We start from the raw sequence: 144,179 nt of genomic DNA, 5'->3' as shown, positions 1-144,179 counted from the left end.
AATCCTAAAAATCCCACCAGAAAACTATTAGAGCTAATCAATGAATTTGGTAAAGTTGCAGGATACAAAATTAATGCACAGAAATCTCTTGCATTCCTATACACTAATGATGAAAAATCTGAAAGAGAAATTATGGAAACACTCCCATTTACCATTGCAACACAAAGAATAAACTACCTAGGAATAAACCTACCTAGGGAGACAAAAGACCTGTATGCAAAAAACTATAAGACACTGATGAAAGAAATTAAAGATGATACCAACAGATGGAGAGATATACCATGTACTTGGAGTAGAAGAATCAATACTGTGAAAATGGCTATACTACCCAAAGCAATCTACAGATTCAATGCAATCCCTATCAAATTACCAATGGCATTTTTTACAGAACTAGAACAAAAAATCTTAAAATTTGTATGGAGACACAAAAGACCGCAAGTAGCCAAAGCAATCTTGAGGGAAAAAAACGGAACTGGAGGAATCAGACTCCCTGACTTCAGATTATATTACAAAACTACAGTAATCAACAATATGGTTCTGGCACAAAAACAGAAATATAGATCAATGCAACAGGATAGAAAGCCCAGAGATAAACCCACACACCTATGGTCAACTAATCTATGACAAAGGAGGCAAAGATATACAATGGAGAAAAGGCAGTCTCTTCAATAAGTGGTGCTGGGAAAACTGGACAGCTACATGTAAAAGAATGAAATTAGAAAAACTCCCTAACACCATACACAAAAATAAACTCAAAATAGATTAGAGACCTAAATGTAAGACCGGATACTATAAAACTCTTAGAGGAAAACATAGGCAGAACACTCTTTGACATAAATCACAGCAAGATCTTTTTGATCCACTTCCTAGAGTAATGGAAATAAAAACAAAAATAAACAAATGGGACCTAATGAAACTTCAAGGCTTTTGTACAGCAACGGAAACCATAAACAAGATGAAAAGACAGCCCTCAGGATGGGAGAAAATATTTGCAAAAGAATCAACAGACAAAGGATTAATCTCTAAAATATATAAACAGCTCATGCAGTTCAATAGTAAGGAAACAAACACCTCAGTCCAAAAATGGGCAGAAGACCTAAATAGACATTTCTTCAAAGAAGACATATAGATGGCCAAGAAGCACATGAAAAGTTGCTTAACATCACTAATTATTAGAGAAATGCAAATCAAAATTACAATGAGGTATCATCTCACACCAGTTAGAATGGGCATCATCAGAAAATCTACAAACAACAAATGCTGGAGAGGGTGTGGAGAAAAGGGAACCCTCTTGCACTGTTGGTGGGAATGTAAATTGATACAGCCACTATGGAGAGCATTATGGAGGTTCCTTAAAAAACTAAAAATAGAATTACCATATGGTCCAGCAATCCCACTACTGGGCATATACCCTGAGAAAACCATAGTTCAAAAAGACACATGCACCCCAATGTTCATTGTAGCACTATTTATAATAGCAAGGTCATGGAAGCAACCTAAATGCCCATTGACAATGAATGGATAAAGAAGATGTGGTACATATATACAATGGAATATTACTCAGCCCTAAAAGAAACGTAACTGAGTCATTTGTTGAGATGAGGATGGACCTAGAGACTGTCATACAGAGTGAAGAAAGTCAGAAAGAGAAAAACAAATATCGTATATCAACACATGTATGTGGAACCTAGCATAATGGTACAGATGAACCAGTTTGCAGGGCAGAAGTTGAGACACAGATGTAGAGAACAAATGTAGGGACCCCACCAACGTGGGAAACCGCGGTGGGGTGGGGATGGTGGTGTGCTGAATTGGGCGATTGGGATTGACATGTATACACTGATGTGTATAAAATTGATGACTAATAAGAACCTTCAGGATAAACAAACAAACAAACAAACAAAACAACTAATACTAAACTTTCTTTGGGTTATTTGTATGGAAATATGTTAACATAAATGTTTCGGAGATTACATGAAATTTCTAAAAATCTTATATGTTCTGGTATACTGTTATAAGTCATAATTCTAGTTATTACTTTAAAATGTATATCTCAGAAATAACTAAATTTCCTTGTCAATTGCATTATCATGAACTTTCATCAAATCTTTAACCGTGGTCATTTTTAAGTCTTTTGTCATTTACAGACAGTTCTGGGTGTACTCTGATGCTTTTGCAAAAATGTTCCTACAAAAGGGTTTCATCTTCAAGGAATTCATGGAAAAGACTCTGACAAGTACAGGTTTCTGGTAACTGACTATACTGCTGAACTGAATGAATAAGCATTTTCAGAACTCTAATGGAAAACTGATGAATTCATAAAAGTGCTAACAAAAGATCAAGATAAAAAAATTAATTACATGGGACTGAGTGAACTGATGAGGATGATTATAATTTTTGTGACTTTCTGTTTGAATAAAAAAAAAATCCCACAAGGACTCAGAGGCAAAAAATATACAAATCAATTTTCACTGCAAAGTAAAGGAGCTGTTACAGTGGAGGATTACTGGACTGAATGTCAATATTATGACATAGTATGAGTGTGTTTCATGTTTGGTAATTGCAATCATTGTTGCTTTTGTTGTGGTCATCCATTTACAATGCTTGGTGTCCGTTTATTTATCTCTTGTAAAAATAAAATACAGTGTGTGTGTGAGGAAAACAAACAAACAACAACAAAACAAACAAACAAGAATGCATATTTTTAGGGAAAAACTTCTAGTATCCAGAGATGATGTTGACCCTGCACTGGCAGAGGGAGAGGGGCAGGAACACAAGCCATGGGTTCCTGATGTTTTCTGTGATGCCCCAGTTTTAACTTGCCCATGTCTTGGTTTTCCCCTCCCCTGCGCCACGCAGAGGGTCGGTGCACACACTGGAGTGGGTGAGGCTTTCTCCGGGCTGCACAGCCAAGCACAGGCTCTGGTGAGAAGTGCCGCATCTTGGGGCAGAATTGGACCACTGGGTTGAGCAGGGAATGCTAATGTGACCCCCGGGCTGGTCTCCTGATCTGAGGGCCCAGTCCTACCACAGCGGGGAGGACGGGGTGGTCACAGGAACCCGGAAGCACTGACTCTGGTTGAAAGCCGGGCGGATGGGATGGGGGAAGCCACTGGAATTGTTCACCAGAGAGAAAAGTCCGAGGCGGCTGGTTGGGGTGGCACTTGAATGGGATGGGAGGATTTGGATCTCGGGATTTAGGGTCACTTTATTCAACCTTTACATAAGGCTGGGGTACAGTGGAATGCCACATTCTGGGAAGCCCGGAAGTTTTGAGTTTCAGGAAGAAGTGTTCAGAACTCCCACCTCCTCATCAGATTTGCTCAGAAAGCTTGAGTCAGACGCAATTCCGCCTCCTCCCTGTTGAGTCATCTTTGGGAGGTTATTTAACTTTCTAATCCTTACCTTTATAACATGAGAGTAATAAATATCTCCCTGTTAGGGCTGATGTGAGGGTCAAATGGAGTAATACCAGCATACCCATGGGTCAGCTGCTGGGGTGTCCTGAGCCCTCTAGCATGAGAGACTCACCTTTTCCTTGATACCCTGAAAGTCTTACCTGAGGCCTACTCCACACACTGTGGCTTGTCCCATCTCCCCTCCTTCAGGGCTCTCAGAATACTTGGGGTGATTTTGTTTTCCTCCTGATGGTTTCTCACTCTGATTTCCTGCCTCCAAAGAATTTTCAGGTCCCTTCTGCATCTTTCCTGCTGTAACTGCCCTCCTGTGACTCCCTGACCCCTGTCCCTTTTATTTACTAGGAAAAGCATCATTACCATGGTGGTTGTGTTTACTGAAGATCTGGGTCTAGTTGGGGGTGGTTCAAGAGGGTTTACAGCACAGACCAGACAACAACCTAAAGCTGAGTGTTAGGTATTACCCTTCTAATGTCTCTCAGCCATTCCACAAGCTGTCTCACTAGTCATCTGTATCAGTTAGCTATTGCTGCATAACAAACTACCCACAATTTTTGGTCACAATTCTGTGCATTAGCAATTGATGATCAGCAATGTGGTTCTTCTGGTTTCAGCTGGTCTCTCATATGGATCGTCAGTTAGCTGTGGTCAGTTTGCTGATCTTGGCTGAACTCTCACATGTCCGGGGGCTTGGTTGGGACAGGTAAGCTCTATTTCATGTGGTCTCTCAACTTGTAGCAGTTAAGCCCAGGTTTGTTCACATGGCAAGTGAATGGAAGCATGCAAGGTCTCTAAGATGTAGGCCTACAATTGGCACTCTAGTACTTTTACTGTATTCTGTTGGTCAAAGCAACTCATAGAATCAGCCCCGATTCAAGAGGAGACAAAAAGGAATCTCCTTTTGGATACAAGGAGCTGCAAAGCCACATGGCAAAGGTGTGGATACAGGGCAGAGTGAAGTACTGTATCTATGTTTTGTAACCTATGGCTCCATCTTTTCCCCTCAGGGTCTCTCCTATTGTCTTATTGTTGGATCTCCAGTGTCTCCTCCTGGACTGTCTGGATCTCTTTCCAAAGAGATCTCTTCTCCCTCTTCTAGGTTCCCCAACTCTTCTTCCTACTTGAAGAAGACTCCAACTTCTTGTAACTTTATTATGCAAAATGTTTATTTTTCTTTGTTGACAATGTTTTCCTTTCCAATCATGTTCTCACCAAAAATAGTCCTAAGTGTGTTGATGAAAGTATACCAGTGGTTCTCAACCTGGGCGTTGGAGTCACCTGCAAAACTTTAACAAATTACTGATGCCTGGATCCCACCCCCAGATGTGGGGTAGGCTTTGATGTTGGTATTTTAAAAAAAATCTCTCCAGGTGGTTCTGATATGTAGCTAAGGTTGAAAACCAGTGGAATAAACAAAAACACCGTGTATCTCTGAGATGAATTTTGCTCCTTTTTAAAAATGTGGACATCTTAGAAGCTGGATTTTTTTTTTTTTTAATGAGCAAATTCCCTTTTCATACTACACTTGTGTAGTGTCCAGTGCATTGCAGATAGCTCACTAAATATGAGCCATCATCAGTGTTACTGTTGCCATCAAGGATAGGACAGTGTGTTGGTGAGGAACATGGGCTCTGAAGTCAGACCATTTCACCTCTCTCTGCCTCAGTTTCCTCATCTATAAAATGTGGATAATTAAAATTCTTACTTCATAAATATCTACTTACCTCATAGGACTGTTGTGGGGATTGCCTTAATGGTTGAACTTAGACACAGAGTAAGTGTTCAATAAATGGTGGGTACTATGTAATTATTGTTTTATTCTTTCAGCACCCCATTTTTTTTTTAACTGAGCTCAGTTCCCTTTTTCTTTGGACCAGTTTCCAAATCAAATGTGATGACAATGGATGGGGAGAGGTGGTGGTGCAGTTACACTGGAGCGTGCTGGGGCTGGAGGATGCGGAAGAGAGACATTTCCATTGCTTGGGGGAGCCCTCAGCTCTGCCAAGTCTAGATTAGTCACAGCATTAAGAAAATTCTTTCACAAACTTGGGAATTGTCTTTCTTTTCCAAGTTGAAGTTTTCTTCAGCCCAAACATTCATGTTAATGGAGGGAGCTTCAAACTTGTGCAATTACTTGAGTAGTGCATAGTTGGCACATTTAGCTAATTCAGATGTCCTGAAGATAATACATGTGAACTAGGATACGAAAATCTGCCAGGAGCCTGGGCCGGGTCTGAGTGCCCGCCTGGGTGGTGGGGTACAGTCAGCATACTGAGGGGTGGGTAGGACAGAGGACATCTTGGAATCACAGAGAGAGTCAGCGGGACCCTTTGATGTCTAGACCCACATATAGGGTAACAGAGTCTTAGAAGAATTAAGCATATCCAAATCATAACTGTGACTGGTAGAGCTCAGACTAGGGGAATCATGCGGATGTTAACTGTCATTGTGTCCTTCCTTGTGCCAGGCTTGTGTTGGGCCTCTATCTTTACTACCTCAGTTACATCTCACAATTCCAGGAAGTAGGGATTATTGGCTACATTTTGTAGCTGAGAAAACTGAGGCTTCAAGTTATGATGCAGCAACAACTAAATGAAGAGTTAGGTCACCACACAGTAAGCCTATGACACCACAAAGACTGTTTAAAGCATTGGAATGACTTAAAAAAAAACACAAGCTCCTATAAAAATTCTGTTCACCCAGAAACAAATTGCTCACCTATCTGTAGATGCAGAATGGAATTAGCTCCATGGTATGATTATAGGAAGACCATAAGTTAAAAAAAAATCCTTTCCAAAAACTGAAAATCAGAAAACCCAAATCTCACTTCAATTTCCTCTCACCTTACATATTGATATTGGAAAATAAATTAGAGCTCAACTTAAGGCTTTAATTTCTGATACAATGAAATCATTCTTGAAAGAAGCTAAAACTCAGTGTGACCTGAAAGAGGCAACATGGTATAAGGTAATGAGCAGTGTGATCTCATATTTTAAAGAACCAATTTGGGTTAAAACTTGGTCAGCCCAGAACAAGTCACATATATGGAAAATTCTGGAGGAAAGGGCATGGACAAGATCTTATTTGTTGGGAAAAAAGTCCAAATTATAAAATATTTAGAAAATATACAATTTTATTATTATTATTTATAAACAAATGTATGTGGATAAGATGGGGATAAGGAAAAGATATATCTCAACAGCCCTATTAATATCTCACAGGCATAAAAAAATTATAAAATTAGGATGCCGTATAGTAGAGTGGCTAAGTTTTTAGACTTGGGAGTCACACTTCCTGGTTTCATATCCTGCTTGTACCATGTTTCTAGTTATGTTACTTTGTGTAAGTTTACTTAACTTCTCTGGGGTTGGGGACCCCTGAGTTAATGTATTATTATCTTCTTCCCAGTGCAGGATTCTCTTAATAGAAATCCTCTCTGAATTGTTACCTTGTTGCTAGTAATATGTTTTTTTGATTTTAGGCAACCACTTTCCTGGTTTCTGGTCATTATCTTTGCATCGGAATGTCTGGGATTACCTCTTGTCAACTTTAATTTACCACTTGCCCATGGTTTCCTTGGCTTAGACCAGCTGCTCTTGCATTGTTTTTCACATTAGTCATGATTTGCAGAGCTTTGGCAAATGTACACTGGCCCATTGTTTGCAGCAAGAGGCACTGTGGAGGGGAAGGCAGTTTCTCCTGTGTCAGTCCCACCAGAAGGTGGCCATGGCATATCTGCTTGCTCTGGACGTGTCTGTTGGGTGTGTAACTCATGGATGGGTGTGTTATTTTCATGTCTGCACCCAGTGGCTTTGCCAAGCACTCAGCCTCTTACCTACTCCAGGTCCTCCTGGAGATAAGGCACTGCACTAAGGCAGGAATAGGGTTATCTGGGGGCCATACGGAGAAGAAAGAGATAGACTGCTTTCCTAGCCAAAATACCACCACAGACTTTTTATTAAATTAATTTTTTTTGGAGTAGAGTTGATTTACAATGTTGTGTTAGTTTCTGCTGTACAGCAAAGTGAAATCAATTATACATATACATATATCCACTCTTTTTTAGATTCTTTTCCCATATAGGTCATTATAGAGTATTGAGTAGAGTTCTCTGTGCTATACAGTAGGTCCTTATTAGTTATCTATTTTATTTATAGTAGTGTGTATATGTCAATCCCAATCTCCCAATTTATCTCCCTCCCCAATCCCTCTTGGTCCAACACAAACTTTTAAAAGCAAACAGCACAAATTTTCTATTACCATGTTCTTGGATTGGAAGAATCAATACTGTGAAAATGACTATACTACCCAAAGCAATCTACAGATTCAATGCAATCCCTATCAAATTACCAATGGCATTTTTTACAGAACTAGAACAAAAAATCTTAAAATTTGTATGGAGACACAAAAGACCGCAAGTAGCTAAAGCAATCTTGAGGGAAAAAAACGGAGCTGGAGGAATCAGACTCCCTGACTTCAGATTATATTACAAAACTACAGTAATCAACAATATGGTTCTGGCACAAAAACAGAAATATAGATCAATGCAACAGGATAGAAAGCCCAGAGATAAACCCACACACCTATGGTCAACTAATCTATGACAAAGGGGGCAAAGATATACAATGGAGAAAAGGCAGTCTCTTCAATAAGTGGTGCTGGAAAAACTGGACAGCTACATGTAAAAGAATGAAATTAGAACACTCCCTAACACCACACACAAAAATAAACTCAAAATGGATTAAAGACCTAAATGTAAGATTGGACTCTACAAAACTCCTAGAGGAAAACATAGGAAGAACACTCTTTGACATAAATCACAGCAAGATCTTTTTTGACCCACCTCTTAGAGTAATGGAAATAAAAACAAAAATAAACAAATGGGACCTAATTAAACTTTAAAGCTTTTTCACAGAAAGAAAACTATAAATAAGACAAAAAGACAACCCTCAGAATGGGAGAAAATGTTTGCAAATGGATCAGCAGACAAAGGATTAATCTCCAAAATATATAAACAGCTCATGCAGCTCAATATTAAAAAAATGAAAAACCCAATTAAAAAATAGGCAGAAGACCTAAAAAGACATTTCTGCAAAGAAGACATACAGATGGCCAAGAGGCACATGAAAAGATGCTCAACATCACTAATTATTAGAGAAATGCAAATCAAAACTACAATGAGGTATCACCTAACATGGGTCAGAATGGGCATCATCAAAAAATCTACAAACAGTAAATGCCAGAGAGGGTGTAGAGAAAACGGGACCCTCTTGCACTGTTGGTGGGGATGTAAACTGATACAACCACTATGGAGAGCTGTATGGAGGTTCCTTACAAAACTAAAAATAGAATTACCATATGACCCAGCAATCCCATTACTGGCCATATACCCTGAGAAAACCATAATTCAAAAAGACACATGCGCCCCAATGTTCATTGCAGCACTATTTATAATAGCCAGGTCATGGAAGCAACCTAAATGCCCATTGACAGATGAATGGATAAAGAAGATGTGGTACATATATACAATGGAATATTAGGAATGAAAAGGATTCCTTAAAAAGGAATGAAAGCCATAAAAAGGAATGAAATCGGGTCATTTGTAGAGACGTGGATGGACCTAAAGACTGTCATACAGAGTGAAGTAAATCAGAAAGAGAAAAACAAATATCATATATTAATGCATATATGTGGAATCTAGAAAAATGGTACAGATGGACTGGTTTGCAAGGCAGAAATAGAGACACAGATATAGAGAACAAACGTATGAACATCAAAGGGGAAAAGCGGGGCGGGGGGTGATGGTGGTGGGATGAATTGGGAGATTGGGATTGACATATATCCACTAATGTGTATAAAATGGATAACTAATAAGAACCTGCTGTATAAAAAATGAATAAATAAGAAAAACAAGTTATGCAAGTGAAAAAAAAAAGAAGAAATAAAATAATAGTACCTTGAAATTGATATGATGATGCTCTCATCAGGCAAGTGACCTCTTGGGAGGGCTCCAGAAGACCCCTGGTGCTTGGCATTATGATGTAGATACTTCCTTCCTCACTTTGTAATGAATCTTGATCAAGTGTGTGTGTATGTGTGTGTGTGTGTGTGTGTGTGTGTGTGTGTGTAAAAGAGAGAGAGTGATAGTTAAGGGACAACTTGGCTGGGCCATGCTACCCAGATATATTGTCAAACATATGTGTTTCTGTGAGAGTGTTTTTGGATGTGATTAAAATTTAAATTGGTGGGCTCAAGTAAAGCAGATTGCTCTCCCTAGTGTGGTGAGCCTTACCCAATAAGTTGAAGGCCTGAACAGAACAAGACTGATTTTCCCCTGGGCAAGAAGTCTGTCAGTCGATGGCCTTTGGAATTGAACTGCTCTTCCTGGTTCTCCAGCCTGCTGGCCCACCCTGCAGATTTTGGATTTGCCAGCCTCCATAACTGCATGAGCCAATTCCTTAAAAGAAATCTCTTGCTGTTGGTTCTGCTTCCCTGAAGAACCCTGACTAATTCTGGTGAGACAATAGGAGTATCAGTGTTCTCTGCTGCCTTGTATCAGCTGAGGGACTTCACTTGACAACCCTGCTCATAGCACTTTTTTCACAAAGATTCTGCATTTTAGAAATACTGTAGTCTTTTTCTCTTGTGCCTGCTTTTCAGTATTTCCTTACTTGGGATAAATTAAAAGCATAAAACAGGGAATAATATGGTCATTATTAGATTGTACTATGTTCAAGGGAATCTTAATTCAAACTAAGACCAAAGACACACACCCACTCCTCTTCTGATGACAAAATAAAAGACAATATAAGCCAGTTTCCATCAATGTAGTTCTATTATAAGGATCTACAAGGCAAGGATCATTTTAATAATTATAATATGATAGTAATAACAATAGCTGCCTCTTAGGAGCCCTTACCAATTATTGGGCATATACAGGACTTTACATATATTATTTCCTTAAACACGATAATAGATTTGAGCAGACTCCCCAAATGTACTGGGGAATCACTGCAGGCTCCCAAGTTGTAGTGTTTAGTATCTCCCTAGGAATGATACATTTTGAAAGGGCTATCTCCAGATGATTTTCTACCAGATTCTTTCCAGTTTAGTTTTATGTATCTTCAACTCTTCATGTGGTAGAGTAAATATGTACGGTGGAGGTTTTGTTTACCTAGATCCAATGACAGAAAAGCCAGCATCATCAGAGAATATGTTTATTCTGGGTAATCAAGTATTCTGGTTATATAGATTCCACATAACCATATGCAGCTGAACAGTTGTCAGATAAATTTAATTCAATAAGATATATTTAATGCTCTGCCTCTGGAATGTAATTGCATTTTGATGGGTCATAAACCTCTTTAGGATATCTCACTGCCTTTGGGTCATCTTCACAGTCGTCAATTCTCACTGTATTGTACCACTACTTTTTTTTTTTTTTTGCAGGGGTATAAACTTTATTCCTAATATTTTATGTCATAAGCTGGGCAATAGTAACATGGGAGTTTAATATATAACTTACATTCTTCATGTCTAAACTGTTTTAAACAAAAAACAAGAACAAAGATTCATGCAGTCTCTGCTTCCAGAGAGACCTGGTTTTGAATCCTGGGTCTGTTACTTACAAGCTGTGCAACGCTGAGTAAATCACTGAACTCCCCTAAATGTTAGTTTGCTTTTCTGTGATTGGGGATAAAAATAGAAGCTATCACATAGGAATGCTATAGAATATTGAAATAACAGGATACTTAAAGCTCTTAGCATACTGCCCTGTTCTAGAATAAGTGCCAAAGAAGAATAACCTCTGTTTAAACATGCTTTAAATAGTCTCCTTGATTTTTTTTATGCTCTTTATTTTTTTTGACATCTTTATCGGAGTATAATTGCTTTATAATGTTGTGTTAGTTTCTGCTGTATAACAAAGTGAATCAGCTATACGTACACATATATCCCCATATCTCCTCCCTTTTGTGTCTTCCTCCCACCCTCCCTATCCCACCCCTCTAGGTGGTCACAAAGCACCGAGCTGATCTCCCTGTGCTATGTGGCTGCTTCCCACTAGCTATCTATTTTACATTTGGTAGAGTATATATGTCCATGCTACTCTCTCATTTCGTCCCAGCTTACCCTTCTCCCTCCCCACGTTCTCAAGTCCATTCTCTACGTCTACATCTTTATTCCTGTCCTGTCCCTAGGTTCTTCAGAACCATTTTTTTTAGATTCCATATATATGTGCTAGCATACGGTATTTGTTTTTCTCTTTCTGACTTACTTCATTCTGTATGACAGACTCTAGGTCCATCCACCTCACTACAAATAACTCAATTTCGTTTCTTTTTATGGCTGAGTAATATTCCATTGTACATATGTGCCACATCTTCTTTATCCATGAACGTATCAATGGACACTTAGGTGGCTTCCATGTCCTGGCTACTGTAAATAGACCTGCAATGAACATTGTCATACATGACTCTTCTTGAATTATGGTTTTCTCAGGGTATATGCCCAGTAGTGGGTTTGCTGGGTCATATAGTAGTTCTATTCTTAGTTTCTTAAGGGACCTCCATACTGTTCTCCATAGTGGCTGTACCAATTTACAACCCCACCAACAGTTCAAGAGGGTTCCCTTTTCTCCATACCCTCTCCAGCATTTATTGTTTCTAGATTTTTTGATGATGGCCATTCTGCCCAGTGTGAGGTGATACCTCACTGTAGTTTTGATTTGCATTTCTCTAATGTGTATCACTACTTTCTAATCAATAGGATGCTAAATAAATGAGCCTTTATTGCATTACTTGCCACAGGGGAAAAGGGGCTGTGTTTGTCTATAAAAATATCATTTGAGGTCTATTTAAAAGTGTTATAAGGTAATGGGAAAAAGGAGCTGTGAAATATACTTTCTCCTTACTCACTGTCCACCAGCACCTGTTGGGCTTTCTGGATGTTTTTGTCCTGGATTTGCTGCCCGGATAGGCGACAGAGGCATACATTGTCTTCTGAGCTCACTTAACTTCTGTAACAGGTATTTATCCTTTCCCTGATGGTGCTGTTGCCCTTATTTCAAGGGGTAGGATTTTCACCCAGGAAATGCTGTGTGCATGGTACCTGCAGGGACACCAATCACTGGTGTCCACAAAGTGCTGCCCAAGGCCTACCAAACCCAGACAGTGGAGGAAGGGTTTTGCAGGAGGACTTCCCTAGGTTCGAGGACAAATGAAGTCACTTGCTGGTTGTGTGACCCTGAGGGGATAATTCGACCTCTCTGAACCTCCTTTTTCTTATCTGTAAAATTGAGGTGATAATTCCTGTGCCATGGGGGAGGGGAAGGACTGTGAAGATTCAGTGAGGTAATTAATATAAAATGCTTAGTACGTGGTCTGGAATGATAATTCATGAACGGCAGTGAGTCTAATTGCTTGTAAACCCGCCATCAGCTCAGATTTCCCTGACCATTGGAGACACAGAATCTCAAATTATGCTGTTAAAGGCTAAAGACATCCCCAAGATGTCTGAAAATTCCTGAGGCTTAATCTCAGGTGGACAGTCTGCCCCTTCCCCCTACACCCCCTTTGATTCCAGGTCTCCAGCTCTTCTGTCTACAAGCACTACTTCTGTTTAGACGCTAACAAAGGAGAACAGTTCTTCTGTTTCAATACTAATATTGTAGTACTTTGACCTCCAAATTTACCTTCCAGTTCAGGAATCTTCATTTACTTTTTCTGAAAGGCCAGATTCAGAATGTGAAATTAGAGGAACAGCACATGGGGTTACGGTGGAACCGTCTCTTCTCCGGCAGCTTTCCAATGAGAATGTGCTCATCACTGTCTCTAAAGAAATAAATGTCTTGATTGTTTGAACAAAAAAAAATCACCACTCACTCATTATTGACCCAGATCCTTTACTCAAAACATGATCAATAAGGTAGGGAAAGCCAGAGTGTGTGTGTGTGTGTGTGTAACAAATTTTTTCGTTTTAAAGTTTTCTAATAGAACATGTCAAAATAAACAAAAGTAGAGAGAATAATGTAATAAACTCCCATGCACCATCACTGCCCAGTTGCTTTGGCAATTATCAGCTCACGCCTAGTCTTATTTCATTTCTGCTGCCCTCTACTATACCACCCTCCCCAACAGCCGGAATGGATTCTTTTGAAGCAAATACAAGATAGCAAACCACTTCATCCATAACTCTTCTTATGTGTATTGCTAAATGAGAACCTTTTAAGAACTGAAACCACGTAACTATTTTCACACCTCAAAATGGACAACAAAAGAATTTCCCTATTTATATATATATTTTTCAAAAAAGAATTGGTTTGGGGAATTTCCTGGCAGTCCAGTGGTTAGGACTCAGTGCTCTCACTGCCGAGGCCCTGGGTTTGATCCCTGGTTGGTGAACTAAAATCCCACAAGCCTCAGGGTGTGGCCAAAAAAAAAAAAAAAAGAAAGAAAGAATTGGTTTGTGTCAATCAGGTCCAAGTAAGGTCCACACCTTCTCTTAAATTTCTTTTAATCTATAATCTTTTAATCTTTTTTTCCTTTTCAATTTATACATGGAAGAAACAGAGTCATCTGTCCTGTAGTTTCTCACATTTTGTATTTTGCAGCCCTGAGTGTCATTTCATCTGTAACTTGTTTCTCTGACCAACATTTCCTATAGAGTAATTCTTTAGACCTACAGTCTAGAATGGAAGGTTTGATCTGATTTAAGTATAATTTTCCATCAAGAATTCTTCGTAAGTGGTATTGCATACTTCTTTCAGGAGGCAAACTGGCGACCCGTTGTCTGTTTGTTGTAGTTTATCATCTTTGATTAGATCCGATTTTTGAGTAGGGATTGCAAAACGGTAATATTCTAATTCTATCATTCCTTCATTTATTCACTGGAAGACTTCTAGAAAGAGAAACTTTTCCTTAAAACTATTTGGTTACCCTGAGATACAGTTTGTATGGCAAAGGCAGGTTAAATCCTTGATTCTTAACATGTGTTCAGAATAATGAATTGTTTCTCAGGCATCCTCCAAAGGTGATCAATGAGTTTTGTTGTCAAGTATAATTACAACCTCATGGATTTTAACATATTTGATGTGTTTCAGTTCATTGCAGTCATTATTCTTGTTGGTTTTCAAAAATTTTGCCTTTTGCCTCTGAGAACCTCTTTCTGTTTGCTTCTGAATCCTTTGATACAAGCCCAGTATTTTTTGATAACTTCCTTGCTGTCCGTTATGACAAATGTTCTAGGTACATTTTGTACATTTCCTGCTCCAGACCTAGAATCAGCAGTTTCTCCAAGGAGGCTTAGTTCCTTCTGTGAAAAGCAATATTGAAAGATCACAAGCTGGCTTTAGGGCTGCTCACTGCTTATGAGTTGGTCATTGTTTCTAGGATGTTTCAGTGGGCAGAATGATAAAAAATATTTAGGAGAAAATACATCATGAGTTCCTGCTAATATTTTGAATTTGAACTTAGTACTGCAGGACTTTAACTTCTTTGATTTTGTATTTTTCCACTCTTCTGCCTAAAATCTTGGTTCCAAACAATATTAACATAATTACTTTTGACTTTACTATCTACGTTTCAGAATGATGATATTAATATAATTGCTAGCAGAATGATTTCTGAAAACAGTTCAAGATTTTTAAAGTGATTTTTGTCTTTAGGTTCTAACCCACTAGGGTTCACAGACACATTACTGTTTGTTTTTTTTTCTTCCTTTTTTAAAATTTTATTTCATTTTAATTTATTTTTGGTTGTGTTGGGCTGTGCGCGGGCTTTCTCCTGTTGCAGCAAGCTTGGGCCACTCCTTGCTGCGGTGCGTGGGCTTCTCGTTGCGGTGTCCTCTCCTATTGTGGAGCACGGACTGCAGGAGCATGGGATTCAGTAGTGGTGGCTCGCAGGCTTCAGTAGTTGTGGCATGTGGGCTCAGCAGTTGTGGCTTGCAGGCTCTAGAGCCCAGGCTTAATAGTTGTGGTGCATGGGCCTAGCCACTCCACAGCATGGGAGATCCTCCCAGACCAGGGCTTGAACCCATATTCCCTGCATTGGCAGGCGGACTCCTAACCACTGTGCCACCAGGAAACCTGATATTACTGTTTTTAAATTACTTGGATTAGTTCCTCTCAGGTTATGCTTCCGACTCAATACGCAGTGAAGTTCATTTGTTTAATTTGCTTTCTATTTTTAGGAATAGCTTCTTTTCATTTTGATTTAATGTTGTTTTGTAGTTATGTAAAGAATTTACATGGTTCCAATGTCAAATCTATACAGTCGGTTATATTCAGAGAAGTTCTAGCTTCTGTTCTTATTCTCTCCGCTTTGATCCCTCGCTTCCCCTAAGGTAACTATTAAACAAATATGGTTTATCCTTCTAGTTTCTGAAGTATAAGCAAATGCACACCTACATGTGTTTATATATGTACATAATTTTATATACATACAAATACATAAATTTGTGTCTTCCCCTTCATTATTAGATAAATGGTATCATACTATATATACTTCCTTCAATCCTGCTTTTTTCACTTAATAGCTATCCTAGAGATTGCTCCATAATGTTATATAGAAATCATCCTTGTTCCTTTTAACTGCAAACTGTTCATCGAGTGGGTGCAAGCACATTTTATTCAACCAGAACCTTATTGTGGGTATTTTGCTTGCTTCTAGTTTTTTTGGTTTTTGGTAATAACTAGTGCTGAAATAAATAACCTTGTACATACATGTTTGGATAATTTTTCCAGTGTATCTATGGGATATATTCCTAGAAGTGAGATTTCTAAGACAAAGGGTAAATGTAATTTTGCTAATATTGCCAAATGCCCATCCACAGCGTTGTAATACCATTTCGCGTTCCCGCTGCTCCCACTAGCAGTGTACGAGAGTAGTTCTTTCTCCATAGCCTCTCCAACAGGACTTGTATTTTAGGTTTTTATTAATCTGATAGTTAAGAAATAGTCTTTAACTTACAATTGTTTTTTATTTTTAGTGAGGTACAGTGTTTTTCTCATATGTTTTAGGGCTATTTGCATTTATTTCCTGTAAACTAGTGTTCATATTGCTTGTCCTTTTTTTTTTTTTTTTTTTTGCGGTACGCGGGCCTCTCACTGTTGTAGCTTCTCCCGTTGCGGAGCACAGGCTCCGGACGCGCAGGCTCAGCGGCCGTGGCTCACAGGCCCAGCCGCTCCGCGGCATGTGGGATCTTCCCGGACCGGGGCACGAATCCGTGTCCCCTGCATCGGCAGGTGGACTCTCAACCACTGCGCCACCAGGGAAGCCTAATTCTTTGAACAATATTGGCTGCTACGCCTGGTCTGAGCTGAGCTCCAGTAAAGCTAACCACTTCCTCATTAGCTCAGAGAGAGGGTGACCTTCCTCCAGACCAGCTGAGAGACAGACTGGATCCAAGTCAGCCAGGTGATGCTCTTGCTGCATGACAAGGGAGGTCAGGGGGACATCTAAGAGGACACAGCTGGGGAAGAGATCTGGGGAGAAGCGCTCTATGGGATAAAGCGGTTGGTGTTATCAGCGCATGGAAATGACACCCGGGCAGGTTTCACAGCCCAGGCAGGATTCCCAGCGAAGGAACTCTCAGAAAAGGTGGTGTGGAAGGACAGCTGATGAGAATGCTCCTAGGGTGGAAGTGTTGACGTTTTGGCTGTGGCTCTGTGAGCTGATGCATCTGCCTAGCGGACTGAGCTGCGCATCTGATTGTCGTGCCTGGTAGGTAAGTAGAGCTGCGTAGGAGACGCATTCTACAGGAGCTCAGCCCAGGGCAGCTGTGAAGTGCTTTGATTTTTTTTTTTTTTAATTCACACCTGGATTCAAGCCTTGGAGAGTCCATTTTTATCTTCTTTGTTCCTCAGTTTCCTTATTTGTAAAGTAATAAAAATAATGACCTCCCAGTTTCGTTGTGAGGATTAAATGAGATACTATGCTTAGACCAATTAGGAAAGTGCCCAGCGAAGGCCCGCATTAGATCGGTGGGTCTCAACCTGAGCTGTGCCTTTGGTACCAAGAAGAACCTAGAGATGGTTGCTGTCAGGTCATCAAACACCAATCCTATCAGAATCCCTATGATTCCACGCAGCCAGGACTAAGAAACTCAGTCCTGAAAATTTATTATTTGTCTTCAGAAAATTCTTTCAGGGGTTAGAAAAGAGTGGTGGGTTTTGGTTAACTTTTAGTCAAGGCCTGTGTTGTTAACTGTTATTAGTTTTCTTTTGTATTTGTAACTTAGAGATGGTACAGCCACCTCTGTCTTGTAAGTGTTTGGATATAGTCCTGGTTCTAGGCAATCCCCATTGTTTCTCATGTTTAGGGAGCAGATTTAAAAATAGTCCCTCTGGAGCCCTGCCTCTGTGACACACTGGTCAAGCTCGTCAGGTTTAAATTAGGGGCATGGGGGTGAGTGGGATTCTAGCAGTTTAATTCCAGATGCTCTGCAGGGCCTCCCCCATGCTTTGTGAGGGAGACCTGGCGTTTCCTGAGCGTTCACTGGTGACCCCCGAGAATCTCTTCCCAGTGGCCCCCCTCCTCCCCTCCTCTGCACTGTGAGAAGCTCCTGAGGACTGGCAGAGGCAGGGGAACTAAGTGGATCGTAGATGTGAGATTTCAGTTCCTGGATTTTCTCATGTAGCAACTGGGAAATTTCAGGCTTAAGATAACAGAGGTTTTCCAGAAATTCTCCTGGGTTGTTACTGACACTAGGCTTAATATTACCCTGAGTGGAAAGACCAAAGGGAGAAAAAAATTTCTCCTTTTTCTTCCGAGTTGCTAGGTGTGGTCATGTAGAAAGTAAATTTTCTTCCCTTTTGGGTGGGCAGTGAGTTTAAAGGGTTTCTCTAGCATTGAACTGCCTGACCTGAAACACTAGGAGAGAGACCGAAGGGCCTGTGGTCAGTCACACTGTCTTCTCCTTCCTTCTTTGCTCAGGGCAAAGATAATCTTCAAGTACTGAAATGTTCTTATTCACATTTTTAAAAGTAAAACATGAAAGAGGAGATCAAATAATAAGTAAAATAAGTAAAACAAGTATATTTAAGTGAAAATAAAATGATTAAAAACCCTCAAAACATCTATGATAATAGAACACAATGAATTTGTTCTGAAATGCCTGGTCTGAGGTAACTGCAAATGTTTAGCCTGTGTCTTGTATTTCATATCAGGGTGGGTTTGGCTGCAGGACCTACCTCTTCCTTTTTTTGTTAACAGCTTTATTGAGATAAAATTAATGCACATAAAATTCACCCATTTAAAGTTTAGAATTCAATAGCTTTTAGTATATTTACAGAATTGTGCAACCATCATCACAATGAATTTTAGAACATTTTCACCAGCACAGAAAGAAACCCCATATCCTTTAACTATAACCCTCCGCCCCATCCCCCTACTCCCTGACCTCAGGCAACCATTAATCTACTTTCTAGCTCTATGAACTTCCCTGTTATGGACACTTCACATGAATAGAATCATACCGTACTTGGCCTTTTTTTGTCTGGCTACTTTTGCTTTATCCATGTTGTAGCATATGCCAGTGTTTCATTCCTCTTTATGGCTGAAAACTATCCTATTATGTGGATATACTACATTTTGTTTATCCATTTGGCAGATGAATGGACATTTGGTTGTTTTTACTTTTGGTTATTATGAATAATGCTGCCAGGAACATTCAGGTACAAGTTTTTGTTTGAACATACGTTTTCATTTTTCTTAGATACATACCTAAGAATGAAATTGCTAGGTCCAATGGTTTAAGTTTTTGAGGAAACTTCCAGATTTTTTTCCCAAAGTGTCTGTATCATTTTACATTCCCACAAGAAGTGTAGGAGGATTCTGATTTCTCTACATCCTCTCCTATACTTGTTATTATATGTGTCCTTTTTATTATAGCTATCTTAATGGGTATAAAGTAGTATCTTATTGCGGTTTTGATTTACATTTTGCTTACGCCTAATCATGTGGACCATCTTTTCATATATTTGTTAGCTATTTGTGTACCTTCTTTAATAATGTCTATTCTTACCCTTTGTCTATTTTTATTAGATTTTTATGTATTTATTTTTGAATTGTAAGAGTTTTTTTTATGTCTTCTAGCTACAATTCCCTTCTCAGATATGTGATTTGCAGTATTTTCTCCCATCCTGTGGGTTGTCTTTTCACTTTTTCAATAGTATTCTTTGAAGCACAGATTCTTAATTTTGATGAAGTCCAATTTGTTTTTTCTATTGTTTGTGCGTTTGCTGTTATATCTAAGAAACCATTCCCAAATCCAAGGATGTACAGATTTACCATTGTTTTCTTATAAGGGTTTTACAGAGTTCTTACACTTAAGTCTTTAATCCATTCTGAGTTAATTTTTCTGGATGGTGTGAGGTAGGAGTTTGACTTCATTCCTTTGCATGTGGATATGCAGTTGTTTCAACTCCATTTGTCGAAAAGGCTATTTTTTTCCCCAGGAAATACCTCTTAAGGACAAGGACATTTTCAGAGGCAGTCCCAATGTTTTGTTGTCTAGTGAGAGACTCATAAGCAGAGGAGGGAAACCAATGTTTATTGAGCCCCCAATATCCAAGTCACAGAGTCCTAGACAAGGTTGGTGATTTCCAGGCATATCCATTGCCAGTCTCCTATTTGTACCCATGACAGGAATTACTAATCAATCACAGCACACGTGCTACCAGGGCTAGCATGAAGCAGTGGTGTCCCAGGAGGATCTGTTTGGGAGGAATTAAAACCGTGTGGTTAATTTTGGATACGTTGAGTTCGTTGTGCGTTTGGGAAGTGTAGATGGTGCTCTGGCAAAAATTGGTTGGAATAAAAAGACTGAAGCCCAGACCGAGAGAGAGATCTGGGCGGTGAGAGAGACTTGAGACTTTGGTGTACAGATGGGAACAGATCCAACCTCCTAGAATGAGTGATGAGGCCAGACAACTTGGGATTGACCCCAGGAGTCTGGTGAGGCTACAAATAGGACTACCAGGGACTGGCTCGAGAGGTAGAAGAAAAACCAGGACCGAGTACTGGCAAACAAACCAAGGGTAAAGGGCAATTCAGGGAGAGCTGTGGATAGTGTCAGATGTTTTAAGAGGTCTGGTAAGGTGCAGCCCGGACAGCGTCTCTGATTATCATGAGGAGGTGTTATCACCTTGGCGAGGGCAGTTTCAATGGGGTACAGGAGGTGGAAACAACATGCAATGGTCTGGGCAGTGAACTGGCTGTGAGGAATGACCCATGCTGGTGAAATCTGATAAGAGAGACAGAGATAGGTCTCAGAAAACCAACAAGATTATTGTAATTTCTTGGAATTAAGAAAAAAACTGAGGTCAAATAAAACATTCAGTAGACTGTGAAAAAAAAGGTCTGAGGCAAGATGAGCATCTTTGTGTCTGCCAGATTCGGTCTTCACGTACAACATCAAGTCAACTGCAGTGTTGTATGAGACAGATCCTGCAGAAATGGATCCTAAATGATGGGGGGAAATTACTATCGAGCACAGGCCTTGCTAAAGAATATTTACTGGTGGATAAAGCAGAGAATCCTTAAGCTGTGTTTCTCAGAGAAGGGTCCATGTGATTACCCACATAAGGAATCCAGAGGGCTTTAAAAATGTTGACCCTTGGGATGCACCCCAGACCTACTGAACCAGGATCTCATGATATAAGGCCCAGTTTTAATAAACTCTCCAGATTTAGAAAGCTCTAGAAGGCATTTGTCCAATGTATGGCTGATGTGGATATTTCCTAACCATTCCAGTCACAGGATTCTCTAGCAGTTTCCTGACATGGGTAACTAGCGCCAGATCAAGGACCTTGTCTAATTGCCTGGAGCAACCATCTGTAGATGGAGTAAAACTATTTCTGAAATAAACAACTGCAAACCGGATCTACTTCTGTCAGAATAGAGAGCAGGGGAAAAAATCTCTTGATTAGCCTCAAACTGTCTTTTTTGAATATTTTTAGGTTGAACACAGGTGACTCTTAGCTAAGATTTTGCAACTGCATTATGTATGGTTCGGTGTTTCTTGGCATTAGTGCTTTATTTTCTTATCTGACTCTTAAATCATTTAATAATGCCTTCAAGTGTCCTGGTTTGGAAAATTGCCCAAAACAACAAAAGAATCCCAAACTCAAACAAACCCACAGACGAGTATAAGAGCTGTAAATGTAGGGGGTGTATTGCTTATATTTAAACGCACACTGTCCTGGCCAGTGAAAGGAATTAGGGAAAATTCTGCTTCAGCCTCAAACATTCACTAGCAGAAAATTAGTTTCACCTCATCCCACTAAATAAATATGGAACAAAAGATGTAAAATATTGGTTTGAGGGGGTACAAAATCGTTCACTTGTCTGGGTTCCCATCAGCCTTGGTTGAGCCTGCCTGCAATCCTATTTGGAAATATGGAATTAAACAACTGAAAGGAGTTCAATTCTAAAAAGTATTTACTGAGTGCTAATGGAAGACAAAGTTTCTGCCATCATTAAGTTAACCTTAAGAGACAGATATCGAGTAATTAAAAAATATTATTGTTACGTATGTATGTATTATCCAACTTCTGTCAGGTGAGGCTGTATGTTGATAGGCTCATGATAAAATGTTCTCAAGACACATGATATGTAATGCAAATAAAGTCCATTTTAAAGTGCAAGTGCATGAAAAATGGAAAAATTTAGCATTCGTAGACTTCGTTTACCATGAGTTTTAAGTAATAGGAATATTAAAAATGTAACATACTTTGAATTTTAAGAATCATTCCAAATTTCATAAAGTTTTTATCTGGGAGGCTCTCCAAACTTTATTCATTGCTGACTAGCACTGTCCATAAATTAAATATTACTTATATATTTTCTAGGGCTAATGTTTGAGGAATGGTTAAAACATTATAGACAGAAGTGCTAATATGTTTTAATACCATGAAGCTGTTCGTCAGAAGTATTTGCCCAAATCTTTCCAATTGTTCACTTGTTTCCATCATATACATAATTTATGTCTACTTCGCTCTGATACAGGGAATTAGTCATCTTCATCAATTAGATTTTCCTTATTATTCCTATTATTACTGAGTCAGTATTAAACTACTGAACTAGAAATGCCTCATTTTTGTGTGACAATGGGTTCCTAAAATGCAGCGGTGTTCACTCTGAAACACAGGGCAAAACGTGCATGCTCTTAATCTTTGGATTTAATCTAGACTTATAAAATCCAAATAATTTTATAAATTATAAATGCATAAGTTAATACATAAACGATGAAACACACAGCTCTGAGCACCATGCTAACCTGTTATCATGGAGAGCACAGGAAAAGCCTTTATAACCCAGAGATGCAATCACCTGTTAATTTCTCTGATGGCTTTTTTAGAGTTTAATCAATCTGATGTTCTGACTTGGAAGCTACAGCCTAGAGGTAGCATAAAATATATAGGAAAGCCCAGTTCAGGAACTTGGCCATCTCCTGTCAGTAACGGCCTCACACAGAGGAATTTCTTCCTGTAGATTTTTTTATTACTTGGAGCCAGAAGGAAAATAATCTGGCAAGTTCAACACTTGTGGTGAATAGGTTGGGCTTTGACTCAGACAGACGAGGGCTGGAGTCCTGATTCTGTAATCACAGGCTGTGTGACTTGGGCAACAGGTAAAACCCCTCTGTGCCTTTGTTTTCTGTTTATAAGATGGAATCCACTTCAGGCCATGTTGTAAAGACTAAACAAGAAAACATCTTTTTTAACATATGCTATGAACATAGCTGTATAATATTGCTAAGAAACAAGGATTAAAAGTGATATATATATATACATCCTTTTACAGAAAACTTTATAGATTTAAACGTACTTTTTGCATACCTTATTAAAAAGTACAAAAAATTTCCAAAGAAGAAGCAAACTCCTTTCAGAGCAATGCCATGAGATGCTTGTCATTGATTCGGGAAGTGAAACATACAAGAGGAAACTATTTGATTTTGTGGAACCGAGTCATTTCATTCAGCTCAGGGGAGGGCACAGATGTTAAGAATGTGAGAGCTGCTTAGCCTCACTGACCTCATTTCCCTCAATGTAGTTATCTTGGCTGTGAGACAGAGGAAGAAGGATCTTTCCTGGGCCTGCTGGTCCACTGAGTATGCTAAGCACTGGCACGCAACTAGATGGTTTCACTTCACGGTCCCCAAGATAAACGAGGCTTAGAGCAATCACTAAGTCTTCTTGAGGGGATCTGGGAAGCAAGAAGCCCATCTAGACAGTGGGCTGTGCTCTTGTGCTTTCATTGTGCTCGATGCCCACCTAGCAGATGGAAAACACAACACAGCTCAGGAGAAGCCCAGAAATGAATATCAGAATGGATATCAAATTTGACACAAAGGTGACCTTGATTCTCATCTTTAGTGTAGATTCCAAGAGTGACTGAGGGGTGGGAATCAGGAATCTGTCTAAAAGAGCCCTTGCCTTAAGAAATCTGGGGCCATGTTGTTTAATCGGAAACCTCATTCTGAGTGAAAAAAGTAGTAACTTGCTGTCAGGCAAATCCATTCTCAGAGTGGTGAGAAAAAGGACTTGGTTTGTGGTTTGGGGGAAGGCTACTGCTGGTTGTTTCATGCAGACTTTGAAGAGGACCCTTGGGTTTCAGAAGCAGATGCAGCCCGTTTACGTCATTGGCTGTACCTTCTGAGTCATTTCCCATGTCTCTCCTGTCTGGTTATCAATGAACTGAGTCACTGCTCAGACATGGCACCCTGTGCTTGTCTGTGTTTAAGACGGAATCTACACAAATATATGTCAGCTGAGTCTTCTGTGCTAAGTGGTGGGGGAGAAAATATGGATGAAACTCTTAGATGTCATGGACCTCGCACTCTACAGGTAGCTGAATACACAGAGAGTTTTTCCACTTTAACTTCTTCTTGTCTTCTAATTTATTAAACCTACATTCCAAAATTCAGAAACCTGTTTGGAGATGTATTAGATGTGAATTAACTTCTTTTGGTACAAACGCATTTCTTTCCTGGAGTACAATACCTTTTATGACACCTGATGGTTCCTGAAAATCAATAAAGCCAGTCGACGGTTAATGTTTGACTGAAGGTGAAGGGAGAGGCTGGGGAAGCAGAGCAGAGCAGGAGAGTGTCCTCTGGGGAAGATACTCAAGTCCCAGCAAGAGTCTCAACAGCTGAATGGAAGAAAATAACTTTTAACAACCATTTTCTTACTTACAGAAAGGTAAGCGTTGACATGTCTTAACTATGTCGATAGCGTATTTCTTTAAGAATGACAGAATAGATGATGGAGGGATTACTTAAGTTGCTGGACAAATTGATTCCTTGAGGGGTGCTATGTTATCTTTTGCTGGGAAGGAAAGTTTATTCCTAGTGTGATAAGTTTTGTTTACCGAGCATAATTTCTTTCGTGGTTTCTTTTTATTAGTCTATATCTTTTATAAATTCATTGGATGAAGTGGTTTGGCTTGAATCTAGCTTGGTAGTGACATTAAAGAAAAGAATAAACTTTTGGATGTTTAAATGTGGATTACACCCATTCTTTGTAATTAAAATATAAAAAAAGTTCCTAGCCCTGAGATGCCCTGGGGCTCTTATACTCTACAAATCAGGGCTGGAATCTCATTTTCACAAAGTGTCATATCTCAGATGTGGTCTTCAAAAATTAGAGTGAGATTCAATTCAGGATTCTTTTTTTTTTTTTTTTTTTTTTTTGTGGTATGCGGGCCTCTCACTGTTGTGGCCTCTCCCGCCGTGGAGCACAGGCTCCGGACGCGCAGGCTCAGCGACCATGGCTCACGGGTCCAGCCGCTTCGCGGCATGTGGGATCCTCCCGGACTGGGGCACGAACCCGTGTTCCCTGCATCGGCAGGCGGACTCTCAACCACTGTGCCACCAGGGAAGCCCCCAGTTTAGGATTCTTAGGACTGACTGCCCAGGACACATCAGGGAAGGGGAAAGTCATAGGAGGAAAAACGCCCTTTCTTAAAAGAAGCGGAATAAGATTTGAAAACAGACAGATCTGCCTTCCCAATTGGGAAAGCAAGGCTGGTGTGTATGTTGGTCAGATTCTGGTCCTTCTTTTGGCCACATTGGCAGATGTAACATCAACTAATGTGTGATTATTTTGAGATGTCAAAACCTGTACAGCTTATTGGTGTCTTCAAAGGTCCAGCCCCTGCCTCTGTCTCAGTTTTTTTTTCATTGTGAGTGACTTTCTGGGAATAGATGCCCTCTGTGATGGGGGATACCAAACAGGAGATTGGAAGAGCAATGTATTCTCTAATATTTTCTTGTCTTTATTTTTCTTCAAAAACTTAGATAACAAGAGAGGAATAATTTGAAAGAAGAAGAAAGCATATGTTTAGGTGACATGGAAAATGGATGGCATTCAGCTCTCACCAGGAAACAAATGAGTCTTACTGAGTGAGGGTTTATCATGGACTGCTGGGTATATAGTTTATGAGTCTTCAGGGTTGGGCAGATGGGTTAGGCCAGTTTCATCATACCGGCCAGCAAGCACTGAACAGATTGCTTAAGCTCACTGTACCTTAATTTTCTCATCTACAAAATGGAGATATTTGCCTAACCAAGTGATTGTGAGAGTAAATTAGATCAGCGTGTAAAGAACTCATTACCTTATCTGACACGCAACAGACGTTCAATGAATATTATCTCTTCTTTCCATGAGAAAGTTCAAGCAGGTGATGCAGGTCAAACTGAGAAGTTGCTGTTTCATTCTCTAGGGGAAAAAGCCCAGTAATGCTGCAATAACTACATTGTCCATTGAGCAAGGGAGAAACCAATTCTATGCCAAAGAAGTGGGGTCCAATAATATGAGAGGATGAGAAAACACTTGAGTTTTGCTTTTTTTTTTAATGAGGCATTTTATTTATTTATTTTTGAGGTTTTTTGTTTTTTTTTAACATCTTTATTGGAGTATAATTAAGCAATTATAATGGTGCGTTAGTTTCTGCTTTATAACAAAGTGAATCAACTATACATATACATATGTCCCCATATCTCTTCCCTCTTGCGTCTCCCTCCCTCCCACCCTCCCTAACCCACCCCTCTAGGTGGTCACAAAGCACCAAGCTGATCTCCCTGTGCTATGCGGCTGCTTCCCACTAGCTAGCTATTTTATCTATTTTGGTAGTGTATATATGTCCATGCCACTCTCTCATTTTGTCCCAGCTTCCCCTTCCCCTTCCCCGTATCCTCAAGTCCATTCTCTAGTAGGTCTGTGTCTTTATTCCCATCTTGCCCCTAAGTTCTTCATGACCATTTTTTTTTTTTTTTTAGATTCCATATATATGTGTTAGCCTACAGTATTTGTTTTTCTCTTTCTGACTTACTTCACTCTGTATGACAGACTCTAGGTCCATCCACCTCACAACAAATAACCAATTTCGTTTCTTTTTATGACTGAGTAATATTCCATTGTATATATGTGCCACATCTTCTTTATCCATTCATCTGTCGATGGACATTTAGGTGGCTTCCATGTCCTGGCTATTGTAAATAGAGCTGCAATGAACATTATGGTACATGACTCTTTTTGAATTATGGTTTTCTCAGGATATTTGCCCAGTAGTGGGATTGCTGGGTCATATGGTAGTTCTATTTTTAGTTTTTTAAGGAACCTCCATAATGTTCTCCATAGTGGCTGTATCAATTTACATTCCCACCAACAGTGCAAGAGTGTTCCCTTTTCTCCACACCCTCTCCAATATTGGACCTGCCCACCAGAAAGACAAGATCCAGCCTCAGCCACCAGAACACAGGCACTAGTCCCCTCCACCAGGAAGCCTACACAACCCACTGAACCAACCTTAGCCACTGGGGACAGACACCAAAAACAACGGGAACCATGAAACCTGCAGCCTGAGAAAAGGAGACCCCAAACACAGTAAGTTAAGCAATATGAGAAGACAGAGAAACACACAGCAGATGAAGGAGCAAGGTAAAAACACACCAGACCTAACAAATGAAGAGGAAATACCTGAAAAAGAATTCAGAATACTGAAAGTAAAGATGATCCAAAATCTTGGAAATAGAATGGAGAAAATACAAGAAATGGTTAACAAGGACCTAGAAGAACTAAAGAGCAAACAAACAATGATGAACAACACAGTAAATGAAATTAAAAATTCTCTAGAAGGGATCAATAGCAGAATAACTGAGGCTGAAGAACAGATAAGTGACCTGGAAGATACAGTAGAGGAAATAACTACTGCAGAGCAGAATAAAGAAAAAAGAATGAAAAAAATTGAGGACAGTCTCAGAGACCTCTGGGACAACATTAATGAGGCATTTTAAAGCCCCTCTGATGTTTCACTATAAGCCTTCTGGTGAGATGTGGGCGTGGCATCCTTTGAAACTTGCTAAGATGTCCCCTGGGAAAAGTCACTGTCATTCAAGGTGAAGATTGCATTTCTGGTACCTCCTCCATTCTTTTATGAAAGGCAAAATATATCCTGGCAGCAACTCGACTTCCTATTCCTTTGTCAAAGGAACTCTCTGGAGAGTGTGCTGTCGCTTTTCTTCCAGGTCAAGAGAGATGACTGAGAAGGAAAGCTGAGCACCACTGTGTCCCTTTCTCCAAAGGCTGACAAATAAGTGCTTTTATGGCTCTTAGTTTACACAGATAGAAATATACATATTTATTTGTTGGCATACAATTGTATTCCTTCGGAAATCTCTGGTGTTGAATTTAGAAGGAGCTAGTTGTTCTGTGGTCTCCCCAATGATTAAACAAGGAAAGAGTACTGACTTCTGTTAGGGGAATATCTATCTCTCTATTTGTTACTTGTGAGAACAAACATGAATGTTTATTTAGGTATAAGAAATATTAACTTAATAAAAGCAGACATTCACCTAGTGGTTGAGGTTTTAACCATACTCAAGATGAGTTTTTCACTTATGCATATATGACAGACAAAGCAATCCTTGGCTATTGTGTATGTGACACAAAAATAACTTAATTTCTCTTAAAATATTCTGTAAGCCTGACACTGAGTTCTCTCATCCATGATATTCTGAATCAATGATTTCTTACCGTATGTTAATTATTTTAAAACATTAGGACTTGTGTTTCTGAGTAAGAGATAAAGAGAAATCAGAAAAGTAGATTTATGCCCTTAAAGAATATTTAAACTAAGGATGAGCACATCTTCCTCACACAGAGGGTCTGTGCTTGGTCTCTGCAGTCAGACTGACACCATTTCCTCAACCTCGCTGAGCTGTTTCCTGTCCTGTGGGATGACAACAGGACCTGCCTATAGGATAGTTGTGAAACTTAAATGAAATAAGTCTTCCAAAGTACTTAGCTTAGTAAATGTTCATTAAATGCTAGTTTTTTAAACTTTCAATTATTAAAAAAACTAGCTAATGAGTGAGATTTCATAGTGGTATGGCATCCTTTATGAAGATAGAACTAAATTTATTTCCACCTTACTCTCTTCCCCATCCCAGTTGTCAATTATGATTTAATTACAGAAATCAGAAAGTTAGCCTACTACACTTGAGCATGACTGTGCATTTTTGTCATTAGAGTCCTTGCCTCAAGGTCACCTCATAAATGAGCTAGTATTATAGCAAGTCTTTTGTTTTGTTTTGTTTTAAATCTCAGTGTTTAAACCATATGGGATGGGATCTAATTGAGATTTACCTCGTACTGAATTTCTAAGGCCAGAATGTGTAGTTTTATTATCTTGACAAAATACTCATCTGTGCACTTTATAATACACAAAGAAATGTTGTATAATGCATGAAGCAACACTTTGTCAAAAATAATTAAGCCACTTTTTTGAGAAATAGTGATTTCTACCCTCCTTTTTAGGCTAGAAAAGACCCTTGTGATGTTGTTCTGCTAGATATGGAAGAAATAAAGTCCTCCCTCTGTCTCCCTTGTAGAGTTTCTGGGGTGGAAACCTGTGCACCTCAGAGAACTCAACACTGACATACTTACTGCCAGTCTGCTTAAGATGTCAGAGAAGCACCACGGGGTGGGGGGGTCGCCATCTGTGTCCCCATGTGGGGGGGCCTCCCTTCCCTCTGACCTCCTCATCCCTCCTGCCCCTTCCCTTGCTCATGCTGGGGGAGTGCCGGGTGGGACGATAGCCGGCTGGGAGTAAGAGTGAGCACACTTCCTAAAATATCCCTTAGAACTCATTATTATTTTCTTTAATAATTATGCTTGTAATTTGTATTTAAGTCAATCATAGAAATTTAAAATATTTTAAGAGGAGCCATCTATCCTCTCATAAGACTATTTACCTGATCATGAACCTATTGATTAAGTAAGAAATCACCCTCAATTTTGCATATGTGTAAATCCAGATTTTCATATGCTGAAAGATTGGCATACTTATTACGAAGTTTAGGGAGAGGACAAAGTGCTTACATTTATGTGTATGTTGGGTGGGGAGGGGGCAATCCACCCTTCCTTTTCCTTCCTTGGTCCTTCCTTCCTCCCTCCTAATCAGTCCGAAGTGCAAGGCAGCAGCCCAGATTTTATGCCTGCCTGTCTGTTTCTAGCTTATTGATGGTCACTTTCATCGGGTCCTTAATTTGCCAAGAGTGCAAATTGGTCAGATCCTCCTGTGATTGTTTTCTAAACCTTAAGTGATATAATTGGTACCAGAGGTTTGTGAGTGAGAACACAAAAGATGGGCATGATTGATCTGAACATTACTTGATGAACAATGGTGTGAGCAGGCTTTTTATCTGATCTTTATTCATAGCTGGTCTTGCTGTATAAGTTATGCTGCTCTTAGCAATATACAGTGCAGAGGTAAAGTAAATGGCACACAGGATTATTTGGTGCTCTTTGGTTCTGGTGATGTTATGAATTCTAGTCACATTCTTTCCTGTCCACATCACCTATGATATTTGAAAACAAATTTTGCAGTCCTCTCCTCTGTACCTTCTTTGTTCTTTGGAAATGTGTGGTTTAGCCTTAGAGCATGGTGAAGTGTTTTAATTCAAAGCCCTTAACTTTTTTTTTTTTAACAAAAGGGATGAGCCATGACTGACTCGATTTAAGGTTTGCCTATCACTTAGCTTTCGTAAGAAGGGGGGAAAAACTCAATGCTTATGTATTGATTTACTTGCAGAGTTTGAGAACTGGGACCTAGAAATTTCCTGTCCTTACTCAGATAAATGGCAAAATGACAGGAGTGTCTAAAAATGCCTCTTGGAGTCTCTGGAGCCCAGCAGGAGATTCAATCAAGCTTGGAGTGGACCCCCTGGGATGCCGTGGGCACTGCATGTATAATAACTGGATAAAGCCCCATCCGAGGCCACCCTATCCTGGGACGGCAGTGCCTTTATCAGTCAAAACTAGAGTTCCTTGATATATTAGTTTGCTAGGGCTGCTGTAACAAAGTACCACAGACGGAGTGGCTTAAGCAATAGAAATTTATTGTGTCACAGTTCTGGAGGCTCGAAGTCCAAAATGAATGTGTCTGCAGGGCTGGTTCCTTCTGAGGACCATAAGAATTGGTCTGAGGCCTTTCTCCTGGGCTCTCAGACGGCTGTCTTCCCCATGTGTCTTCATGTTGTCTTTCCTCTATGTGTGTCTCCACATCCAGGTTTTCCCTTTTGATGAGGACACCAGTCATATGGGATTAGGGCCCACCCTAATGACTTAGTTCTAACTTCATTACCTCTGTAAAGACCCTGTCTCCAAATAAAATCACATTCCGAGGTACTTGGGGGTTAGGCTCCAACATGAATTTTGAGGCAGGGGACACCATTCAACCCATAACACTCGGCTTGGTTGAAAAATGAGAGACTGCTGAGGTGAAGGTCAGAAGGAAAGGAGGAGAGAGGGTACAAATCAGAAATAGATGTGCTGTAGGAGCCCAGTCTCCTAGACTGACGGCCCTCTGAGAAGGCAGCCTCATGTCAGCGTCTGAAGAAGAAGGGCAGCTATGGAGTGAAAAAAAACCTTTTTGAATTTTTGGAAAGATGTGTAATAGATTCAGTGCCGCTAGATGTCTTCCTTATCAGGATGCTTGTGCTTTCATAGAGAGAATAATATATGAATAGAGTACAGGTGTGCAATTAGCCAGGCAGTGTGATCTTGGACAAGTCTGGTAACTGTTTTGACCCTCACCTCTTGATTTTTGATCTTTGAGAGAGAAATTTTAACAGTACCTGCTTCATAGGGTTCTTATGAAAAATCAATAAGGTAATTCATATAAATCTCTCCGCATGTGCTGAGACAAAGGGCTTCTAGTAGATGTTAGCTGCCTTTGTGTTGTTATCCTGGCTGGACACAGATTCAGGATGTGGAGGGTTTCAGTGTTTTCTGGGCTACGGTGAATTAAACGAAGGCTTCAGCCCTAATCTGCAAGTCCAGCAGCCCTGATTCTGCATTTGTGAGTGGTCCAAGATTAAAGCAAGTGGTGGTGGCTTTTTAAAACTCCCCCTAAACCTTTGACCTCTGTTGCTAAGGATGTACTTGCCATCTCAGATAGTTGCCATAGAAACTGTCTGAATTTAGTCTTTGTACCTGAGGAAACCCTGACGAATAGCAAAAATTCCCAGCAGATGGTTGGATCAACTATTTCAGGTAGTTCAGAAGAAATGTCACTGAATTATCTGGAAATCTACTCCAATCCTTTGCCGGGTAGGGTTTGTGAAATAATCTATCAAGTGTGTATGGTTTGGTGATTTTAGGCAATTTGAGTTATAAACCATGGTTTCCCTCCAGCATCATTATGATCCAGGACGTGGTATTCATTAGTGAAATGATGTCTGTAAAAAGAGGAAATATAGGCAAGACTTGTTTGAGAGGCTGAAGTCCTCTTCTGGAATCATCCTAGCAGTGGTGTAGTTTGCCTTGGATCACTCAGACGAAGGCTTTGCCTGGCCACTTCATCTGGCTGTGAGGGTGTTTCTGTGAAGGGTGCTTCTTGAGTATCCTTATGGCCAGGGCCGTTGAAAGCTGGGAATTGTGATAGGAGCTGTCCTGTGGGACAATATTTAATTTCTGACTAAGCAAACTTGGGTGGCAGAAGGAATTTTTATTTGACAAACACTGTTCAAAATATTAACTTATTGAGTCCCATAACTCTCAAAAGTAGATACTATTATTATCCTTGCTTTACAGTTGAGTAGACATTAGTCAGTGAAGGAGCCAGGATCCAAACCAGACAAACTAACAACCACATGGTATGATAGATTTGTCCACAAAGAAATCACGAGACCCTAGGCATGGGAGCAGAAAGCAATTACTTCTGTTTCCCACCAGAAACCCTTCCGTGAAGGATGAAACTGAATGTAAATGACAAAAGAAAGGATGAGGGTAATGTTACGTTTACTTTTTAGGTTCCATTAAAACACCCCAGACGGTGGCCTGTTTGAGCATCTGACTAAAATAAGGCATTTAATTTATTTTTATTTGCTTTTTATCATTCAACTTACATGTCTTTGGGAGATTGAAAGTGCTAAAAAAATCATTTCAAGTGGAGATGGTATATATATCAACCAGCTCTTAACCTATTTACTGAACAGAAATCTGTTCATGTATTTAAAAGAGAAATAATCCTCTTTGTCAACAATAAAAATGTATTACTTTGCATCAAAATAAATCTTTAGATTTCAAATTCGTTTCCTTTAACATTTTCTGTTTATTCTGAAAGCTCTTATAGATTGGACAAATTCGTAGAATACCAATGTTAGACAATCACAAGTGTTTTAGAAGTTAAGAAACATCTGTTGAGAGCTTAGTATGTGCAAGCCATACTATGAAGAGCCATGAGAGGTTCAAAAAATATAATTTTAAAATGAGGCCTCTGTCTTGAAGGACTTTGTATTCTAGTAGTGGCAGCAACACAGACATGTAAATACGTGATAAAAAATAAAACGCAGGCAGGAGGGGCCTTGAGAGGAAGATGCTTCTGGCTGGAAATCAGGGAGATTTCATGAAGGATGTAGGTTCCAGCTCCATGAGGCAGACCTTGTACCCCTTATTTTGTCATCCCCGTTCTTAGCACAGTATCTGGCACATAATAGAATTATTAAATTCAGTGATTTTAAAATAAATGAATAAGTTGGTCTTAGATGGTAGGGTATGAGAAGTAAAAGTAGAAGTGAGAAAGGATAATCTCAATCCAGCTTGATTCAGAAAATATCAATTGTCATTTACTCCAGGTGGGGCCCTGTGCCGGGTGGGGAGAACAGCCAGTGACAAATTGTGGAGACAGGGAAGCTCGGTGCAAAGTCCGTGGGGTGCTCAGCATTACTGGGTGTGGTGGGTGTGGGAGATAAGGCCAGACGAGTAAAGTGGAAGCAGCATTTAAAGGATCTTGAGGGACTTCCCTGGTGGCTCAGTGGTTGGGAACCTACCTGCCAATGTAGGGGACACGGGTTCGAGCCCTGGTCCGGGAGGATCCCGTGTGCCGCGGAGCAACTAAGCCCTTGCGCCACCACTGCTGAGTCTGCGCTCGAGAGCCCGCGAGCCACAACTGCTGAGGCCTGTGCGCCCGGAGCCTGTGCTCCGCAACGGGGGTGGGGGGCCACAGCAGTGAGAAGCCTGCGCGCCGCAATGAAGAGTAGCCCCCGCTCACCGCAACTAGAGAAGACCCACGTGCCAGTGAAGACCCAACGCAGCCAAAAAAATAAAAATAAATAAAAGTTCTTGAACGCTGAGGGGTTTGAGGAGAAAGATCCTCCAATGTGTCATTATTGTCTGTATTTTTACTTCTCTTAAGCAAATATTGATTGATAGCTGATCATGTTTATTTGGCTAATATAAAAAAAGACCAATTAGACTTAAGAATACCAATTTATTCATTTAGATACATTTCATATTGCAATATGCTAGAACCTGCGATTCTTATTGGTTTCTGTGTGTTTCCAAACCCCGTGAGCAGTCTAAAGCAGCAGAAAAATGTCTTGTTTGTGTTTGACAAGGAGCCAATTCTAAAATGATGTTTGGACACAGCGACCAGACTAATTCTGTTGCAAAAGCTCATTTCTAAACATTCACAAAATTTACAGCTCTAATTGCACTGAAGGGTTGTAGTCCTAGCTCTTCCTTAACACAGCTGTAGATCCTTGGGACAAGTTGCTTCATTTATATAGCATATACAAGCAATATGTACATTTTATATGTCTCTACATCTCTACACCTACAGCTACGTCTGTCCAGCTATCACACTGTGTAGGGTGTAGCAGAAAGACTCGAAAGGCTCTTTGGACTTTGGCATCTGACAGATCTGGTTGGAAACATGGCAATATCACTTCCTAGCTATGTGTCTTTAGGTGAATGGCTTAACTTTGAACCTCAATTTCCTCATGTACAAAATAAGAGTAACATTTCCTAACTCATTGTGTCTGTGAGAAACTCATAAGAGCACTCATTTATTACTGAGCAATTGCTATGTATTTTCCATTTGAGGAAACTGAGGCACAGAGAGATTAAGTAATACACCCACGGCCACACAGCTAATGAAAGGTCAAGCTGGGTTTCTGGTCCAGGCTGACGCAGAGTTTACCTTCTGTACCTGACATCCTGTTTGTAAAGGTCCCTCCACTAATCTACCCTATAGAATGCTGCTTAATAAATGCTCATTTCTATCTTTATCTCCCAGGGCATTTGTGAAGCTAAAATGTGATAGTACTTTGACCTCTATAAAGTTCAAATATAAGCTATCCAAGAGTAAGGAATTAAACAATTTCAGGGTCTAAAGTTTTCGAGTAGTTAGAATTTTATAACCATTTTCCCATGCTGATTATATTGATGATATAAGTTCAATGCAGAAAACTTTAAAAAATAAAGAAAAAATAAAGAAATAAACCAAGATCATCCACAATCCCTAGAGGCAATAAAATAATTGGAATTTTAGTGAAGTGAATGCATTCTTCACTTCCCTGGTTTTTCGTTTTGTTTTGTTTTAGCAGTCCAATATTATGATAGGCAGCAACCCTGCTTTACAGGCCGTGTGGAAAATTTATCTCAGATCTTAAAATCAGTTAGTCATGATGTGTCTTAGGGTGAAAATTATAATTTCTGTGAAATGCAAAGGCACGAGGAAAAAGGAAAAATAACATTGAACAGAATAGAAGAGGGGCAGAGTTTGGATTTTTACTGGGTTGCTTTTGAAGTAATAAGAAGTACATTTTTTCCTTAGATGTATGGCATAGTTAACAGCAAGGTTTAGAAGAGCAAAGAGGCAGCTGGTGAGGTCTTTGAATGAAGGGTTGTGAACATTCTTGGGTTCTTCCTGCTTGAAGAAGCTCATCTATTTGCAGGTTTGAGTCAGCACCACAAACATTTTAGTATCTACTTATTGTGGCATTTGCCAAAACATATATCCCCCACGCATATAATGAGTGAAAATTATACTTATTGCCTATCATTTAAGACTCTTAAATGAAGAAGACTAATAAAGTGAAGCAGTTAGTAAAGATGGAATTAGCACACGCTTGTTTCCGGATGTTGACCTGTGGTTGCTGTGGAGGACAAGGTATCAGGAAGCTTCTGGAAGGCCAGGCTGTTCCACAGAGCAGAGGCTGAACTTCAGGGATGCCTTCTACTAGGTTTATAAATGAATGTGATCCAATGACCCTTTATGCTTGGAGAAACATGGTTTTAACAGGATTGGCAACTAATCAACTTATCTCCGGTTTATTCACAGGAGTTTGAATAAAGAAAACTGTGACGATGCAAGCCCAACTGCACTGCTTGTGTCTCTTTACACTTTACTTGGTAAGAGAAGAGAATGTTCTTTATTTATTTAGTAGAATATTCCCAGTCATCCTTCTACCCCGTACCAGGGAAGCAACGGCTATCATGATTTAAAAAATAGTCTATCAAAATTAACTCATTGTGAGCAAAGGACACGTTGCCCCGATGGACTATTTTTGTTGAAATAGCTACAAGTCATATGTCCAACCTTTAACCAGAGGTGTGCTTTCTCCTCAGCTCTTAAAAGCCAATGCCACTTCACGGGCAAGGTTTAAGCAAATCCGTCTACTTAGCTTTAGACCATTGCATACAGCTCAGGGAATCTGGAAAGAAAAGTATACTGATACCTGTGTTAGTCTATGTCCCTTAATCTTGACTTTTTTTTTTTTTTAACTTTGACCATGAGAAATTACCACCGAAATTAAGAAAAGCATTTTCTCCATTTTTGACCCTGCTCTGCTCTGTACTTTTCTTCCCGTATATGGCTTGGAGTTTTCTGACCAAATTTGTGCTTAGTCACTTGTTGAGCTAACCCTATCGACTCGGGCTTCTAGAAATTGGAGCTGGATGGAACCTGGGGAGACCAGACCTTAACCTCGGGTAGAGACAGGGGTGCTGTCTTCACTTTCCTTATGAAGCTCATAAAGGTTATACACTTGCCAAATCTGTTGCATTATGAAGCAAGATTATGGGGAAGCTTTTGCTTTCTCCTTAGAAGTAAGCTACTAGATCCTCATACCTCTAATCTTGGTTCCTTTCTTCTAAAACCCAAATATACCATATTGAATTTCAAGTTCCAGAGAGCTCCTGAGAGCCCACACAGTTCAAAATAGTTAGAGTGAAATACAGCCAAACTTGTAAACCTACCAGAGCTCTCCCCTTGGGGGGAAAATCTGCAGTTCAAACCTTACGAGCAAGGTGCATCCTCACAGACCAGGGCTTGAAGCGTGTAGCTAAGACTGCCTAAGGACTGGGTCTAACATCCCCACTTGACTTCTCTCCTCTTCCTACCCTCTCAGATGTCCTTTGCTATCTGTATTATCTCAGAATGGTGGTGAAGTCAGTGCCTAGTTCAAACTTGGCACTGCTATTGATTGGTGATAAGAACTTGGGTGAGTTATGAAGCTCTGAACCTCAGTTTTCTGCCCTGTGAAATGGGTCTAATAATAGTACTTGCCTTATGTGGCAATGAAATGAGATAATGCATTTATCAAGCCCTTGAATCAATGACTCGTGCAGTCTAAGGACTTGATAAATATTAGCTATTATTATTACTACCATGTTTTAAATATCCAGCATCTACACTCAGATGGACTCTGACCTCCATGAGGAGAACTGTGTTTTAGTCATCTTTGCAGCCTCAGCACATAGCACAGTGCCCGGAACAAGTTAGAACTTAAATACATAACTACGGATTTATATTAGGAAACATTAGGAAACAACAGTGAGACCTAAGAGAGAGAGAAGATTCTGTCGTGATAATTTGACATTAGCAGGCTCATCAGCTTCTTGTCTGAGAAGGGGACATGCATTTTTCTTCCTAGATAAAGGATGAAAGTAAGTTTTCCTTTTTCCCTACTCTCACCCCAGTGGGATTTTTACCTGGAGTAAGAAGTACTGCCCAAACTACTGCTGGCAGCAAGAGCCTTGCCCAGGAGACAGCCACGTGCACAGCTGTCTCTGGGTGAAGGAGGGAGGCTGAGGCCTGTGTGCTGGGATTTCAGGGGCATTGGGATGGAGCCATTTCTCTTCTGCCTTCACCGACCCCTATGCCCAGACCCTCTCCTGTGAAGGCTGGAAGTTCAGTTGGAGCGTCTTTCCTTCAGCATAAGGCTTTATTCAGCAGAGGTAGCCATTTAAAGTGATTGCCAGTCATTTATTCTATACTATGAGTGGCTCTCCTGTTCTTTCCTGAGAACAGGTTCTCATAGAGGGTTAGAAACACTGCACGAATATATTGTAAGGGCACTGATGAGAGGGTTTGGGAAAGAGTGCTGAGTAAGGAGGCAGGGAAATCAAGGAGAAGCCAACTGTTTTGGAGTTTTGCCTGGGACTATGCTTCTTCTGGAAGGAAGAAGATCTGACATACATACTATATAAACAGAGAACTCTTGCTGGAAAGTACAATGACGGTGGCTACTAGGCAGGCAGATCTGATAACAGCATGCGTCCTTTGCTGGCCCGGAAGGCAGTGGAGCAACGTGGTGCAGAGTTGGGGCTTGGTGGTCCAACAGAGCTGGTACCATCCCACAGCGGCACCAGTTATATGTGCCTCTGCTGTGGGACTCCTCCAGAGCTTTCCTGATATTGTTGAGGATCAGAAGAATGACATGTGTGGAGGTTCTAGTTCCATAGCTGCCATACAGGAAACACTTAAAAATATCAGTTCCATTCTCTTCCTACTTTTCACCTCTTTATGCAAGATGGTGGGTTTTATTCTTCCAACTCTTTTCACAAATTTCCACCACAGCATTCTTCCCAGTTATGGATGTATGGCTTGATGACTCATGACGTGCCCATGCATTTTGAAATCTTTATAGCTCAGATAGCCAGGTTAATGGGCAGGAAGAGAGATTTGTTGCCCTGATACGAGAACCCAACCCAACTTTGAACATTGCAACTGAGACTTATCCTTTATTTCTCATAGGTGAGCCAGCTCGTCTACCTGGGGAAAATGCAGGCTTATTTGTGAGGTTTGCCTGACTAATGTAGTTTTCCTATAGATGCCGTCACTGGTGTGATCAGCTGAAAGATGGGCTGCTTGCTGATGCGAGCAGAAAGTTGATGAAGACATTTGCTGTTAAGCAGTAGCCCCTCAAAAAGCACTGCCCTCGTCCTGTACCAACCATGGCACCTACTTCTTGTGTCCTGCCTTGCAGAGGAACTGCTGGAGCTGGAGAAGATGTGGAAAGGAGTGGAAGGGAGGAAGAGCCCCCAGAGGAAAATACACTTTGAGAGGAACTGATGAGCTAGAAGTCTGTATAGTTATTGTGTCAGTTAAGAATGCTTTTAGCTACAAGCAACTTTAGAGTCTTTCCAGTCAATAGGGATTTATTTTTCTCAGACAACGAGAAGCCTGTCGTGGGCAGTCCCGGGCAGGTTTAGCAGTTCTGTGACGTTATCAGAGATTTGGGCTTCTTTCTCTTTGCTCCACTGTTGTTTGAGCTGGTTTATCCCCTTGTGGTTTCATGATGGCGGCCACAGCTACAGACATGAGGTCCATTGCTTGAGCAAGACGAACAGGGCAGAGGCCAGCCACATCTGTCTTTCTTAATCAGGAATACAAAATCTTGACCAGAACCATTCCCTCACTTCCACCCAGGCACAGCAGACTCCACCTTTTGTTTAACAAACCAGAACTGGGTCACTTGGTCACCCTCCTAGCTGCAAGGGAGTCTGGGAAAGAGACCACTTGTCTTCCCAAGGGAGAGAGGCTGGCAATGGCTGGGGACAGCTAACCCAAGGGCCTGACACAACTCTGAGGGAGAGGAGACCAAATTCCAAAGTCCTGTGTTCTTTTTGTTTGTTTGTTTGTTTTTTACATCTTTATTGGAGTATAATTGCTTTACAATGGTGTGTTAGTTTCTGCTTTATAACAAAGTGAATCAGTTATACATACACATATGTTCCCATATCTCTTCCCTCTTGTGTCTCCCTCCCTCCCACCCTCCCTATCCTAACCCTCTAGGTGGTCACAAAGCACCGAGCTGATCTCCCTGTGCTATGCAGCTGCTTCCCACTAGCTATCTATTTTACGTTTGGTAGTGTATATATGTCCATGCCACTCTCTCACTTTGTCACAGCTTATCCTTCCCCCTCCCCATATCCTCAAGTCCATTCTCTAGTAGGTCTGTGTCTTTATTCCTGTCTTACCCCTAGGTTCTTCATGACATTTTTTTTCTTAAATTCCATATATATGTGTTAGCATACGCTATATGTCTTTCTCTTTCTGACTTACTTCACTCTGTATGACAGACTCTAGGTCCATCCACCTCATTACAAATAGCTCAATTTCATTTCTTTTTATGGCTGAGTAATATTCCATTGTATATATGTGCCACATCTTCTTTATCCATTCAACCGATGATGAACACTTAGGTTGTTTCCATCTCCGGGCTATTGTAAATAGAGCTGCAATGAACATTTTGGTACATGACTCTTTTTGAATTATGGGTTTCTCAGGGTATATGCCCAGTAGTGGGATTGCTGGGTCATATGGCAATTCTATTTGTAGTTTTTTAGGGAACCTCCGTACTGTTCTCCATAGTGGCTGTGCCAGTTCACATTCCCACCAGCAGTGCAGGAGTGTTCCCTTTTATCCATACCCTCTCCAGCATTTATTGTTTCTAGATTTTTTGATAATGGCCATTCTGACTGGTGTGAGATGATATCTCATTGTAGTTTTGATTTGCATTTCTCTAATGATTTGTTTGTTGAGCATTCTTTCATGTGTTTGTTGGCAGTCTGTATATCTTCTTTGGAGAAATGTCTATTTAGGTCTTCTGCCCATTTTTGGATTGAGTTGTTTGCTTTTTTGTTATTGAGCCACATGAGCTGCTTATAAATTTTGGAGATTAATCCTTTGTCATTTGCTTCATTTGCAAATATTTTCTCCCATTCTGAGGGTTGTCTTCTGGTCTTGTTTATGGTTTCCTTTGCTGTGCAAAAGCTTTGAAGTTTCATTAGGTCCCATTTGTTTATTTTTGTTTTTATTTCCATTTCTCTAGTAGGTGGGTCAAGAAGGACCTTGCTGTGATTTATGTCATAGAGTGTTCTGCCTATGTTTTCCTCTAAGAGTTTGATAGTTTCTGGCCTTACATTTAGGTCTTTAATCCATTTTGAGCTTATTTTTGTGTATGGTGTTAGGGAGTGATCTAATCTCATACTTTCACATGTACCTGTCCAGTTTTCCCAGCACCACTTATTGAAGAGGCCTTCCTTTCTCCACTGTACATTCCTGCCTCCTTTATCAAAGATAAGGTGACCATAGGTGTGTGGGTTTACCTCTGGGCTTTCTACAGTCTTCCATTGATCTATCTTTCTGTTTTTGTGCCAGTACCATACTGTCTAGATTACTATAGCTTTGTAGTATAGTATGAGGTCAGGGAGCCTGATTCCTCCAGCTCCGTTTTTCATTCTCAAGATTGCTTTGGCTATTTGGGGTCGTTTGTATTTTGATACAAATTGTGAATTTTTTCATTCTAGTTCTGTGAAAAAGGCCAGTGGTAGTTTGATAGGGATTGCATTGAATCTGTAGATTGCTTTGGGTAGTAGAGTCATTTTCACAATGTTGATTCTTCCAATCCAAGAACATGGTATATCTCTCCATCTATTTGTATCATCTTTAATTTCTTTCATCAGTGTCTTATAATTTTCTGCACACAGGCCTTTTGTCTCCTTAGGTAGGTTTATTCCTAGATATTTTATTCTTTTTGTTGCAGTGGTAAATGGGAGTGTTTTCTTGATTTCACTTTCAGATTTTTCATCCTTAGTGTGTAGGAATGCCACAGATTTCTGTGCATTAATTTTGTATCCTGCTACTTTACCAAATTCATTGATTAGCTCTAGTAGTTTTCTGGTAGCATCTTTAGGATTCTCTATGTATAGTATCATGTCATCTGCAAAGAGTGACAGCTTTACTTCTTCTTCTCTGATTTGGATTCCTTTTATTTCCTTTTCTTCTCTGATTGCTGTGGCTAAAACTTCCAAAACTATGTTGAATAATAGTGGTGAGAGTGGGCAACCTCGTCTTTTTCCTGATCTTAGTGGAAATGCTTTCAGTTTTTCACCATTGAGGATGATGTTGGCTGTGGGTTTGTCATATATGGCCTTTATTATGTTGAGGAAGTTCCCTCTATGCCTTCTTTCTGCAGGGTTTTTATTATAAATGGGTGTTGAATTTTGTCAAAAGCTTTCTCTGCATCTATTGAGATGATCATATGGTTTTTCTCCTTCAGTTGGGTAATATGGTTTATCACATTGATTGATTTGCATATATTGAAGAATCCTTGCATTCCTGGGATAAACCCCAGTGATCATGGTGTATGATCCTTTTAATGTGCTGTTGGATTCTGTTTGCTAGTATTTTGTTGAGGATATTTGCATCTATGTTCATCAGTGATATTGGCCTGTAGTTTTCTTTCTTTGTGACATCCTTGTCTGGTTTTGGAATCAAGGTGATGGTGGCCTCGTAGAATGAGTTTGGGAGTGTTCTTACCTCTGCTATATTTTGGAAGAGTTTGAGAAGGATAGGTGTTAGCTCTTCTCTAAATGTTTGATAGAATTCGCCTGTGAAGCCATCTGGTCCTGGGCTTTTGTTTGTTGGAAGATTTTTAATCACAGTTTCAATTTCAGTGCTTGTGATTGGTCTGTTCATATTTTCTATTTCTTCCTGATTCAGTCTTGGCAGGTTGTGCCTTTCTAAGAATTTGTCCGTTTCTTCCAGGTTGACCATTTTATTGGCATAGAGTTGCTTGTAGTAATCTCTCATGATCCTTTTTATTTCTGCAGTGTCAGTTGGTACTTCTCCTTTTTCATTTCAAATTCTATGGATTTGAGTCTTCTCCCTTTTTTTTTGATGAGCCTGGCTAGTGGTTTATCAATTCTGTTTATCTTCTCAAAGAACCAGCTTTTAGTTTTATTGATCTTTGCTATTGTTTCCTTCATTTCTTTTTCATTTATTTCTGATCTGATTTTTATGATTTCTTTCCTTCTGCTAACTTTGGGTTTTTTTGTTCTTCTTTCTCTAATTGCTTTAGGTGCAAGGTTAGATTGTTTATTCAAGATGTTTCCTGTTTCTTAAGGTAGGATTGTATTGCTATAAACTTCCCTCTTAGAACTGCTTTTGCTGCATCCCATAGGTTTTGGGTCGTTGTGTCTCCATTGTAATTTGTTTCTAGGTATTTTTTGATTTCCTCTTTGATTTCTTCAGTGATCACTTCGTTATTAAGTAGTGTATTGTTTAGCCTCCATGTGTTTGTATTTTTTACAGATCTTTTCCTGTAATTGATATCTAGTCTCATAGCGTTGTGGTTAGAAAAGATACTTGATACAATTTCAATTTTCTAAAATTTACCAAGGCTTGATTTGTGACCCAGGATATGATCTATCCTGGAGAATGTTCCATGAGCACTTGAGAAAAATGTGTATTCTGTTGTTTTTGGATGGAATGTCCTATAAATATCAATTAAGTCCATCTTGTTTAATGTATCATTTAAAGCTTGTGTTTCCTTATTAATTTTCATTTTGGATGATCTGTCCATTGGTGAAAGTGGGGTGTTAAAGTCTCCTACTATGAATATGTTACTGTTGATTTCCCTTTTTATGGCTGTTAGTATTTGCCTTTTGTATTGAGGTGCTCCTATGTTGGGTGCATAAATATTTAGAATTGTTATATCTTCTTCTTGGATTGATCCCCTGATCATCATGCAGTGTCCTTCTTTGTCTCTTGTAATAGTCTTTATTTTAAAGTCTATTTTGTCTGATATGAGAATTGCTACTCCAGCTTTCTTTTGGTTTCCATTTGCATGGAATATCTTTTTCCATCCCCTTACTTTCAGTCTGTATGTGTCTCTATGTCTGAAGTGGGTCTTTTGTAGACAGCATATATATGGGTCTTGTTTTTGTATCCATTCAGCCAATCTGTGTCTTTTGGTGAGAGCATTTAGTCCATATACGTTTAAGGTAATTATCGATATGTATGTTCCTATTCCCATTTTCTTAATTGTTTTGTGTTTGTTATTGTAGGTCTTTTCCTTCTCCTGTGTTTCTTGCCTAGAGAAGTTCCTTTAGCATTTGTTGTAAAGCTGGTTTGGTGGTGCTGAACTCTCTCAGCTTTTGCTTCTCTGTAAAGGTTTTAATTTCTCCATCAAATCTGAATGAGATCCTTGCTGGGTAGAGTAATCTTGGTTGCAGTTTCTTCTCCTTCATCACTTTAAATATGTCCTGCCAGTCCCTTCTGGCTTGCAGAGTTTCTGCTGAAAGATCAGCTGTTAACCTTATGGGGATTCCCTTGTGTGTTATTTGTTGTTTTTCCCTTGCTGCTTTTAATATGTTTTCTTTGTATTTAATTTTTAACAGTTTGATTAATATGTGTCCTGGCATGTTTCTCCTTGGATTTATCCTGTATGGGACTCTCTGTGCTTCCTGGACTTGATTAACTATGTCCTTTCCCATATTAGGGAAGTTTTCAACTCTAACCACTTCAAATATTTTCTCAGTCCCTTTCTTTTTCTCTTCTTCTTCTGGAACCCCTATAATTCGAATGTGGGTGCATTTCATGTTGTCCCAGATGTCTCTGAGACTGTCCTCAGTTCTTTTCATTCTTTTTTCTTTATTCTGCTCTGCAGTAGTTATTTCCACTATTTTATCTTCCAGGTCACTTATCCATTCTTCTGCCTCAGTTATTTTGCTATTGATCTCATCTAGAGTATTTTTAATTTCATTTTTTGTGTTGTTCATCACTGCTTGTTTCATCTTTACTTCTTCTAGGTCCTTGTTAAATGTTTCTTGCATTTTGTCTATTCTATTTCCAAGATTTTGGATCATCTTTAGTATCATTATTCTGAATTCTTTTTCAGGTAGACTGCCTATTTCCTCTTCATTTGTTAGGTCTGGTGGGTTTTTACCTTGCTCCTTCAACTGCTGTGTGTTTTTCTGTCTTCTCATTTTGCTTATCTTACTGTGTTTGGGGTCTCCTTTTTTGCAGGCTGCAGGTTCATAGTTCCTGTTGTTTTTGGTGTCTGTCCCCAGTGGCTAAGGTTGGTTCAGTGGGTTGTGTAGGCTTCCTGGTGGAGGGGACTGTTGCCCGTGTTCTGGTGGATGAGACTGGATCTTGTCTTTCTGGTGGGCAGGTCCACATCTGGTGGTGTGTTTTGGGGAGTCTGTGGATTTATTATGATTTCAGGCAGCCTCTCTGCTAGTGGGTGGGGTTGTTTTCCTGTCTTGCTAGTTGTTTGGCATAGGGTGTCTAGCACTGTAGCTTGCTGGTCGTTGAGTGAAGCTGGGTGCTGGTGTTGAGATGGAGATCTCTGGGAGATTTTCGCCGTTTGATAATATGTGGAGCTGGGAGGTCTCTTGTGGACCAGTGTCCTGAAGTTGGCTCTCCCACCTCAGAGGCACAGCACTGACTCCTGGCTGCAGCACCAAGAGCCTTTCATCCACATGGATTTGAATAAAAACAAGAAAAAGTAGAAAGAAAGAAAGAAAGAAAGAAAGAAAGAAAGAAAGGAAGGAAGAAAGAAGGAAAGAAAGAAAGAAAGGAGGGAGGAAGGGAGGGAGGGAGGGAAGGAGGGAAGGAAGGAAAGGAAGAAAGAAAGAAGATAAAATAAAATAAAGTCATTAAAATAATTATTATGAAAAAAAATTTTTTTAAAGAAAAAAAAAACGACCAAAAACAAAAAAACAAGCAAAACCAAAACCAAAACAAAACAAAACAAAAGGACGGATAGAACCCTAGGACAAATGGTGGAAGCAAAGCTATACAGACAAAATCTCACATAGAAGCACAAACATACACACTCACAAAAGGAGGAAAAGGGGAAAAAATAATAAATCTTCCTCTCAAAGTCCACCTCCTCAAATTGGGATGATTCATTGTCTATTCATGTATTCCACAGATGCAGGTACATGAAGTTGATTGTGGAGCTTTAATCCGGTGCTTCTGAGGCTGCTGGGAGAGATTTCCCTTTCTCTTCTTTGTTCTCACAGCTCCCGGGGCTCAGCTTTGGATTTGGCCCCGCCTCTCTGTGTAGGTCGCTGGTGGGCGTCTGTTCTCTGCTCAGACAGGACGGGGTTAAAGGAGCAGCTGATTCAGGGGCTCTGGCTCACTCAGGCCGGGGGGAGGGAGGGGCACGGAGTGCGGGGCGAGGCTGTGGTGGCAGAGGCCGGTGTGACTTTGCACCAGCCTGAGGCTTGCCGTGCGTTCTCCCAGGGAAGTTGTCCCTGGATCCCGGGAACCTGGCAGTGGCGGGCTGCACAGGCTCCCCAGAAGCAGGGTGTGCATAGTGACCTGTGCTCGCACATGGGCTTCTTGGTGGCAGCAGCAGCAGCCTTAGCGTCTCATGCCCCTCTCTGGGGTCCGTGCTTTTATCCACGGCTTGCGCCCGTCTCTGGAGCTCCTTTAAGCAGTGCTCTTAATCCCCTCTCCTCGCGCACCAGGAAACAAAGAGGCAAGAAAAAGTCTCTTGCCTCTTCGGGAGGTCCAGACGTTTCCCCGGACTCCCTCCCGGCTAGCCGTGGTGCACTAACCCCTTCAGGCTATGTTCACCGCCAACCCCAGTCCTCTCCCTGCACTCCGACCAAAGCCCGAGCCTCAGCTCGCAGCCCCCGCCCGCCCCGGCGTGTGAGCAGACAAGCCTCTCGGGCTGGTGAGTGCCGGTCGGCACCAATCCTCTGTGCGGGAATCTCTCTGCTTTGCCCTCCGCACCCCTGTTGCTGTGCTCTCCTCCGCGGCTCCGAAGCTCCCCCCTCCGCCACCCGCAGCCTCCGCCCGCGAAGGGGCTTCCTAGTGTGTGGAGACGTTTCCTCCTTCACAGCTCCCTCCCACTGGCGCAGGTCCCATCCCTATTCTTTTGTCTCTGTTTTTCCTTTTTTCTTTTGCCCTACCCAGGTACGTGGGGAGTTTCTTGCCTTTTGGGAGGTCTGAGGTCTTCTGCCAGCGTTCAGTAGGTGTTCTGTACGAGTTGTTCCACGTGTAGATCGTCCTCTCTGTTCTTGTTTGTTACTATTTTTTTGTTGGACAACCCAGATCAACTTAATCAAGATTCAACTAACCAAGGGATATAGTACAAGACCTTTTCCCCCATGATTTCATCCTAATTGTTTTTGGGTTATTCCCAGTGTTTCTATACGATAAGAGCGTACTAGCTCCTCATAAAGAAATGGAAAATAAATTCTCTTCTCGCCAGTTCTTCTTTCTTTTTTGGTTTTACCTGTCCAGTTCCCCAAACCATTAACTTTCCATATCGTACTTCTAATTCTAACCTATCCCAGCCCTGATTCCCATAACAAGTAGGAGACCTGAAGAACCACTCGGGAAGGAGGGGGCACTTGCATCGGTGTGGGTGCCAGATCCTTCGTTCCAGAGGGTGCTCTCTGTGGTGGGTTTATGGCTGGCTGCCCCTTCCTGCGTTCCGCCTGCTCCGCTCTGCCTCACGACTCCCGTTAGTGACCAGTCCTGGTGGGAGACGAAGGGATGGCAGGAACTACTGCTGAATACACCCTCCTGCACATCCCCATGCTGCCAGCTTCCCACCCCCTCCCCCCCCACCCCAGGCTGTCTCGGCTGCTTCTGCTGTTGTGTAGTGGGGGTAGTGGCTAAGAGGGCCGGGTCTGGAGTTGCAGGTTCGAATCCTGCTTCCTGCACTACCTGGGCAAATTATTTAACCTCTCTGCATCTGAGTCTAATCACCGGTGAAACAGAGCTGGCAATAATAATCTACCCTGTAGGGCTGTTGTCGGGATTCAATGTGTTTAGGACAAAGCTCAGCATATACTAATTTAGCAAGTGTGAGCTCTTCTTGTTGGGTGCCAGGCAAGCATTGTACTCAACACGTCTACATATTTTTTCCCCTTAAAAATTCAATTGTCTTTGAGGTGCCTGAACTCTAGCGTGCTGGGAATCTGCCATGGATTTCCTTATAAACTAACAGGAGTGGAATAGAGGGGTTTTAAGAAGCTGGTGTAGGGGCTTCCCTGGTGGTGCAGTGGTTAAGAATCCACCAGCCAATGCAGGGGATAGGGGTTCGAGCCCTGGTCCGGGAAGATCCCACATGTTGCGGAGCAGCTAAGCCCGTGCGCCACAACTACTGAACCTGCGCTCTAGAGCCCGCGAGCCACAACTACTGAGCCCATGTGCTGCAACTACTGAAACCCATGTGCCTAGAGCCTGTGCTCCGCAACAAGAGAGCCACTGCAGTGAGAAGCCCTGGCACCACAACGAAGAATAGCCCCTGCTCACTGCAACTAGAGAAAGCCTGTGTGCAGCAACGAAGACTCAATGCGGCCAAAAATTAAAAAGTTAAAAAAAAAAAGAAGCTTATGTAAAACCATGTAGAATTTAACAGCATAGTGGCATTGTGGGAAAATCATGAACTTTCCTTCAGCTAGAACCCAGTGTGTGTGCCATGTCCACTGCTTATGGGTTTTACTCTGGGCAAGTGGCTAACCTGTGTGAGCCTCATTTATAAAACGGGAGTGTTAATTTCTCCCCACAGGGTGATTGCTTGAATGGTTAAATGAGAAAAGCCGTGTTAGGCTCTAAGCAAACCATTTTGACATAGTAGAGCCTCAACAACTATTAGACCCCTTCCTGCCTGTTTTGACTAGATTTCACATTGTTTTGAGCCAGGTTAGAATCTTAGGTTTCATATATCAGTCCTGGAACCATAAGAAAATCAGCAAGTGACGCGTATACATTCATAGTAGATGGTGATGCTAATTTTTTTTTGTTTTTGCTAATTTTCTTTTTCTTTCTTTTTTTAACAGACAACTGGATATGGCCAAGAGGGAAAGTTTAGTGGACCCCTGGAGCCCATGACCTTTTCTATTTTTGAAGGCCAAGGACCGAGTCAAATCATATTCCAGGTAACGGCTACTCTTGATCACTGTCATCTTGATTTTGCAGGCTCTCTCTTTTACTCCTTTATCTACTGTACACCCAGAAATAAAATATAGGCATAGTAGATCTCATTATCAAGAATGATTTCAGAAGCTAAGTTAAACACAGAGATGAGTGGCTTCAGTGTTATAAGACGTTGTACCTAACTTCCTCATTCGGACTTCCTCAGTGGTGTCTGGGGCAAGTACTCCCATCTCTGGGGCGGGGATCTTGGTGCCTGTAGACTCTGCCTCTTCCCCCAGGTGGGAAGGGAACCTGTCTCTGGAGTGACATGGCCATCTGAGTATCTGTCTGTTCAATGAGCTGGCTGCTTGAAGCATTTGAAGATGCGGGTTCTCTGGGTTACTGCTGGAATGGCCTGCTTTCCTCACCGCCTCCTCTGAGCCCATCCCTGGGCCCTCACCCATGGGTTAGACAAGGCACAGTGGGAGGCAGTCATCTCATTTAGTTAGTTAACTGAGAAAGCATCGGGTTGAGGAGTGGACTGCAAGAGACTTCAGCTTTAAGGGCCCTGAGATAATCCCGGAAATGTAATGGAGAGAGGGAGGAAAACATACTACTGCATTGACCAGAAATCCCCTGGGGAAGCCTGCTTGGCCTTGGAGTGGCTGAGGGTGCTTTGATGAGCCTCTGGGTGTGCCCATGATCTCCCATCCCATGCACTGGGGGAGCGACAGAGGGTTGCTAAACTACCATCTGAGGTGGATGCCTTCTGTTAACTGTCTAAGCATTTGTTTCGGCAGTTCCCGTCCACAGAGGAGAGGCTGAAAGCTGCCTCATGCCACCTTCTGTCATTTGGTACCAAAGTAGTGCAAAGGGGCTCCATAGTACGAGCTGTTGGGGGTGCACGTGTATCTCTGTGCCCTGCTGTGGGTATTTTAGAGGCTTTGACCTCTCCAGTCAGGGAAGCCGTCACTGAGCGATGAGCAAATGCTTTGAGAGCTGGAGGCTAATAAGAGAAGAATGTTCCAGCAAAGGCACAGCTTGGACACCTGCCCTGTGCTGGGAGAGGGCAGGGCATGCCCCGAGTTTTGGCAGAAGGCCAGCAGAGAGCCTAAAGAAGAAGGTAGGAGAGGAGGCTGCAGAGACAGGAAGGGCCCTGACTTCTAAGGCTCTTAGATTTTCTCCTCAAAGCAGCGGGCCTGAATCAAGTTTCCATTCAGGGCTACAAACTGGAGGGGGGCGGGAAACGGAAGAGGTTGCAAAGGAACTGGTTGGGAGTCTATGGCAGGGCTCACACAAGAGGTGATCTCGTTAACTAACTTTCCCTCCCTTGCCAGGGAGCACTTAGTTATAGATATCTTGTTTACATTTAAAAAATTCTGTTCAAGATGTAGAGAACAAACATATGGGCACCAAGGGGGGAAAGGGGGGGTGGGATGAATTGAGAGATTGGGATTGACATATATACACTGATATGTATAAAATAGATAACTGATGAGAACCTACTGTATAGCATAGGGAACTCCACTTCGCTGTACAGCAGAAACTAACACAACATTGTAGAACAACTATACTCCAATAAAAAACCATTCTGTTCACTTGTGTATTTTTATGCTTCATAAGCTGGTAAGAATGCTGTGGGATAGGCACACGTTCATCTCTTTTTTGGAATTTGATATATTTGTATTTATTTATTTATTTTTATTGGGGTATATTTGCTTTACAATATTGCATTAATTTCTGCTGTACAACAGAGTGAATCAGCTATACGTATACATATATCCCCTCCCTCTTGGACCTCCCCCTCCCATCCCACCCATCTAGGTCACAACAGAGCACCGAGCTGAGCTCCCTGCGCTATATAGCAGGTTCCCACTAGCTATCTGTTTTACACATGGTAGTGTATATTCCCAATCTCCCAATTCATCCCACCCCCTACGCCCCCGCCCCGTGTCCACACGTCAGTTCTCTCTGTCTGTGTCTCTATTCCTGTGTTGCGAATAGGTTCATCTGTACCGTTTTTCTAAGTTCCACATATATGCGTTAAGATACAATCTTTATTTTTCTCCTTCTGACTTACTTCACTCTGTATGACAGACTCTAGGTCCATCCATGTCTCTACAAATGACCCAATTTCGTTCCTGATGGTGCCTATTGTTATAAGGCACTATGCTGGGTACTGAGGATACAAGATGACCCCAACACCATCCCTGCCCCTGCTGAGCTCATAGGGTAGTAGAAGGAGGCTAACAAGTAAGCAAACAATGTAGTGAAGGGTTCTGATTGGAGTCTGGTGGGCTGCAGAGGGAACCAAGCGCAGATGGAGAAAGAGTGCTCGATTTTAAGTGTGGGCGGTAGTGGTTGAACAGAAAAGGTTTCACTGACCCCTCAGCTGAGTATTTAAAGTTGAACAGGCACTCACACACAGAAAGCAGGCCCTGGATACAGTATGGGAAAAAGCACGGGGGTGTGCAAATCAGCAAGAGAATGAAAGATAACAGGTGGTTTAGGGTGTGCAAAGGCGAGGCTGCCGAGGTCGGGTGGCGGGGATGGGTGTCCAGACCGGCCCTTTAACCTGTGGTAGGCTGCAGGGCACCTGTGGAGGGTTAAAGAAGGTGTGACAGAATTAGACTGTGCTTGCACAGACCTACTCTGTGATCACTGTAAGTGTGGGATGAAGGGGGTGAACCTAGAGGTGGGAAGGCTCTTGGGACAGTTTGCCATAGACCAGTGGCAAGCGGTGGAGGCCTGGTTTAACTAAGTATAAAGGGGGAGTGGAGGGAAGGAGAGGGGTGGGAGCAATGCAAGGAAGTCACACCTTCTGGGCTTGGTGACTGAATGAGTGCAGTGAGAGAGAGGAGGTGTTTAGGGTAACTCCGAGGCCTCTGGCTTGCTTCACTGGCTGGTTAGTGGTGTCGTTTAGAGAGAGAGAGAGAGAGAGAGAGGAAAGGAGAGAGAGAAGGAGGGGAGGGGAGGGAAGATATATGGGAAAGTCAGTAAATAAGTGTTAGGCCTATTGAATTTAAGGTAATATGTGGGGTTAGCTAGGTGGAGATGTTGAGGAGACAGTGGCCATGTGGGTCTGGAGATACAGACTCGGGAGCCTTCCTCACACAGGTGCTAACCCAGTGCTTGGGTGTGAAAGTCCATCTGTAGTAAGTATCTCAACAGCCCACAAGGGCCAGGTAAGTGATGAATGATGCTATCTTGGGATAAGACAGGCAGTGGCAAAAAAACAGATGTAGAAAAACCCCCAACTGTGCAAACGTGAAATTAACAGTCTTCTGATACTTGGCTCCAGCATGTGGGACACAGGGAATAGTGGGGACTGTGACAAACTGAGGGTACCTCAAAAAGTATAGCCTTAATTCAATTCCAAACGATTTCACAAGTCAGAATTTGTGTACAGTATTACTGGATTCTATAGTTTTTCCACAAAAGTCAGAAATTTTTATATTTATGTAAAATTTCCTGATCTAAGGATATTGGCACAGTAAAAAAAGTCATCTTATAATCTAAGCAAAATGTACTTGTGGGCCAGAGAGTCTGTGGTTACTTCTGCAACCTCTGTTTGAGGAGACTCTTCAGCAGAAGGGAGTAGATGTTCTGTGAGTACAGGTTCACGTGCCACTGAACAGAATCAGAACTGTACCTAGTGGCAATGTCCAGCTAACAAACGTCACACACCTGGAAACTGCTTCATAGGATCCTTCTGCAGTCTCTTAGGAGCCCAGCCAGTAAAATCATTCCTTGGGTTACTCCACTTCTTTTTCTGTTCTTTTTCCATTAGCCACGCTACAAAGCTTGTCTCTTCTTAACAGAAAATGATAGCCCAACTGCCATGGCTGAATGCTTCTTGTTTATGGGTGTGTGTGTTGGAGTGGAGGAGTGTAGGCAATGAAGGGGATTTCCTTCTAGAATCTCAGAGTCTTTGTTCTAGAAAAGACCTTAGAGACTTTTTGTACCAACTGCTTGTTTTACAGATAGGGAAACTGAGGCTTAAATAAGTTAATGGCATAACTGATATTAGAACACTGATATTCTCATTTTCTAGTCAAGCATATCATGCTACTTAACACCATATACAAAAATTAACTCAAGGGCTTCCCTGGTGGCACAGTGGTTGAGAGTCCGCCTGCTGATGCAGGGGACACGGGTTCGTGCCCCTGTCCGGGAAGATCCCACATGCCGTGGAGCGGCTGGGCCCGTGAGCCATGGCCACTGAGCCTGCACGTCCGGAGCCTGTGCTCTGCAATGGGAGAGGCCACAACAGTGAGAGGCCCACGTATGGCAAAAAAAAAAAACAAAAAACAAAAAAAAAACTCAAAATGGATTAAAGACCCAAATGTAAGACCGAAACCATAAAACTCCTAGAAGAACACATAAAGAGAACACTCTTTGATATAAATCGTAGGAATATTTTTTGGATCTGTCTCCTAAAGCAAAGGAAATAAAAGGAAAAATAAACAAATGGAAACTAATTAAACTCAAAAGCTTTTGCACAGCAAAGGAAACCATTGACAGAATGATAAGAAAAACTACTGAATGGGGGAAAATGTTTGCAAATGATATGACTGATAAGAGGTTAATATCAAAAATATAGAAACAGCTCGTACAACTCAACATCAAGAAGCGAACAACCCAATTAAAAAATGGGTAGAGGGCTTCCCTGGTGGCGCAGTGGTTGAGAGTCCACCTGCCGATGCAGGGGACACGGGTTTGTGCCCCGGTCCGGGAAGATCCCACATGCCGCGGAGTGGCTAGGCTCATGAGCCATGGCCGCTGAGCCCGCGCGTCCGGAGCCTGTGCTCCGCAACGGGAGAGACCACAACAGTGAGAGGCCCGTGTACCGCAAAAAAAAAAAAAAAAAAAAAGGTAGAAGACCTGAATAGACATTTTTCCAAAGAGGACATGTAAAAGGCCAACGGGCACATGAAAAGATGTTCAACATTGTTAATCATCAGAGAAATGCAAGTTAAAACCACAATGAGATATCACCTCACACCTGTCAAATGGCTATCACTAAAAAGAACACAAATAATAAATGTTGGTGAGGAGAAAAGGGAACCTTCATGCACTGTTGGTGGGAGTGTAAATTGGTGTAGCCAAGGAAAACAGTGTGGAGCTTTCTCAAAAAACTAGAAATAGAACTACCATATGACCCAGCAATTCCACTCCTGGGGTATATATCTGAAAAAAATGAAAATACTAATTTGAAAAGATACATTCACCCCAATATTCATAGTAGTATTATTTACAGTTGCCAAGATATGGAAGCAACCTAAGTGTCCATCGGATAAAGAAGATGTAATCTGTCTATCTATCATCTATCTATCTATCTATCTATGTGCACACACACACACAATGAAATACTACTCAGCATAAAAAAGAGTGAAATTTTGCCATTTGCAACAACATAGATAGACTTGGAGGGTATTATGCTTAGTGAAATAAGTCAGACAGAGAAAGATAAATACTGTATGATATCACTTACATGTGGAATCTAAAAAATAAAACAAACTAGTGAATATAACAAAAAAGAAAAGACAGACACAGAAAACAAACTGGTTGTTACCAGTGGGGGGAGTGCAGGTGAGAGGGGCAAGTTAGGAGTAGGGGATTAAGAGGTAGAAACCATTATGTATAAAATAAATAAGCTACGAGGATGTCTTGTACAACACAGGGAATACAGCCAGTATTTTGTAGTAACTATTAATGGAATATAACCTTTAAACATTGTGAATCACTATGTTGTACACCTATAATTTATGTAGTATTGTACATCAACTATACTTCAATTTAAAAAAAGGCCAAAATAAAAAGGAGGTTACATAGCAAAAAATAAAGTAAAACCTGGCATATACAAAAAAAAAAAATAGAATACTGTGCTCTCTCCATCTTCTTATGTGGAAATGATGTGGAAAACCCAGCCTTGGTAAGATGTACTTTGAGTTCTTTATTACAGTGGTGGGAAGGAGTTGTCCCAGTTCCCTCATCTGTGTCACTTGAAATATTCTTACCTGAAGTCAGGGAGGAACAAAGCAAGCTTTCTGCCCCATGAGGTTGATCCTTGGGTTATTAACATGTCCTTCAAAAAACAAAAAAGAAAGAAAGAAAGAAAAAAGAACTAAACACCTATAGACTTGTCTCACTGAGGATTTTCAACTATCCCCAGCTCTGTACTCTCAGGGGCTTCTAGATCTAAGGATAGTATGATACGTATCTCAGATAGGTAATTACTTTTCTTCTTTTTTTTTTTTTTTTTTGCTTCAAAGGAGTAATGTTATTTTATAATTCTCCCCATTTATTAGTTGCTTAGTACTTGATTTTTAAAAGTGCACATTAAAAAAATGAGAGTTGAATGACTTTGGAATAAAGAGGTCAGGAATACCAAATAAATTGAGTCCGTTTTTAGTTTTGTTCATGATAATTAAAGATGATTCAGCAACGATGGCCATTTTACGCAGCTCATTCAGGAGGGCTTCTAGTACATGCAAGTGCATGCACTTGATACAGAGGAGGATTTCATGAAGTTTCAGTGACGACTAGAAATATCATAAGGTGACTATGGACAATCTATAAACACCTGTTGTTGTCACTGGACAGAGAAGGCGTCCAGTTTTCCAATTCACAGCTGGAACCAAGCTCTCGGATCTTCCACTCGTCTTCACTGGCCAAAAGAAAACTTTGTAATGGCTGATATTTTTTCCTTACAATTTCAATGAAGCCTTAGATTGGATCACATGACAATGCCTCTGCGTATCTTCCAGAACTCCCCAATACCTTCCTTAATAGCATATTCAGCACAGTTCTTGCACTCTTGGGGTGTAAATCCAATTAATGCTCTCCCTGTAGTACCAATTCCCCGATCACTTGTCAATTTTTTAATTTGAGCTTCTATGTAATAAGGAGATACATAATAAAAATGGTCCCCAAGGACACTGTAAGCCATGTACTGAGAGCCTTCTGAGGTTTCTGTAACTTCTTGATCTTCAAAACTCTCTACATTGCAAGCTATCTCCATTTTCCCTTCGTGAGGAAAAGCCATCGTTTGGACGCCCTTCAGTCCATTCACATTTGAGCCCCGAATGGCACTAGCGATCTCTTTTCCCAGAGCCAAGTCTTGAGATCATCTTTGGTAACATTGCAGTTCATCACATACGGGCTAGCTACGACGCCTGATGTGAAAGTTTGCTTCTCAGTTTGCGGTTTCGCTCAGCTCCTGCCTCCCGCAGATTGGCTCTCGTCTGCTCTAGCGGCAGCATGAATCTCCTCACTGCAAAGCTGAAATTCCAATTTTGTTCCAACGCAACTGTCACAACACCCTGAAGCAAGCTGTTAAACCACATCTTCGGGCAGGTGCAGCTCCCAGGTTAGGTTTAAGAACACTGAAATCCCTCCTTGTGAACCAGCCCAGTTGCTTCCTTCTCTGGACAAGAGTGTGCTTCTCAGGCAGGTCAGCCTCACCAAAGAGAAACACAGTGCAGCCAGGAACACGTTGGACCAGATTCTCAGCAAGGCTTCTAGCCACAGCTCCACACTCTTCCACTCCAACACCAGAGAGAGGGTAAATGGGAATCGGGTCCACTGCTCCCAGGCAAGGATGGATCCCCTCTTGCACCTCCATATCAATTGACTGGAAAGCCTCCAGGCAGGCAGCCAGAATGGAATTGCGTAACTCAGCAAGAGAAGCTGCTATTGTAATGTCTTATGTGTTGCACCTTTTTTTTTTTTTTTTTTTTTACGGTCCGCGGGCCTCTCAGTGTGGTGGCCTCTCCCATTGCGGAGCACAGGCTGCGGACGCGCAGGCTCAGTGGCCATGGCTCACGGGCCCAGCCGCTCCGCGGCGTGTGGGATCCTCCCGGACCGGGGCACGAACCCGTGTCCCCTGCATCAGCAGGCGGAGTCTCAACCACTGCGCCACCGGGGAAGCCCTGTTGCACTCTTGATCAGAAAATATATTGAGCACTGATACCGCAGGATGTTTCTGTCCATTTTTTTTTCAAGAAAAGCTGCTTTCGCTGTGTTCTCAACAATGTATTTTCTTCTGGCTTCTGAAATGTTTCATAAACAGGGAGCCAAACGGAGCCCCAGTCTGTGTCCTGCGCACACACCACCGTTAGCACTTTTAGGGCGGCAGAGGCTCTCCGGGGAGGTCGTAGTGCGAGGTCTGGGCAGACACCGGCGCTGGGACCCCCTGCGCGGTCCCGCCCAGGTTCTGGTGTGGAGTGACCCAGACCCACGTGGGCCGAAGGGTAACCAGAGGGACTCGCTGAGGGCCCCGGGAGACTCCAGCAGGGGGATCAGCGTCCGCGGGCGGCGGGGCCCGGAGCAAGGGGCGGCCGGCGGCGGCGCTGCCCCGGGCCCGCCTCCAGCCTGCGACCACGCCGGCCGCTCCGCGGTTTGGGGGGACGCACCTGCGGGGGCGGAGGACGTCGCTGTAGGATGGCCTCTTTTTTCTTTGTAATGTGTGAGATATAGCTACCCTTTTGTTTTTGTTTGTTTGTTTTTGTTTTTGCGTACGCGGGCCTCTCACTGTTGTGGCCTCTCCCGTTGCAGAGCACAGGCTCTGGACGCGCAGGCTCAATGGCCATGGCTCACGAGCCCAGCCGCTCCGCGGCATGTGGGACCTTCCCGGACCAGGGCACGAACCCGTGTCCTCTGCATCGGCAGGCGGACTCTCAACCACTGCGCCACCAGGGAAGCCCTACCCTTTAAAAATGTCCAATTCAGTGGTTTTTAATATGTCACAAAAATGTACACCATCACCACTATCTGATCCCAGAACACTTTCACCAGCCTCAAAGAAACCCTGTACCAACTAGCAGTCACCCCCTATTCTCCTCTCCTCCCAGCCCCTGGCAAACACTAATCGACTTGCAGTCTCTAGAGATTTCCTTTATAGACATTTCATATAAATGGAATCATGTAACATGTGACCTTTTGTGTATAATTTCTTTTACTTAGCATAATGTTTTCAAGGTTCATCCATATTGTAGCAGGTATTAGTACTTTTTTCCTTTTTTATGGCTGATTAATATCCCATCGTATGAATATAATACATTTTGAATATCCAGTTATCATTTAACGGACATTTATGGCTATTATAAATAATGCTATTATGGACATTCATGTACAATTTTTGTGAGGATATGTGTTTTCCATTCTCCTGGATATATACCTAGGAGTAAAATTTCTGGGACATAGTTAATTCAATTTTTAACTTTTTAAATAACTGCAAATCTGTTCTGCAAAACAACTGAACCATTTTACATTCCCACCAGCATTGTATAAGTGTTCTGATTTCTCCACATCCTTGCCAACACTTGTTACTTATCTGTTTCTTTATTGTATTTATAGCTATCCTAGTGGAGTAAAGTGATATTTCTCTGTGGTTTGGGTTTGCATTTCCCTAATGACTAATGTTAATATCTTTTAATGTGCTTATTGGCTATTTGTATATCTTCTTTGGAGAACTGTCTGTTCAAATCCTTTACCTCTTTTTAAATTGAATTATTTGTCTTTTTATTGTTGTAAGAGCTCTTTATATATTCTGCATAAAGTTCCTTATCATACACATGATTTGCAAATATTTTTTCACATTCTATAGGTTACTTTTCACTTTCTTGATAGTTCATTTGAAGCACAAAAGCTTTTAATTTTGATGAAGTTCAATTTATTTTCTTTTTTGTTTGTGCTTTTGCTATAACATCTAAAAAACTCTTGCCTCAGCCAGAGTCACAAAGATTTATCTTCTCAGTTTTATAGTATTAACTCTTAACATTTATGCCTTTGGTCTATTTTTAGTTAATTTTTGTGCATGATACGAGAGGTAGGGATCTAACTTCATTCTTTTGCATGTGGATATCCAGTTGTTCCAGCACCATTTGTTGAAAACACTATTTTTTCCCCATTGAATTATCTTAGCACCTTTGTCAGAAATTAATTTGACTATAAATACAAAAGTTTATTTCTGTACTCCTGATTTTGAATCCATTGATCTATATGTCTGTCCTTATGCCAGTGCCACACTCTCTAGAATACTGTAGCTTTGTAGAAAATTTTGAAATCAGGCAGTGTTAAGTCTCCCAACTTTGTTCTTCTTTTTCAAGATTGTTTTGGTTATTCTGGGCCTTATACATTTTTATATAAACTTTAGGATCATCGTGTCAATTCTACAAACAAGACAAAATAATTTTGCTAGGGATTGTGTTGAATTAGTATCTCAACTTGGAGAATAGTACTATCTTAACAATATTAAGTTTTTCAAGTTTTGAGCACGGGATGTTTTTTCCATTTATTTAGATCTTCTTTAATTTCTTTCAACAATGTTTCGTAGTTTTCAGTTTACAAATCTTGTATTTCTTTGGTTAAATTTATTCTGAAGTATGTTATTCCTTTTAATCCTATTGTAAATGGAATTATTTTCTTAACATCATTTTCAGATTTCTTTTTGCTAGTGTGTAGAAATACAGTTGATTTTTTTTTTTTTTTTGTATATTGATCTTTTATCTTGCAACCTTACTGGACTTGTTTATTTGCTGTAAAACTTTTTTATATTCCTTAGGATTTTCCATATGTAAGATCATGTCATCTGTGAATAGAGATACTTTTACTCATTTCTTTCCAATCTGGATGACTTTTATTTCTTTCTCTTGCCTAGGATTTCAAGTACAATGTTATATAGAAGTGACAAGATTGGGCATCATTATCTTGTTCCTGATCATATAGGGCAAGCTTTCAGTCTTTCACCATTATGTATAATATTAGCTGTGGGTTTTTCTTAGATGCCCTTTATTAGGTTGAGGAAGTTACCTTCTATTCCTACTTTGTTGTGTATTTTTTTATCATGAAAGGATGCTGGATTTTGTCAAATGATTTTCTGCCTCTCTAGAGATACTCATCTGGTTTCGTCCTTTATTCTATTAATATGGGGTATTAAATTAATTGATTTTCATATGTTGAACCAGCCTTGTATTCTAAGATAAATTCCACTTGGTCATGATATATAATTCTTTTTATATGTTGCTGGATTCAGTTTGCTAGTATTCTATTGAAAACTTTTGCATCTATATTTATGAGATATTGCTCTGTAGTTTTATTTTGTTATTTTTTTTCTGTTTTGCATATAAGGATGACACTAGCCTCATAGAATAAGTTGGGAAGTATTCCATACTCTTCTACTTTTTGGAAGCATTTGTGAAGGTTTGATGTTAATTCTCCCATACTTGTTAGGTAGAATTCACCAGTGAAGTTACCTGGTCCTGGGCTTTACTTTGTGGGAATTTTTTTGATTACTAACTCAAGCTCTTTAGTTGTTATAGTTCTATTCAGACTTTCTACTTATTCTTTGGTCAATTTTGGTAGTTTTTAATCTAAGAATTCATCCATTTCACTTAGGTTGTCTGATTTGTGGGAAAACAATTGCTTATAGTATTCTATTTCATCCTTTTTATCTCTGTAAGTTTGGTCGTACTGTCCCCTCTTACATTCCTGATTTTAGTTGTTTGATTCTTGTGTTTTTTAAAAAAATATTTATTTGTTTATTTTGGCTGTGCTGGGTCTTAGTTCTGGCATGCGGGATCTTTTTTTTTAGTTGCGGTGCGCGGGCTTCTTAGTTGCGGCATGTGGACTTCTTAGTAGTGGTATGCATGCGAGATCTAGTTCCCTGACCAGGGATCAAATCCAGGCCCTCTGCATTGGGAGCAGGGAGTCTTACCCACTGGACCACCAGGGAAGTCCCTCTTGTGTCTATTTTTTTCTTGGTAGATCCAATTGAAGATTTGTCCATTTTGTTGATCTTTTCAAAAGACCAACTTTTGGTTTTGCTTATTTTCTCCTTTGCTTTTGTATTCTCCATTTTATTAATTTCCACTCTAATTTTTATTTCCTTCTGCTTGCTTTGGGTTAGTTTATTCATCTTCTTCTAGTCTCTTAAGGTAGAAGATTATTGATTTGACATTTTCTTCTTTTATAGGCATTTACAGCTATAGATTTGCCTCCATGTACTGCTTAATCTGTATCCCATAAAGTTTGGTATGCTGTGTTTTCATTTTCATTCATCTAAAAGTATGTTCTAATTTCCCTTTTAATTTCCTCTTTGACCTATTGGTTATTAGAGTGTATTGTTATTTCCATATATTTGTGATTTTCCCACATTTCCTGTTATTTGGTTTAGTTTCTCCATTGTGGTTAGAGAACATATATTGTATGACTTCAATGATTTAAATTTATTGAAACTTGTTTTGTGATCTATCATATGATCTAGCCTGGAGAATGTTTAATGTATATTTAAGAAGAATGTGTGTTAGGATTTTGTTGGATGGAGTGTTCCATAGATGTCTGTTAGCTTCTGGTTGGTTTACAGTGTTGTTCAAGTCTTCTATTTTCTTGTTGATCGTCTGTCTGTTTGTTATATTCATTATTGAAAGTGAAGTTTTCAAGTCACCAACTATTATTGTTGAATTGTATATTTTATCTTCAATTCTGTCAGTTTTTGCTTCATGTATTTTGGAGTCTGTTGGTAGGTGCATGTATGTTTATAATTGTTATAGAATCTTGATGGATTGACCCTTGTCTCAGTATAGAATATCCTTCTTTTCTCTAGTAATAATTTTTATCTTAAAGTTTGTTTGTTCGAATAGTAGTATAGCTTAATTTCACCCTCATTTTGAAGGATAGTTTTGTTGCATATACAATTCTTAGTTGGCAGTCTTTTTCTTTCAGCACTTTGAGTATGTCATTTCACTGTCTTCTGGCCTCCATGAGAAATCAGCTGTTCAGTTTATTGAGGATCCTTTGTATGTGATGAGTCTCTGCACTACCAAATTCTCTTTTTTTTTTTTTGTGGTACACGGGCCTCTCACTGTTGTGGCCTCTCCCATTGCAGAGCACAGGCTCGGGTCTTGCAGGTTCAGCAGCCATGGCTCACAGGCCTAGCCGCTCCACGGCATGTGGGATCTTCCCGGACCGGGACATGAACCCGTGTCCCCTGCATCGGCAGGTGGACTCTCAACCACTGCACCACCAGGGAAGCCCTTTTTGTTTTTTTTAAATAAATTTATATATTTTTATTTATTTATTTTTGGTTGCATTGGGTCTCCATTGCTGCATGCAGGCTTCCTCTGGTTGTGGCGAGTGGGGGCTACTCTTCATTGCAGTGTGCAGGTTTCTCATTACAGTGGCTTCTCTTGTTGTGGAGCATGGGCTCTAGGTGCATGGGCTTCAGTAATTGTGTCATGCAGCTCAGTAGTTGTGGCTCACATGTTCTAGAGCACAGGCTCAGTAGTTGTGGCACATGAGCTCCACGGCACATGGGATCTTCCTGGACCAAGGATCGAACCCATGTTCCCTGCATTAGCAGGTGGATTCTTAACCACTGCACCACCAGAAAAGTCCCTGTTTGTTTGTTTTGTGTTTTATTATGATGAGTCTAAGTTTGAGTCTCTTTGAATTTATTGTATTTCAAGTTCAGTGAACTTCTTGGAAGCATAGATTAATGTTTTTCTCAAATTTGGGAAGTTTTTGATCAGTATTTCTTCAAATAATCTTTCTGCCCCTTTCACTCTTTCCTTTTCTTCTATGACTCTCATTATGCATGTTTGCTTGATGATGTTCCGTTTGTCTCTAGGGTTCTGTTAATATTTCTTCTTTCTTTCTGTCAGGGTGGATAACCTCAATTGATCTATTATCAAATTCACAAATTCTTCTCCTGCTAGCTAAGACTTACTGTTGGGCCTTTTCTAATGAATTTTTCATTTCAGTTATTATGCTTTTCAACTCTAGAATTCTTATTTGTTTTTTTAAAAAATAATTTCCATGTCTTTATTTATATTCTCTATTTGGTGAGACATTGTTATCATACTTTAGTTCTTTAGAGATAGTTTCCTTTTGTTTTTGAACCTGTTTAAAATAGTTAATTTAAAATCCTATTTAGTAAGTCTAACATCTAGACTTCCTTGGGGACAGTTTCTGTTGACTGCTATTTTTCCTTTATATGGGCCTTACTTTTCTTTTATTTGCATGTCTCACAATCATTTGTTGAAAGCCGGACTTTATAAATAATATGATGTGGCAACACCAGAAATCATATCCCATTGTCTTCCCAGGATTTGTTGTTGTTGCTGTTTGTTTGTTTAATGACTTTCCTGAATTAATTCTGTAAAGTCTGTATTCTCTGCCATATGTAGCCACTGAAGTCTGTTTGGTTAGCTTAGTGTTCAGCTAATGATTGAATTAAGATTTCCTTACAAGCCTAGAATCAATAAGTCTTCCAACCTTTGCCAATAGGCTCTGTGTACTTGTTGGGTACATCTTCAAAGATGTGGCAAACAGTTTACAACTCTGCATTAGCCTTTACTTCCTGCTTGCACAGCGCCTCAAGGTCAGTCAGAGGTGAGAGATTAGGGCCTTCTAAGGTTTTTCCTGGGCATGTGCACAGCTCTACTTATGAATGTGGCCTTTTAGACTCCCAGGAATCTATTGGAGATTTTTGATGTTCCCCTGGCCCCTGCAAGGGACATCTCATTCTCAAGCTTTACCTTTTAAGTGTTTTAGTTAAAGTCTTATTTGCATCAACTGCTATCACTGTCTCAGGCAGCTGCAGTGTTAAGCAACTGCTGATGATTATTTTCAACAGATTCCCCAGGAAGAAAATTGTTTGCAGTGAGTGAGCTCTGAGTTGGGTCAAATAAAGACAAGCTGCATGAATAGGTATTTCCAGGGAGCTTCCAGATAGGTTAGATAATATCAGTTCTTTGGGGACAGGACTTCTGGGAAACTCCAAACTCCAAACTCCTTCTACCACCTACATAGTACCATGGTTGTGAGGCTGTTGGTTTTCAAGGCCGCTGCATATCCTGAGAAAGGATGATGGAATTAGGGCAAGTCAAAGCAACTACAAAGCTTGCTTCTAACTGATAGTCAGTAATTTTCTTAAATAAACAATCCTTAGATTTTGCAAGCCACAGTTCTACCCATGTAACACATCAGATGTTTGGTTTTTTTTAAAAATTCCATTTCTTGCCAACCGACATGAATACACTTGGTACTGTTACAATCATTATCTAGACTTACTCATGTTCTCCTTTTGTTACTTTACACCATATCATTGTTCTTTTGCTGATTCATAATTTATAGAATGAACATTTTAATGCTTAAAATTCATTAAGTTTATGTGTTATATAATTTTATACCTTTCTTTTTTTGACCATTTAGGAGTTTTCAACTTTACCAGTATTGTAGGCTACTATACTACAAGCATGCAGTTTATTGTTTAAAAAATATTTCCTTAGAATAAATTCTATTTAGTAATATTTGCTATCAAAGGCTACAAACATTTTATGCCTCAAGTTATTTCCAAAAGGATTATACTAATTTATATTTTCATCAATAATATGTGTGTTTATTTACATCCTTTACAACATTGACTATTAGTTTTTATTTTTAAAATATATAAAAATATATTAGGGGCTTCCCTGGTGGCGCAGTGGTTGAGAGTCCGCCTGCCAATGCAGGGGACACAGGTTCGTGCCCCGGTCTGGGAAGATCCCACATGCCGTGGAGCGGCTAGGCCCGTGAGCCATGGCCACTGAGCCTGCGCGTCCGGAGCCTGTGCTCTGCAACGGGAGAGGCCACAACAGTGAGAGGCTCGCGTACCGCAAAAAAAAAAATATATATATATATATATATAAAATTATTAATGAGGTTGAACAACTTTTACATCTGCTTTATTTTATGTGAATTTTCTAATCTTGTGGTCTTAAAAGTATTATAGCTATCCAGCTATCCCATGAATAACATTGGTATTTTCTTTACTTCTGAAAAAGTGAGATTGTCATATAGAACTTTATCAATTAAAGCCACTTTTAAGTTGTTTTCCTTAATATTAAAATGTCTTTTAATCTTTGTCACAATTTGTAGAAGTACTAAATGACATCTTTTTTATCCTAGCAATGAAGCTACCCTTTTTAATGTTACTTAAAAGCTAGTAGTATTACAGCTTTCCGATATTCCCAGAAAAATCTCATCTAACTTTAGCTACAATTTAAAGCATCTATTGGCTTTCGTCAATGTACTGAATTATGTCACATATTGTTTCTTGAGGAAAATGTATTTTGAATGTACATAGCTAACGTTCAAGCAGACTTTTAGAATGTATCACTTTAAAAGCTTAGAATTTCTTATTTTAGTGATTGTACAAATGAAAACGTTACCTGAAATTGGTGACTTACTACAAATTCTACAACATTGTTTTTCCTTACAACCTAATCTAATGTTTGCTTTTCCCCAGTTTAAGGCCAGTCCTCTTGCTGTGACTTTCAAACTCACTGGGGAGACAGATGACATATTTCAGATACAACCAGATGGACTTCTGTATTACAGCAAAGCCCTGGACAGGGAAACAAGAGCTGTTCACAAACTCCAGGTGAACTGAGACCAGACAAAGGACACTAACTCTAATCTCTCTGAGCACTCTTTGTCCTGGAAATATCACTGGACCTTCTTTCCTAGCACTGAATCCTGTTTCAGCTCTCCTGACACTAATGACATGCTTTGCAAATCTCATTTGTCTTTTTAAATTTTATTTTATTTTTTAACAACTAGAGAGGCGTGTGGCAAAGGTATCCTCTTTTTTAGGCTTTATGACCAGAGTAACCCAATTTATATTGCTAAGGCTCTTAGATGGCATTACTCATCACAATGAGTGGAAACCTGGATGGCACATGGATCAAAACTAGCCAGTACTTCTCTGCTATTACACTGGTGTCTGCCTATGGCTGTTGGGTGGTCTCTGGACCCACAAAGAAGGTGGCAGTGGTACTAGATGGAGCTCCTTTGGGCCTTTCAAGAAGCAGAAGTAATCAATGACCAAAGTCAGAGGCTGCCTAGAGAGACCCTTCTCTCTCTCTTTCCCCCTTAGTTTTCATGGTTTGTATCTCTATCTGAATGATAGAGAGCTAATTGTGGGGAAAAGAGCAAGCCAAAAGCTTTCTGTTTAAATTTTACTACTGGCTCTGCAGATCAACCACTAAAATGCCTCTGTAACAGGACATATTTTCATACCCTCAAGGGTCAAAGTGTTCTTATTTTACTGATTCCAGCTATTTAGAAAAAAAGCATGTCCAGTGTCCAGCCAACCTCACTGCTGGAAAAACACAGTCATGATTAGATTGATTTAACTGATAGGGCCTCTATTTTAGCAGCTCCCAATCTGGGCTCTTATGGGTGTCTTTCTCCCCTGTAGTGACCAGGTTATTGGTTATTTGGGCTCTAATTTCTTTCAAGTGACTTTTGAGTGTGTGATATGAGGTCCAGACTCACCAAGGAGGTTTCCTTTTCCTGTCAACATCAGGTCTCAGCCCTGGATGCTCACGGCAATACAGTGGAGGGCCCGGTCCCCATCACCATAGAAGTGAAGGACATCAACGACAATCGACCTGTGTTTCTCCAGTCAAAGTATGAAGGCTCAGTAAGGCAGAATTCTCGCCCAGGTAATAGGCAGGAGCCTGGAGATATCTGTGGAAAGATGCAAGTGTAACAGGCAGAGGGGTAGATTTGTGTGGCTAACATGTGTAACTAGCATTCATTAAGGACTTACCATCTTATTTAAATTTTATTTATCTTATTTAAACTTCACAGCAATCCTCTGGGAGTTGTTTTATTATCCCCACTGCTCTGGGACACAACATCTCAACGTTGGCACTATGGACATCTTGGGCCTGATAATTCTTTTTTTGTTAGGGGCTGTTCTGTGCATTATAGGATGTTAGCAGCATCCCTGACATCTATCAATGCAGATGCCAGGAGCAACACTTCCCTTCCAAATTGTGACAGCAAAGATGTCTTCAGACATCGCCAAATGTCCCCTGGGGGGCAAAATCACCCCTAGTTAAGAATCACCATTTTAGGGTGAGAATTTAGAACACCTTACAGCTTTAGAACACTCTAGAACACTCTGGAAAGGTAAGCTTACTCTCCCACATCCTCCCAGAAATCCACATTCTCATGGTCACTGCTGGCTTCCAGTTCTTTTTCTTCTCTGACTTCAGCTCCTAGCTATGACTCATTCCTTCACTCTTTTACTTTTCATTTCTACAAAAGCCCCTCATCAAAGCATAGGTGTGTGTGGCAGGCTTTACTGAAGATTTAGAGGAATGAAGGAGCATCATGTCATAACAGTGCACAAAATAAACATGAATATTAGACTGTGAGTTCTCAGAAAGACTTTTGGCCATTTCCATCAACTCATTGTCAAACTTCCCTCTGTGTCACTTAATCGCTATCTCTCACTCTTCAATTTCCACTTCCAATAACTCAGGAAGAATATTCCTTCCACTTTATTATGTGGAGCAATTTCACGTGTCTCTGTCCCTGAGGTTGCATACCAAAGGCTCACCACTAAACTCTGCCAAGTAATAATCTTCCAGGTCTTATTCTTTACCAATAGGGTTTTCTAATTCAGTGATTCTCAAACTTTTTCGTCTCAGGGCCCTTGTATTCTCATAAAAACTATTGTGGACTCCAAGAAACTTTTGGTTATATCCAGTGGTGTGCTAGTAAATTTTAATAGCTGTCTCTCCGGGGAGAAAAAACCTTGATTTGTAGAATTTGTCAATTTCTGTGGTATAAGTACTCTCACCATAACCTATTTTAAGCTACCACTGGTGTTAATAATTGGCTCACAAAATTTCTGAAAATTCAACTAGGTCTCACGAGTTGACTCCAATACGTCACTGGTTATATCTATCAATATTTATTGTATTTGAAATTAAAACTGAGAAATTAAAAAATATTTATTTAGTGATTGATTTAAAGTAATAAGCATATTTTAATAAAAACAACTATTTTCAAAGACAAAAGGAATGTTAAGAAGAATGGCATTGTTTTAATCTTTGCACCTCTCTTTAATGTCTGGATTAATTGAGAACAGTTGGATTCTCATTTCTGTTTCTGCATTCATTTTGTTGCCATATGCTGTTTTGGCTGAAACATTTAAAGAAAAACTCTCCCTACACAGTGTTAATAGTGTAATAACGCTTCAGATAATTGTGGATATTCTTTGATACTAGACCAAAACTCAACAAGTGGTGGTTTCTTAAATGTTATTTTCAATGTAGAATCCGAAACCATATTAATGCCTTTTTTGGGATACTCCTTTATGCTAAAATCCATCAAATTATGTTTTTTTTTTTTGCGGTGCGCGGGCCTCTCACCGCTGTGGCCTCTCCCGTTGCCGAGCACAGGCTCCGGACGCGCAGGCTCAGCAGCCATGGCTCACGGGCCCAGCCGCTCCGCGGCATGTGGGATCTTCCCAGACAGGGGCATGAACCCGCGTACCCCACATCGGCAGGCGGACTCTCAACCACTGCGCCACCGGGGAAGCCCTTATGTTGTGATTTCAATGGGTCTTTCACACATGTATGACCCTAAAAACAGTCTCAAAGACCTCTAGAAGTCCCTGGATCATACTTTAAGAAACCTCATCCTAGAGGAAAGGGGCAGAATAAAGAATTATTTCACCACTGATATGAATTATGGCACCTTCCTCCATTCTATTTCTGCCTCTTAGAAGGCAAATGTGTCTGTGGTTGGTTTGGGTTTCAATTAATATCTTTTTTTTCTGGGTACATTTTGTTAAACAGGAAAGCCCTTTATGTATGTCAATGCTACAGACTTGGATGATCCAGCCACACCCAACGGCCAGCTTATTTATAAAATTATCATGCAGCTTCCCAAGGTCAACAATGTCATGTACTTTCAGATCAACAACAAAACGGGGGCAATTTCACTTACTCTAGCAGGTAAGTTAAGTGATGTCCTCATATGACTCTCTGAGGCAGTTAAAAGGACCTAGATCTGTATCACCTTCAGAGACATTTGCTTTTCTTTTCTCTCCTACTTCCCATAGGATCCCAGGACCTGGATCCTTTGAAGAATCCTTCCTACAAGCTAGTGGTCTCAGTGGAGGACATGGGAGGCCAGAATGAGCATTCCTTTAGTGACACCACATCTGTGGATATTATGGTGAAGGAGAATATTTGGAAAACACCAGCACCAGTGGAGATTGAAGAAAATTCAACTAATCCTTACCCCATTAAAATCACTCAGGTAGTGCCCAAGGAATGCCTAGAGCCTACCCAGTCAATCAGCACTCACATTGTAGGGGCCCACCCTCATGGTCTTCACTGACATTTCTGCATAGCGTCATTATGAAGCAAACTAAATAGACCAGGTCTCTGGCCCCAAGTCTCTGGAGTTTGCCATCATGGGTAAACTCTGGACTTTACAACTTGGATTCAGATATTATATATATGAGTTTTAAAAGAGAACTTCACTCACCTTCACCTTCCAAGTAGATAATACTGTTGTTCCCTGTCAGGAGTGTAGGATATGGCTGCCCTAGAGTGGGCTGTATGTGGTACATGTACGTGATTCAAATTTGGGGCTGCTAATTATTTTTGAAAGGCTGTTTCTTATTCCTTTGGGAAAAATCTCTATGTGAAAGACTCAACCCATCACAGGCCGAGGAACAGAGATAAGACTGGTCAAGTGTGAAAGCTGAGTAGGTGACCTTTACCTTTGGAGCCCGCCCCTGCCAACTCCATCTCCTGTGGGTACCTCTCCCCTCCATTCAAACCCTCCCCCGGTCCCACCTCTATGGCTGGTGTTCATCCTGAGCCCCCTCCTCTTTCTTTAGCTCCTGGAAATCCACTCTGGGGTTCACCCAGATCTGATCTTTTCTGGAAGATCAGGAAGTTTCTTGATGCAAAAACTGTGAGTTAGTGGGAGAGCACTGGATTTGGAAACAGATAAACTGTTATGAGCCCCAACTTCTCACCAATAAAATGGGGATAATAACAGATCTTTGGGTTGTTGTGGAAATTAATTAGTATCTGTGGAAGTGAATAAAAGGTATTAACGTTATGAAGGAGTTGTAGTCTGTAGTAGCCCTAATTTTTTTCAGATGACACTGTTGTTGTTAAGGGGTCCTGGAATGGCCTATCCCACCATATCTGTTGTCTAACTTAAAAGGATTTTTATTTATTAAACATTGAATTAATGAATTTCACCTCCAGAGGAAAAAACAAAAAGAATGAATGCAAGAAATATTCTGCTTTACCAGCTAAGAAACTATGTCAGGACTCTTTACCGTGAGAATTTCAGATTGGGTTCCTTTACTAAAATCTTCCCATTTATTGTTTAGGTTACCTTCATAAGGATTTGTAAATGCTAAAAAGAACACATACACTTGTTTTCACTTAGGGCTGTCAAAGAAAAGAAAATCTAAAGAGCCACACCCAATACCTAGGCCTGGGGAAGGTACTTTGTGTGGCTTGAAACTGAATAAGAGTGGAGGGGGACAGCTCAAGAGAGAACTTAGGCTGAATTTTTAGGACATCAAAGGAGCTCGCTTACAACTAAGAACATGGTTTTTGTCTTGGACAGAGGGTGTGCTTAAATAACTAGAAAGGGATACCCTTCCCAAGCTGGTTTGAGAGAATAGTTTAGTGTGGAAATTTCAAATGGCTGTAAGACTAGAGGCAAGTCACTTAATTTTTGTGCCCTAGTTTCCCCATTTATAAGGTGGGGATGACAATAGTCTCTACCTCATGGGGCTGTTTGAATATTTAATGAGATAACATATAAAAGTGTTTAGAATTATGTCTGGAATGGGGTAAAACCCTCAGTACGTGTTGTTATTAGTACTAGACTATCAGATAGGCCAGGCTCTGTCTGTAGCAAGTAGACAGGTCTTAGTATTGAGTTTACTGATTTTTTTTTCAAACACCTTTATTGGAGTATAATTGCTTTACAATGTCGTGTTAGTTTCTGCTGTATAACAAAGTGAATCAGCTATATTCACTTATATCCCCATATCCCCTCCCTCTTACACCTCCCTCCCACCCTCCCTATCCCACCCTTCCACAGTGGTCACAGAGCACCGAGCTGATCTCCCTGTGCTATGCGGCTGCTTCCAACTAGCTATCTATTTTACATTTGGTAGTGTATATATGTCCATGCCACTCTCTCACTTCGTCCCAGCTTACCCTTCCCCCTCTCCGTGTCCTCAAGTCCATTCTCTATGTCTGTGTCTTTATTCCTGTCCTGCCCCTAGGTTCATCAGAACCATTTTTTTTCTTAGATTCCATATACATGTGTTAGCGTATGGAATTTGTTTTTCTCTTTCTGACTTACATCATTCTGTATGACAGTCTCTAGGTCTATCCACCTCGCTACAAATAACTCAATTTCATTTCTTTTTATGGCTGAGTAATATTCCATTGTATATATGTGCCACATCTTCTTTATCCATTCATCTATCAATGGACACTTTGGTTGCTTCCATGTCCTGGCTATTGTAAATAGTGCTTCAATGAATATTGTGGTACATGTCTCTTTTTGAATTATGGTTTTCTCAGGGTATATGCCCAGTAGTGGGATTGCTGGGTTATATGGTAGTTCTATTTTTAGTTTTTTAAGGAACCTCCATACTGTTCTCCATAGTGGCTGTATCAATTTACATTCCCACCAACAATGCAGGTGGGTTCCCTTTTCACCACACCCTTTCCAGCATTTATTGTTTCTAGATATTTTGATGATGGCCATTCCGACAGGTGTGATGTGATACCTCATTGTGGTTTTGATTTGCATTTCTCTAATGATTAGTGATGTTGAGCATCCTTTCATGTGCTTGTTGGCAATCTGAATATCTTCTTTGGAGAAACGTCTGTTTAGGTCTTCTGTCCATTTTTGGATTGGGTTGTTTGTTCTTTTGATATTGAGCTGCATGAGCTGCTTGTATATTTTGGAGATTAATCCTTTGTCAGTTGCTTGGTTTGCAATATTTTCTCCCATTCTGAGGGTTGTCTTTTCATCTTGTTTGTGGTTTCCTTTCCCATTTGTTTATTTTTGTTTTTATTTCCATTTCTCTAGGAGGTGGGTCAAAAAGGATCTTGCTGTGATTTATGTCATAGAGTATTCTGCCTATGTTTTCCTCTAAGAGTTTTATAGTGTCTGGCCTTACATTTAGGTCTTTAATCCACTTTGAGTTTATTTTTGTGTATGGTGTTAGGAAGTGTTCTAATTTAATTCTTTTACGTGTAGTAGTCCAGTTTTCCCAGCACCACTTTATTGATTTTTTTTGCCAAGTTGTTTACAAAACAACTCTAGGAGTTGGTAAATATTCTTTGTTTTGAAAAAGTAATTAATGAGTTAATTTATTTCTTTTTGGCTGCATTGGGTCTTCGTTGCTGCACGTGGGCTTTTCTCTAGTTGTGGTGAGTAGGGGCTGCTCTTCGTTGCGGTGCGCGGGCTTCACATTGAGGAGGCTTCTTTTTTTGTGGAGCATGGGCTCTAGGTGCGTGGGCTTCAGTAGTTGTGGCTTGTGGGCTGTAGAGTGCAGGCTCAGTAGTTGTGGTGCGTGGGCTTCGTTGCTCCACAGCATGTGGGATCTTCCCTCATCAGGGATCGAACCCGTGTCACCTGCATTGGCAGGCGGATTCTTAACCACTGTGCACCCAGGGAAGTCTGTTGGCAAATATTCTTATCCCTGAAGTCTTTAAGACTAAAGACTTAAGGGAGGAATGTTCTTTATTTATGTGTCATTTGTCTTGCTTAAATAATAGCATGGTGAAGAACTGAAAGTGTCTCATCATCTTCACTGGTGAGTTCTGGGAGCTTGTTGTCCATCATGGCTTAGTGCTCAGATAACGCCGCTACTAAATACATTTTGTTTCTTAAATTGGTGTTTCATGACATGAAATCTTCACATTCAGACTTCCAAAAGAACAACCCACAAACTCTTTAGAGGGTTCACAAAGAATTGCTTTAGAGAAGAAAAATACCCCTATATGCTTATTTGGAGCAATATAACTTAGTACAAAGGAGAAAAAGGCGGAGGGATTATTTTAAGCTGAAAATGTAATTTAGTAGTTATAAGAAACCACAGACATCTAAACAAGGTTGTCAGAAATTTCAAATCAAGAACCAGAAAATTGTTTATTTCCTTTCCAGTTCTCTCTGTCCGGATGTATCTTTCCTGACAATTCACTTTGGGCCCTGTAGGTGCGGTGGAACGAACCAGGTGCACTATATTCATTAGTGGAAGAGGAGAAGCCATCAAAATTCCCATTTTTAATTGACCAGGAAGGAGATATCTATGTGACTCAGCCCTTGGACCGAGAAGAAAAGGATGCGGTGAGTAAAATTAGTAGGAGTTTCACAGGTGATGAGATCCTGGGCTCATGGATATCTGAGAGCAGAAACAATTTTACTTAACACCCAGCCCCCCACCAATATCCCCCAAACTGTGTTCTGAAGCTCAGTGCATTATTGCTCTCAGAGACATGATAATACCCTCACAAATTCAGCCCATTTTATATTTTCTCATTTCCCAATGCTAAGCGAATTGATGATAAGGGGATAAATGAAATAGCATTGAAATCGTTGTTTTCTCTGCCTTTTAAAGGGGATGATGAAGGACTCATGTCTTAACTCTGATCTCGTTGTAGTATGTTTTTTATGCGGTTGCAAGGGATGAGCATAGCAAACCACTCGCATTGCCACTGAAAATTCAAGTGAAAGTTAAAGACATAAATGATAATCCACCTATATGTCCATCTACAGTGACTGTACTTGAGGTCCAGGAGAATGAACAAATAGGTAAGAAACTGTGTATCTGTCCTCCCTATGTTAACTCTGTAATCCCTTTCTCCTCTTTGTCAAGTAAACGGTGGGCAGGTAAACCTGATTGGGGATCAGTGGTCCATGCCCGGCACAGCATAGAGGTAGACTAGACTTTGGGACTCACATAGGTACAGTATTTAATTTCAAGCAATATCTGGGAAGAGTTTTTCAAAATTGGACATTTTATAACTACTACTCATACTCCTAGCACCGTTACTGCCACTACTATTACTACTACTACTACCACCCTTACCACTACCACTAGCACTGTAACCATTTACACCAGTATCCTGTATACATGTATAAGGTTATCTCTTTGCAAGGTTTTTTTTTAGATTTTATTTATTTATTTATTTATTTATTTATTTATTTATTTATTGGCTGCGTTGGGTCTTCCATTGCTGTGCGCCGGCTTCCTCTAGTTACAGCGAGCGGGGGCTGGTCTTGTTTGTGCTGTGAGGGCTTTTCATTGCAGTGGCTTTTCTTGTTGTGGAGCACAGGCTCTAGGCACACAGGCTCCAGTAGTTGTGGCACACGGGCCTTAGTAGTTGTGACTCATGGGCTCAAGAGCACAGGCTCAGTAGTTGTGGCGCACGGGCTTAGTTGCTCGGTGGCATGTAGGATCTTCCTGGACCAGGGATCGAACCCATGTCCCCTGCATTGGCAGGCAGATTCTATTTTTTTTTTTTTTATAATTCATCTATTTTATTTATTTTTGGCTGCAATGGGTCTCCGTTGGTGCGCGTGGGCCCTCTCCAGTTGTGGAGAGCATGGGCCACTCTTCATTGCGGTGCACATGCCTATTGTGGTGGCTTCTCTTGTTGCGGAGCACAGGCTCCAGGCTCACAGGCTTCAGTAGTTGTGGCACGCGGGCTCAGCAGTCGTGGCACACAGGCTCAGTAGCTCCGTGGCACATGGGATCCTCCCAGACCAGGGCCCGAACCTGCGTCTCCCGCATTGGCGGGCGGATTCTTAACCACTGCGCCACCAGGGAAGCCCCTGCAAGGTTTCTCCATAGATTCTTATTTGCCTTCAACAAACTCAGTGACAGGTAAAATCCCATCAAACTTGCTAAATAATTTAAACAAACATTCACACCCAATGTCAGATATCCTGCAATTGACCCTTGATTGTCCCTCTCTAGGAAGCTGATAATAGCTCATGAGGCTGGAAGATGAAGTTCAAATCCTATCGGTTTTTGACCTTTTGTTCTTGACCTGTTTTGTTTCCTTGTACTGTGCCAGGATAGCTTTAGTTTTGTACAGGGACGACTACTATTACAGCACTGTGATTTCTGGGAGTTTTATGACTTTGCTGGATTTGGGACACCTATTGTCTATTACCCCTTGGTGTTGAGCCCATTGGCTGAGCGGGCTGGCATTGCTTGAAGTGTTTTTGTCTGTTTCGTGTACGTTTCAGGGCTTACAGGGTTAGCAGGCTCTCATGACTACCATTCCCAGGGCTTGGCTGCCCTTGTAGGCAGATCCTCACCTGCCTTATGGGCATTCTCATCATTTTCTTTTGATCTCTTTACTCTTCTTACCACACACTTTTCACACAGTGGGTGCTGTCTTGGTGGACACTGCTCACATGGCCTGCTTGCTCAATGCTCACTTTTTTTCCTTCTTGCTGTCAAGAGTCATATGTAGGCTATCTATTGTCACTGTGTTCTGCTTAGGTCTTCTGTTTTTCATTTATTCCAGTTATTCTTACAATGGGAAGTATTAAACGACAGTTTGAAGGATTTCAGTTAATTTTAAGGAAGAATCTTCTGAAGTGACAGTGGAGTAACAATGAAATGTGTGACAATAGCCAAGAAACACCTATGGCATCACCCTTTTTGAAAATATGGGATGGTCTGTGATGCTGGATGAAGGCAGAAGATCTTTGAAGACCTTTGTAGATGATACCTCAAGTCTCTTTGCACAGGGCCTAACATTTAGTGTATCAGTCACCCATGTTGCATAACAAATTGTCCCAAAATTTAGCAGCTTAAAACAGCAAACATTTATTATCTGACAGTTTCTGGAAGTCAGGAATCTGGATATGGGGTGCATGCCTTTGATTCAGAATCTGGATGTGAGGTGAGTGCCTTTGATTCAGAGAGAGAGAGAAAGAGAAAGGGAGAGAGCTCAAAAAATGGCAAGTAAGATGGAAGTCAGGGGCTTCCCTGGTGGCGCAGTGGTTGAGAGTCCACCTGCTGATGCAGGGGACATGGGTTTGTGCCCCAGTCTGGGAGGATCCCACATGCCACAGAGCAGCTGGGCCCGTGAGCCATGGCCGCTGAGCCTGCACGTCCGGAGCCTGTGCTCCACAATGGGAGAGGACACAGTGAGAGGCCCGCCTACCTAAAAAAAAAAAAAAAAAAAAGATGGAAGTCAGTCTTCTTATAACTAATCTTGGAAGTAACATCCCATAACTTTTGCTATATTCATTAGAAATGAGTCACTAGGCCCAGTTCGCGCTCAAAAGGAGGAGGTTACACCAAGGCATCAATATCAGGGCTGGGGGGATTACTGGGAGCCACCGTAGAGGCTGCCTACCTTATTTGGGAGGAGGACAGTACTAGTTTTCTGAAGCTGCTGAGGATGTCATTGTTGGTAAAACAAATTGTTCAGGGATGCTGCATGGTCTTTGCATCTCCAAAAGTGAGAATTTATTTTGTAACAATATTTCGCAAAGTCTTGAATTATGGACTTAATGGACCAGGAATTCTTATAAATCAACACAGATTGAGTCTATTCTCTATATGTAGCCCAAAGGAGTACAAAAAATGTCCCTGCCTTTTGGGGTCTTACTGTCTAGCTCAATAAGATACTCAATTATTCCTTAGTATATTTATATTCTCCTGTTTGGTGTCTTATATTGGCCAGAATCTTGTGGGACTCATGTCCCCAAGTCTCAGCAATAACAACATTAATTCTGAAATCCCACCTGCTACCAAGACCTTTGTGTTCATACAGGAACTTCATCCTCTCGTAAAAGCCCCACCTCCCTATTTCTGAGTGCCCCAAGAGTTGCTGTATGTACCTCTGAATCAGTTCGGGCTGCCACTTGTTCCTGGCCTTTGTCACTCAGGGACACTTCTTTGACTCCTGGCTCATTCATAAGTTCTCTGCTCCCACTGAGTGGTGTCTCCTACTGGAATTTCCCTGTCACTGACGTCAACAGTCTTCACGGTGCCTCTGACAGCTGGAGGTTTCCTCCGTGGTGAGAGAAGGACGGTGTCCTCTGTGTTATGCTCACTTGCTGGGGGGAAAGGTCCAGAGCAGGGCTGCTCAGACACCAAACAATCACAGAAGTTAGCAAGACACTCTTTCATTCCAACACACAGATGCTTTTCTCACAAGGGCAGATGCATGTTCCAAAGGTGACTTGGTTGTGTGTGAAAGCGGAAATGGCAGCAGCTGCAACACTAGATACGCGTTCTCTTCTGCTACCCATGTTGCCCCGCCTCCCCAGCCCATGAGACACGTCTGCACGTGCCAGCTCCATTATAGACATAACATAGGTACTTCCATTCCTCCCCTCACAAACGCTCTAAATCTCCCTGTAAATCAGTAGATGCAAAGTAACATGGGGAAGGGGATGAAACCGACCTCCGCAAGTGGGGAATACATATTCAAAGTTTTAGCCCTCACATGGGATTCTGGCTGTGTGTAGAGAAACCCACAATTCCCATTTCACAGAGCAAGATGACCCAGCACCTATCAGAACTCAGCCAGACCTGGGTGGAGCACTGAGTCAGAGCCGGACTTCTGGAACTCCCTGGACTGAGACGTCAACAGAAATAAAACTCAGGACCATAAACTGTAGCAAGGCAGAGACGATCCCTGCTCTCCGTCCCGTGCCCGTCTTTATCTTTGGGGTGGAGTCAGTCTCTGCCATTTTTCCAGGAAGTTACTTAGAAGTAACCACGGTTGGCTTGTCCTTGTTAAGTTTTACCATTTGCCTTGTGTATTAGTGTCTGAGGGTGGCCGTAACAAATTACCACAGACTTGGTGACTTAAAACAACAGAAATTTATTTGCTAGGAGTTCTGGAGACTAGAAGTCTGAAATCAAGGTGCCAGCTAGGGGAGAATTCTTCCTTGCCTCTTCTGGCTCCTTGTGGCTCCTTGGCTGCTTGTGGCAGCATCGCTGCGGTCTCTGCGCTCTCTTCACATGGCATCCTCCTCCGCGGGCATCTCTGTGTCTTCTCTTCCTCTTACAAGAACGCCCATCACTGGATTTAAGGCCCACTCCAAATCCAGGATGAGGGACTTCCCTGGTGGTGTAGTGGTTAAGAATCCGCCTGCCAATGCAGGGGACATAGGTTCGATCCCTGGTCCGGGGAGATCCCACATGTTGCGGAGCCATTAAGCCATGTGCCACAACTACTGAGCTTGTGCTCTAGAGCCCGCGAACCACAACTACTGAGCCTATGTGCCATAATTATTGAAGCCCGTGTGCCTAGAACCTGTGCTCTGCAACAAGAGAAGCCACTGCAATGAGAAGCCCACACACTGCAATGAAGAGTAGCCCCCTCTTGCCACAACTAGAGAAAGCCCGTGCACAGCAAGAAGACCTAACATAGCCAAAAGTAAATTAAAAAGAAAAAAGCAAATCCAGGATGATTTCATCTCAAGATCCTGAACTGTGTCCTCCCAAAATTCATATGGTGAAGTCCTAACCTCCAGCAACTTAAAGGGTGACTATTATTTAGAGATAGGGTCTTTAAAGAGGTAATTAAGTTAAAATGATGTCATTAGTGTGGGTCTTAAGCCAATATGACTGGTGTCCTTCTAAGAAGAAAAAATCTGGATAGATACAAGTACGGGGGAAGACCATGTGAAAACACATGCACCAGACAGCTATCTACAAGCCAAGGAGAAAGGTCTCAGAAGAAATCAACCCTGCTGACACCTTGATCTCAGACCTCTAGTGTCCAGAAACTGTGAGAAAATAAGTTTCTGTTGTTAAAGCCATCCAGTTTTTGGTACTTAGTTATGGTGCCCCTAGCAGACAAAGACACTTCTCCACACACTGTACTACTGAAAGGGTTAGAAGAACCAACATCGATCTAAGAACTTTAGTCTGCTACTCAAAGTTACTTCCAGTGCTTTCTAGGAACCTGATTCTTTGGTGAAATCATTTTTTAACAGAGTAAAAAGAGCCTATAATGGATGGGTTTCCTTCTTTTCTTCTCTACAGGGAACAGTATTGGAACACTTATTGCTCATGACATGGATGAAGAAAACACTATCAACAGTGTTTTAGGATACAGAATTGTGGATCAAACCCCCAAAGTTCCTAGAGATGGACTCTTCCTGGTCCAAGCCTACTCAGGAATGTTCCAGTTAGCCTTGCAGTCCTTGCGGAAGCGAGACACTCCGCAGTACAACTTGACAGTAGAGGTGTCTGACAAAGGTTAGTATCACCTTCCCTGTGTCAAGAGTGATAACACTTGTTTTCTTTCTAGTTGTGATTTGCTAGGCTGCTCTGATGCCTGGGTGTATTACAGAAGGATGCTGTTTAAGGGTTCTTGCTTCCTATGTAAAACACAGCACAGAGGCAGCAGGTCCAACATGGTAATGGCCAGAGTGGCAGCTTAGGCAACATTATTACATTGGTTCCCTGAGAAGAAGATGCCCAAGAGGGAATTAAATATATAAGGATTTTATTAGGGGAATTGCCTATGAGAAAAAACGGGGAGGGATACAGAGAAGGCTGGGAGAGCCATCAGACCTCAATACAAGCCGGACGCTGAGTGAAGGAGAGAAGGAAGGACAGTGGTGGGAGCACCATAGACCACTAAGCAGTCAAAGGGAAGCTCAGCAAGGTCATTAGGGGTCCAAAGTTGGCCGTGGAAGGAGTCTGTGATCTCCAAAACAGGCCTACCTTAACCTGCCGGCCTTGCTCTGTCACTGGCTTGGGCCAGCCAATGAGAAGCAAGGCCTTGGTGCAAATGTGGTGATGGGTTTCAGAGCAAGGTGGCATGTTGTCAATTAAGATCCCTGGTGTTAGGGGTTGGCAAGGCACGTTGTCATGGCCACCATGGTCACAAACAATAAAATTAGTTGTATTTCCCAAGTCTCCCTTTCAGACTCAAAGAATTCTACTGTATGACAGTGAAGGAAAAATGTATCGTTTGGGAAGTTTTGTCTTCTTATATTAGCTTCTAGGCTGCCATTTGACAGTATCTGGAGACATTCTTCCTTAACGCCTTATACAATTTCAAAACAAATGGTTTTTAATCTTTGTTAAGTCGTGAGACCCTTTGAGGATCTGATGGAAACTATGAATCCCTCAACAAATGTACACATTATCAACAAATTGCACAGACACACAAACTTACATGAACTCAGGGACAGGCTTATTTTAAGATCATTAATACTCCTAGGCTAAGAATCGTTCTTTAACTGGCACTGAATCTTAGATTACCAAATAGTTCAGTAATTGTTATGCTACGAGAGAGAGATTATACAGGTGTGCTGAAGTAAAGAGCGCCATCTCATACTGTGCTTCACATTTTTTTTTTCATTCCACAGTTGCTTAGATACTGAAGAGAGCTGGGGTTTAGCAGGCCCCCGAAGCAGAATGTTTGAGACGTAGTGATTAGGCAAATATTGAGGGCCTAACATAATGTCTAGCATTATGTTAAGAAGTACAACAGAAGTGGGTATAATAAATCATCCCTGCCCATGATGAGCTGACAACCTCACACCATTAGCCAGCCATTCTTTCAGCAGTTATTGAGCAGTTACCGTGATTGAGGCACCATTCAAGGTACTGGGGATACACAAATGAATAAGACCCCGTGTCTGTCCTCAAGGAGCATTTGTGGTAGAGGAGATGGACATGGGAATAAATAAATTGTAAGCAATATGTACAAGGTAGCCATGAAGGCAATGAGGGACTAATTGGAGAGGTAGAGAGCTGATAAAGCTTTCTGGAAGAGGTGTCATTGCTCTGAACTTTGATGGATGAATATGACAAGTTACGAAATAGTGTAAAGGTTTACAGAGGAGAAGAAAGCCCATGTGAAAATGCACGGGGACCTGAAGCAGTTTGAGGCTGCAAGAGCATCAGATTACAAATTGTCTATGTACCTGAGTACATCTATAGACTATATGGACCAGATTATACAGTATATTTATATATAACTATATATGTGTATTGATGGAGTTAAACATCCAGTTGCGTACTGTAGAAAATTAGACTGGTAGGCGGTAATTAACATAGTTTTACCTAAAATCAGGGAAGGTCTGTTAGCCAGGAGGTCCACTGCTGGCCCAAATAAGGTTTGTGCAGAGCAGGGAGCCAGTGAGTTCAGGCCCTGGGACCTCCTGAAATCTTCAGCCGTTCTTGCTGTCTACAAATGTTCTGGGGACTGGACCCAACTTGAGTTAACACCCATTTATTTGTAATACTGTTATTATTAGATTACATGCCTGGCTTTGTGTCCAGTGCGTCAAGCACAAGCTTTAGAGCTAGGCTGTGTGAGTACATTTGTCAGGATCCCAGCAGGAAACAGACAGCCCCCTCGAAAGAAGTAACCAAAAAGTGTTTAGAGAGGGGATTATTTGTAAAGGCTGGGGGTAGGGGTTATGGGAAACCAACAGGGGGTGTGAAGCACAATGGCAGCCTTCCTTACTTGAAGGTGAGAAGGGATGAGGGAAGGTAACATCCCCTGAAGGAACAAAGCCTGTTCCTGTGACTATAGAAGAGGCTGCTGGCAGTGGGGAACTAGACCCTGACCCTGTTCCTCCTGCCCTTCCTTAGATCTCCTGCCAGTGCTACCACTGGTGGAACCCAACTTCTACCCAGAGGGCCAGGATGCCCACTGATGCAGTTCCTAAGGTCAGCCTCCAGGGCACAAAGCAGGGTGAAGGGCGGAGAGTGGACAGAGAGGGAAAAGGAACGCATGGATTTGAATTCTGGCTTGAACACTAGTTAGCTGTATGACCTTGGTCAGGTCACCAACTTCTCTGTCCTTTGGCTTCCTTATTTGTGAACTCAAATGATGTGTGTGAACTCATCATGTGTGTGAACTCATTTGAGTGTGAACTCAAACTCAAATGAGAATAATTGTACCTACATCATGGAGTTAGAATGAAGATGAAATTAGTCATGGAAGCAAAGCATTTAATATGGTGCCTGGTACATAAAGAGTGCTAACAATGTCAGTTAGGACGAGAACCTTGGCTCTGTTGCAATCTACATTTTCTAGATAAACTGACTACTGCACAGAGATTTTGAGTGACATTCCCAAGCTCTCACACGTCTGATAAGTAGCAAAGAAAGAATTTGAACAGTGGGATTCCAAAGCCCAGAGTCTTAGCCTTTGTATAATATACTACTTCATAGATAGAACAATGGAAACCCCAACAAAAAACCTATCATGTTGGTTCTCACTGTGGATATTTCCCTGGGGATCCCATCCCCACCTGTACTCCATGCTCATCTTGGACCTAGGTTGAAACTGCTGTCTCTGACTAGGTCTCTGAATTGTCAAACCCACCCCTCAAAGCCTATGCCATCTCCTAGAGTTCTATGAGCTACCTCTGCCTCTGTAGGCTGGGCAGCCAGGCCTTTTGAAGGGGCCTAATTGTACCTTTCCTCCCTCACTTGGGCCTTCCCTTTAGGGGGCGCAGAAGGGATACAGGACAGTAAGTGCTGGAAGTGTTCAGAGTAGGAAAGACAACCCTCTGGGATGCTCAAAGAAGTCTTTCTAGAAGGATAGTTTTGTACTGGGCTTTGAAGGAAGTTTCACTAGCCAGAAAAGAGAGGCTGCTTCACAGAAAAGAAGGCATCTTGCTCGGGGACAAGCCTTACTGAGGAGGGGGCAGGTAGAGGGAGTGGGAAGCCCAGGGGAGCCTCTCGTGGGGTTTTCTTCAGCCCTTGGTGACCTGCTCATGGGTGCAGGTGGGGAGCAGAGAATCCTCTCACCACACAAATCGCATGTCAATAGTAAAATTGTGGCTATGGCCGTCACTTTACTTGCCAACTGTTTTTCTTGCAGATTTCTGATTCTTATGCATGATTTTCAGTGAAAATTTCTGTGATGTGACTTTGATTTTCAGATTTCAAGACCCTCTGCTTTGTGCAGATCAACGTTATTGATATCAATGATCAGATCCCCATCTTTGAAAAATCAGATGTGAGTAGTTATCACCTTGCTTTTTCTTTACTTTGTTCATATTTACCTGACCCCTACTTCTGGAATAAAGACACAAACAGTAGTTCGGGAAAATGCCAGACTTAATATCTTAGTCGATGCACTGGTACCAAACTCAAACACCATCTTCAGTGGAACTCTTCAGGGAACAGTAACATTCACGGTTATAGTATCTGGAAGCATCTGGGTTTTTTATTAAAAACTTTTGCCAACAGCTCATTTATTTCAAGGACTGCTTGGAAGCTACAACCAGTGTGTAGCAGGGCAATAAATAGATTACTGCTAGGTCTCAAACAAGCATGTGTAGTCAGAGTTTAAAATTTTGAATATTGCCAATTTAAACTCATTTTGTAATTATTGGATAAGAGAAAAGGGGAAGAAAAAACGAATCTCTGGTTTATGCCAAAAAATGTGCCCAAGACATCTGCAAGAATTAGAATTGGGAAAAATAGCAGGAGAAAAATGATCAGTTGAGTATATCAAGAAGAATTCAAGTTAACTTATTATTAATGTGGGGGTAGTTTGATCGATGCTTCCCTTAAAATGGACGCCTCTCTTTATTTATTCTGGAGAAGAGAGAAGCCCTTTTGGCTAGATTGCTATGTTTGAAGTCAGTTTATGAGGCGGCCCAGAGCCTTGTGACGATGTTCGTAAATCACAATAGGGATAAGGCAGTGACAAAGAACGGGAATTGATTTATGGGAGGGTTTGAGGAGGTAAAAAGTGTGACAATATAACTTGTAGAGTAGGCACTGAGGTTAAGCAAGCGTGAGAGTAAGAGCCTGTTTCTACTCTGCCTCCATTCTCTTGGGCATTTGATCCTTTCTGTGTGTTGTAGTTTCCTTGCATTACATCTAGACGGTGTTTTTAGATTGAGGGTAAGAGTCTTGCATTGGGAATCTCAGAGCTTGGAAAGGCAAACTGGGCCTTAGAAAGGTGAGTCCACTTCTTTCATTGCCGTGGTCCTTTCCTGGACCCTGCCTGTTACCATCTTCATGATCATCATGCCAAGAGACATGATCTGGGGGATTTTCAGCGGAGGAGTGGAAGATGGTCTAGGTCAGTGTTAATTAAGAGCACCTGCTTTGGAGTTGGACAGACATTGGTTTGAATCCCAATTCTGTGACCAGCGAGCTGTGTGGTCTTGGGTGGGTTTTACCTCTTCAGTCTTTTGCTCCTCTGTCAAATGGAGATGATAATATAGCTACTCAGTAGGGTGCTTTTTTTTTTTTTTTTTTTGTGGTACGCGGGCCTCTCACTGTTGTGGCCTCTCCCGTTGCGGAGCACAGGCTCCGGACGCGCAGGCTCAGCGGCCATGGCCCACAGGCCTAGCTGCTCCGTGGCATGTGGGATCTTCCCGGACCGGGGCACGAACCCGCGTCCCCTGCATCGGCAGGCGGACTCTCAACCACTGCGCCACCAGGGAAGCCCGGGTGCTTTGTTTTGTTGCTTATCTTTATTGACCACTTATTATGTGCCAGGCATTCAGGGGTTTTATATGCATCGTCTCTGTAAATCACCACAGCACACATGAAGTAGGTTCTGTTATTATTATTATCATCATTATCATCTCCAAGGACAGATGATGAACCTGAGACTTTAAAAAATTAGATAACTTATTTCAGTTCACCCAGGTCATAAGTGACAAGCCTAGGATTCATACCCAGGCCATTTAACTCTGAAGTTCAGGCTCTTAACCACTATTCCCTGATTGATTTAAGAATTAATTAAAATAATGTAAAGTGCCTGACACATTGTAGGTACGCAATACATAGTAGCTATCTATTTGTCTCAACTATAATGATAATTACAGTTATTAAACATATTGGATGTGAGTGGAGGGATATGTTTTAGAATCCTATCAGTAGATCTCTGAGACGTTGTGTTTCCTGGTACAATGGATATCAGTCTACAAGTATGACTGATGTCAAAATCAACTGTAACCCACTCGTTAATAGAAAAAAACATGCTTGGTAAGTATTGATGCAAACTGTGACTTGTGTCCATTCTGAAACCAAGGAGACAAGTTTGCCCTTTGACAATTGTACTCGATGACAATGGACATTCTCATTGTTTCCTTCCCCTGTTTCCTTCCTAGTATGGAAACCTAACTCTCCCTGAAGATACAGCCATTGGAACTGTCATCTTAACCATCCAGGCCACCGACGCTGATGAACCGTATACGGGAAGTTCTAAAATCCTGTACCGAATTACACAGGGAGACAGTGAGGGACATTTGGAGATTGAAACAGATCCCGAAACCAATACTGGATATGTCAAGGTTAAAAAGGTAAATAGCACGTTGAATGGAATTTGTCTTTTTCAAAGGTTAATTTACTTAGGACCATTCAAGGACCTATAAGCAGAGGTGACATATTAGCAGTGACCTCTCAGGTGTGTGATGGACTCCTGGAACACTCTCAGTCATTCCTGTCCTCCCAAAAGACAGAAAGCAGGATTCTTGTTCTGGGTCTGTCACTAACTGACCAAGTAGCCTTTGCAGAGTGAGGTAGGATTGACAACTAAAATATATAAACTACAAGATAGAAAATTTTTTAGTATAAGTATGTCCCATGAAATACTTGGGACATACTTATACTAAAAAACTGCTTGTTGTCTACCTGCGATTCCAATATAACCAGTTGTTCTATATTTTTATTTGCTAAATCTTGGGCAAGGTGGTGCTCTGGGCTTTATTTCTCTCTTTGCAAATGTGGGGTATTAGACTAGATGAACCCTGTGAGCCCTTTAGGCTGTTAGACTCTTTATTCTAATGGGCCAGCCATTGGCTCCTCTTTAATAATGACCGGAAATTGGTAGGTCTCCTTTAATAGACAAGTTTTAATAAACAAGTTTATTCTTTCATGGCTTCTTCCCTGCCTATCCCTTACTTTCATCTTTTATGGTATTGCTGCGTCCACTGGCTCTTGCTTCGTCTCTCCCTTTGTAAGGACTGGGTAGTCTACAGCCAAAATCTTGATTACCATGATACTTGCTTTTTAATAGAGGGTCTTCCCATCCTTCCCTCAGTCTAATCCCATCCCCTACTGTGTACAGCTGAAGTTTGACCCTTTCCTCCATGGCTGCCTCATTTGTGCTTTAGAGCATGTAAACCGTTTACCAGATGACTCAATAGGAAGCAGCGCTTGTCATCCAATGTAGTTAGAATTAAAAGGGGTCAGAGTTACAGCAATTGAGACTTTGCAGACATGGTTAGATGCTGAAGGTTTGTAGGGCAGTGTGTTGGAGGCTGCAAAAGAAAGCTCTGGAGGAAAGTTTTGACCCAGAATAAAGGAAAGCTGAAGTAGAGGCTAAAAATGAAGACAGAATAATTTCACAGAAAATAGATAGAAGCACAGGGAGAAAAGTGCTAATGCTGAAGGAAGCCCTGGGGCAGAATCTCAGAATTCTGATACCATTATGACTATATAACCTACTTCTGACAAAGGGCCTCGCTGAGTTGTAGCTGCGAGGTTTTTGTGTGGACCTACTCAAGACATTAGTATTTTGTGTGAGTCTGACATTTGGAAAAGGTGCCATAACATCTTCCCCCTCTATTCATGGCTGCCTACATGGAGACAAAGAACCCAGAAGGAAAGGCCAATCTTCAGAGTTTGCAGTGGGTGGTCCAGGCAACATACGTGATCTTTTTGCAGGAGGTAGGGGCAGGTAGCTTCTATTCTCCCACAGGCCCAGAGATAGATAAAGCCCTGTCCATATCAGTATGAATGAGTCCCACATGTCAGTAATTTTTCATGGTGGCTTGTTGTGAATCAAGTTAATTGGACCATTTGTGGCTAAAGGGCACCTATAGGGAAAAATTGGTAACCTTGATGGTTAGCGGTAGGTAAGGGCTGTAAGTATCCTCCCACGTGCTCTTGACACGAGGAGGTATGTTACAGTACAGCAGGCCTCTGGCCAAAATCTTTGTCACATCCTTATTTTGTTTGTGGTTAGATTCTAAGTGTCCAGAATATCGCCGGGCACATAGTGGAGGTTCAATAAACATTGGTTGAGTTGAATAAATAATTGAATTCCGTGCCATGTACAATTAATAACAAGCTGGGACAAAAAACATCATCCAACTTGTGCTTTCGGCTTGTGACGTCCCAGCTCTCTGTCCCTCAGGCACTGTGGGCACAGTACTCTATTGAGAGGATTCATCTGACTGTCCACAGAAAAGGTGTTGATACAGACAACAGAACTGGCGTCCTGGAACTATGAAGGCTATAAGCTGCTGGACTAGCCAGATGCCACACTCTTGTTCATTTAATGACCAAGAGATATACTATATTGTTAACCAAACTGCATGTCTTGAATACCACTAATATCACAAAACCTCTTTGTAGGATCACTTTGCTAATTAACAAACCTTCTAGTGCAGCTTGAGATAGTGTGAGCTCAAAAACTGTAGAAGCTGCCTCTGGAGTGTGGATCTCTGATTAGGATCTGTCAAATGCTAAGTGACAGCCAGCCCAGAGGTGTGGATTCTTGATGAGGACACACTAGATGTTAGCCAACTGCCCCTAGGATGTGTGTACCCACACTGACAGATGTATGTATTCATACAGTTTTCAGTATTTTAAATAAATTAGACTCTATTATGTGGTTTTTCGCGTGTAGCTTAGCCTTACTTCTAATTCCCTCCCCATTAAGCCATCCATTGCTTCAGGACCACTGTGTTGATCATTTTTTAAAAATTTAAAATCCCAATGTAGACTACTTTTTTTTTTTTTTTGCGGTACGCGGGCCTCTCACTGTTGTGGCCTCGCCTGTTGCGGAGCACTGGCTCCGGACACGCAGGCTCAGTGGCCATGGCACACGGGCCCAGCTGCTCCGCGGCATGTGGAAACTTCCCGGACCGGGGCACGAACCCATGTCCCCTGCATCAGTAGGTGGACTCTCAACCACTGCGCCACCAGGGAAGCCCCAGACTACTTTTATTTCCTAATATTTTCTTCATTTTTTTTAACGTCTTTATTGGAGTATAATTGCTTTACATTGTTGTATTATTTGCTGCCGTACAACAAAGTGAATCAGCTCTACATGTACATACATCCCCATATCTCCTCCCTCTTGCGACTCCCTCCCATCCTCCCTATCCCACCCCTCTAGGTGGTCACAGGGCACCAAACTGATCTCCCTGTGCTATGTGGTTGCTTCCCACTAGCTATCTATTTTACAATTGGTAGTGTATATATGTCCATGCCACTCTCTCACTTTGTCCCAGCTTACCCTACCGCTCCCCATGTCCTCAAGCCCATTCTCTACTTCTGCGTCTTTATTCCTGTCCTGCCCTTAGGTTCTTCAGAACAATTGGATTTTTTTCTTTAGATTCCATATATATGTGTTAGCATATGGTATTTGTTTTTCTCTTTCTGACTTACTTCACTCTGTATGACAGACTCTAGGTCCATCCACCTCACTACAAATAACTCAATTTCGTGTCTTTTCAAGGTTGAGTAATATTCCATTGTATATATGTGCCACATCTTCTTTATCCATTCATCTGTTGATGGACACTTAGGTGGCTTCCATGTCCTGACTATTGTAAATAATGCTGCAATGAATATTGTGGTACATGTCTCTTTTAGAATTACGGTTTTCTCAGGGTATATGCCCAGTAGTGGGATTGCTGGGTCGTATGGTAGTTCTATTTTTAGTTTTTTAAGGAAGCTCCATACTGTTCTCCATAGTGGTTGTATCAATTTACATTCCCACCAACAGTGCAAGAGGGTTCTCTTTTCTCCACACCCTCTCCAGCATTTATTGTTTGTAGATTTTTTGATGATGGCCATTCTGACCCGTGTGAGGTGATACCTCATTATAGTTTTGATTTGCATTTGTCTAATGATTAGTGATGTTGAGCATCTTTTCATGTGTTTGTTGGCAATCTGTATATCTTCTTTGGAGAAATGTCTATTTAGATCTTCTGCCCATTTTAGGATTGGGTTTTTTGTTTTTTTGATATTGAGCTGCATGAACTGCTTGTATATTTTGGAGATTAATCCTTTGTCTGTTGATTCATTTGCAAATACATTCTCCCATTCTGAGGATTGTCTTTTTTCTTGTTTATGGTTTCCTTTGCTGTGCAAAAGATTTTAAGTTTCATTAGGTCCCATTTCTTTCTTTATTTTTTTAATTTCCATTTCTCTAGGAGGTGGGTCAGAAAGGATCTTGCTGTGATTTATGTCATAGAGTGTTCTGCCTATGTTTTTCTCTAAGAGTTTTATAGTGTCTGGCCTTACATTTAGGTCTTTAATCCATTTTGAGTCTATTTTTGTGTATGGTGTTAGGGAGTGTTCTAATTTCATTCTTTTACATGTACCTGTGCAGTTTTCCCAGCACCACTTATTGAAGAGGCTCTCTTTTCTCCATTGTATATTCTTGCATCCTTTATCAAAATAAGGAGACCATATGTGCGTGGGTTTATCTCTGGGCTTTCTATCCTGTTTCATTGATCTATATTTCTGTTTTTGTGCCAGTACCATATTGTCTTGATTACTGTAGCTTTGCAGTATAGTCTGTAGTTGGGGAGCCTGATTCCTCCAGCTCCATTTTTCTTTCTTAAGATTGCTTTTGTTACTTGGGGTCTTTTTTGTTTCCATACAAATTGTGAAATTTTTTGTTCTAGTTCTGTGAAAAATGCCATTGGTAGTTTGGTAGGGATTGCATTGAATCTGTAGATTGCTTTGGGTAGTAGAGTCATTTTCACAATGTTAATTCTTCCAATCCAAGAACATGGTATATCTCTCCACCTGTTTGTGTCATCTTTAATTTCTTTCATCAGTGTCTTATAGCTTTCTGCATACAGGTCTTTTGACTCCTTAGGTAGGTTTATTCCTAAGTATTTTATTCTTTTTGCTGAAATGGTAAATGGGAGTGTTTCCTTAATTTCTCTTTCAGATTTTTCATCATTAGTGTATAAGAATGCCAGAGATTTCTGTGTATTAATTTTGTATCCTGCTACTTTACCAAATTCATTGATTAGCTCTAGTAGTTTTCTGGTAGCATCTTTTGGATTCTCTATGTATAGTATCATGTCACCTGCAAACAGTGACAGTCTTATTCCTTCTTTTCCAGTTTGGATTCCTTTTATTTCTTTTTCTTCTCTGATTGCTATGGCTAAAACTTCCAAAACTATGTTGAATAATAATGGTGAGAGTGGGCAACCTTGTCTTCTTCCTGATCTTAGTGGAAATGGTTTCAGTTTTTCACCATTGAGAATGATGTTGGCTATGGGTTTGTCATATATGGCCTTTATTATTTGGAGGAAAGTTCCCTCTATGCCTACTTTCTGGAGGGTTTTTATCATAAATGGGTGTTGAATTTTGTCAAAAGCTTTTTCTGTATGTATTGAGATGATCATATGTTTTTCATCCTTCAATTTGTTACTATGGTGTATCATATTGATTGATTTGCATATATTGAAGAATCCTTGAATTCCCAGGATAAACCTCTCTTGATCATGGTGTATGATCCTTTTAATGTGCTGTTGGATTCTGTTTGCTAGTATTTTGTTGAGGATATTTGCATCTATGTTCATCAGTGATATTGACCTGTAGTTTTCTTTTTTTTCTAACATCTTTGTCTTGTTTCGGTATCATGATGATGGTGGCCTCATAGAATGAGTTTGGGAGTATTCCTCCCTTTGCTATATTTTGGAAGAGTTTGAGAAGGATAGGTGTTAGCTCTGCTCTAAATGTTTGTGAATGTTCTAAATGTTTCACCTGTGAATCAATCGGGTCCCGGGATTTTGTTTGATGAAGATTTTTAATCACAGTTTCAATTTCAGTGCTTGTGATGTGTCTGTTCATATTTTTAATTTCTTCCAGTCTCAGTCTTGGAAGGTTGTACTTTTCTAAGAATTTGTCCATTTTATTGGCATATAGTTGCTTGTAGTAATCTCTCATGATCCTTTGTATTTCTGCAGTATCAGTTATTACTTCTCCTTTTTCATTTCTAAGTCTGTTGATTTGAGTCTTCTCCCATTTCTTCTTGATGAGTCTGGCTAATGGTTTATCAATTTTGTTTATCTTCTCAAAGAACCAGCTTTTAGTTTTATTGAACTTTACTATCATTTCCTTCATTTCTTTTTCATTTATTTCTTATCTGATCTTTACGATTTCTTTTCTTCTGCTAACTTAGGGTTTTTTTGTTATTCTTTCTCTAATTGCTATAGATGTAAGGTTACATTGTTTGTTGAGATTTTTCTTGTTTCTTGAGGTAGAATTGTAGTGCTATAAACGTCCCTCTTAGAAATGCTTTTGCTATATCCCACGGGTTTTGGGCCATCGAGTATTCATTGTCTTTTGTTTGTAGGTATTTTTAAATTTCCTCTTTGATTTCTTGAGTTATCTCTTGGTTATTTAGTAGTGTGTTGTTGAGCTTCCTTGTGTTTGTATTTTTTATAGTTTTTTTTTTTCCTGTAATTGATATCTAGTCTCATAGCATTGTGGTCAGAAAAGATAGTTGATACGATTTCAATTTTCTTAAATTTACCAAGGCTTGATTTGTGACCCAAGATGTGATCTATCCTGGAGAATGTTCCATGAGCACTTGAGAAGAAAGTGTATTCTGTTGTTTTTGGATGGAATATCCTATAAATATCAATTAAGTCCATCTTGTTTAATGTATCATTTAAAGCTTGTGTTTCCTTATTTATTTGCATTTTGGATTATCTGTCCATTGGTGAAAGTGTGGTGTTAAATTCTCCTACTATTATTGTGTTACTGTCACTTTCCCCTTTTATGGCTGTTAGCATTTGCCTTATGTATTGAGGTGCTCCTATGTTGGGTGCATAAATATTTACAATTGTTATATCTTCTTCTTGGATTGATCCCTTGATCATTATGTAGTGTTCTTCTTTGTCTCTTGTAATAGTCTTTATTTTAAAGTCTGTTTTGTCTGATATGAGAATTGCTATTCCAGCTTTCTTTTGATTTCCATTTGCATGGCATATCTTTTTCCATCCCCTCACTTTCAGTCTGTATGTGTCTCTAGGTCTGAAGTGAGTCTCTTGTAGACAGCATATATATGAGTATTGTTTTCATATCCACTCAGCCAGTCTATGTCTTTTGGTTGGAGCATTTAATCCATTCACATTTAAGGTAATTATTGATATGTATGTTCCTATTACCATTTTCTTAATTGTTTTGTGTTTGTTATTGTAGGTCTTTTCCTTCTCTTGTGTTTCCTGCCTAGAGAAGTTTCTTTAGCATTTGTTGTAAGGCTGGCTTGGTGGTGCTGAATTCTCTTAGCTTTTGCTTGTCTGTAAATGTTTTAATTTCTCAGTGAATCTGAATGAGATTCTTGCTGGGTAGAGTAATCTTGGTTGTAGGTTTTTCCCTCCCATCACTTTAAATATGTCCTGTCACTCCCTTCTGGCTAGAGAGCTTCTGCTGAAAGATCAGCTATTAACCTTATGGGGATTCCCTTGTATGTTATTTGTTGCTTTACCCTTGCTGCTTTTAATATTTTTTCTTTGTATTTAATTGTTGATAGTTTGATTAATATGTCTCTTGGCATGTTTCTCCTTGGATTTATCCTGTATGGGACTCTTTGTGCTTCCTGGACTTGATTAACTATTTCCTTTCCCATATTAGGGAACTTTTCACTATAATCTCTTTAAATATTTTCTCACTCCCTTTCTTTTTCTCTTCTTCTTTTGGGTCCCCTATAATTCGAATGTTGGTGCATTTTAATGTTGTCCCAGTGGTCTCTGCGATTGTCCTCCACTCTTTTCATTCTTTTATCTTTATTCTGCTCTGCAGTAGTTATTTCCACTATTTTACCTTCCAGGTCACTTATCCATTCTTCTGCCTCAGTTATTCTGCTATTGTTTCCTTCTAGAGAATTTTTAACTTCATTTATTGTGGTGTTTATCATTGTTTGCTCTTTAGTTCTTCTAGGTCCTTGTTAAATGTTTCTTTATTTTCTCCATTCTGTTTCCATGGTTTTGGATCATCTTTGCTATCATTACTCTGAATTCTTTTTCAGGTAGACTGCCTATTTCCTATTCATTTGTTTGGTCTGGTGGGTTTTTACCTTGCTCCTTCATTTATTGCGTATATCTCTGTCTTCTCATTTTGCTTAACTTACTGTGTTTGGGGTCTCCTTTTCACAGCCCACAGGTTTGTAGTTCCTGTTGTTTTTGGTGTCTGCCCCCAGTGGGTAAGATTAGTTCAGTGGGCTGTGTAAGCTTCCTGGTGGAGGGGACTGGTGCCTGTGTTCTGGTGAATGAGGCTGGATCTTGTCTTTCTGTTGGGCAGGACCACGTCCAGTGGTGTATTTTGGGGTGTCTGTGGACTTATTATGATTTTAGGCAAACTCTCTGGTAATGGGTGTAGTTTTGTTCCTGTCTTGCTAGTTGTTCTGCAGGAGGTATCCAGCACTGGGACTTGCTGGTCATTGAGTGGAGCTGGGTCTTAGAGTTGAGATGGAGATTTCTGGGAGAGCTCTTGCTGATTGATATTATGTGGGGCCAGGAGGTCTCTGGTGGCCCAATGTCCTGAACTCAGCTCTCCCACCTCAGAGGCTCAGGCCTGACACCTGGCTAGAGCACCAAGACCCTGTCAGCCACACAGCTCAGAAGAAAAGGGAGAAAAAATAGAAAGAAAAAAAATAAATAAAATTAAATAACTAAAAAAAATTTTTAATTATTAAAATAAAAAAATTTAAAAAAGAAGAGAGCAGCCAAACCAATAAACAAATCCACCCATGATAACAAGTGCTAAAAACTGAACTAAGATAACCATATAAATCAGAAACTAGTCAGTCACATACAACAAACCCAAAGTCTACAGTTGCTCCCAAAGGCCACCACCTCAATTTTGGGATGATTCATTGTCTATTCAGGTATTCCACAGATGCAGCATACATCAAGTTGATTGTGGAGATTTAATCTGCTGCTCCTGAGGCTGCACAGAGAAATTTCCCTTTCTCTTCTTTGTTTGCACAGCTCCTGGGGTTCAGCTTTGGATTTGGACCCGCCTCTGCATGTAGGTCATCCTCTGGTGTCTGTTCTTCGCCCAGACAGGAGGGGGTTAAAGGAGCCCCCCTGAGGGGGCTGTGGCTCACTCAGGCCAGGGGGAGGGAGAGGTATGAAATGCAGGGAGAGCCTGTGGCGGCAGAGGCCAGTGTGACGTAGCAACAGCCCAAGGCACGCCGTGTGTTCTACCGGGGAAGTTGTCCCTGGATCACAGGACCCTGGCAGTGGCGGGCTGCATAGGGTCCTGGTAGGGGAGGTGTGGATAGGGACCTGTGCTCGCACACAGGCTTCTTGGTGGCGGCAGCAGCAGCCTTACCATCTCATGCCTGTCTCTGGGGTCCGCACTGATAGCTGCGGCTCGCACCCTTCTCTGAAGCTTGTTTAGACGGTGCTGTGAATCCCCTCTCCTCGTGCACCCCGAAACAATGGTCTCTTGCCTCTTAGGGAGGCCCAGATTTTTTCCTGAACTCCCTCCCGGCTAGGCATGGCGCACTAACCCCTTCAGGTTGTGTTCATGTCACCAACCCCAGTCCTCTCCCTGGGATCCGACCTCCAAAGCCCGAGCCTCAGCTCCCAGCCCCGCCCGCCCCAGTGGGTGAGCAGACAAGCCTCTCGGGCTGGTGAGTGCTGGTCGGCATGGATCCTCTGTGCGGGAATGTCTCCACTTTGCCCTCTGCACCCCCGTTGCTGTGCTCTCCTCCGTGGCTCTGAAGCTTCCCCGCTCCGCCAACCGCAGTCTCCGCCCGCAAAGTGGCTTCCTAGTGTGTGGAAACTTTTCCCCTTTCACAGCTCCCTCCCAGAGGTGCGGGTCCCGTCCCTATTCTTTTGCCTCTGTTTTTTCTTTTTTTCTTTTTTTTTTTTTTGCCCTACCCAGGTACGTGGGGAGTTTCTTGCCTTTTGGGAAGTCGGGAGTCTTCTGCCAGTGTTCAGTAGGTGTTCTGTAGGAGTTGTTCCACATGTAGATGTATTTCTGATGTATCTGTGGGGAGGAAGGTGATCTCCACGTCTTACTCCTCTGCCATCTTGAAGCTCCTCTCCCTGATATTTTCTTAATCACAATTCTATCAGCACCTGTTCATATGAATTACAAATGTGCTAACGCAGGTAAAATTCACCGAGGAGCACACACTCCACAACTGAAGCCCCTTGTGCTTCATGAAGCACTTCTGCACAGGCTCCTTTTCTTCTCACGCTGACTCTGAGGGAGGCGGAAATAGCCCCGCTGTACAGATGAGGTTCAGGCCCACAGCAAGATACAGTCAGTCCCCCAGGGATGGCAGAGTTGGGAACTTGACCCCAGGCTTCTGACTCCCTTCAGGAAATGATTTCTGTTGGGGCCTGGCATTGCCATTTACTAGCTCTGCGACCTTGACCGAATGTTGTAACCTCAGACCTCAGTTTTCTGATCTGAAACATTGGTGAAATGGCAGCACCTTCTTGATAAGGACATTGGAGGATTCAGTGTGAAAACACATATATAGCTCTTAACACAGCCCCCAGCAGGTAGCAGTCAATTTAATGAATGTCAAGCATTATCTTAATTCTAATTAATTAGAGTGAGGGCAGAAGCCAGGATTCTGCCTGTGGATAGATGTGTTTTCGCTTCTTGCCAAGGGGACCAAACTTGTCTAATCCAAGAGTCAAATGGTGCCCACTGGGGACTGCTGACTCAGCCTCTCTATGGGAGGACCTGGAAATCAGTAATTTTAGTGCCTTCAAAGTGTTTCTCCTTTACTCTTGCATTACTACCACACTTCACTTTTGACACCAGGTTTGTGGGTTTTCCACACATCAAGTCATTATCCAACACCAGGCTGATGTCCTACAATTTAACTCAGTTCTGACACTGTCTACCTGGAGATAGCATCAGACCCCACAGGTTAAGGGCTCAGTCCCACAAGACTCCCCCGCACACCACTTCAAAAGTCAATTGCAAGTCCTAGGTTTTCACCTGTACTTCTGACTGACTAGCTATAAATCAGAGGTTCCCATGACTCTCCTTGGGTTGGATCATTTGCTAGAACAGCTCACAGAGCTCAGGGAAACATATTTACCAATTTTTATTTAATAAAAGATATGATAAGGGGTATAGATGAGCAGCCAGATGAGGAGATACATAGGGCGAGGTCTGGGAGGGCCCCAAGAGTAGGAGCTTCTGTCCCATGGAGTTAGGGTGTGTATCCACTTTCCCAGCACAAGGATGTGTTCACTAACCCACAAGCTCTCTGAAGGCCTTACTTTGGGGATTTTTACTGAGGCTTCATCATGTAGACATGATTGATCATTAACTCAATCTCCAGCCCCTCTCCCCTTCCAGGGGCGGGGGGTGGGGTGGGTGTGGGGCTGAAAGTTCCAAGCTTCTAATCATGGCTTGGTCTTTCTGGTAACCAGCCCCCATCCTGAAACCATCCAAGGAGCCACCAAGAGTCACCTCATTAGAATAAAAGGCACTCCTATCATCCGGGAAATTCCAAGGGATTTAGGAGCTCAGTGTCAGGAGCCAGGGGCAGAGACCAATATATACATTTTTTATTGTTTCACTTGCCCCAAGTGATGCTTAGGATTAAGCAAGTTTTAGAAGCGCTGTCCTCTCTCTGTTTACTGCTGCCCCAAGCTCTCGCCTGTTGTGTGGTAGATCATCATACCCTTGGGACCAAACAGGTGTCAGGAGCCAGGAAGCCTATTTCTTTGAGCCCTGCCTGGCTCATCAATAACTCTCCTGGCACCCCCTTTCTTGAAATTCAGGGGTTTGTTTTGGCTTTAATTTTTTTTTTTATACAAATTTTGCCACTTCTTCATTATGGCTGATTCTTTTTCATTCTTAGTACGTGACTTATTTTTGACCAGCAAGGGTATCATCTGGAAAACTAACGTGCACTTTTTCCTCATCACTGATGATTGGTGTAAATGTTAAATGTCCCCAGTCTCAATTCCTTTCCTTCGGCACTTTATCTCTGCTTCCAGGTTGAATCTAAATCATGGGGTTTGACCTTTTGAGCAGTTGTATGCAGAAGAGCGATTGTGGCATGAGCATGTGTTTTCAGCTTACCTGAGGAGTAAGTTGCCCAGATGGGCCCGAGGTAATCCCAAGAGGCCATGAGGGTCTCTTGACCTGGCTTTGCAGACCTGCCATGTCATGAAAGACAGTGTACGTGGTTTGACAAGGCTCGTCCTTGATTCAACTCTGCTGATTATCATTTGCAAATTTAGCATCTTCCATTTCTAATTTTATCCCTGGAAAACTTGGTTCAGTGTTTTTCCTGGTGTGAAAGTTAAGCAGACTGATTGATGGCAGGCTGATTCTTCCATTCAGTAAGTGTTTCAGGAGCACTGACACCCTCTCCTAGGAGGGTGACTCCCAAGAGACTGACACTGGTCTCCCTGCCCAGGTCAGATGAATTCAAATCCACCCCTCCCATGGCTGCTCCCAGAGTTAACTTTCTACAACACAAATCCCCGCCCCTTGTCAGTCTTGTGCTCACCACCTCTCTCTGCTCATCAAGGATAAAGTCCCAACTTCTTAGCTTGATGTGTATCTTTTCTGTCATCTCTCTCTTCTCTCAGCTTCACATGTTCTGTTCTGGTAACACAGGCTGCTCCACCTCTGCAGATATACCATCTCATTTCTTTACCCCTCACCTCTGGTGACCACATGAAGGGATGGAAAAGCCAGGACTTAGGACCTGATGGTAAGAATGGGGGGTGTGCATCCTCTGCCTGAGCACATAGAATGCTCTGCTGCCTGTCTGAGCTTGGGTGTGGCTGGACCCACAAGGAACAGAGTGCTGTGTCCTTTATCCACACGGCAGGCTTGCTCTGGGGGCCGCTGCCTTCCTGCTCCATCAACTAGACCTTCTCAGTTTCACACCCCCACCCTTATCCCCTGAGATGATGAATGGGTCCCTGGGAGTCAGATGCTCCAGCTTGCACACACCTCCTCACAACCCCCAGGTGAGCGGCCCTTTCAGACCATGTGGTAGTGATCAAGAGGTCATCATGGAGTTGTGCCCTACGGGCAGTGGGTGCTTATGTCTATGAAAAACCTCATTTTTACATCGTAGCTAGCTTACAAAATTTTATATCCTGTATTTTAACAAAAGTCAATTGATTCTTATTTTCTATCTCAAATGACCTTGAGTCTTCATACCTAATTCTTTCTCTTCCATATGGGCAAACTTTCTATTATACTTTCTTTTGAACTAGAAGTTGGGTTGTGATGTTGTGTGTGTTTGTGTGTACGTGGAGGAGAGGGTTTCTAGAGAGTGGGGATTTTCTCCAGAATATCTTTCCCACTGGAGTCTGCGAGGGCTTGAGAAGGACCAAGGCCTTCTCATTTTTACCTATCTTAATGGATATACTATGGGCACTGCATGTCAGGGAAGTGATGAGAAGCAAAGAAGAATATAACACAGTTCCTCTTCTCAGAGAGCTCATGGTCAATAAGGATCTAGAATACATAACCAAACAATTAGAATCCTGAGTTAAGTATGATGAGATTACAGAGGACATGGAGCTCACCCATTTGTGGATAGAGAGGAAGGTCCAGGGAAGCCAATATGGAGAGGACAGCATTGAGCCAATTTTTGACTGAGTGGGAGAATTTTTTCAGATGTTGGGGAAGGGCAGGCCAAGCTAATGCAATCATGTGTCAATTTTTCTCTTCATGAAAGGATACTACCATTTTTGTTTAACTGATGAGAAACTGATATAAACTCAAGTTAAAGAGCTGACAGCTCACCAGGAGATCCTGGGTCCTCCAGGCCTGGAAGAGTGAATAAAACAGTGCAGTTCCCATAATCTATAATGTGCCTTTTGGGCTTTACTTTAGTTCCTTCATCCTTTTTGAGGTCATGGGTACCTTTGAGACTCTGACAAAAGCTACATATCCTCCCCCTACCAAAAGATTCACATATGAACATATGTATTGTTAAACAACAAAAATTCCATTGAGTAAACTTAAGGATCAGATTGGCTTTATTAAATACTTCATAAATCAAGTGTCATCCCATTTAGCAATTAGAAAGAAGCTCCACCAAGCTGTAGAAAAGAAAAGATTTTTTAAAGGTAGAAAGGGGGCGGACAAAGGGAATTATTAGCAAAGAATGCATTGCTTCAGACAAGGCTGCCCCCCTAAGGGGAACAAAAGGGCCTATGAGGTGGATTACCTCACTAGTGCTGACCAGATAATTCAAGACTGACTGGTTAAAGGTTGCATTCCTGGAGCAGGGATTGAAACTGCAATAGGTTAGTTATTAAGTTTTGATTTGCTTACATGGGGTTTAGCACAAGTGACTCCATTTTGGGCCTGCTGTTTCTTTTTAACAATTTTCCCCTTTTGATCAGACTCTCAGCTTATCTGAGAGATGTGATCAAAATGTAAGGCATTAAATGCCACTATCACATACCTCTCTGTAGTTCTGTCAGCTTCTGTTGATCCTCTGTGTGGTACTCACAAGTCATAATGTTTTTTTGCTTAATCTCTGTGATAGTCACAGGCATCAGCTTCAGGTTCACAATTTTTAAGTTGGTCATTCTCTTTGTCTCTTTTCTGATGTTCTAGTCTTAGGGAGACTTTGTAGTTAGCAGTTGTGAGCATGCATTTAATGCTTTTTTTTTTTTTGCGGTACACGGGTCTCTCACTGTTATGGCCTCTCCCGTTGTGGAGCACAGGCTCCGGACGTGCAGGCTCAGCAGCCATGGCTCACGGGTCCAGCCGCTATGTGGCATGTGGAATCTTCCTGGACCGGGGGCACGAACCCGTGTCCCCTGCATCGGCAGGTGAACTCTCAACCACTGCGCCACCAGGGAAGCCCTGCATTTAATGCTTTTGAGAGAATACAGCACATGAGGGCGAGTACTCTGATACTAACAAGCAGGATAATTCCCAATGTTTGGAGAGCACTTTGGAGCCATGGTCCCCAAGACCCAAACCAATCAAATCAAATAAGTCAAAGAAAGACTCCATGGCAGAAGTAACCCTTTTAAGCCAAGAGGAGTGGCTTGCTCAGTGATCTTATGGAACTGAATTTCAGCTTCCCCAGAAATGTTACTCCAGGTGCAGCAGGTGGTGTTGGCCACAGTGCAGATACCTCCTTGCTCAGCTAAAAGAGAATCAAGAGCTATATTATTATCAAGAACAACTTGGGCCAGAAAGTCTAAAGATTTTTTTGTTGGACAGCTATTGCTCTAACAGAGGATTTTTCAATATGTTTCAATATTTTCAAGAGTTAAGGAAAGGTTCCTGATCTAGTCTCATTTACATATACTCTTTTTTTTCTCTCTCATTTACATATACTCTTAACTGGGGAAGTATGGCCCTGCTAAAGGAAGTGAATCCTGAGTCATGAATACCTCTTGATAATTCCTTTCTAACTCAATGATGTAAATCCAGGGGAGTCAACCAATAAGGTGTCTCAGTTTGTTTGTGAACATTTAGGGGAGCAGTTAGATAACCTAAGAGACATTGCCTGATATGTACCAGCCGTCTGGGTACATAAGAAGAATGACAACCACCACAGACAAAGATAAATCCTGTCGGGACACAAATCACTTCCACCAAGGTGGCACTGTTAACAGATTCACTTGCAGGGATAGTTGCATTTGCCTGTTCAAGCTAGATGTCAGTTAGGTTTTCTCCTAGCCTGAAATAGTAGTTGTTTTAAACTTCAGAGGTTACCTCCCTTAGCAATGGCCTGGAAGATACAGATGATGGTGTTACCTTTCCAGGCCAATGCCAGAGTAAAAGAAAGGGAAAGAAAAAAAAAAGTTTCTTGTTCAGTTGAAGTGTGAAGTCTTGATGTGGTGTCTTGGAAGGAAGCATCTACCTCAGTGTCAGCTACTTCTCTTCCCAGTCAATTTGATTTGGAGAGTTCCAGCATTTGTATAAGACCAGATGTCAGGTGGAGTCTTCTTCAGCTGTGAGATGTGTATCCAAGGTTTAAGACCCTGAAGTTTGGCTGCCATCAGGGTAGTGAGGAGGACCTGGTATAGTCCCTTCCAAGGAGATTCAAGGGCAGTCTTTGTTCTTAGTGATTCCAATTCAGAAGGGTGGGAGAAAACTGGAAACATTAGTTTGGAAAGTTGTAGCCAGATATTTGAGGAAAGTAGAAAAATTCAGGATCCAATCCAGTTTTCATGTATATAACAAATCCTTAAAGATAATTAGCAGGATTAGAATCTAATATAGATAAAGGTGCAAACATAATTTATTAAGCAGTTAATAAATTTAAGCAGTTATTCCTGCTTTTTAAAAAAATTCTTTTTTAGGATAATCCTACTAAAACTTAATTTGTTTGCATTAAATTTGCCTTGATTATTTACATAAGTGCAGCAAGAATAGTGATTGACTATATAAGCTCTTTTTAAGATTGCTTTGCTGGAACCTTGGAAGCAAGGTACTCTCTGAGTCTATGTACATCTCTCTCAAATGTGACAATTCAGTCCAAGCCTTGGTAATATGGTCAATGTTTCCAGTTGTGTTCCGTTACGGGAGAACAGATTCTTATTGAACTTATGTGAATGACTACCTATATTGCCATGAAAAGAATACATTAAGAGTTTCTAAATTCTGGAAAGATCATGTAGAAAAAAATGTCATTTTTGTTTACAAAGGTATAGTGTATCAATTGCTGTAAGTCATAGATTGCTTAAGTGAAAAGATTTCTTTAAATCTGGAAAACCAAAGCATTAAGGAACCAGCAGTGTTTTAAAAGTCATACAAATTATAATCAATCATCCTCCTCATTTTATTTAATCCAATGTAATTAATACTTGCTGTTTGAATCGAGTTTTTCCACTAGTTCTGGAAATTCTTACTCAGTTTAGTTTTATGATCTTAAAATGATCAGAGGGCTTCCCTGGTGGCGCAGTGGTTGGGAGTCCGCCTGCCGATGCAGGGGACGCGGGTTCGTGCCCCGGTCCGGGAAGATCCCACATGCCGCGGAGCGGCTGGGCCCGTGAGCCATGGCCGCTGAGCCTACGCGTCCGGAGCCTGTGCTCCACAACGGAAGAGGCCACAACAGTGAGAGGCCCGCGTACCGCAAAAAAACAACAACAAAATGATCAGAAACCTGTATTCTAGAATACCTGTCAGAGTCCTTTTTATGGATTTCTCTGAAGATGAAGCAATTTTGTAGGAACGTTTTTGCAAAAGCATTAGAATAAAAATTTAACTATCTGTAAATGACAAAATCCTTAAAATGCCCATTATTAAAGATCTGATGAGAATTCATTATAATGGAATTGACAAGGAAATTTGGTTATTTTTGTAATATGGAATGTTTAAGATAATAATTACAATTATGACTGATAACATCATACCAGGAAATAATAGATTTCCAGGAATTTTATCCTATTTCTGTAACACTTATAACATGTATCTATACAAATATAACATAAAGAAGGCTCAGTATTACTTGTTTGACGATTTTTCCCATGTAATTTAACATATCAAATAAGCCTAATTAGTGTCACATCTCTCTTTTCATAAGGAGAAAGAAGAAATCTTTTCTGATTTTTCCAAAGGCCCTATGGAAAATCCCAAAGTTATTTCCAGGTCAAAAAGACTTCACTTAGAATTTGATTTGGGGAAGTTTGCCAAAAAATTCAAAAGGTTTTGGACACTTGACTAAAAAGGATCACAGATCATTATAAAACAATACTTAATTATCCACTTAATTATCCAAAGTGACAATAAAAGATTTCAAGAGCAAATGCAGTAAGTTACATACTTCTGAGCCAAACTTTGCTCTTTTAATATTGAGAAGACTCAGTTTACTTAAGTAATCAAAGACCTGATAATAAAGATATAAAACACAAAAAATTATTTTGATAAAACACAAAATCTTTGCTTTCCAGGCAGGTTATTTTAAAGATAAAGAAAAAACTTTGTTTAAATTTCTTATTAAGAGTAGATCTCATTTATTAGTAAATCTAATAAAACTTTGTCCTTTTAACAGAGGAAAGAAAATTAAGTTTTAGTTTTACATAAGTATACTACTGGTGTTAAAGCTTATTTTAAAACCCTTATAATAACAATTTAATTTTTAGCCAACTTGACCACACAAGATTTCCTCATTTTCCCTCTCTTTTTCTGTTTCTCTCTTTCATTCTTCTTAACTTCCTATATCCATAGTTTGTCCTTTTTTTTTCTTCCCACTTTGAAATAACTAGTTTTACTTTAGAGCAAAATCACTTTTATTTCCCTCAACAAAATGTATCTCCATACTTTATACCCTTTTAACCAAAAAAAAAAAAAACTCCAAAACAAAAAACATATCCAATTTTCCTTGCATACAGAGTTGTTTCTTATTATTTTTATATATTGCATATTATATTATATATATATAATATATAATATATAATATATATTATATACTGCATATATTAGAATTCTTAACCCTTAGAAACCTTAATTTATAGTGAAAACTTAGTAAGCAGTTGTGAACTGTTCCACTAGCATTCTTTAGATTAGCAAATTTGTGAATACATTTCATAATTTTTAGAAATACATGCTTCTTCATAGTAAAATTTTTAATGTGGCAAAAACCATATATACTAATAGAGCCAAATGTCTTTAGTTCCTCTGCAAAAGGAAACCAAAAGTAGGTAAAAATCTACGTTCAATAATTAATGTTTTAGTATTTTATATTATTTAGAAGTGATCTAGATATTCAATGAACTTCTATCATTTAATTTAGCAAAATGCTAAGGGTGTAAGTTATTAAAGAGAGACTAAGTACACATACCATAAAATATAATTATTGCAGAAAAAAGTTTACCTAAAAACTCTTATCCCACTTACATCTATCTAAATCACTTGCTCCCAACTATTATGTTTAGATTACCCATGAAAACTTCATGAGACATTAGACAAAGTCAACCATCACCATAAGCTTTTTTTTAAAAAATTTTTTGCTGACAAACTTTGTAACAGAGATAACATGGACTTATTTGACTAATAAACCCGTGTAGAATAAAATTTGTGTGCCTGTATTGTATTCAGTGTCATTCTAGACACATTCTATTTTAATCAAACCAGCAACTTTAAATTAACGTTGATATAAAATATTTTCCCAGAATATATAAAACTGAAAAACATTTGGATTAGCCTCTATTATATTTTTGAGACTTTCTATGAAGACTACATTTATATAAATGCTTGTTTGTTTAAGCCAGATAAATAGAACTCTTTTGTAAATGAGTCTTAGCAATACCATACATCTGCAACACACGTATATGTAGACACACATGAACATACAGACGGATGCAGAGACCTTATCACATCTGTTTTACTAGTTATTAAAAGAGTTGAATTTAAGTTGCTTTTTTTTGGTCCTAAATTTCTAATGACCTTTCCCCTTTTTGTTTTTCTTCTGATAAAACTTACCTCCCTGAAGTTTGTACTTTAACATTTACATCTCAGAGGCACAGGGAAAGAATGCAAGTTATAAGCCTTTTAAGATAAAATAGGGGCGGTTTGGAGATTGGTAAAAGGAATAGGTGAACTTTGAATCGCCTCTAGAGCTGCATATCTAGTTTTGCAAAGATTTGTAAGATGAAAAGAATTGCTCTTGATTCCTCAAGGGATTGGTTTGAAACCTAAATGACATCATCAATAGCTTGTCAGTTTTCAGCCTGTTTAAATGGTAAATGTTTCTGGCAGTATTAAAGAACTCCATGGACCCAAGAGGTATACTCAAAGAGGGTGCAAAGGTTACTACCTTTCTAGGATCCAGAGTTACTCCCAAAGATAGCGAAAGGAAAAAACTGACAGCCTGCTTGCCCTAGGTAGGCAGAAAGCCAAGCTAAGCTCTTATTTTATTAATAAAAGGTAACTAATTAATAGTTTCTTCAGAGTGGAGAGGCGATTCAGACAGAAGATTACCAGAATGAATATTCAAATAAAGGATGATGGAGGGGAGCAGTAGGAATTATGTCAGTCCTATAGTCTTTTTTGGGCACCTTTTATATCTCTAATTTTTTATTAGCCTTTTGCAACAAAATTTTCAATGACACTATTTTGGAAATTTTAAGTCTTTTGGGGGCTTCTGCATGCCCATTAAAATAGGTATTCCTTGATTTTAAGTGCAATTCTTTTTTTTTTTTTTTTTTCCGGTACGCGGGCCTCTCACTGTTGTGGCCTCTTCCACTGTGGAGCACAGGCTCCGGACGTGCAGGCTCAGCGGCCATGGCTCACGGGCCCAGCCGCTCCGCGGCACGTGGGATCTGCCCGGACCAGGGCATGAACCCGTGTCCCCTGCGTCAGCAGGCGGACTCTCAACCACTGCGCCAGCAGGGAAACCCTAAGTGCAATTCTTAAATGCTTTTATCTAATTGGAACGTTTGCTAGGACCCTTAGCAGCAAATGGAGTTCAACTTCCATTACTTTCCGTTCAGCCATATTTGGGACCTCAGTCTGATGGTTACCAAGCCAAGTTCTTATGCACAAAATTCTAGGTTGTCTTTAGTAAAATGTTGGCCATTTTTTTGTAGGTATTTATAGCTCCTGAGACATAGTTTTTAGACATAAAATAAGCAGGTATGCTGGAAGGTGGCGCACTTAACTCTTTAGCGTTTATGGATCCCATTAGCTATGCTGAACTAATACCTAAAAGGGCTGTGCCACTGACTTGGGGATTGTGCATTGTTTTACCATGTATTGTACCTTGTTGCACAGAAATTTTCTTTAGGTTGGCAGGTGGTCTGTATCAATCTAACCTGTTCTATGACCAACTTATCCTAATACAGGAGTCTTTCAGTTAGGTGGTGAGCATTCTAATAGCCCTTATAATGCTCCATCTGTACCCACCAAATTTTGCAGCTTTTTTTTTTTTTTGGCTTCTGAGATCTCTGCTAGCAATAGCCCTTATCTACACAAAATAAGACAAACAAACATGTACACCTTAACACACCAGAGGTAACCAAGAGAAGGTTGTGCACACCATCAGCAATTCCCAGCATGGATTAAGTCAACAGATTGCAGTAAATGGGGACTGTGGACTGGAACTAGGGAAAGGGATGCTATACAACCGAGGGGAACTTCAGACAGAACCAAGGCCTAGGGACTCAGATTCTGCATGGAACCATCAGCCAGCTCAAGTTGACCCACTGAGCCCTGGACTGGAAAGCCAAGTGGATCAGGATCTAAACACAAAGAGAGTGGAGCTCAGAGGGGTTTACCCCCAGCTCTTGGAAATGGCAAGAAGGACAGTGAACTTAGAGTTTTTGAGGGGTACCACACCTGTGTTTCTCGTTGTCCTCAAAGCTGTTGTAAGTCTCCTCCAATCCCACCACTGCCACCAAATTTGTTAACAAAAATTCAACTGAGGAAATTTAAGGATCCAAATGACTTTAAATGGATTGGGCATTAGGAATCTAGCACATAGAAGGAACCTCCGCCAAGCTGTAGAAAAGGAGAGGTTATTAAAGGCAGAAAGGAGGCAGAAAAAGGAAATTATTAGCAAAGAATGCATTGTTTCAGGCAAGGTTGCCCTCCTAAAGGGAACAAAAGGGCCTATTGGGCAGATTACCTCACTAGTTCTGATGAGGTAATTCCAGGTTGATTGGTTAAAGGTTGCATTTCTGGGCAGGGGTTGAGACTGTAATTAGGTTACGTATTAAGATTGGGTTTGTTGACATGGGGTTTAGCACAAGTGACCCCATTTTGGGCCTCCTGTTTCTTTTTAACAATGCAATATTTAGATTTTGGTTTCTAGGAGTTCATGGATCCCAGGAAACCCTTTCTTTCCCCTTTAGAAGCCCTACTTTAGGGTCTGTCTCGTTCCTCAGCAGGTCTCTAGGATTAGGACTTTTTCCCAATAGAATTATGGATTCTGCCTTGAGAGGAACCTTAAAAGAATGTAAACCAATTGTTTGGGTGATATTTAAAAAAAAAAACAATTGCTTAAATGATACTTAAGTCCTTTTATGCTAGCCTGACATGTATTGTTTAAGCCTATTCTTTTTTTTTTTTGCGGTACGCGGGCCTCTCACTGTTGTGGGCTCCCCCGTCGCGGAGCACAGGCTCCAGACGCACAGGCTCCAGACGCGCAGGATCCAGACGCGCAGGCTCAGTGGCCATGGCTCATAGGCCCAGCCGCTCCATGGCATGTGGGATCTTCCCAGACCGGGGCACGAACCCGTGTCCCCTGCATCGGCAGGCGGATTCTCAACCACTGCGCCACCAGGGAAGCCCTGTTTAAGCCTATTCTTGAAAGCTTCCAGAGTTAGGAACTTGCTTTTTGAAGCAACTCTTTCTGTCTTGGGTAGCCCTAACCGTTAAATTCTTCCTCAAACTAAACCAAAATTAGTTTCTTGATTTTCATTCCTGGTCCTGTCCGACATGGCTTGAACCAGAGCAGACCATCGATCTCTTGATTGTGTCTGCTAAACTCTCCCACCCTCCATGAGTTTAAAGTCTTTTATTTTGAGGTTTAAGTCCTGAGGTTTCTGGGAAATCATCCTCCACCAATGTGAAAATCTCTGCATAAGCACTTCCCAATGACTTCTGAGAACCATCTTGAGAGAATCAGTAAGTTTCTGCTGAATGAATGAATTACTCAAGGGTTAATAAATTTGAGGAGTGCTGCATTGATTTCCTCTTCTAGGAGAGTCCGAACACACATTAGGATATTAAAAGTCCTGAGAAGTCCTGCAGCAAAAACTTTTCCATGGCTCTATTATCCTGAAAAGTAAGTTTTTGCTGACACTAGATTAAGAACTGCTGCTCTGTAAGCGTTTTTTCAAGGAACATAGGGAATGAATCTTAAGAGAGCTAAGTATCCCCCAATTAATTTTCCTTCTTTTTTTCCCTACACAGCCTCTTGATTTTGAAGCAGCAGATGTTTACAATATTGTGTTCCAAGCAGAAAACCCGGAGCCTCTGGTGTTTGGTGTACAGTACAATGCCAGCTCTTCTGCTACATTCAGACTTATTGTGACAGATGTGAATGAAACACCGCAATTTTCCCAACAACTATATCAAGCAAAAGTCAGAGAGGATGTGGCTAAAGGCACCAAAGTGGGCAACGTGACTGCCAAGGATCCGGAAGGTCTGGACATAAGGTAGAGGAGAGCAGTGCTGGGCAGGCCTAGCCGTGCGCTGTGACCACAGATGGTGGGGAGGAGGAAGGGCTGGGAAGGGCAGAGAAGCTGGCCTGACTCCAGGACTCTCCCCTAAGGGAGCAGCCAGCAATCTGAGGCCATGTCCCAGTGCACTTGGTGAATCTGCCCTTGGTTCTGGCAGGGTGCCAGTACCCTGGGGGGCATCAGTGAGAATCCAGGCTCGGGCAAGCGGGAAGCGGGTCAGATTCCACCCCAACCTGCCTACTGCAGGTCCCGGCTGAGAGCTGGTGAGTTCAGGAGGTGGGGTCTAGAGACTGGGCTGTCCAAAGCTAGGCCCTCTGTCTGGATCAGTCATGGGACCAGGGTCTGGGGAAGAGTTCCAGCCCCTAAGGCGGACTGGAGTTCTAAACAGAAGAATAAAGCAAAAACCTGACTCGGCAGACTCAGCCACCTGATAGGGTGAAGGGAATCTTCTCAAAGTGGGTCGTATAGGATCCTCAGCTTTGCAGAGAGCAGGTCTGGGGCAACAAGACTCATTCCAGAACTCAGCCCTGGAGAGATGAGTACATGGGCTGAGAAGGTTAAACAAGATGTGTAACTCTTTCTACCTTAGCAATTCTCAATCTTTTTTTTTTTTTCAGTGCAATAGAACCCGCACAGATTTGCCTTAAATATGTACAATGATAATTAATTTTTCTAAGATAACATATGTATGTGTATGTATCCATATCTGTATCAACATCTATAACCTTTTTAAGATCATCTAGTTAATAAGCACACAGATAGGACTTGAACCCGGATCTTTTGCTTCTATTGTAGAACATCAGTCCTACTGTCCATGGCATGACAGATATTTTAGCATGACTTAAAACCCATGCATGTGGTTATGAATGACAATTCCTTACGTGCCTCTAAACATTTAAGGGGAGTTTCGCCTCCCATTGAGCGATCATTTAGGCAATTGGAATCAGTTCCAAGACCTTTTTCTTATTGTCTAAGATCCCACCTACTGTTTTGCTCTGCAAGCACTTGTCAACTTTCATAAAGACAAATATGAGGGCTTCCCTGGTGGCACAGTGATTGAGAGTCCGCCTGCCGATGCAGGGGACACGGGTTCATGCCCTGGTCCGGGAGGATCCCACATGCCACGGAGTGGCTGGGCCCGTGAGCCATGGCCGCTGAGCCTGCGCGTCCGGAGCCTGTGCCCCGCAGCGGGAGAGGCCACAACAGTGAGAGGCCTGCGTACCGCAAAAAAAAAAAAAAAAAAAAAGAAAGACAAATATGAGAAAGGAAAGAAGACTTGGGTTGTACTGTATGGATAGTGTAGATACTGCTCCGTACATCAGTCACTAATTATGATGGGGCACAAAACGTTCCTAATTTAACAACCATTTATTGTTTAACAAATGCTTCTATCTCCCTTATGAGAATGCTATGAAAGTTATTAGTCAGAGACAAGTGAGTAAAAATTTGAGTTTATGAGTGGAGAAAACAAAGGCATTTAAGATCATTCCTCAGATGGGTCCAGGAAAAGATATAACGTATGTACTATTAAGTTATAATCAGGAAGATGAGAAAGAAGACTGAGAAAGGGAGTGTCCTGTAAGAGACAAATGAAAAAAGTACTTCATGAATGAGGAATAATCAATAGATCGAATGCTAGTAATGAGTCAGTTAAGAATTAAGGATGACTCCAAAGCTGCCAAAGCCTGAGCAATGTAATTCTTTTCTTTCTTTCAGGTCCACAAACTTAGAATCCATTAGCACCCAGTGGCTCCTAATCCCCTGTATCAGTAAATATTAGAGATTCTTTCATCCACCTGCTTCTCACCACTTCTGCAATGGTCCAGGTCACCATAATCATCTCCTCCACCCCTCCCTGAGTCCATTCACTGCAATCAGAGTGTGGGTCTTTAAAAAAGTAAATCAGATCATGTGACTCCTCTGAAAACCTTCCAACGGGTGTCTGTCTCACTCAGAAATCCCGACTACATAGGAATTTTTAATTCACCGACCATACACATAACCTAACACAGTGCTTGGCATATAGAATATTCTAACACTGGGGAAAAATTAATTTGAACTAACGCATTATAACTTCTTAATCATTCTCCTACTACTGGACATGTAGGTTGCTTCCAGTATTTTTTTTTAAATTCTAGAAAAGTTTTGAATGTATGTATATAATTCTTTTTCTTAACTTCTATTCAATTGTTTTTTATTTGGAGAACATTTCCAGAGGTGGGATTCTTTGACCTAAAGATATAGACATCCTTATGGCTCTGAAGTGTTGTTCCCAAAAGGCTATAGAAATTGGTTTTCCTGTGGTTCTAGGCTTGTCTCTCTCAAATTCACCTTTCATACACCTACCAATGAGTTCCATTGAAGACACAAACATGACTAGGTCACCATCCTGCTTACCACCATTCCCTGGCTGCCCACTGCTTCTCATGTTTCAGCTCTTTCCAATCCCTCTGGCTTCATCTTTTGCCATCCACTGCGTCCTATTGATATGTTATCCCACCACTGCTGGAATGCCTGATGCCTCCACACCCTAAGCTACTCCTTGGCCTCTCAGCCTTAGTTCATACAATTCCTTCTGCTTAAAGCATCCTTCTTTGTCTTGCTTCAGTTAACATCTACTCTTTCAGAAAGACTTCTCTGATTCCCTTTAATTTATTTGGGATTCCACATGGCCTCTTTGTATTCACCACATTTTACTGGAATTATCTGTCTCTGTGTCTGTCTCCTCCACCGGCCTAGAATCCCTTTGTGTAATCTCCTCTCTTGGTCCACAGCATGATATTTGCTAAGCCCTCAATAGATGTCTGCTGAATGAGGAATTCACTGCGCCACCCACCAGTAGCCTCTGAGTATCCACCCATTCACACATTTCCACCAATGAGTGTTCAAGTTTTCTGAGAGGGGGCGGTTTGCTAATCAATTTTAAAAGATAATTCCAGGTTGTTTTAATTGAAATTCTTTGATTACCAGAAAAGTTTAACTTTTTTTCTGCTAGAGTTTGTGATGATACCTTTTCTTTTAAAACAAGTACAAAAACCACTTTGTAAGGATGAACAAATCCTCCCTTTGAAGGCCGATGGTTTGCAAATAAAGCAGTAATAATATTAGATCACGTTTCTTTAAATATGTTGTCAGTAATATGCAAGGGATAGTGCGGATATAATAGCATAGTGATGCATAAACTATCTTTACATTTTCCTGCAGAGTAATGTGGGCTTCCTTTTGCTCTTTTCTCTTACTAAAGTTATTCACTAAGAGGTGACAAGAGAGGTTGGCTAAAAATTGACCCCGTCACCGGCGAGATCTTTAGTGTGGCTCCGCTGGACAGGGAAGCTGAAAGTCTGTATCGGGTACAAGTGGTGGCAACAGAAGTAGGTGAGCCGAAATGGATAAATAAATTAAAAAATAATAATAAATAAAAGGTAACACAAATGATTAGGGGCTACATCAGTAGAAATGGGAAGGAGGGTGAGGTGGGTGGGAAATTGGGTCAAATTGTCAGAATATCTTACTTACAGTGGAAAAATGAGAAGGGTACAAAAGTGGAGGAGTGCTCACACCTTCTCGGTTTTGTTCAAGATGAGAACCCCCGTGCCCGGTAGCAGGGCTCTTTCAGGCAGGGAAGCACCTGGAGGCTGGCTAGGCTTCAGGGCTGCTGCTCACTCTGTGGTGTCCTGAAGGGACCACAGCTTCTAGGAAGGTTCCTGTGACCCCACTGAGCTACCTCCCTTCCTCCAAAGTGGCTGTGGGTTTCTCCAGGGAGCAGGGTCAAACCACTGACCTGCCTACCTAGACTATTACTTGCTCCTTCAGGCTTAAATTGCAGTGACCGAGGTCTCATCCTTTTGAAGCATAAAATGTTTTGTTCAATGTTCTCAACTTCATATATGCCAGAATCACCCGGGAGCTTGTTCAATACAGATAGGAATTCACCTTGCAGAGTCTGATTTGGTAGATTTGGGTGGCCCTGGATATCTGTTTTGATGAAACCAGGTGAACTTTTGAAAGGAAAGATTTATTATAAAGATAAGCCAAAGATGTTTGAATCTTATGTAGCTATAAAAATAAACTCACAGGAATATTATGCTTACCAGTGATAAGGCTCGTGATTAAAACACTGAGTTTCTTTACGTTTAAATGGAATTTTCCAACTTGGAGTCGGGATTCTGTTGATCTTATGCTGGTCAGAGCCTCGAATTAGACAATAAATATATCTGCCTGGCTTACCAAAAAATTAGAATTGAACAGATTATGACTAAATAAATATAGTTTTATACCAGAGAAGGAAACTTTCAAAACGTGAAGCCCAGGGTTGGGAGCTGGAATGTGGAACATTCCAATAGGTGGGAATCATGAAAATGGTCCCTGTGTGTGAAAAGATGAAGAAAAACAAAAGTACTGCAGGCACGTTAAACCAGTGAGGGTAGACACGCAGAAGCGCGTGTCAAACTTGGAATGGTGGTGTGTGAGTGGACGGGCCTCGCTGAGGCAGGTCGGGGACTGGCTCTCTCTCTTACTTCTAGTTGATGTGCTTCTTTCTAGCACATACCACTATCACACTCCATAAATTTAACTCTCAATTTAAGAGTTCCTGATTTAATCAGCAGGAAGTTTCTGGCTAAGCCTTTGTGCTGTGCCTTCCGCTAAAATGTACTGTGGGGTCAGCACTTCGCTTTGGATGTGTCCTAAAGGCCTCTCACATTTTAGAAGTTTCATGAATCGAAACCAGGGTTCAAAACCCTGCTCTGCAGTTGTTGGCCCTGAAATGACACACATTGATGAAATGACTTCCTCCTTTGGTTAAGGAGACAGCCGACAAGAAAAGCAGGCAAGTAGTGTTTACTGGAATTGAAGCAGGTCTGAGTCAGAAATTGTAGAAACATCAGGGAGAATGAGAACAGTAAGTGTTTACGTTGTACTGACCGTCCTGTTCTAAGCACTTACCCCTCATACAACACTATGGGGTAGGTACTATTATTGACCGTATTTGATGTATGAAGAAACCAAGGTACTGAGAAGTAACTTGCCCATGATCACACAGTTACCAATTGTTCAGGCTACAGAGGTCAAAATTTTCTCCAGGACACCACAGCAAATAACATTTGTACAGCTCTGTACAATTTTCTAAGAATACATGTCAGATCCTCATAAAGTCACGTTTTACAGCTGAAGAAATGAGCCTTAGAAAACTTAACGAACATGCCTAAGTCAGTGTTGAGCGATTAAAGGTGTGGGCTCTAGAGTCAGATCCCCTGGGTTGGAAGCCTCTCTACCGCTATGTGACCTTGGGCAAGTCACACAACTTCTCTGAACCTCAGTCTTCTCATCTGTAAATGTACACCAGTGTTGTTTTGAAGTAATGTATATAAAATGTTAGCACATAATCCTTATTATTATCAAGACTTTCTAAGCAGAAAATGAAACTAGGTCTGAATTGTAAACTTTTTTTTAAAGAAAAGGAAATATCCTTTCTTATTGAGAGGAGAATGAGAAAGCAGATACCATATTTCAATGATTCAATTCCTTAGGTGGATCCTCCTTGAGCTCCGTGGCGCAATTCCACCTGACCCTCATGGACGTGAACGACAACCCCCCGCGGCTGGTCAAGGAGTACACAGGCTTGTTCTTCTGCTATCCCCTGAAAGCACCCGGAAGTCTCATTTTCGAGGCCACCGATGATGATCAGCAGTTATTTCGGGGTCGACACTTTACATTTTCCCTTGGCAGTGAAAGCTTACAAAAAGACTGGGAAGTTTCCAAAATCAATGGTGAGTTGTCAAAAGAACATCGAGAAAAACACTGATGGGCGATGGAATGAGTTTTTATTTGCCTTGGTAGGCATGCAGCACTCAACACAGAGCTTTCTTCCACGCTCCAGGAAGGAAGTTCATGCTGTGGAAACTTGCACAGGCAAGCTCTCCAGAGGGTTGAAAGCCCCCGGGGTTTGGAGGAAAGAAAGATTGTTAATACACAACATCTCTCTTAGTGTACATGAATAGTTGGACAATCAGAGCAACATTGCAAAATTTCCAATGGCAGCTGAGAAACAGGTTTCATCATGATTATTTTTAAAATAAATTTATTTATTTTATTTATTTTAATTTTTGGCTGTGTTGGGTCTTCCTTGCTGCGCGGGCTTTCTCTAGTTGCGGCGAGGGGGGGCTACTCTTGGGTACGGTGCGTTGGCTTCTCATTGTGGTGGCTTCTCTTGTTGCTGAGCATGGGCTCTAGGCACGAGGGCTTCCGTAGTTGTGGCGCACGGGCTCAGTAGTTGTGGCACGCGGGCTCTAGAGTGCAGGCTTAGTAGTGTGGCACATGGGCTTAGTTGCTCCACGGCATGTGGGATATTCCTGGACCAGGGCTTGAACCCATGTCCCCTGCATTGGCAGGTGGATTCTTAACCACTGCGCGCTAAGGAAACCCGCTCATCATGATTTTTAAAAAGAGCTTTATTGAAATATAATTGACTTACAATTAACAGCACATATTTAAAGCATACAATTTTATAAAAATCAATATATGTATATACCATTGAAGCCATCAGCACAATCAGATAAGAAGAGTTCCCCCCCCCCCCCAAAGTTTTATTCATGCTCTGTTGCAATCCCTATTTTCCACCCCACACTGTCCATCCCTCACTCCAGGTAATCACTGATCTGCTTCCCGTCACTATAGATTCGTTTGCATTTTCAAGAATTTTATCTAAATTAAATAACAGCATGTACTCTTTTTTTGTTTGGTGAATATCACTTAGTATACATATTTGGGGATCTCACCATGTTGTTGCATATATCAACACTTCACTGCTTTATACTGTAGAATAGTATTCCATTGTATGACTATATCATGATTTATTATTCATTAACATATTGATTATTACTTAAATTGCTTCCAATTTTTGCTATTTCAAATAAAATTGCTATGAACATTTGTGAACAAGTGCTTTGTAGGAGCTATGCTTTCATTTTTCTTGGTTAAATACCTACAAGTCATCATATGGTAGCTATACAGTCAAATTTTTAAGAGAATATCAAATTGCTTCCCGAATAGTCTGTAACATTTTACATTCCCACCAGTGAATGAGAATTCTAGTTGCTTAATATTCTTCCCAATGCTTGCTATGCTCAGTCTTTTTAATTTTAGCCACTGTAGTGGGAGTGTAGTATTTCATTGTTTTTTTTAATATGGTTATATGAGTTGTTAACATATTTATTAACTTGTTTTTTTTTTAACGTCTTTATTGGAGTATAATTGCTTTACAATGGTGTGTTAGGTTCTGCTTTATAACAAAGTGAATCAGTTATACATATACATATGTCCCCATATCTCTTCCCTCTTGGGTCTCCCTCCCTCCCACCCTCCCTATCTCACCCCTCCAGGCGGTCACAAAGCACCGAGCTGATCTCCCTGTGCTATGTGGCTGCTTCCCACTAGCTATCTATTTTACGTTTGGTAGTGTATATATGTCCATGCCACTCTCTCACTTTGTCCCAGCTTCCCCTTCCCCTTCCCCGTATCCTCAAGTCCATTCTCTAGTAGGTCTGTGTCTTTATTCCTGTCTTACCCCTAGGTTCTTCATGACCTTTTTTTTTTCTTAGATTCCATATATATGTGTTAGCATACGGTATTTGTTTTTCTCTTTCTGACTTACTTCACTCTGTATGACAGACTCTAGGTCCATCCACCTCACTACAAATAACTCAATTTCGTTTCTTTTAATGGCTGAGTAGTATTCCATTGTATATATGTGCCACATCTTCTTTACCCATTCATCTATCGATGGACACTTAGGTTGATTCCATGTCCTGGCTATTGTAAATAGTGCTGCAAGGAACATTGTGGTACATGACTCTTTTTGAATTATGGTTTTCTCAGGGTATATATGCCCAGGAGTGGGATTGCTGGGTCGTTATGGTTTTAATTTATATTTTCTTAATGACTAATGGTGTTGAACATCTTTTCATATGCTTATTTGCCATCCGTATATCTTCACTGGTGTAGTGTCTGGTCAAATATTGTGCCTGCTTAAAATTTTTAGCAGTTTGGCTTCTGTTGTTGAGTCATAAACATTCTTTATATAGTCTAGATTCAAGTTCTTTGTCAATATTTTGACAGAGTATTGTCAAAAAATAAATATTTTTTCCCAGGCCATGGCTTACATTTTTATTTTGTAACAGTGCCTTTTGAAGAGCAAATTAAATTTCTTTCTTTTTTTTTTTTTTTTTGTGGTACGCAGGCCTCTCACTGTTGTGGCCTCTCCCGTTGCGGAGCACAGGCTCCGGACGCGCAGGCTCAGCGGCCATGGCTCACGGGCCCAGCCTCTTCGCGGCATGTGGGATCTTCCCGGACCAGGGCATGAACCCGTGTCCCCTGCATCGGCAGGCGGACTCTCAACCACTGCGCCACCAGGGAAGCCCGCCCCTAAATTTTTTTGATGACATCTGATTTACTGACTTTTTTGTTCTATAATTTGTGACTATTTTGTGTATTGTTTAAGAAAGTTTTGCCAAGGTCACTAAATTTTTCTATTTTTTTTTCTCCCAGAGGTCTTATAATTTTAGCTTTTACAGTTACGGCTATCTAATTGTTTAAACACTATTTATTGAAAATATCATTTTCACATTGAATTGTCTTGGCATCTTTGTCAAAAATCAAGTGACCACATACATATGAGTCTATTTCTGGACTTTCTTTTCTGTTTCATTGATCTCTTTGTCTTTATAGCAATACTCTAATGTTTTGATTACCACAGCTCAATAATAAGACTTGAAATCAGGTAGTGTAAATGTCCTTGCTTTGTTCTTTTTCAAAACATTTATTTTGCATTTCTACATAAATTTTAGAATTGAACTTGTCTATTTCTACCCAAAAAACCTATGCAGATTGTGATTGAGATTGTGTGAATCTATAGCTGAATTTGGGGGAGAATTTACATCTTAACAAAGTTGAATTTTCCAATCCATGAATATGATTATGTCTCCACTTATTTAGGTCTTCTTTCCTTTCTCTGAGCAATGTGTTTTAATTTTCAATGTATAGTTCTTATAGAATTTCCCCTAAGCATTTCATATGTTTGTGCTATTTTAGATGTTTAAAATTTTTCAGTAATTCCAGGATATGGAGATATAATTGATGATTTTTGTATATTGATCTTGTAGCCTTGTAACATTGCTGACCTCACTTGTAAGTTCTCTCTCCCTCTTTTTTTTACGTTTTCATAGATTTTCTACATAGACAGTCATGTTGTCTGTGAATTATAGGTTTTATTTCCTTTCCAGTCTGGATGGCTTTTATATATTTAGCTTGCTTTCTTAGCGGCTAAAATCTTCAGGACAATGTTGAATGAAGGTAGTGAGAGCAGAAACAACTTGGCTTGTACCTAATCTTAGGGAAATGGCATTCATAGTCTTTCACCATTAAGTATAAAGTTAGCTATAGGTTTTTTGTAGATACCCTTTATCAGACTAAGGACTCTATCTTCTATTCTTAACTTGCTGAGAGGTGTTTTTGGGTTTTTTTAAATTAGGAATGGGTGCTAAAAATTTCAGGTGTATTTTTCTGCATCTATTGAGATGATTGTATGGTTGATTTGGGGTTATGGTTGTTGTTGTTGTTGTTGTCGTTGTTTTGGGGGGGTACGTGGGCCTCTCACTGTTGTGGCCTCTCCCGTTGCAGAGCACAGGCTCCGGACGCACAGGCTCAGCGGCCATGGCTCATGGGCCCAGCCGCTCTGCGGCATGTGGGATCTTCCCGGCCCGGGGCACAAACCCATGTCCCCTGCATTGGCAGGCGGACTCTCAACCACTGCGCCACCAGGGAAGCCCTGGTTGTTGTTGCTTTTGTCTGTTAATTGGAGAAGTATATCAATCAACTTTTGGATGTTAATTCAGTCTTCTCTTCCTGGGATAAAGCTTACTTGGTGGTGAAATATTAGCATTTTTATATGCGGTTGGATTTGATCTGCTAAAATTTTAAGGTTATTTCTATCTATATTCCTAAGGGATATTGGTCTGTATTTTTCTCTTCTTGTAGTGTCTTCGTCTGATTTTGGTATCAGAGTAATGCTGGCTTCATAGAATGAGTTAGGAAGGGTTCTACCTCTTCAATTACCTGGAAGTTTGTGTAAAATTGTTTTTTATTTCTTCCTTAATGTTTGATAGAATTCACCAGTGAAGGCTTCTGGCCCAAAGTTTTCTACAGTAGGACTCAATGCCTACTGTAGTCCTTACCCTCTTTCAACTGGTGTCCTTACCATGAGTTAACTACAAATTCAATTTCTTTAATAGATATAGGGCTATTCAAGTTATAGATTTATTTTTGGTTGAGCTTGTTAGTTTGTATCTTTCAAATAATTTCTCTATTTCATTTGATTTGTCTAATTTATTGGCACAAAGTTATTCATAACATTATTTTATTATTCTTTTAATATCTGCAGAATATGTAGTGATATCACCTCATTCTGATATTGGAAAAATTTGCCTCTATTTTGGTCCTGATCAAGCTGGCTAGAGGTTATTAATTTTGTTGATATATTCTCAATGAACCAGCTTTTGGTTTCATTGATTTTGCTCTATTTTTTTGTTTTGTATTTCATTGTTCAGATCTTTGTTATTTCCTTTATTCTTCTTATGCTGTATTTAGCTTGTTCTTCTTTTTCTATTTTTATTTAGATGGAAGCTGAGGCAATTGAGAACTTTTTCTTTGTTAACATAGGCATTTGGTGCTATAAATTTATCTCTTAGTGTCATGTTAGCTGTATTCTATAAAGTTTGATATGTTTTCATTTTCATTCAGTTCAAAATACTTTCTAATTTCCCTTTAGATTTCTCCTGTGACACATGGGTTATTTAGAAGTGGGCTATTTAGTTCTCATATATGTGGGGATTTCCCACATATTCCTGGTTACTGATTTCTAATTTAATTCCGGGGCTTCCCTGGTGGTGCAGTGGTTGAGAGTCCGCCTGCCGATGCAGGGGACACGGGTTCGTGCCCCAGTCTGGGAGGATCCCACATGCCGCGGAGCGGCTGGGCCCGTGAGCCATGGCCGCTGGGCCTGCATATCCGGAGGCTGTGCTCCACAACGGGAGAGGCCACAACAGTGAGAGGCCCGCCTACCGTAAAAAATTTAAAAAATACTTTAATTCTGTAGTGACCAGAGAACATTTGACTGGAATACTTTTTTTTTTTTTTCTGTATGCGGGCCTCTCACTGTTGTGGCCTCTCCCGTTGCGGAGCACAGGCTCCGGACGTGTAGGCTCAGTGGCCATGGCTCACGGGCCCAGCCACTCTGCAGCATGTGGGATCCTCCCGGACTGGGGCACGAACCCGTGTCCCCTGCATCGGCAGGCGGACTCTCAACCACTGCACCACCAGGGAAGCCCTGACTGGAATACTTTTAAACTTATTGAGACTTTTTTCTTTCAGTACTTTAAAGATATTTCTCCTTTGTGTTCTGGATTGTATTGTTTCTTCTTCATTTCTTTGAATGTCATGTGTCTTTTTTCTCTGGATGTCTTTACGATTTTTTTTTTCACTAGTTTTAAGTAATCTGAGTATTATGTGCCTTGGTGTAATTTTGTTCATTTTTCTTTTTCCTAAGATTTGTTTGTCTTCTTGGATCTGAGGATTTAGACTTTTCATCAAATTTGGAAAAAAGTTAGCAGTTATTTCTTCAAATATGTTTTCTCTTTCTAATTCAGTGTTTGCGGCCACTATATGGAACATAACTACCACGAGTAATGACAACCTGCTATGTTTAGTATTCATTTCTAAAGAGAAGTCATGAATTGAGAACTTGAAGGATGTTTTAGCATCCTTTTTGACATTTTGGAGGGTACCTGTGGAGTGGTAATACTTTTGGTAGTTTAACTCATACTTATATCTAACCATTTCCTAGTCAACTTTAGTATTATATGATACAGAGATGAACTTTATTCCTGCTCATCCAGGGGCCTGCAGTTGTGTTCTCACATCCGTCATTTTTTCCATATTCTGACAGGAACTCATGCCAGGCTCTCCACCAAGCACACGGGCTTTGAGGAGAGAGTTTACCACATCCCAGTCCGCATCAATGATGGCGGTCGGCCACCCTTGGAAGGAATTGTCTCTTTACCAGGTAGATATTTTGCTGCAGGCAACTTGGGATAATGTCTGTCAATATGGTAGTTTGTAGGAATTCTTGTCTTTGAGATGGGATTCTGCAATTGTTCGCTCAAAAATTTATCTACAAAATATGGTTCTGTTTTTCAGTTACTTTCTGCAAGTGTGTGGAAGATAGGTGTTTCCAGCCAGCAGATCACATGCCTGGGATACCTACTGTGGGCATGACAGTTGGTATACTCCTTACCACCTTTTTGGTCATCGGTGAGTATAATTTCTCAGATTTAAGGATTTCTGTTCTGGGCCTTGGAAACATAAGCTCACATCAGGATCTGACTTCATGGACTGGTGTGGGGCTGCTCAAATGGCAATCTAGGCAATAACCGAGAATATAGATCACCAGTAAACCATGTCCAACTTTCCTGATTGGGAGCTACTGCTTTAGTACCACCCTCTACCTATCACTGCCTTGCTGGTTAGGTTGGGAAATACAACATAAGAGGCTTTAAAGAATAAATTATTGTATTTTATGCTTAGTTACCAAGCTTTCATGATGAAGGAGAAAGAAATGCAGTAGCTGTGCCTCTGCTATGTGTCAGGCACAGTGCTTGGTGGGGAACACAGTGACAGATATACACAGATCCATCACTCACAGAGCTTATGGTCTAGTCTGCCATTGTTGGAATAGGTAGAAGCTAGCCTTCCAGTGGAGATGCTGGCATACCTGAAATGTTGCAGAACTCCCCTTTTTATGTTTTGTGACTGTGGGCCTTGATTCTTTATTATTTCAGAATAATTCCACTGCATCACAGGGCTCACTCTGCCATGGCCCCTGCCTGGCTAGATAGCAGAGTTCCCTGTCTTCTTTTTTGTAAACAGCTCAGTACCTACTGTAGTCCTTACCCTCTTTCAACTGGTGTCTTCACCACAAGTTAAGTATTAGAAGTAGATACTTCTGCCCATTTTTTAATTGAGTTGTTTGTTTTTTTGCTGTTGAGCTCCATAAGCTACTTGTATTTCACCAAAGAAGACATATAGGTGGCCAAGAGGCACATGAAAAGATGCTCAAAATCACTAATTATTAGAGAAATGCAAATCAAAACTACAATGAGGTATCACCTCACATGGGTCAAAATGGCCATCATCAAAAAATCTAGAAACAATAAATGCTGGAGAGGGTGTGGAGAAAAGGGAACCCTCTTGCACTGTTGGTGGAAATGTAAATTGATACAACCACTATGGAGAACAGTATGGAGGTTCCTTAAAAAACTAAAAGTAGAACTATTATATGACCCAGCAATCCCACTACTGGGCATATACCCTGAAAAAATCATAATTCAAAAAGAGACATGTACCACAATGTTCATTGCAGCACTATTTACAATAGCCAGGACATGGAAGCAACCTAAGTGTCCATCAACAGATGAATGGATAAAGAAGATGTGGCACATATATATAGTGGAATATTACTCAGCCATTAAAAGAAACGAAATTGAGTTATTTGTAGTGAGGTAGATGGACCTAGAGTCTGTTATACAGATTGAAGTAAGTCAGAAAGAGAAAAACAAATACTGTATGCTAACGTATATATATATATGGAATCTAAAAAAAAAAAATGGTACCAATGAACCTAGTGGCAGGGCAGGAATAAAGACGTAGACACAGAAGATGGACTTGAGGACACAGGGTGGGGAGGGGGAAGCTGGGGTGAAGTGAGGGTAGCATCGACATATGTACACTACCAATGTAAAATAGATAGCTAGTGGGATGCAGTAGCATAGCACAGGGAGATCAGCTCGGTGCTTTGCAATGACCTAGAGGGATGGGATAGGGAGGGTGGGAGGGAGGCTCAAGAGGGAGGGGATATGGGGATATATGTATGCATATGGCTGATTCATTTTGTTGTACAACAGAAACTAACACAGCATTGAGAAGCAATTATACTCCAAAAAAGATGTACTAAAAATAAAAAGTAGATACTTCATCAATTCACCTGTGTAAAGGGGTTTATACAGTTCCACATCCTTTCTCTTTTAAAGGAAGAGCTGGGATTATTCTAAGTCTTCTTAATTGCTCTCTTGGCATCTGGTCTTTTCTGCCACCATCCAGTCTACCACATTGGACTCTGATTCACAGCTCTAAAAGGGATCTCATTTCCTTATACCCTTCCATTCGAATTCCTCATTATTATGGCATAGAAGGGCCTTTGTGACATGACCATTACGCATCCTAATATTGCATGGTGACCATCATTTCTCTTTGAGAACCACAGTTTGGTGCACACCTTTTAAACTAATTGAGCTGGCTTTTGAGGTTTACTCACTTATCAAACTCCCCTCTACTTCTATGCCTTTTCTTATTCTATTTGTCCTCTCATCTTGAAAGGATTTTTGAGTTTTTATGCCATGGTTTTCTAACATGACCATTTACTCTCATAATTTTACAACAAGTTAAAGATTGGATGAGTTTGGTGATCTAAAGATAGAAGTAATAGGATCTTGTAGTTTCATATCCTTACTTTTTTCAAAATAGGAGGGTTGGGATTATTGCAAGATTCTTAATGGGCTTCTGAGTATCCAGTCTTTTTTGCCATGATTCCTCTTGTAAACTTACTGCCAGGTTAATTTCTTAAAAACAACTTACTTTTCCAGATAAGTCTCTGATTTATAGTATACATAGTGCTAAAATGCACAATGTAATTTTGTAGTAGGTCAGAGATGGGGGAAACCAGAGAGGTTAGGTAGTCTACTCAAGCTGGAGCGACAAGGAAGACGGCAAAGAAAATGTAATACTTGATGTGGACATGGTGAAAGTAGGCTTTAGGTAGGTGAATTGGTCTAAGAACAGCTTTCTGGTTTTTCTCATTGGACTACTTCCTCTAGGGAAGAGGAAGAAGAACTGGAATCAACATTTACTGACTGTGTCTGAAGTTCAGGAATTCTGTCTAATGCTCATGCACTTAGTCTTCAGGATAGTGTAGGCATTAAGTCCTATATTCCTTGATAGAGACCCAGTGATAGCCACCAGCTTCTATATGACTTGGGACTTGTTACATATTTACTGACAACAAGGTAAGTGGTAAGCTTACTTATCCAAGAAAGCCCATGCCTAGAATCTCTTAATCACCAGGACAATGAAACTTTGTTGAACCACAAACAAAAATGAAATTATATGAGTCATTTTTTCCTATGCAGGTGCTACTTTATAAATGAATGTGACAGTACATTTTAAGACTCCATCTCTTTGACTCTGAATTTTCTCTTTTAGGTATAATTTTAGCTGTCGTGTTTTTCCAGATAAAGAAGAATAAAGGCCAACATAATGTTGAAAGTGCTCAGGCATCTGAAGTCAAGCCTCTGAGAAACTGAATGTGAAAAGGAATGTTTGAGTCTATGTACCAAGTGCTATTTCAGTAACACAACCATTTAATCCCATAATTTTGCTTTTCATCCAACATGTGCACTATAATTTTTTACGATATACCTTCCTGCCCTTTACTATTTTATTACTCTTAGATATTTCATGTGCTGTAGACATTAGAGATATTTTCCATTTTCTCATGACACTTTTCCACTCTGCAAAAGCCTTAGCTATTCATCCAAACACAAAAATGTATGTGCTTTTCCCTCTTAGGGAAAGAGGGGCTGATGAAATACTCTGTGCAGTTTTTCTTCATTAAGAGATCGATCAATCATCCATCACAGCACATCCCGGATTCCATTTATGCTTTTGCTAATTCCATCCCGTGTCTCCTTCCTCCATATCTCCTTTGGTATTTCACTAATTTTAAAACATTTGTTGGAGGAAAGAACAAAGCTAAGTCTCAGGAAAAAAAATTAAAGCGCAGACCTGTCCCTTAGTTTGAACAGAAACTTTTTGTTGTTATTCGCCTCCTTTAGCCCCACGTGGCTTATGTTGCTTTTCGTTGGAGGATTTTGCACTTGGGAACAGCATGAGGCCACGGCAGACCATGCAGAAGCCTGCTTCATAAACCCTGGTGCCAACGCCAGCCACTACCTACCACGCTCACATGCTGCGCATGTTTTCTTTATGTGTATATTAATAAAGTTCCGGTTATTATATATTTAACAGTAGAGGAAGATAAGGAAGCACAAAAGATGTAGTGACAAAAATCAAGAATAAACATTGGCTTTGGTTTTGTTTCTTGGATCTCTTTGTCTCTGCTTCCTGGTTCTCTGCATTTGTTGAGGGAAGGACTAGATAACAATGGTTATCTATCATTTATCAAAATTGCCTCCCATGTAGAATTAACCCATAAAGAGTGGGTCCACAATGAAATAAAAATTCCCTGTGCTCACGACTGTGGAGTGGGGTGTTCGAGGCAGATACACTAGGAATTTTAAAATCTTAAGTAAGAAAACCTTAGAGATTTGGAAGCATATCGAGGCCCTGGAGCTGTGTTCTGGCTTCTGATTTGAGGCTTGAAAGCATTCAACATTACACAGCCTCTCAGAATTTTCAAGAATGTTTGGGAAAACAACTTGTATCTGAAAAGGTGCTCCTACAATGAAGGCTGAAGCAGGCCATGGAATTCTGTTTTTCATAAATAATCCTCTTTGAGGGCTTTTCTTATATTTTTTTAAGGCAAAAAAGTAAAACAAAAGAAAATATCCGAAATCTATTTCTAAGACCTCAGTATTGCTTTCTTGTATTGATATAATGTTATCCTGGGCTTCAGGATAATACTGAGCTCTCTTAGCTGTTTTTTTTCCACACAAGGCTCATTGGAAAACTCATAACGGGCGAGGTTCTCTCTTGTCTCACCGTGCGCTGGAAGACGAAACAAGAAAACAAAAATCTAAGAGCACCAACAGCAAATTATATCCCAACCTAAGGAATGGTTTAACTTTCTCAGCAACTTCTGTAGGTATTTTCTTGTGTGTTTTTGACCAAGAGTGACTGTGATATGACATTTAGTTCACTTAAAATTGCATCATTGCTAGCCCTGCTTCTTTTCCGGAAAGCACTTTATCATTCCTGAAAGACTGAGGCAGTCCCAAGGCAGGTCTGCTCAGAGGGCTTAGGGATGCCTCCTGCCTCAGTTCAGGGTTGTTCTCTCTGGACCAACTTGTATCATCGAATGATAGACTGATTACACATAACCTTCTCGTCTAAAATCACTGATTAGTATTCACATTTCTTGTGCTGCTCTTCCTCTGGGTGGGCCTTCCCTCTAAACCTTCTCTTCCTTCCATGACCAGATCCCACCCATTCCTAAAGGCTTAAAGACCAATTTATATACTGGTCCCTTTGGGAAGCCTTCTCTTAGGAAACTACAGGGTACCAGGCCACTACCTCATCTAAACTACTATACTGTGGTGAGGAAAATTCTAGGATCTATTCCCTCTTCTGGTAAAGATGGTTCCATTTCCACTGGAAAACATCTTCCCCTCCCCTTCACCTGGTTCTTCTACACCTAGTCTGTATAGTTTGAGTAGAGTCAACTTCCTGTTTTCCTCCATCTCCCCATCTCTCACTTCTAGAATTGTGTTGAAGCTCTTAGAAAATAGCTCTCTTTAAGTGGAATTTGCTAAATTAGTAGAAAATAAACTCAGAGCATTCTAGTTACCACAAAAGGTAAGGCTACCCCAGAACAAGGACCACACAGAGTTGAGAGAAGATTCTGAAGATGTTGAGTGCCTGGATCCAGCTGTGCCTGAAGGCAACCTTGCCCTGGACTTTCCTATCCTGTGAGCCAGTACATTCCTTATTACTTAAAGCTCAATATATTTCTGGCCTTGCAACCAAGAGTGCATATTTGTGCCTTGCTTATGGACCTTATGTTCTACAGTTAGGGCCCATTTGATCTCCTTAACTAGTCTGGGACTTCTTGGAATCCTCTCAATGTCTCTATGACAAGTCTTGGCTCATAGTAGCTCCTCTATAAGTTTTTGAAGAACGAATACATGAAACAGCTGATTCATGTAGGCCACTTATGCTACTGTCATCTTAGAGCCACCCACCTGACAAAATTGAAACTAATCCACTCTCTGTTTTTAGTTACAGTATCCTCAAAGAGGCGTTAAACTCCCACTTCACTACACTCCGTTTCCCTACATACAAACTCTGACGCTCCGTTCAAACATCCTCAGAGCTGAATGCAATGGTGAATGAGGCTGTGAGTGACAAAGCCCTCAAGAATTTCTGGATGGTTAAGAAATAGCAGGGAGAGTGAGGGGGTCTCAGGGTGGGGGTGGGAAGTATAGGGGCAACTCCTGTGAGTAGCTACGTAGAAAGTCTCAGGGCTTTCTGGAGAGCAGTAAATTAAGAGTAGAGATCTCAGGGTGCTGGTCCATGGTCTAGACAACTCACAAGCAGGAAGCTGAGATTACCTCTGAAGCATCTAGGGCAAGAAGGAAATAATTTGTTTCCAAGATTCTGTATAATGCCATATGCATCATGGGAACTTGTTAAACTTGGAACCTTAAAAGTTACCTGAAAAGGTACGGTATCTTACAATTTGCTTTTAAAAATTCATTTCAACTGTCTTGAAATGTACAGTTCAGTTGCATTAAGTCCATTCACGTTGTTGGGCAATCACCACCATCATCCACCTCCAGAACCTTTTCATCTTCCTAAATGAAACTCTACTCATTAAATAAGAACTCCCCCGGGCTTCCCTGGTGGCGCAGTGGTTGAGAGTCTGCCTGCCGATGCAGGGGACGCGGGTTCGTGCCCCGGTCCGGGAAGATCCCACGTGCCGTGGAGCGGCTGGGCCCGTGAGCCATGGCCGCTGAGCCTCCGCCTCCGGAGCCTGTGCTCCGCAACGGGAGAGGCCACAGCAGTGAGAGGCCCGCGTACCGCAAAAAAAAAAAAAAAAAAAAAAGAACTCCCCATTCCTTCCTACCTCCAGTCCCTGGTAACCACTATTCTAACTTCTGTCTCCATGAATTTGAGTGTGCTAGGTATAAATGGAATCATACAATATTTGTTCATAATATCAATGTTTCAAAACAGGTTTTACAATAGTAAGAGAGAAAAAAATAGCATTCAAACCTAAAAGTTATCTTATGAGGAGACTCTCTCAAGACTAATGCTATTTTTTATTTTGTTGCATTCAAATGTGTCACACATTGTATATACTTAAATATACATTTTGCACACCTGTGAAGATATCACACAATGTATACACCATGCAGGTGTGTTCTCCAAACACCACTCATTGCTCCTAAATTTCTTCTCACCAAAGCCTGTCTCATTCTGACTGAGTCCCAAGACTGTGGTCAGGTGTCGGGTGCCCAGCTCTCTACCACAGGAGTGCTCAATGGGTGCAGGTTAAAAACACCTGGGGGAGTTTTTCAAAAATACTCATTCCAGAGCCCTACCCCCAACTGAGTCAGCATCTCTGGGCAGGGGGCCCTAGCTTTAATATTCTGAAAAAATATCCCCATGTGAGTCCAATGTGCAACCACAGCTGAGCTCCCTTATTCCAGACAATCCCTAGAGGGGTTAGTACCAGTCTGGTGTGGAATATGATCTTTTGTAGGGTCTGAATCAGCGTCTTTCTTCAGAACATCACCTTCCCAATCCTCTCAACTTTCTGGGCACCTTTAATCCTAACCAGGCCTGCTTAGACCCTTTCCCAGATGCAAACATGGGCCATGCCCCAGAGTTCAGGGAAGGTAGGAAGGGCTGCTGTCAAGAGCCATTGCTTGGCCCATAGAGATCCTTCAGCTAAGAGCAGCCTGGTGGGTCCAGCCCCAGGTCACTCTTGCCAGCACATCGGAGCCTATGAACTCCAGCCACGAAGCTGAGAAGAAAGAAGCTGGTTTCACCTGCAGGAGAGTAGCCCCTTTGTAGACCAGAGCAAAAATTACTGTGAAAACACACATTTCTGTAAAGTGATCTTCTTGTGCTTGTGCTTGGAGAACTGGCTATTTAAAGGGAAATTCCTGACAGTGTTAACAAAAATAAATAACATTTTTTATAACACAATTATTTCGCATTTTATTGGTTTTCCACTTTTACCTCCTAGCATAGTTCAGGCTCCATTCGACATTTCAGAGTGACTATACGCTATGTGTTAGTCGTGTGTCAGCCATCTGGGCCCTTAAGACAAGGAGGACGGCCTCCTGAGATGGTAGATAATTCTAAAGGGTAAGGGGCTGCCCTGGCATCCAGGGCTAAGAATGTCAATGGCTAAAGCACAAGTCCCACTTTAGGCCTCCACAAGTTACTCGCCACGAACAGTCATTGGTTTCTTTGGACGGAAATCAAAACTCCCCTTTTTTTCATGTGATCCTTATCCTGGAAGGGCCGACTGAGTGCACAGTGGGACAGGAAGGGGTGTGACGAATGGCCGGTTATGGAAACAAGTGTTCATGTGATTGAGAGAAAGAGTTCTCATTTTTTCCATTGCAGCACTTGGGCTGAGAAGTCCAGGATTTGGAGGGCTGCATTTGGAAGGGGAGGAGGGTACGCAGAAGGAGGTGGGAATAAAAATAGGCCCCGTGTGTACCCAGCATTTCAGTTAGCCTCTTGAGTTAAGCACAGGACAGGGGGAAACAGAATATATTTTTAGTAACAGAAGTTAAACTGAGCCTCTTTGGCTCCTGGCCAAGAAGAGATCCCGGAGGCAGAGTTTCCGGGGGCTCTGCTCTAGGACAACCAGAGTCAGCTGTGGCCTCGGTTGGCGGTGGACGCAAAGAACCAGGGAAAGGTCCACTGTGGGGCAGGAGGGGAGAGGCCCCAGCTGGTTCCCTGCTGCGTTTTGCCTTTTGTGGTGGGGTCTCAGACAGCCTTCCTGGGGCCTACGAGGGGGAGGGATTCCCCTGAGTAAGCAAACGTGGCTTGGTGTATGCTCTCAGAAATCCCAGCACGGGGATTTTGACCCTGAGCCCTGATGGAAGGTTGATGGGTGTTAAAGAAGAGAAGGGACTCAGGCCCATTATACAGCTCTGAGAGAGCCTGGGCCAGGCGGGAGCCGAGCCCCGAAGCAAAGACTGATGGAGGAGCCCCTGTTCGGCAGAAACCACTGATCTTAGAACCCCTACTCTGCCAGGTCGCTGACCAGGGGTGTGATCCTGAAGGTGAAGATGGCCATCAGCCAGTGGGGGCCTCTGGAGGGAAGGTCTGAGCCTGCCCCCACCATGGCTGTCATAGTTAGTTTGCTGTTTTAGTCTTTTGCTTATTTGTCAGATCTTTATCGAACCCCCATCATGGCCAGATACTGAGTTGGTCACTAGGAACACAAACAGCAGTAGCTAATAATTCTACATTTATAATGTGCCCTGAACTATTCTAAATGCCTTACAAAATGTTGTCATTGAATCCTTACAACAACTGTATGAGTGAGATACAATTATTATGTCTATTGTACAGATCAGAAACTGTGATAGAGAAAGCTTAAGCATGTAACTCGCTCAAGGTCACAAATAAACTATCTCAGAAGTCTTACTCTGAAGGTCACGCCCAAAGCTACCGTATTTCATCTAATCTATGGAACCGAATATTGTAAGATGTGTTATTTTATGTGACACTAAGAAAGAAAAGAGCACTATCAGTTAGCTTTGCCATACCATTATAGGATTGCATCCTCAACTTCAGAGATGTTAAAATGTGAAAAAATGTGAGTCTTGAATTGACAGCTGTTACACAGAGGCACTGTCTCTCTTCTCATGGGCTGCACAATTGCACGGGAGAGACCACCTAAACAGTCATCATGCAATGAGGTGAGCATCAGGTATCACCAAGGTGGAGCACACAGATTGCTGCGGTGATGAGAGAAGAGAGACCTTCACTTTTTTTTGTGTGTGTGTGGTATGCGGGCCTCCCACTGTTGTGGCCTCTCCCGTTGCGGAGCACAGGCTCTGGACGCGCAGGCTCAGTGGCCATGGCTCACGGGCCCAGCCGCTCCGAGGCATGTGGGATCTTCCAGGACCGGGACACGAACCTGTGTCTCCTGCATCGGCAGGCGGACTCTCAACCACTGCGCCACCAGGGAAGCCCTAGAGAGACCTTCACTTTTGCCTGAGGGTCTTGGGAACCCATCACAGAAGTGACACCCAGCTGTGCCTTAGAGTTTCTCCAAATACAGAAGGGGAGGATGAAATGGGAAATCTGGGGCATTTTAAGGGCCAGGGTTGATAACGCTAATGCTAATAATATAGCAATAGCTAACAATAGCTAATCATTAATAGCTAATCACTGTGTGCCAGGAACTGCCTAAGGGCTTTCTATGCATCATCCCATTTAATCCCCACAGAAACTCTGTGAGAAAGCGCTCTTGTCAGCCAGAAACCTGAGGCTAAGGAGGTGAAGCAATTCATCCCGCAGGGCACAGCTAGAGGGAAATATACCGGGATAAGGATCTCCGGAAGCCTGACTCCCAAGTTTCAGACTTGAACCACACTGCTGGACCACCTCTCAGAAGTAAATTAGTCTGATAACACTGTACTGTGTAACTGAAATTTGGAAGACAGTAGAACTTCAATGTTCTCACACACACACACAAAAGGTAAATATGTGAGGTGATGATTGTGTTAATTTAAATAGTTCAATGGGAGGAATCCTTTCATAATGTGTATGTAACTCAAATCATCACGATGTACACTTTTGAATACTGGATTGGCCAAAAAGTTCATTTGTAACATCTTACAGAAAAACTCAAACGAACTTTCTGGCCAACCAAATTTTATTTGTCAATTACTATACATCTCAATAAAACTGAAAAAAAGAAAAAGAAAAAGAAGAGAGTTAGTGATGAGACACGTTCACCAAAGTCATTCTCATCCACTGAGCTCTCCATTTCCTGGGATAAGCACGAGTGAGGGCTGGACATTGTCAAACACAAAGATTGAAGAGAGACCTCTGGGAGACCTGACTCTGAAGTTGGGCAGAGAATGACTGATGGGCGGGAGGTTCTGGAAGGGTTGCTTAAGATGGGGACCTCAGTCATTTCAACTATCAAGTATCTGCTGAAATCTCATCCTGAGCAAAGGTCTGTGCCAGGCATTAAGGGGACTGTTGAAGGAAGTCGTGGCCTGAGGGCCAATGCTGCATGAAAGAAGTACAGCGTTGAATCCCTTCGCAGGCCTGCCTGGTGTGGCACTCTGACCTGGTCTCCTGCCTCCTTCCTCTTGCTCACCATACTTTAGCCACACTGACCATCCGGCACTTCCTTGAGGAGGCTGAATGCCTTCCATTTCGTTCCTTTATGCGTGCCTTGCCTGGAACATTCTCCCAGCTCCAGCCTCTTTTGTATGGTTTGCCTTTTCTCTTGCTTTAGGTCTCTGTAAAGTTGGTCTCCTCCGAGCTGTCCTGCCAGTTATTTTCTACCTGTTAATTTTCTTCCTAGCACTTTTCAGAGTGTAGAATATGTCCTTTATTAGTTTGCATCTTTGGGGGCAGAAATTTTGTTCACTGTTGTGTCCCAGCACTGAGCATGGTGCTGGCATATCGTAGACACTCCCTATCTGAATGGATGAATGGCTTAGCTTAGAATCTAATCATGGAGCCAAGAGGTACATCTATGATACATAAAATAGCTGCTGAACTTCTCAAGGAATGGAGAGATTGATGTGGGTGGAAACGGTCAAGGAGATGCATTGAACAGGGTGGGCAGAATTCAGAGACTTAGGGATGACCTTGGAGAAAAACCAGCTGGGGGAGATAATGCAGTCTGTGGGAGAACAAAAAATAGTTTTCTCTTTCCTTCAGGTTTGAAGCACCTTTATTTTCAGTATCTGGAATCACCCTAGCTTTCCTTACCTCCTGAGCTCTCCTTCAACTTACTGTAACATGGGTGAAAGCCATGGCGGCCAGTTGTCCAGCCTTCTCTCCCAGAGTGCTTTGGTGGACTCCCTTCGGGGACCAAACACAACATTGAGACTGAGCTCTCATATGGCTCCTCAGCCTAGGAATGGGGATGTTTGGGGGAACCTTTATGGATGCTGTTCTCACTTGCAGCATCATGAACAAAGTGATTCCCAATGTCCAGAAAGGACCTCAGATGGCCATATTTCAGAATTCTTTCAAGGATTTTAGAAGCAGAGATAGAGCTCAATAATTATAGTGTCTTCAGTCAGCTATTCCTGTCCCCTCGCCACCCGCTCACACAAATCTAAGAGAGCACATCATGTGATCCACTTTCTTAATAGTTGTACAACTTTGAATTTCATGGATTTCCACACCATAAATTTTGAAGGTCAAGATTTGTTACCATTTTATACATGTTTTGCCTTATTTATCTTACATGTCTAGAAGGATGTCTGTCTACAGAGCATTTAAGTCTTATTTTTATTATTTATTCATGCGTTTACCTCTCCTCACCCCACCTCCTGAGGGCAGGAGACCATGTCTTATTATCATTGTAACTCTGCTGCCAGCAAAGCATCTTTAACGAAAGTTTCTTGGTAAACTTGAATTAAATTGAAGAGTTCCAAGACCTTCCAGAAATTCAGTTCTCTTTTTAGCGGAGCAAGTTGCCTCAATTCACCTGAGCCCAAGGTTGTTGCCTGTTAACCATATAAACCAAATTCGTGTCCTCCTTGTCAAAGACTATTAAAGAGCAGACATCTCATTTTAGCTTTGATTGATCTGTGACTTAATTTGGGAAGCCTTGCCTTACCCAAGATTAGACGTTATTGAACAAGAAAACAGAGAATGAACTAAAATAACTTTCTGCTATAATGGAACAACAATTTAAAAATTTAAGCAAAACTCTTTGCCATCAACCCTTTAAAAAGCATCTAGTTATTTCAGAATTTGTAGGGCATATTAATCGCCACTTTTCAGCCAAGGACAACACCATGCAATGGAGCTAGGAATGAAGTCATTTTGGTACGTGTTTTCTGGAACTGTGCCCTGAATAGTTTTCTTCTTGACATATGTCCAGCTCTTTAATACAGCTTAACATTAGTAATGTTCATAGTTTGTTTATAAAAATCATGTTTAGAATATAAAGGAAGCATGGAAAAATTCTCAGAGTGAGGGAAAGGAGAGAAAAGTAAGGAAAAAAGCAGTTGTTGAGGATGAGTGAGCACTTACCCTGAGAGTGTGCGATGAGACTGCTCTGTCAATGAGAGCCTTATCCAAAGAGTCATCCCAATGATTGACATGACATTTGCTCCCTGAATTAGGACACTCTGAATTTAGCTAAGGATTATCTTCTTCAGATTCATGCATTATTCACTTAATCCACAAATGACTATTTATTACATTTTATTCCTACGAAGCAGGCAGAAGCAGTGGTAACAACCCCCATAGCTTTTGTTCATGCATTTTCCTCTCCATTAATCTTCTCATTCAACAGAACCCTGTCAAGTCTTCAGAAGGAATTGTGGATGTTCCCAGACTCCAGGTTCAAGGACTCTTCCACCAAGTGATTATTAAGTAAATGTTTGCAGTAATATTTACCCACTTTGGACTGTTCTTATCTCTGGTATTTCACCACAATCAGAGCCTGATCCCAAGACCAACTGGGAAACATTTTAAGGAAATAAAAGGTAAAATCCCTTTGTGAGGGCGGAACTACGGAATTACAGAGAGACTTGGTAAATTCTCCCCAGCAGCTGGGAACAGTCAGCCAGAGAGTGAGGCAGAATTCATAAACCATGTTAAAAGTTTTGGTGCCCTGGAAAAAGCTCTGAAATGTTCCAATCATTAAATTACTCAACTGAAATCACTTTCAGATGAGCCAATTCAGAGCAAACATTACCAAGCTTTTAAACTACATCATATGTTCCAAAAGTAAAATGGAAAACAATAAAGCAGAAAGGTCTGTTCCCCCACTGGCTTATGCAGGTGATTTCAGATTTAATACAAAGAAATCTCCAGTATGTCTGCCCTCAGCACCAATAACGTGAATAAGCTTGGACCACTGATTCCAAGGAGTTTAATCTTTAAATGGTTCTGCCAATTAGAGTGGTTAATGTCAGGACACTTCATACGTGGTAGATGTTCAGTAATGTTCATTTCACTGATACGTAAACACATGGATAAATAACATCTGATGAAGAGAATAAGGTGAAAACTCCTGAAGTTTGGCAGAGTAAGATAGCCCTATGAAAGAGGATAAAAACAGAGGTCAAGAAAGTAAGACAAAAACTTGCAGACTAAAGCGTTGACAAAAATCAGAGAAGAAAATTATAAAAAGGAGTAAGTGGTTGACAAGATCAAATGTAGTGAGATGCCTTGGACTGATAACTGTCAAGTGGATTTAATAACAAAGTGGTAATCTGGATGATGATAGTTGCAATTTGCATATAAGACCAATTAAGTAGGCAGCCTTTACCACTACCTCCAACTTCCTGCGTTCACACCCTTGTATAATCCTCTACCAGGAGTGTGGGCTGGATTTAATGACAGGATCCTAGTGAACAGAATCGGGCAGAAGTTATGGATGTTACTTCTTGTGTTAGGTAGCAGAAAGACTGTGGCTTCTCTCTTGGGCTGCCCTCTCATTCTCACTCTCTGATTCGCTTTTTCTGCCACGTTGTGAGCTGTCCTAAGCAGAGAGTTACATGACAAAACCCCTAATGTTTCTGGCCGGTAGCCAGGGTGAACCTGAGGCCTGCCAGCAGCCATATGTACCCAAGCACATTTCTGCAGTCACTTACTCTGTTAGGAATATGTATTAATAAACATGGATTATTTTCATTGGTCTCAAGAAGTATTGCTATGCTATTGCTGAAGATCACAGGGTAGCCATTCTCTCACCTAACAGCAAAGAGTGGTGGCCCTATGGGCTTAAGGATAACTATGGAAGACATCCCTCCTAAATGACTGAGCTAAGAAGATGTATGTCTTCTCACATTCAATTTACTCTTTAGTCTCCCAATTCATGGTTTCATCTATTGCTTCAATGTCCATTTAGAAAATTCCAAACTGTTTTGACTAAATAGGCAAAATAGATAACTAAGAGCCAAAACAAAATACTTCAGAAATTGTGATCTTTTAAAACGGGATGTGTTTTAAAGTCACTTTCTCTTTTGAAAAAAAATACCTGAAGAAAAACATTTTAACAGGATTGATTAACACAGCCATTTGGTTGTGGTTATTTTGATATAGGAAGTATTTTGATGTAACTGTTTTGATCACAGTATTCTGTTGCTTCATCAGAATGAAAAATTACAGTTTATTTTTAAAAATTATCAACTGATATACCCAATAAATTAGTGGATATTTCTACTCTGATCCTCCCCCATCCTAGATCACTTTGATCTTAATTTCCAGGTACAAGTTGACGATGGGATGAAACTTGGGGATTGGGTAAGGATGACAACTTCACAGTATTGCAGAATGATATTTAAAATGTAAAATTTTACATTACAAGGAACTAGCAGACAAGGATGGTAAAACAGCTGTATTTGAGTATTTAAAGACAAAATATTGAGATCAGTAGAGCTATAAATAAGAATTCAAATGGAAATTCTAGAGATAAAACCCACAATATCTGAAATTTTAAAAAGTTCACAGGATGATATTAAGAGCCAATGAGCCACTACAGAAGAAAAGATTGGTGAATTTGAAGACATAACAATAGAATCTATACACACTGAAGCAGAGAGAAAAAAGACTGTAAAAAATGAGCAACTCAGTAGAATGAAAAGACAAGTCACAGACTGTGAAAAAATATTTGCAAAAGACATATATGAAAAGGGATTGTTATCCAAAATACATGAATAACCCATAAAACTCAACAATAAGAAAATGAACCTGATTTAAAAATGGGCAAAAGACCTAAACAGAAACCACACTAAAGAAGATATACAGAAAAAAAAGTACACGAAAATATAGTCAACATCATATGTCATTAGGGAACTGCAAATTAAAAAAACAATGAGACACCACTACAAAAAATTTAGAAAACATTTAGATTTAAATGAAAATTAAAACACAACATATAAAATGTGTAGGATTCAGCTAAAGCAGTTCCTAAGAGGGAACTTTATAACTCTACAAGCTTATATTATAAAAAAGGAGGGACAAAATCAATGATCTAAAATTTCACCTTAAAATACAAGAAAAAGAAGGGTAAGTTAAACCTAAAGTAACCAGAAGGAAGAAAATAATAGAGCAGAAAACAATAAATTAGAATGTGGAAAGAAATAGCAAAAATAAATTTATGTAAAAGCTGATTCTTTGAAAGATCAATGAAATTGATGAACATTTAGCTGGACTGATCAGAGAGAGAGAGAGAAAGACACAAATTACCAATATCAGAAATGAAAGAAGGAACATCACTATAGATCTTATAGACATGAAAATGATAATAAGGTAATATTATGGGCAACTTTATACCCACAAATTAAAAAAATTAGACAAAATGGACACATTCTTGAAAGACTCAAATTACCAAAACTGACTCAGGAATAAGTAGATGATACTTATGGAGTCAACCTAGCACTGATTCACTGAATGCTACTGAAAATGACTAGTTTTGATCAGATTTTATCTAAATATATCAGTGGGCCAAAATTACAGACGATCGAACAAGATTAGGGTGTCCAAATAAAGCCAAACAACCCATTAAATAATAAAATACACAATGCAATTGATGGCTGCACCACCAAACAAATGAAATATTTTTCACTGAGCTGCTGAACAACTTGACTCAGTTATTTAGGAGTTTTATAAACCTGACCTTCAAGATTTAGATGCGAAGGCACTGTGGGTTGGCTTACTCAACAGCCTTTCCCCTTCCCTCTTGCTTATTTTCTAAGCCTCCCTTGCAGCTAAATAAAGGTGGCCATATGCACCAATCTGGCAAGAGTTATAAGCAGATGTCTGCTAGAGGGTGGGGGAAACACCTTGACAAAAGGAAACAAAGTTCAGCAGCCGTCTTGCAAATGAGACAATTGCAGAGACAGGAGTCCTAACATCTTTTAGCTGTTGAATCAGTAATGGAAATAATGGCCTTCTTATTGATTTTTTCTTATTGTTATGTGAGAAAAATATTTATTTAAACAGTTGATGTTGAGCTTTCATTTACTTGCAACTAAACACAGTCTTAACCAGAGAAGACCAGGGCACATTTATATACCCCCATAACGAAGGAAACAACTAAGGCCAAAAGGGAGCCACATTCAGCTCTTCCCTTGACTGGCTACAAAATCTTAGAACCATTACTTAGCATCAATGAACCTGAGTTCTGACACCAATAGATTAATAAAAATAATAACAACAACAATAATAGCTATCTAGTAAAAACAGTGCTGAGAGAGGGAACAAATAAGAGGCTTCAGAATCCCTTTTGGCCACTGGAAAGAAAGACGGTATATCAATACAGGAATTTTTTACACATCAGTATTGCTAAATCTATGCTGTGATTCTCCATGTGGCATAATAAAACTTCACTAGGCATCGGTTTTAGTATGAATATGAAGAGTTTTGAAATTTTTAGAGGCACTGACACTAAGAAGGAGTCAACTCCTAAGAGGAACAGGAAAAGTAAATTAAGCACATTCAGTGTTTCCCCAACAGAAGCCTGTGACAACATTTCATATGAAGGAATCTTTGCTTCTGTGATTCACTGCAAATCCCATGACCCGTGTTTCTTTTCACATGACAAACCACCAGGGTTCCCCCAGAATAACTCCTTGTTTAGCAGATATTTGTGGTCAAGGTTCAGAAGATTTTTGCCCATAAATGGCTTGTGCTCTATCCAGCTGGAGGAAAGGAGGGCTCATGGAATTTCAGAAGACTGCAACTGCCCAGGGAAATCCATGCAAACCAACTGGGCATGTAAGCAAACAGAGCAAGCCACAGTCATGTGCCACTTCCAGTTGAAAAGGAAAGGGAATAAGATTGGAATACACACAACCACGGTGCCTTACCTTTCTTTCTTGAAGCATGGAGCTCTGTTAGCTTGCTAGTCTAATTGGTTTCTTGTATAAAAAGGAGGGCTCTGATATCACCCAGCTCCACCACTTACCAGCCGGCTGTGTTGATACTGGGGAAATAAACAAGTTGTGTCTCAGTTTTGTCATATGTAAAATAAGGATAATAATAGCCCCTCAATAATAATAACAATAATATTAAATTTATTGAGCGTTTACTTCATACAGAACACTATTTTAAGCACATTAAGTATGTTAAACTCCTGTAATCTTCACAACTCTATGACGTAGACTCTATTATCATTATTGTATTTTATGTTGAAAAAAGTTCAAGAAAGGGTAGGAACCTTCCTGAGGTCACATAGCTGGTAAGTGGCAGAGATTAGATAGAGGGTTACTGTCAGGACTGAATGCAATAATGTATGTATGTAAAGCCCTGTCTGGCACGTAGTAGGTATGTGCCATGATAAATGCTAGTTGCTATTTCTAGGTCACCTTTTGCCCACGATGTCACCTTAGAAACAATTACAGGAATCTATTGGAGGCCATGTGTAGGGAAAGTACCACAAATAAAAGCACTGAATCTTTTCACTGAAAACCAAGTTAGTGGGATAGGAACATGCTGGGTAAGGCAGTTGTAATAGTTTTCTTGGAAGCCTTTCGGGAGAAGCAGCCAGCACAAACCAGTTACAGAGCCATTGTCAATGGAGAACTTGAGTTCTCCATTAAGTCAAGCTTAGGAGAGAAACAGATGCTGAATTCTCACAATGGCAGGGGAGCTATAAGAGAATGTAAGTGGGTAACCCTGCAACAGACACATTCCCACTTCTTTCCAAAATAATCTACAGGGATCTAATCCTTTTGTTTTTCTATTTCATAATTAAAGAGTCACTGGCTATCTTTCTGCTCCCCAGACAACGCCTTCTATTAATATGGACTCTTAGAACATTTTTTCCATTCCCCAAGATATACTTAATGCTAATCCGCTCTTGAGTTCATCTTTAGCCAAGCTGAATTTTATGCATCTTTACTTGTATCGCCTCCAACCGAGTTTAGAACTATTCACTGAGCTATTTTCTCAAAGATTTTTTCTGCAATCAGTAAGATTTATTCCTTAATGAACTTCATGGAAATAATTTTAAGTTTTTTTCCTTCTTTCTTTTTCACAACTCTCCGACACAGCTTTCTGTTCTGATATATTTTAGAAATGGGACCTTTGGGAACTATCCTGTGATTTGTAATATTCTCAGAGAGATGACTCCTTCCTTTCCCAGAGGTCTTGCCCTCTGACCAAGGTTAGCCTCCTGTGCACACCCTTGACTCCTTCCTCTCCTTCTTGCCCTTTGAGTCCACTCTTACTCTCCTCTTCCACCATCATCCATCGCTCCCTCTCCTGTGTCCCCACTTCCCACAGTCTCATTGATCTCTTGTCCCTTCTGCTGTCTTCTTACTTCCTTCCCACAGTGGTCAGTTCTCTCCAACAAGTGGTATCACTTGTAGTTTCAGCTGTGCCTCAGTCTTATTTCCCTTTAAAAATACCCTCTCCTTGATGACCTATGACCTCCTACTTGTCAACGTCAACAACCTTTCCCTGGTTTTTGTCCTCCTTAAGCACTCAGTACTATTTGGTGCTGTTTACTCACCACACCCTTCCTGAAATTCTCTTCCTTCTTCTGGCTCCTCTTCCTGACAGAGGTGCTTCCTTGGGGTAGCTGTCAATCCCTGATTTTCCCAAATGAGATGCGACTTCCTCCTTCCTGCAATTGCATGTGTCTATATTGTACCTGTTCTAGATTATTAATTCCTTGAGTGCAGTGACTTTGTTTTTATCTCTCCACATACATATATACACATACAACCTAGAACTGATACAGTGCCCTGCTCAAAGCTAGTATTTAGCAACAATGAGCACAGATAGAAACATGGCCTCAGAATATCAGGATGTGGGCCCAAAGTCTGAATGTGCCCCAAAGATTAACTTAATTTGTCCCACTTAGTTACTTTAAAAGATTTAATAATCAGCTTTTTAAAATTGGGATATTTCACATCAAATATTCATATGTTTTGGTCATTTTTTGGACACATCTGATTTAATCTGATCTGGGTCCCTATTCCTATATGGCAACACTTAGAGGATCTGAGCATCCACTGTCACCGTGGGGAGGACACATGTCCCCAGTTTTCCACTTCACTCATTGACATTTCCTTCTTGGACCCTCTAGGTACTTTTGTTTTATGAACTCTTGATAAATGAACCAAGACAATTGGATCAAGGAGAGATAGACTCTTCAATTTCTCCATCAGTTTTCCTATCAGCTCTGTCCTCTGGCCATCTATTAAGAATTTGGAGTGAATGGCAAATTGTAAGTCTCTCTGAGCTTCCTGTAACTGGCCAGGATCTGGAACTAAGGCTTCCTCCATGAAGTCTTCCATGGTTGTTCCTGCTAATACAGGACCCTCAAACTCAACACACACACACACACACACACACACACACACACACACACACACACACACTTCAGTCAGCTTTGGCTATATATATGGCTTAACTTTGACTGCCTACACCATGATTGCATCTTGGGGTCTATTCCCCTCTGTTCATACGTGTCTGAACTTCTGGTTGGTGAGCAGTAGAGGAGCGGGAGCCTTGGTGGGAGCAGGGAGAAGAGGAGGAGGAGAGTAGAAAGGATGATTTGGTCTCTTCCTCAAGGGCAGGCCCTATGGACTGAGTGTGCCTCATGGTGAAGGGGGAGAGCCTGAAGCTGACGCCAGTGTCTGGAGGGGTTCTGGGTAGGGCTGCCCAGATGCCCCAGGACACTCAAGGTGGCCAGAGTTGCAAAAGAGTCCCTACTTACCTTTTTTTTTTTGCGGTACGCGGGCCTCTTACTGTTGTGGCCTCTCCCGTTGCAGAGCACAGGCTCCGGATGCGCAGGCTCAGCGGCCATGGCTCACGGACCCAGCCGCTCCGCGGCATGTGGGATCTTCGCGGACCCGGGACACGAACCCGTGTCCCCTGCATCGGCAGGCGGACTCTCAACCACTGCACCACCAGGCATAGCCCCCCTACTTACCTTTGTAAAGAACTTTGGCGCCGCTTTTTACCCAGAAGGCTGGAGAGGTTGGAAGCGGGGGAAATAGTCTCTTGGCCTGGGTAGTGGCCATCTTGTGATGGGCTGTGACTGTGGCAAGGCAGGCCAGGCTGAAGGCAATGTGGGTGACAGGGAGCAGAAAAGGAAGGATAGAAGAAGTGTGCACATTAACAAACTAGTTGTGGGCTAGTAAAGCACCTTCTGGGGCTCCCAGGAGTAAGTGGGGACACCATTACGCAAACGCGGCTTACCCAGTTATTGGGCACTGATTTACAGGTATTTGTGTTCACATTTCTATTAATTGGTGCCTTTAACAAAGAGACCTAAATAACAGTGATTTAAATGATAAGTTGACTTCTCTCTCAGGTAAAAGTACAGGGAGATGCTAGTCCAAGGCTGGTATGGCAGCTACAGAATCGTCACGGTCCTAGCTCCTTCTATGTTGCTGCTCTGCCATCCTGAATATGTGGCTTCCACGTCATGATTCTAGATGGCATCTCCTGCTCCTGCCATCATGTCTGCATTCCAAGCAGCAGGAAGGAAAAGGAGGGGGAAAGAATGGGAGCATTGCTTCTGTTTCTTTTTTCTTTTTTTAATTTATTTTTTATATTTATTTTTTTTATTGCGGTATAGTTGATGTACAATATTAGGTAAGTTTCAGGTGTACAACATAGTTACAATTTTTAAAGGTTATATTCCATTTATAGTTATACAATATTGGCTATATTCCCTGTGCTCTACAATATATCCATGCTGTTACAAATGGCAAAATTTCATTTTTTTTAATGGCTGAGTAGTATTCCATTGTGTATACATACCATCTCTTTTTATCCATTTATCTGTTGATGGACACTTAGGTTGCTTCCATGTCCTGACAATTATAAACAATGCTGCTATGAACATTGGGGTGCATGTATCTTTTTATTTTAATTTAAAAATATTTTATTGCTAAAAATTCCAAAACAATTACAATAGTAACATCAAAGATCACAGATCACCATAATAAGTATAATAATAATAATGAAAATGTTTAAAATATTGCAAGAATTACCAAAATGTGACACAGAGATGTGAAGTGATCAAATGCTGTTGGAAAACTTGTGTTGACAGACTTGCTCAATGAAGGGTTGCTAAAAACCTTCAATTTGTAAAAAAAAAAAAAAAAAAAAAGCAATATCTTTGAAGCACAATAAAGCTAAGTGCAATAACACTAGGTGTGCCTGCAGTTGTAGTACTACACTTATGTTACTATTAGCAGTCCTTGGTCACAGTGAAGCCCTCCAAACAAGGTGCTAAACCTTTCCTGGTTCTCAGTCACTTGTCTCAAGATTCCTATTTACTACTCACTCTTAAAGTCAGCATCCCACAGTTTAACATGTTTAAATGTCCTGTAGTTTCTTCAAGTGCTTTAGTCTTCTTAATTGTAAGTATTATAGGGCAGAGACCATGTCTTGAATTCTCAGAGATTCTGATTCAGCTAAAATAGCATGGGGTGCAATGGTTTGTTATAAGCACCTGAAGTGATTCTAATGCAGGTGGTTTATGCAGACCACATTTGGAGAAACAATAAGATAATGGTTTAGAGTGAGCTCTGGAGCCAGGCTGCTAGTGAGTGGTTGTAGGTGTGGGCAAGTCAACTTGCCTCTCTTACCCTCAGTTTTCTTGTCTGTGAAAAATGAATAATAGTACCTGCCTCACAAAAGTTGCGGTGAGGACTGAATGACATATATTGATTTAAAGCGTGTCTCATTGGATGTGCCTGACCCACCATAAGTGCTCAATAAACAGTAGCTCTTATTCCTGTAATGCTATTTATATTAATCACTGCATGTGCACTTTTTGAGTTAGTGTTTTTATTTTTTTCAGATATACACCCAAGTGTGGAATTGTTGGATCTTATGGTAGTTCTCTTTTTAGTTTTTTGAAAAACCTCTGTACTGTTTTCCACAGTGGCTGCACCAATTTACATTCCCATCAACAACAGTGTACGAGCGTTGTACACTCTGCATCCTCACCAGCATTTATTTGTATTCTTTTTTTTTTTTTTTTTTGTGGTACACGGGCCTCTCACTGCTGTGGCCTCTCCCGTTGCGGAGCACAGGCACCGGACGCGTAAGCCCAGTGGCCATGGCTCACGCGCCCAGCCACTCCGTGGCACGCAGGATATTCCAGGACCGGGGCACGAACCCACGTCTCCTGCATTGGCAGGCGGACTCTCAACCACTGCGCCACCAGGGAAGCCTTGTATTCTTTTCGATGATAGTCATTCTGACAGCTGTGAGGTGATAACTCTTTGTGGTTTTAATTTGCATTTTTCTGATGATTAACAATGTTGAGCACCTCTTCATGTGCCTGCTGACCATCTGTATGTCTTCTTTGGCAAAATGTCTATTCAGGTCTTCTGCCCATTTTAAAATTGGTTTGTTTGTTTTCATGATGTTGAGTTGTGTGAACTGTTTATATATGTTGGATATTAACCCTTATCAGTCTTATCATTTGCAAGTAAATATTTTTTCCCATTCAGTAGGTTGTGTTTTTGTTTTGTCTTTTCTGTGTAACAGCTTTTAAGTTTAATTCAGTATCATTTGTTTATTTTTGTTTTTGTTTCCTTTGCCTTAGTAGAGAGATCCAAAAAAAGATTGCTTTGATTTACATCAAAGAGTGTTCTGCCTATACTTCCCTCTAGGAGTTTTATGGTTTTGGTCTAACATTTTTGTCTTTAATCCATTTTGGTTTTATTTTTGTATATGGTGTGAGAAAATGTTCTAATTTCATTCTTTTACATGTAGTTATTCAATTTTCTCAGAACCACTTATTGAAGAGACTGTCTTTTCCATTGTATTTTCTTTCCTCCTTTGTCATAGATTAATTGGCCATAAGTGCCTGGGTTTGTTTCTGGGCTCTCTATTCTATTCCATTGATCTATGTGTCTGTTTTTGTGCCAGTACCATACTGTTTTGATCACTGTAGCTTTGTAGTATAGTCTGAAGTCAGGGAGCATGATACCTCTACCTCTGTTCTTTCTCAAGATGGCTTTGGCTATTCAATGTCTTTTGTGTTTCCATAAAAATTTTAAAACTATTTGTTGAAAAATGCCACTGGTATTTTGATAGGGACTGCATTGAATCTGTAGATTGCCTTGGGGATTATGGGCATTTTTACAATATTAATTTTTCCAATCCATGAACATGGTATATCTTTCCATCTGTTTATGTTTTCTTCAATTTCTTTCATGAGCCTCTTATAGTTTTCTGAGTACACATCTTTTACTTCATTAGCCAGATTTATTCCTAAGTATTTTATTCTTTTTCATGCAATGGTAAGTGGGATTGTTTTGTTAATTTCTCTTTCTGACATTTCGTTGTTAATGTATAGCAATGCAACAGATTTCTGTATGTTAATTTTGTATCCTGCAACTTTACTGAATTCACTGATGAGCTCTAGTAGTTTTTTGACGGTGTCTTTAGGATTTTCTATGTATAGTATCATGTCATCTGTAAACAGTAACAATTTTACTTCTTCCTTTCCAATTTGGATTACTTTTATTTCTATGTCTTCTCTGATTTCTGGGCTAGGACTTCCAAAAATGTTGAGTAATAGTGGTGAGAA

The 144,179-nt window shown here is 41.0% G+C and overlaps 1 protein-coding gene and 1 pseudogene across 1 annotated transcript; one reads left to right on the top strand and one right to left on the bottom strand.

Moving 5' to 3' along the window:
* The first annotated feature begins 24,187 nt into the window (after window positions 1–24,187).
* On the top strand, window positions 24,188–123,841 carry CDH17 (cadherin 17). The gene is made up of 18 exons (XM_027131405.1): window positions 24,188–24,618; window positions 36,047–36,117; window positions 48,583–48,681; window positions 64,950–65,084; window positions 66,012–66,150; window positions 68,302–68,460; window positions 68,568–68,767; window positions 72,725–72,856; window positions 73,171–73,321; window positions 78,537–78,752; window positions 82,409–82,485; window positions 84,602–84,793; window positions 107,313–107,557; window positions 110,826–110,956; window positions 113,110–113,349; window positions 119,580–119,696; window positions 119,831–119,944; window positions 122,948–123,841. Exons 2-18 carry the CDS (start codon window positions 36,073–36,075, stop codon window positions 123,046–123,048), a joined length of 2,493 nt encoding a protein of 830 aa, XP_026987206.1. The 5' UTR covers window positions 24,188–24,618; window positions 36,047–36,072; the 3' UTR covers window positions 123,049–123,841.
* LOC113633244 (formiminotransferase N-terminal subdomain-containing protein-like) lies at window positions 55,974–63,737 on the bottom strand (annotated as a pseudogene).
* Window positions 123,842–144,179: the final 20,338 nt, after the last annotated feature.

The sequence above is a fragment of the Aethalodelphis obliquidens genome, unplaced genomic scaffold, assembly GCF_003676395.1.
Source record: "Aethalodelphis obliquidens isolate GAN/ISIS:26980383/991018 unplaced genomic scaffold, ASM367639v1 scaffold39, whole genome shotgun sequence".
In the NCBI taxonomy this organism is placed as follows: domain Eukaryota; kingdom Metazoa; phylum Chordata; class Mammalia; order Artiodactyla; family Delphinidae; genus Aethalodelphis; species Aethalodelphis obliquidens.
The sequence above is the reverse complement of the archived record's forward strand: the minus strand, read 5'-3'. Positions and strand labels throughout refer to the sequence as shown.

Bases quoted from the DNA above. Each gene is read 5' to 3' on its own strand.
- CDH17 (XM_027131405.1), top strand. From the start codon at position 36,073: ATGCAAGCCCAACTGCACTGCTTGTGTCTCTTTACACTTTACTTG. The intron at 68,768-72,724 runs GTAGTGCCCAAG...TGGGCCCTGTAG, and splicing joins ACCCCATTAAAATCACTCAG to GTGCGGTGGAACGAACCAGG. The intron at 119,945-122,947 runs GTGAGTATAATT...TTTCTCTTTTAG, and splicing joins TACCACCTTTTTGGTCATCG to GTATAATTTTAGCTGTCGTG.